The 131,853-nt window shown below is 39.3% G+C and overlaps 6 protein-coding genes across 8 annotated transcripts; 3 read left to right on the forward strand and 3 right to left on the reverse strand.

Moving 5' to 3' along the window:
• Nucleotides 1-6,453: 6,453 nt before the first annotated feature.
• Nucleotides 6,454-7,323, reverse strand: LOC116716754 (protein SMG9-like). The gene is made up of 4 exons (XM_032557589.1): nucleotides 7,160-7,323; nucleotides 6,987-7,061; nucleotides 6,676-6,844; nucleotides 6,454-6,560 (listed from the first exon to the last, which is right to left on the reverse strand). Exons 1-4 carry the CDS (start codon nucleotides 7,301-7,303, stop codon nucleotides 6,454-6,456), a joined length of 495 nt encoding a protein of 164 aa, XP_032413480.1. The 5' UTR covers nucleotides 7,304-7,323.
• A 28,837-nt stretch (nucleotides 7,324-36,160) lies between these two features.
• Nucleotides 36,161-44,242, reverse strand: paqr7b (progestin and adipoQ receptor family member VII, b). Its single transcript, XM_032558822.1, has 2 exons — nucleotides 44,059-44,242; nucleotides 36,161-40,002 (listed from the first exon to the last, which is right to left on the reverse strand). The coding sequence occupies exon 2, from the start codon at nucleotides 39,987-39,989 to the stop codon at nucleotides 38,931-38,933; it is 1,059 nt and encodes a 352-aa protein (XP_032414713.1). The 5' UTR covers nucleotides 39,990-40,002; nucleotides 44,059-44,242; the 3' UTR covers nucleotides 36,161-38,930.
• Nucleotides 44,243-47,246: 3,004 nt separating this feature from the next.
• Nucleotides 47,247-50,278, reverse strand: stmn1b (stathmin 1b). The gene is made up of 5 exons (XM_032559617.1): nucleotides 50,177-50,278; nucleotides 48,621-48,663; nucleotides 48,187-48,359; nucleotides 47,898-48,089; nucleotides 47,247-47,808 (listed from the first exon to the last, which is right to left on the reverse strand). Exons 2-5 carry the CDS (start codon nucleotides 48,634-48,636, stop codon nucleotides 47,749-47,751), a joined length of 441 nt encoding a protein of 146 aa, XP_032415508.1. The 5' UTR covers nucleotides 48,637-48,663; nucleotides 50,177-50,278; the 3' UTR covers nucleotides 47,247-47,748.
• Nucleotides 50,279-53,084: 2,806 nt separating this feature from the next.
• On the forward strand, nucleotides 53,085-60,920 carry serinc2l (serine incorporator 2, like). The gene is made up of 10 exons (XM_032559001.1): nucleotides 53,085-53,214; nucleotides 53,968-54,129; nucleotides 54,546-54,733; nucleotides 54,834-54,913; nucleotides 55,022-55,159; nucleotides 56,193-56,362; nucleotides 56,600-56,690; nucleotides 57,468-57,618; nucleotides 58,698-58,907; nucleotides 59,305-60,920. The coding sequence occupies exons 1-10, from the start codon at nucleotides 53,176-53,178 to the stop codon at nucleotides 59,441-59,443; spliced, it is 1,368 nt and encodes a 455-aa protein (XP_032414892.1). The 5' UTR covers nucleotides 53,085-53,175; the 3' UTR covers nucleotides 59,444-60,920.
• A 6,092-nt stretch (nucleotides 60,921-67,012) lies between these two features.
• On the forward strand, nucleotides 67,013-116,293 carry hivep3b (HIVEP zinc finger 3b). Of its 3 annotated transcripts, XM_032558017.1 has the most exons (10): nucleotides 67,013-67,305; nucleotides 91,540-91,649; nucleotides 98,136-100,466; nucleotides 100,956-101,245; nucleotides 101,364-103,373; nucleotides 104,897-105,042; nucleotides 111,278-111,453; nucleotides 111,559-111,660; nucleotides 112,363-113,024; nucleotides 114,549-116,293. In XM_032558017.1, exons 3-10 carry the CDS (start codon nucleotides 98,486-98,488, stop codon nucleotides 115,200-115,202), a joined length of 6,021 nt encoding a protein of 2,006 aa, XP_032413908.1. In that variant the 5' UTR covers nucleotides 67,013-67,305; nucleotides 91,540-91,649; nucleotides 98,136-98,485; the 3' UTR covers nucleotides 115,203-116,293. The 3 variants fall into 3 exon arrangements, with proteins under 3 accessions (XP_032413908.1, XP_032413907.1, XP_032413909.1); XM_032558016.1 differs by lacking the exon at nucleotides 91,540-91,649; XM_032558018.1 differs by lacking the exons at nucleotides 67,013-67,305; nucleotides 91,540-91,649 and adding an exon at nucleotides 96,063-96,157.
• A 5,419-nt stretch (nucleotides 116,294-121,712) lies between these two features.
• On the forward strand, nucleotides 121,713-125,661 carry LOC116716978 (endothelin-2). The gene is made up of 5 exons (XM_032558019.1): nucleotides 121,713-122,300; nucleotides 123,182-123,338; nucleotides 123,596-123,709; nucleotides 124,831-124,884; nucleotides 124,988-125,661. The coding sequence occupies exons 1-5, from the start codon at nucleotides 122,057-122,059 to the stop codon at nucleotides 125,073-125,075; spliced, it is 657 nt and encodes a 218-aa protein (XP_032413910.1). The 5' UTR covers nucleotides 121,713-122,056; the 3' UTR covers nucleotides 125,076-125,661.
• Nucleotides 125,662-131,853: the final 6,192 nt, after the last annotated feature.

Consider the following 131,853-nt stretch of genomic DNA (forward strand, 5'->3'; position numbering starts at 1 on the left):
CATACTCATAGCATCCTGTTTACTATCTGCACCCACTAGTTGCCAGTTTGTCATCCTGACTGGGCTTTATGAGCTTGTTAATTTAATTTTTCATGATACTCCTTATTTTCCTGCTTGTAAAAAACCTTCCTTCCTTCCTACTCACAACCATGATTCATGACAGAAATTATTTCATATTTCTTCTAATTAACTTAGCTGAAATGGTAATTATTACATTAGGAAGTGCATTAATATTTTCCCTTGACCCTGAGATATTTTTTTATTAAAGCCAAGAAAGAGTTTTAAGGGGGAAAAAAACCCCGGTAGCTCTACTTTGACTGTCAAAGATTTCCTCCTCCAGTGTCTCTGCTTTGTGTGACCTTGTTTGCTCTTTTCCGTGCGTATGTCTGTGACCTGGAAATCGATTCCACACAGCATCTTGAGGGATTTCTCAATTCCTAGGATAGATTTAAAAGAGGAAAGAACTGAGAAGAGAGGAGACTTGAAGGAGCTATTACCAAAGATGAACTGATGTACTTTTTTGTAGAAATCTTCTAATAAAAAGACAACCACAGACTGTGATCTGATTTCAAATTGCTTAAAGCTGTCCCTTCTCATCTTACATTGATGCTCCACCAACACAAGGAACAAAAGATCTAATTATTCTAGTGACATTATTTAAAAAAGGATGTTCCATTTTGTCAAATGGAACATCCTACATTGGTCTTCCTCGCCTCCACTGCTCAGATCTCTGGTGGGAAGAACAGACTTGAAGAGCAGACGAGGCTTTTATTGCCAACCAGAAGTAAGCAGAAAAATAAAAGGAGGTGTCACAACAAACATCAAACTGACAACAAAACATCTGTCACAACCCTGAATTAGCATTACAAAATATGAACACCTATGCCAACGTGAAAGTTTAAGCATAAACTGTTTATGGCCACTAGAACTACTTAAAATATCCTGGTTTATCTAAGTTTTTGGCATCAACTAAAACAGAGTTGGTCAAAGCAATGAGGCCCTCAGGTTCATCGCTAAGGACTGCACACAGCAGTCAAAAATATTTGAAGAACCCCTCAGGAATGTTCAATAGTAATTTCCAGTTCAAGTTTGTTATAACTTGTGATGAAACTAACTTTCTCAGTTTGGATCGCTGTCATCAAATCTTCTTAGGTTATGAATAATTATTATCCTGAAGCCTAATTTAAGACATGGATATTTACCATCTTCATCTTGTTCAAGGTATCCAACACAAAAAGTAAAAAAAAAAGGCAGTTTCTGCTTTCAAACTTCTGGGCAAAATCTTAGTAAATAGAAATATATGATCGCCTTCTGTCTCAACATCATGAAAAGATTACTGGTTATTTTGACTTTTTATGTTTCAGTTGGGGTCTCTATTTGGTTTTGCAGTCAAAGAGATCAACTTATTATGTTTTGTTAGAAATCTTTGTTTCTAAAGTATGATACAACGAAAAAGTAGTATTTTTCACAGTTATCATAACGTTATAATATTTTACCAGCACAAGCCTAATTCCTCCAGTCACCTGAAAGCACTGGAATGAGCTCTAATCCCCAGAGGTTCAGCTAAAGCTGAGAAAACCCAAGTAACCATTCACCTACATCTCTGATATCTTATTGGATATACACCTGCAGATTAAGCCTGACATATTTTCATTTGGTTTGTACAAAATAATGTAGGCAGACATGACATTGAGTCCAGAAGTTTTTTTTTTTAGCATCGTTAAGTTGTTGATATGTTGTCATCAGTGTTGTTCATACAAGTTAAAAGTGAGTTAATGTCTGGTCATATTTTTACCTTTCAAGATTTGCTACTTAACTAATGTGTAGTAAAAACTAAACAAACAAATTTCTGTTCTTAATTTACCATATTGACTGCCTTCAAATAATATACCAATGATGTTGATTTGCACAAACCAGCTGGTTTCTTGCCATCCTATGCCTTCTTGTCAGTCATTACTTCCTGTGTTAAATACTTATTCCCCGTACCATTCAACTTTATAACACAACTTCTTTTATGAAGTAAAATTCTTCACTTTTTTTGTATGTGTTGATTATTTGGGTTCTTGTCAACAGCAGGTGTAAATTTTACATTTATGGTCCTATTAAAAATACTTAAACTGAGAATAACATTGATGTGTTGAGTACTTGTTTTACCCAATGTGGTAGAAGCTCACCTCTAATAATTTACAATTTGCCTTTTTCATATTTCATTCTATGCCTTCTTGAGAAATTTGGCTATGTCAGTGTGTCCTTAAAAAGTAAATTGAACTTTGCTCTGAAATAAATTTAACAGTGCTGGTTTTCTGCTTCGCTGGATGTACATAAGTCTCTTTCATCTGCATTACATTTATTTAATGTTCTTACTAGTAAATGAAGCTGTAAAACGCACACATTTAAAATAGAAACATTGAACTCAAGCATGGCCTATGCACCAGGGGACATTAAGAGGCTTGGCAAGAACATGAATAAACATCAGATAGCTTGTAAAGTAGCAACGTTCTTCAATAAACAGCGTAATTATGTAAAAGCCTTTTACGATAATTTAATGCTGGCAGGATTAACCTAACAAGGTTATTACTATATGTTATGATGTTGTTTTATTAATAGGACTTGTTACGCCATAGGAATACATAAACATTTCACGTTAGATTGTAAAAATGGACAGGTCTGCCCGTCTTTTGTCTCAAAACAAAAACAGCAGCTCCTCATAGGTGGAGAAAAAGACATTAATACTTCTGCCCCTGTGTTAGTTTCTTTTTGATTAAACAAAGAGATACAAAATCATTGAAGCATCACTCAGTAAATCACGATAGCGTGTAACTAGTCACTGGAGGTGTGGAAAAACAATTTACAGAGGGAGGGAGATGATGCAGATAGTTGCTTCTCTCTGAAAGATAAAGCTAAAGAGGACTGCAGAGATCATCAAGGAGGTGGAGAGGAAAGACAAGATTGAATACCTAGTGTTCCATAAAGATTGGACCCTTTCCATCCACAAAGCCCGACTCCAAAGGCATTGGCTCCCCGAGGAGGATGAGAGGATAAGAGAATGGAGCAGAGCAGCATAACTTGAAAATCAGGTGATGAGATTTGGACTTGAGGGCGTGTTGTACTTAAGCACAACAGATGGCGGTAAGTGTTGGATGTTAGAAAACAGGCGAAGCAGTAAACTCATCAAGATTTCTCCTGGGTCATCATGCCAAGAGGGAGAGAATCCAGTTCAAAACAAGGAAATTCGAAAGTTGGACTTCTCTGATTTAAGATAAGGAGATTGTCTTGCAAACATTATCACTTTCACATGTTGCCATGCAACAAACAATTTGTTTTATTGAAATTTTATATGCAAGTATTTTGCACAGCTTCTGTGCTATTTTGCACAGAAGCTGTCCCGTCAACAGATTTTTCCACCGGATCTGTGAATCTCTGCTGCTCGTCCAGAGTTACCATAGGGCTTCTTGGTAGCTTCTTTTATAAAGCTGCTCTTATGTACCCTGGTAGAAATGTTAAACTTTTGATATACTGTTTTATAATCTAAATAAATTGTTAACTTCTTCACAGCATATTCCTGGCCTGCCTGCCGTATTTTTTCATCTTCATGATGCTGTTAATGTTCTCCACCAAACCTCTGAATTAAAAATGTCCTTCCAATTTAAAATCATGCTTATTCTGTTCTAATATTATATTGTAATCAACAGAATTTTCTCACAATATAATAAAATTTGCTGATTTAATGTAAAAAAAAAAAAAAAAGTGTAAAAACATGTTAGCTTACTATTATATAATTATTTATTTGATGTTAGATTTCAAATCAGTTTTTTAGATTTTCTCTTCTTAACATTTCTAGCGGTGCAGTTCTGCTATTCAAATCCCCAATAATTAGGTCGCTTTTGTCAGAGTTGTGTGTGCATGCTTCTTCCCAGCAAAACCTATTTACAACAACCACAAAACAACATGACTAAAGGGTTAATAAATCCAGCAATAGGCTTCAGACTGCTTCACAACATTTGCAATCAGTCCCCCATAAGCATATGCTGCATAAGAGAGTCATGTCCTTTGCTCAGCTAAATTCTTAATTGCATGCAAATAAGAACGACCCAGGTTCAAGATGCGATGCAATGAATCCATCTCATCACAAAGCTCAACATGAGAGCGAAATTAAGCACAACAGTGTCCTTCACCAAGAGCCTTATAATGGAACGCTTCATGTTTTTGCAAACTTGTTCAAACCCCTTGAAAAGCTCTCCTGGGTCGGGACCCTCCGAAGTGTCGTTAAAGTTAGATGATTCATGTTTCGGTTCAATCCTGAAATCCCTTCTTGCATCACCCAGTTTTCGTCCCGAGTTCCAAAAACCCTCATCCTCCAGTGCTTCAATCATGAGTCAGGTCTGATCTGCCGTACTCCTCTATTCCCCCACCTCCCTCTGCCATCTGTCACAGTGGGGTCCTCGCTGCCAAGTATCGCCTTTGAAAAGATTTAAAAGCTCATCCTGTCTCATACTCAACATTTCCAATGGTTAAACTATTTCTCAGTTGGTTTCTCCACTCATGTCCCAGTAAAAAAAGCAGCTGGCATGCCAATTATTTGTATATTTAAATTCATTGTGCATGATTTGCCTGTTGGATTTGTCTAAATGTGAATCAAAACAACAATAACACACCTGCCAAGTGATTAATTATTATGTTTCCATTATTTGCAGTAGTTAATTTACAAAAACAATATAAAACCTGATATAATCATTTTGTTACAACTACAATCATGACGACAGTTTTAAACATGAATTTCATGCTCTTGCAAGCAGTAAGACTATATAAACTTTGAGTTTTGTTTTTTTTTTGATGGGATGTAGGAAGGAACTCATTAAAAATTGTTTGCCTTGAAAAACAAAATATTGATTGTACTCTTTTTATTTCTTTTTTGTTATTATTAATGTGCTACTGTAAATTAGTTCGTAATGAAAATGTGTTACATTGATGAGTTGATAAATTAGTTCATAGTAAACAAATTGTATGTCTAAATTCATGCTTAGAATGGTTAAAAAAATGTTGAAATGCAGAGTGTGGCATATGTATTACTTTATATTTGCAGAAACATGACCGAGTGAGCAACCTTAGCAACAAACTATCTTTGACACATTTCTCTCATGTTACCATGGCAACAAGAATTCTGGCAGTTAGGAGAAAGTAAAAACGCTGAGCGCACTAACTTTTTTCCTTTAGAAAACTTTAATTTTTGAAATATTAGAATGTGCTAATAGAAAAATAAGTGCAATTACATAGAAAAAAAACAACATACACAACAATAATAATATAAAATCTTACAATCCCATTTTATTTTTAGTAAATTTGATCAGTTAATAGGTATTTTAGCCAATTTTCACCGAATTTACTGAGCCAACTGCCGAGCACGTGCGATCACTCACCGATGCTGCGACGCTACCAACGGATTTTTCCGACTTCAGTCGCTCACAAAGGAAGCTTTTCTGAGATTTAATAAAAACAGATTTACTACTTTGAATTATATATTTTGGGAACTATTTTAATATTGTTTTTTCTTACCGATTTCCAAGATTCTTCGTCTAATTCAATAAGATCTTCTAGGCTATTAACGGAAGCAACCGCCAGCTCTGAGCTCTCCAGCGTGTCTGACGCAATCTGAGCAAACGCTCAGCGCTGCAGTTAAAGGGGCGGGACAATCAACCTTATTGGCTGATGTAAAATCAGACTGTGCCAGCTATTGGTACTTTAATCCGTCACTAGAAGCAATCACTAAAGGCATATTTCACAGTTTTTAAGATTTTTAGCAATTTTATCTATATTTATGAACATATTTATTAACTTATTTTTTAAGTTTATTACCTTTTAACTCTTATGGTAGAATAAGACATGAAATCTATTTATACTTTTTAATCTTGTTGTAGAAGAAGGCATTGAATCAACATCATTCAATTTTTTTACTTGTGTTTTTAACACTGGTTTAAGATGAGGCTGATGATCTCCACCTGTGTCGACTGCCCTGGCTCCTCACAAAGATCCTCGCTAGAGAAGATGTGTTACTCACACACACACACACACGCACACACACCCCCACACACACACACACACACCTGCACACCGGTTCCTGACAGCATGTGCGTACATCTAAAGACTTTATATACAATTCACCATAGATTTAGTCAGCATTACAGCAAGCATAATAATGTAACAGTCTTCTATTGTAATAAACAGACACTTTAAATCGGTTTAATTCAATGTTTTTTTTTATTTTGTGTTTTTCTTAAAATATAATTTACAAATTGTTTTTTTTACCACAGACACTGCGCTCCACAAGTATTGTCTTGTAACATTCTCCCTCCTCCACCACTGTGCTGAGTGGAGCAATTTAAACTGTACAGTTCATCATTTGAGTGAATGAGTCTCTCTCTTCAGGCAAGCATTGTTCTTTAAGAAAACTTATCATTATAAAATGACCCTGAAGATCAAAGATTTAGCAGAGGAGTCGGCTGTACTCAGAGAGGGCCGATGACTTTTTAACACCGTCCCAGATACATGCTGCGTAGTGAAATCTGGAAAGAAAAATATAAAAATAAAGATGGCGGCAAGTAGATAAAAAAAGAGATGAGGATACAAAGATCTGCAAGTCCATGCTGACACTTAATGTGGTCATAATTGCAACTGTACTGAAATTCCCTTTCTCCCTTTCTACCTTAGAAGGTCCAGGACCAGAGGACTGAGCTGCTGCCTCAGGAGGTGTCCCTGGCTTCCCTCCATCATCCCTGGCTTTCATTAGCATTATGGGCTTTTCCAGGAGTGGAGCTCCACTAACAGGTGCATTCTGTGATGGTTTGGCCTTAGAAAAATACCCCAAAGCAAAACAGTTATAAGAATTGATCACGTGACATTAGGGTAAGAAACACTTACAGAGTTGTCATAGACACAAGGCTGATAGAAAAACTTATTGAAAGCAGCTAAATAAAAACAAACTGACCTACCCTTTCACTTGGAGGCTTCGCAAGAATGATGGGTGTTTTTTGGATGAGGGGGCCTGGTGGATCCTCACTTCCATCCTGACCATAAAATTGTGCACACACATATATACATATATTAATAGTTTATCTGATAAACAGGACGTGGTTCCTTCTTTAAAGTGTATGTTTGTAAGTACCCTTCGTTCTCTCGGCTGGTATTCCCGATCGCGGCTAGGGCCAGACAGATTTTGTCCAGGGGGTCCATCTCTCTCTCCCCGGCGTCGCCTCCTTCTCCTCCCTTGCCCGTACATCCCGGGCTGGCTGTGACCCGACTCTGACATATTGGCAGCTGTCAAATATACAACATCCTCGCTGCCATGTATTGCCTTTGAAAAGATTTAAAAGCTCATCCTGTCTCATACTCAACATTTCCAATGGTTAAACTATTTCTCAGTTGGTTTCTCCACTCATGTCCCAGTAAAAAAAGCAGCTGACATACCAATTATATGTATATTTAAATTCATTTGGCATGATTTGCCTGTTGGATTTGTCTAAATGTGAATCAAAACAACAATAACTCACCTGCCAAGTGATTAATTATTATGTTTCCATTATTTGCAGTAGTTAATTTACAAAAACAACATAAAACCTGATATAATCATTTTGTCGCAACTACAATCATGACGACAATTTTAAACATGAATTTTATGCTCTTGCAAGCAGTAAGCCTATACAAACTTTGAGTTTTTTGGGGGGGGTTTATGGGATGTAGGAGGAAATGTTTACTCATTAAAAATTGTTTGCCTTTGCTTTTCTATTAGGCTAAGTTAGCCAGAGTATCTCAGGCAAAAGTAAGTAGCATTGCATGAGAGTGGCTCCACTGTTCAAAAACTGAACGCGTAAAAACTGTCTCTTTTTTTGTATCAGGAAAATGTTGTTTACATTTGACTTCATGGACTTGGCACATTGCAGTGATGTGTAGAAGATAATACATGGTTTGTTGTCGAGGTGAAGCGGCATAGCCATCCTCATAGCCACAAGGACACGCAGAAAGCAGCAAGCTTAGAGACGAAGGGTCAGCAGCAGAGCTGTTAGCCAAGCACAGAGTAACACTGACCTACAGGAAGCACAACACAGCTCCATTTTTGTGCTATTAAATGTTGCTGAATCAATACCAGTGGTGCTGACATCTTACAATGGAGGGTAACAAAGAGGTGGTTTTGTTGCGTGAGCTGACCATCCAATGCAATCCTGAGCTGCACCCCAAAGTGATTATTTGAACTTGTGAGGAATGCCAACATTGATCAGCGTGTACAGCAGGGGTTACCATGGAGACACCGGGTACCTGCGGTTGCAGACACTTTGATAACCAAGGAGTTACTCAGATTTATTTTTTTGTTTTCTTTCCATATCTTAGAAATTTGGGAGACATACAATGTGCTGCATTATGTCCAAGTTTTGATTGATCTAAATCTAAAGCTCACTGGTCAAGAAAAATGCACTTTTTCATTATTGAATCTTTTATACATGTGAAAAAACAAAGTACAACAAATGACGAGAACATTTCATCTCAAAAAGGTAGCTGTAAAACACTCAAGTTATGCATTTTAGTACAACAACTCATTGGTTTTATTGAGTATCATGCTATCTGGCCTGGTTTCTTTCTTAAAAACTCATTAAGTAATCATGGAGTGCAGAAGGGGCCTCAACACACAGTCCTCTGGGAATCCAGAGCTGAGGGTGATGGAGAGGGAGAAGACGATGTTTTCTAGCTCCAGTTCAACTCAATGAACACTTTATGCCGATTTAATTGAGGGATTTAAGAAAACAAAGGCTGGGAATGCACTGTAGCACATGTACATCCACTTACTCATTTAATGAAGGATTATTCAATAAAATACTCGATAAGTAAAATACACAACAGCTGCAGTCTTACAGAGAGACCAGTCTGGGTGATCTGAGATTGTCACTGTTGACAATACACATAAATGAGATGTAAACTACCAGGGACTGCTCGACTGGTGGATAGGAAATCATTTATTTTGCGGATTAATCAAACTAGTTTTCAAATTATTTAAAACAATATGTTTTATCTTGGATAAACAACAGAAACCAAAAAGAAATGTACAATTAATGTGTTACAAGAAGTCACTATAGGACAAAACACTTCGATGGGAGAAAACCATACACAGAGGAGACAAATTTAGTCATCCCAAGCTAAAATAACTTGGCACAAAAAGTACCAAACAAAAGTTAATCACAACTGAAAACAATAACATTTGGACAGTAATAAAATGATTCATTAAAAAATGTGTCAAGTGATAAATGATTAGTCCAACGTGTGGTCACTTGCATATTGGATCAGGTGGAGCTATTGCCTCCACATTTTTAAAAGTGGGGAAACAAATCTATCATTCCATGTGTCAAAAAAATGTAAAGTCTGTGTTTATTCTGATTATACTTTTTTCAACAAGCAAGAAAATAATAACATTAGAAATAATATGAGATATTGCTATAATTATATTGTGCAAAGCAGATTGTTTAGTTTTATCACCTTAGGTTATGACTCTTAAAGATATTCAATAAAATAAAATGTACATATAGATGTAGGTGTTAAGTAGCAATGCACCTCAGGCTTAACAGATGTGATTTTACAGCCTTTCTACTTAATGAATTTGCGTGTAGCTGTTGCATTAGAAAGAAAATATTACTGAAAGGCTCATTGAGGCCCTTTGAACTTGAGTGTCAATATCAAAATTTTACATACTGCTAGCGAAAAAATGTGATTAGCAGCACTTAGGAGTTTGATGTTTTAGCTCTGCAGCAAAAATAAAACCTCAAGCATAGTTTTTATTTTGCATTTGTGTGGACAAATAGTTTTCTATTTTAATCTTGCAGCCCACAGAGCTCTGTATGGCATTGTATGGTTTCATTTATGATTGTAGCGCCCCAGTAAAAACAGTCACTACACAGCACATTGCTCCAGGGTGAAAAAAAGTTTTCAGAAAAAATCTTTGACCTTTACCAAAAATCTTCTAGAAACGCCTTTTAAAGCTCTGAAATGTTATTGTGTCGTATAGAAACGAGTGTGTCATTAAATATTCTGTTTAAATACTTCTGTTTTATCATGAACGAACCCTTTCTCCTTATCACCTCATGCCAGTCCCCTCCATAAATATTTACCGCAGGAAGTTGTGCCTGAAGAAGAATACCAATTCAGCGGGCTTTAGCAAGAGAAACGGGGAAGTGTGGCATGCCGCAGAGAGTTGGATTAACAGAGAGAAAATTAATATAGCATCTGCTCTTTTTCTCTATCACTTGGTTTAATGCGTTTATGTTGACTGTGTATATATGTGCAGTCTATAGTGCCATCTGTGCTACCATCAACTGAGATTTTAGGCAGTGGCTGTGGAGTGATAGACGCAGAGTGAGCCGTTCCACAGTCACAAATGCTTTACAACATCCAGATTTCAACAATAACAATACTGTTGGAGAAAGATGTTCTCATCAAGGGCAAATTTATGATTTGTTTTTTTTTTCATTTTCTAACCAAAACAAATGCATGAACCAAAATTATATTAGGCTGCACAATGACTGGAGCCTTCCCAGTGCTGCGTTTCCCAAACTGACTGATGAAGCAGAGGAAAATATGTCGGCTCCAGGCTAATAGTTTTAATAGAGCTCTGTCTTCCAACAAAGACATCATTTTAAAGAGTTTTGAGCTACGGTTCAAAACATTAGCACAAAGTATAGGCGCAACACTTTTTGGTAATGGCTTGTTAAAATGATGGGTTTGGAACCCATTTTATCTACAGATTATTCTGAGAAAATTACTTTTTTTTCATTCTTTGTTTTTCAGTTTTTGACATCAAGGCAAACTTGATTACCAGTTAACATCTGTAGTTGACTGTTTATTCTCTGCAGCATTCACAAAATAAACATAGCATCTTGGATTTCTTACATCATATCTTTTACACAACCGGAGATTCAGTGACATCATATGGGCTTAAACTTTCTGCTAATATTGATTTATCTGCATGACTTTAATGGTCCATTCGTATTTAATGTACTGGTTACAATTATTTGTTGATTGGCTCATCAACTACCTTGCAGTGCTTGTTCTGTCTGTATCATTAAGGAACCAGAAGGTAAGCTAAGTTAAAAGGACCCAATGTCACTGTTGCAAAGTTTGTCCCACTGATTGGATATCCTCCGAATCTTATTTTAACCATTTTTCACCATTTCACATTTAATCTCCACTTTAGCCCTGAGATATGTTCACTTTAATGTGGACAACAGGGAATGCTGTTGTTTGTAAATTAAACTTTTTACTCCTTTCCTTTATGTCCTCTTTAATCCCATGAAAAGACTTGGGTGATTAAAGTGGACATAAAAAGCACCAAGAAATGCAGCCATGGATCAAGCTTGAGGAGAAGCAATAAACTAAACACACCATAAATGATGCTGCTGCTGTTTCCACATGTTTCTATTTAAAGCAGCAATAGAAACTACAATTTAGTACCAGACATTAATATATATATAATGTGTTTGTATTTTTCTATGCTGCTGAAGTAAAAGATTAATTTATTTTAAGCCTTTTTACACATTTTTATCATGTTAAGTAGCAGTGTATGCCTAAATCAGGCTCTGTCTACTTTAACCCATGTGTTTTGCAAAAAAATGTTGTTTTTTTACTTCCATCCACATGCAGTGTTTTTTGTTTTTTTATTGAAAATTTTGATAGTCTTTATGGTGCATTCATGGGAGAACTGGATATTCAGAGATTTTAAAAATAGAGGCAGAAAAGTCCATTTTGTACATGCCAACCTTTATTGTTTGAGATAAAAAACCAAGTCGACAGTGTCATTTTTTTTACAGTTTTAAGTTTTCTTCCTACATTTGTCCCTCTTTGTCCTGGCTCTCATTTTCTTATAACAAAATCTGGGTTGATCATAGTCCATGGTATTGCAATAACAGCTTTTCTTTATATTTTACACTGCAAAAATTGGTTAAAAGTCAATACCTTAAATAATTGGATAATGATTAGTTGAGCAAACAGTGGGAAAAAAATCAACTGAATGCTCTGCAGTAGAATGGAGCACATGGAAAACGTAATAAACATGACCAAACACTATGATGGTGAAAAGGCTATAATTTCAGTACAAACAAAATTACAAGAATACCATAAAGCTGGCCACAAATACACACCACAATTATTGTTTCATTATTAATCCCGTAGTAAAGCTTAAATGAACCAGCTGTTTAGCTTTTGCTCACAACTCTGGGCCTAGTAAACCTGAGTCATAATGATGTGACATGAGCAAATCAGACATAGAAACATCCGGTTGCACCAAGTATTACTAATACTGAACTATATTAACATCGTTAATAGTTCAGACATTAATTAGCAGAAGCCATTTCACCCCACCAGAGACCAATTCAGAATATATGTAGACAGAGAAAAAGAGAGAGAGAGGAACAGAGAGACAGAACTGTGTTGTGATAACTTTTTTCTTGCACAAAAAGCACATTTTTGGGGGATGTTGCAGATATAAGACATAAGATGAAAGGATATTCTACAGACATTAATCTTTTGAAGACAGCAGCTAGCTTACTTAACACTGTTGCCACATTCTGCTTCACAGCAGCTTGATTTCTGATATGATGCTCCAGTTCAGTTCTTGAGCCAGCTTTCATTACAGTTGCAGAAGAAGATGACTCACAAGTGCATGTGGCTGGGTACTTCGTTAAATGAAAGAGTTGCTCTACACAGAACTTGAAATATGCTGTGGTCTGTTTAAAGGGGCTTACTCTTATGAAGGACTTTGAGTTTCCCCCCCAACTAGAAAACCTTCATAATCTTCAAAGCAAGAATGTATTTGAAGTGAGCAAGTCATCTGCCTTTCACAAAATCAGCTGTTTTATTTGGACTTGAAAGTCGGAAGTCTGGAAGCACAGCTAATCTTCAAGCTTACTGCAAAAACAGTCCAGCTAGGCCGTTTTATGTGTTTACAGAAGCAATTATACAGCACCTGTCTGTCTGTTTTGTCCTTTATGAGCTGAAAGACAACAATTATGTTTATGAATATTTGACTTTACCATGTAAATGGTTTTCATCTATTTATAAAGAGTGGGGCTCACAGTTATTCTAATGAATTTTAATATGTAGAAAATCAGCTGTTGCCCCAGTTACTGCAACAATGTTGGTCTTCATGAAGATGATTAATTAAAGATTGTTGGAAGACCTTGATGATTACTAAACACAGAGAACACCAAAACACAAGATTGAAAAGATTGAACAGAAATTCAATTACACACAAAACTAAACTAAACTAATCTTATAGTTCAAGTGAGGGCTTCTTCTATGCTTTTCTAAATGTTGTTGGTTCAATGTATAGTTTTCATTAAGTGACTCCATGAAACAACTGTACAGTAAATAAGTACATCCTGTCTTACTAAAGAGCCTCAAACACACATGATCTCAAATGTAAAACACTCACTTTAATAACCGGGGCCCACAGTAAGAGCTTGAAATAGCACTTCACAAAAGAGACTTTCATTTGATGAGAAATACTGTGAAATTGTAATGGCTCAAGATCTTGTTACATGACCATTTATAGAATTTAATAAAACTCCTAGGAAGCATGCTAGCTGAACACAGTTCTCTCTGTCTGAGGAAGGGACACAACACAATGAAAATGATGTAAAGGGTAAAAAGTTAAATGAAGACTGACATTAAAGGATAAAATATACTACCGACAGAGAAAATACACAACAAAATAAAGACAAGTGTGCAGAAATGTACTGTATGTTATCATTTATGACTGGGAAATGTGATTTACATTTTGATATGTGAAAGACGAGAGAAATGATAAATATGTTTTTGAAAGTAGCCGATAAAGGTGATATTCAGACTTCAAGAAAGAAAACCCAGCCATCTATAATGTTGTTATCATTAAAATGTCACGTAGAGGACCAGGGAAGATGACAGTCATTACCGCCACAGTAAGTCCACAGGTGCACATTGATATGTTCTCAAACCATTACTCAAACGCAAGTTTGGCGAAGGTGCTATCTTAGTATAGTAAGATAAAACATATTGCCATTGAAATAAAACTGTTCCTGAAAGACTTAAGCAGAATCTGCTCCTCATTTCTGGGGTTTTCCACTGCAGACCTTTGGGTGCAGCCAGGCTTACTGGAGGATGCCTTACACCTCTGTCCAGTTTCAGACGCCTTTTACATTCACTTCTGTGCATATATATACATATATATACAGGAATGTGCAGACCTCCACACACAACAAACATTCATCAGCACAACTAGATGATTACATGAACACACTGGAAAGTGTGCAGGAGTAAGGAAAGAAATTCTTACAAAACATAATTGGATTTATTAATGTATTTCTGTCTCAGGTTGTCATCTTCGCCTGCTCAAAAATGACTTATCCTGCTCTGACAAAAAAAAAACTAAGTGCCAATTACCTTTCTATAAAAAGTTTTAACACGTAGTCTAAAATATTCATTATTTACAACAGTTTCACTCATTCATTTACAAAACACAGTGTTCACTAACAAAGCAACGTTAAGAACAAACTAACAAAATGTCCCGCCCTAGGAGTTTTCCATAGTTTCTTTAATCAGAGCTTGTAGAAGGTTAATTGAGATTTCACAGATTTTTTACTTTCTTGGCATCACTAAAAACTCTCTCTAACCAAGTGTGAAAGTACTTTTCCCACACAGCAGAAAGGAAGGGAAAAAAAACCTTAATCAGAAATAGTGTGACAGTCAAGATTTTTTTTTTTAATCAACCTTAACCTTCTTCTCAGTGATTCAGTCACTGTGTCGCTCTGTCGGGCTGAGCGCCATCTATCAGACTAATTCACAACACTGGGATATCTGAACCCCAGCCACTGACCTCAACTGTTTCTGGCTTTCCCTCAGACACTTCTATTTAGATTTTGTCAAGATAGACTTCACATCCTTAGAAAAATGGGGCGTGGATCTCTCCATCTCAATGCTAATATATATATGAAGTGTCAAAATGTATGTATTCTTCAAATTCATTTTGTCAAAGTTAAAAAAGTTATTTCTCCTGACATTGTTTGCTATAAGTTATGTTGGGCTGTTCTCGACAAATGGTGGTTACCGTAGCAACCAGTAACAGCTCGTCCCCAGTTTCTGTTGCCGTTGGAGAAATATCTTGACCTTGAAAGTCAAAGTCAGGATGTTAAACAGGCAAGCGGTGCACAAACGAGAGTGATTGGAGCTCTTCTATTTGTTCCCATTAAGAGTCCCGACTAACTGATAGTAATTAATCACCATTTTATTCAAGCATGTGTCTATACAAGAATAAATAAGCACGAATAACGATATCAAGTTCCAACCATCTTAATTTGAAAATATTTTGAAATTAATAGCTATTAATTTGTCATAGTTATACTGAATGACCGTGGAAAGGTTTGAAACAGCAACACCAATCTGTTGCCTGATCAGAAGAGCTCTGTTTTCCAACCAGCGATCATCACTCTGTTTTCTAGGAGAAAAAAAGTTATTATTTTAACCTGCTAGTGATCTCTTTTTGGCACTCAAGTAATTGAGACAGATTGAATAATTCAGAATTATTGAAGTAGCAGTGCAAAACAAAAACACAAAACCTTTATTTTTTTTCCTGAAAACAAGTCAGTTAGCAAGTTCAGCCGCAATTTTCGAATGTTTTTAAGTGGAAGGTAATTTAGAAATGGACCTGTTATTATTTGGCTGAGAGGAGTAAAAACTGGGTTTCTAAAAATAGATTTGACAACTAAGCAAGTTTGGAGGGAGTCAATCAGGTCAAAAACTTTCACAAGCAAGGAGGTTATAAAAATGTAATTTAGTCTTGTAGGAGATGTCATGTTTGTTGAAAGATACTTGCTTGAAAATGTATAAGTTTGAAGATAATAAACAGATTAATAGAGGAGGGAAAAGATAGTAGTAGACTTTGAAAATACAAGTATGAGAAGACCTTCAGGTGGAACAATCTAATTTATTTTACCAAAGATAAAGAAAATAGCCAATAATGAGGTAAAAATAAAATACATTAAGCTCTCTATTGGAGAACTGCAGCAAAGAATTGCATCAAGTCTCCAAAGTAGAGCTATAAAGTTTCTAATGTACCTCTGGGACAATGATAGACAATAATACAGGCATGTAGTTTCCATTAAAAAAGACACTTAACAGTAAAATATACACACAAATGTGATAGAAAGTTGTTAGTTTTAGGCCTAAATTAAAAGACCAGACTTTAAGAAGAAAACAAGCTTTAACTTCACATTTTTAATCCACTGCTGCACATGAGGGACTCATCAGTCAGAATCTCTGAGCATTTGTTTTCAGATATTGGTTCTTAGTAACAGATGGGAGATTCCTGGTTATTATTTTTGAATTACAGGAGATCATACGTTTTGTTCTTTTATCACTTAGATCAAATTTGTGGTTTGTGGTTTAGAGATAGGCATAGCTGATAAAACCTGAAGATAGATTGATGCATCAGAGCTCAACACAGAATCAACACAAATGTAAAACAACAGCTGACTGTAGATTTTCAGATTATCTTTAAAAGTCAAATAAGATGAGCATTGTTGCTCGTATTCAATATTAATGTCAACACAGACAAAATGAAAAAGATGACCACTGACTTCAGAAGGTTAAAATAAAACCAACAATAGCTTTTGCTCACCCTGCTATCTGGGTAAAACAAACTGGATTTATCTGACAACTTGATGATAACTCTGCAGCCGTTATCAAGAATGTCTAACACAGAATGGCTGATGAAGGGGGACCTTCTAACTCCAGTCATGATTAGCTTTTTCAGGACTTCTGTTGAAACCTTCCTCAAGGACAAAGTCGCTTCCTGGTCCTTCCTTGAATATTGCTTCCAGAGGTTTAAGGAGATGTGGGTTATTTTTTTTCCTTCTTTTGAACACTTTTTGAATATTTTGCAATTAACTAATTGTTTAGAATTAAATATGCACATATGTTACTCTCGTTAATATTGTGTAACGTTTAGTTCAATAAACGTTACACAATATTAGTACAATTTATTATTCAACAGTGCAGTTTAATAAATGACAGTTGTTAACTGGGCTGCTGTTAGACTACATAAAAATCTATTTTATGCATCAGACTTCTACAGTCACTTTTAGCCTGCAATTATTCATACACCTGGCTGGCAGCTATAGGTTAAAGATCATTTTTATTCAAGGTTTCTTCTAAAGATTAAATGGGACAGGCATTTCTGAAAAGATAATCCAAATGCTGAAATGAATTATTATTATTATTTTTTTTTTTTTAAAAGGTTTACACTGACATTGTATTAAAAATTACATGTTGAAAACTATGTGTACCCTTCTCAATAGTTAATGGAAAAAATGTTTTTGGACTTACAGGCATCAAACCCTTGTTATAAATGCTGACCACCTATTCTCATGTTTCCACTAGTATTTTGAAAATGTACCTTAGTTATGAACTCTTGGAGGTGAGAAGGTCTCCTTGCCATCATTTCAACATTTAGTGATAGGTTCTCTACCAGAATCAAGTCAGGATTCTGGCTGGGCTGCTCCAAAATGCTGACATCACTTCCTGTCAGACAAAGAGTGTTGGTCAAATTCAAAGATGACTTTAAGCTTAAATTCTCTGGAGGTATGAATAACTTTTGGCTAAACTGTATGCTTTAACATTTCTGACTTTGACTGTCCTATATAAATGACTAAAATATTATCAAATTCTCACAAGGTTTTAAGCTAAACACAGGGGAAAAAAAACATGCTTAAAAATATACTTTATGGAAATTTCTCACAGGAAAAAAACTCCTCTCTTCACTTTGACCGCAGATAGTTCCTAACTTTTGTTGTAAGTTCTTATAAAATCTTACATTTTGAAAATATAACAGAGCAGAATTGATGTTGCATGGAGGATTTTCAGTGTATTTTCTGTCCTTTCTGGGCAAAGAAGGGGCATTTAGCCAGAAATACCTTTGTCACATCAACCACTCATCATCCTAAAAGCCTTTTTCTTGTCATTTTCAAGGATGACGGCCATCTCTCACTGTCCACTTTCCAGTGACAGGCCATGACAACTCTTTAGATTTTAAAAGCCTCAACTTACTGTTTGTCTTGGTAATGTGTAAAAAAAAAAAGATTTAGAAAATGGGCATCACTTCAGAGGCTATAAAAATATAAATTTTTATAGTTCCATTGATCCATTTCTGTACATTTTATTTTCATGTCACTGAACAGCAGACATGTATTTTAGTGAGAACCCTATGTAGAGAGGCCTTCTCTTTCTGTGAACTTTAACCTATTGGAATTGCTTCTTGGGGGGGATTGTTTGTTTGTTGTTGTTTTTTTGCACCATTAGAAACCGAAAAAGCTTTGAAACAATACAATTTCAGTAGGTTTTACAAAAATATCACACTTTGGAGTGTCGGTAAAAATAAATACATATATGAAATGGTTGAAAGGTGAAACAGCCTCGGTTGTATGATACCTATTATGGCTGAAACTGAAAAGTCTCTCATATATCTGACAGTAGTAATGAAATGCCCCTTAATGAAATGGCATTACAAATATAACCCCTAGTCTGCTCCTGATTGGTTTGATCAGTCGCTTGTAAGCATGAGTTTTGGGACTCCTACCTGAGTTTTACTGAAGAGAACAGAACCACCTGTTTGTCTTAGGTGACCTTTATTGGACATACCTGCTGCTGCAGAGGAAAACCGAAAACCTTTAAAACCGACATAGACCGAAACATGCTGCAAGCTGTCTCCATGAGACCTGCACAACCAACATCAGTTTTCAACAAAACACCATTTTCTTTGCTATTGTGGCCATGCAGGTGCAGCACACTGACAATCTCATTCGAGCTCTATCTGCGTTTATTTTCTACCTTTTTAAGATGAAATTAAGGATTAGAACTTAGGACAAGGACAAAAATAGTTAATTTATGAGACTGACAAACTCTTCATAAATTCTAGACTTTTATGATATAGTATTTTCCTCACCACAAACTAAAACCCCTAAGTAGATCTTTGTAGATTATTTGTCTACCAGTTGCTTACTAGATGTATGTTTGTGTGTTTATTCTGATAAGCAATTATTTGTGAGTGAAATAAAAGTAAATTTAATTCCTGAGTTCACACTGAAGTGTTGATTTATATCTGTTCTAGTTATAAATAAATTCTACATTGGATGCACAGAAAATAATGTCTTGATAAATTATGAATCATTAAAGAATATTTTTACGACGTGACATAGTTTAGCATTATTCCACATTTGAATGCAACCAGTGTACAGTAAATATTTTATTTCATTTATTCGTTGATTATTTAGTTTCCATATTTAATGTGTCTTCCCCAGTAATGATCTATTTTTGGTTTAGAAACAATGCCTCATCCCTAAACAATTGGAGACTTATTTGAAATTATAGGTTCTGCATACTGTGCACCTGCTGAGACATTTGATGCATTGCTTATGTAAAAATGAAAACATACAGTTATTGATGGGAGCAGTTTCAAGCTCAGTTTTGGGGTTTTTTTAGAGTCAAAACAATGCAACATATTCTTGAAAAGTTCAGATCTTGATTTATTGAAACATTAAAAACACAAAATCTCTCCAGGTTGCCTGAATTGCTGAGTAAGCAGGTCGAGACTGTAACGTAGGGCTTCAGGCAGTGTTGCCAATTTCAACATTTTCTGGACTTTGAGCAACAGGAAATTTACTGAGAAACGGAGGCAATAAATTCCACAGCAACTTGCCCCTTTTATCACATCGCTACCTGAGCAGAAATGTATTTAACAGTTTCTCTATAAAATCCTCAGAATGGACGTAAACCTTGAAGAAGTCACAATGACTCTGCCTGTTCAATTGCAAAATCCAAGAGTTACATCTATAGCGGGAAAAAAACCCATAACTCCCTAAATTTAACATACAGGCATTTTTCTGTTGACTGAGAGAAGACAGACAGAGAGAAGAAGGATACAAAGTTACTTTAATCAATCTATCATGAGAACATTTTTCAACTGAGATTTCCTTTATGGGAAACTGTAACGACATCGACGGTATTGACTGAAGGGAGGCTTGAAATGACTTCTCATTTTCTATTGAAACAAGTGTGAAAAGCTCACTCAAACCCTTCTGTCTGAAAATTGAAACCAGCGCTGCAGGTGCACGGGTAATCAAATAGTGTGTATCAGCAAGCAGAGATCAGCGCGGGAAGCATGCTGATGGGCCTCAACAAAAAGAGCCTGAGCCATCTGGAGGCTTTTGAGAAAAAAAAAATCTGTGGAGGAGGAGAAGGAAGAAGAGAATCTTTAGGTAATGGCTTCTCAGTGTAGGAACAGACAAACTACTTGTGGAAAGTAAAGAAATTCATAAGCTTGTGGTGATTTTATATCTTATAGCTCTAAGACTATCATCGCACATTCTGTTTAACATTTCAACAAGATAGATGTTTTTTGTTGCTGCTCTTTTCAAATGCTTTAATTTAACTAAAGATGTTCCAATAAAGGTCAAAAGAGTTGCAATAATGTTCTGACAAATTTTCAACATGGTTTTATCTTTTGCTTTTCAACATATTTCTGATTTGACTTGTACAATGAACACTTCAATGCTGATGTTTTTACTTTTCTGATCCTAGCCTGCTTCCCCTCTGTTTTGATGAGTAGTTCCAGTTTTATGTGCAGATGTGTGCAAAAAGTTGCTTTTCTACTTTATAAACCTTCCTTTGAATGTTGTCAGATTTGGAGACGAGTGTTTCAGCTTGCTCTCGGGATCAGTGTGTACCAACTCTCCAGTAAGCAAAGTGGTGGCCGACTTGGCTGGAAGTGGCTAAATGATGCCATAATGCAATTTGCATATTGAGCTACAAGCACATCAACGTAATGGGAACGGTAGGTTGAGAGGAATAATATCTATTGATTATGTATTGATAATCACTAGATAATCACTCTATTGATTTGTATGTTTAAAACCAGAAATTATATTTCTTTCGTAAATTCCTGATTTTATTTGTGTATATTTGATATACACATTCCTAAAAAGACACTGAAAAAGTTACTCTTCTTTATTAATTAAATGCATTTATGTGCAGTTTCTTAGTTTAGTTTTTTTGTTTTGCTTTTTTCCCAAATCAGTTTTGTTTTTTTAACTTTATCGTCCACTTTGGAGCCTACAACAACAATGATAAGCAATGTCAACAAGCGAGGGCTTTTGCCATCTGGGCATAGACAGATGAACAGCTCGTGGTCAGATTGCAGCTGGGAAGGCCTGCTGCACATGGACTGAGATGCCTGTGAATTCTTTGGGATGAGAAAATGGTACAAAGCAGATCAGTGAGAAGATTAAGGCTTTTCATGACATGATTTTATATTAGAGGCACCAGAAAAGTTGCTAGATTCATTTCAAAACACATTTTTGTAAAAGACAGCTTGATACTCACTGCTGTTAGCATCTGAGTTCAGCACAACGCAGGTCACATGTCAAACACAGAGCAAAAGCTGCATCAGTAAATATAAGCTCTTTTTTAAGGTAAGTGTTATTGTAAAATACTGTGCACAGTCTATAATTCAGCTTTGCAAGCTGGGTACTCGAAATTATGCTGTTCCTTTCAGTACTTCTGTGTGCAACTCGTCACAGAACCAGCACTAATCACAGGTATCTTCTGGGTCTCTGATAGCAATCAGTAGAAAATGTTTTGTTCATCGATCTTTACATAAATGCCAAGCTCTCTAAGACTCCTGCAAAGAGAAAAGAAAAAAAAAATCAGCAAGCTCTCGGTTTAATACTAACAAAACCAATTGTTGCTACTGGAGACGCAAGATGATGCAAGACTGAAACAGTCCTGATATTTACAGTAGTCCAAGGTAATGCAGCAGAAGCAGGATGGTGTTGACTGCTATTCCTCGTCTGCTTATTCAAACAGTACCACCTGGAAAAACAAGTTGATCCCCCTGAGCTGCACTTGCACAGTCCTGCTGAGAGACAAACACACCGTCCGCGTATCTGAAACTTTTTCCATTTTCTGGTTATCGCCGTATAATGTTGTTGGGGATTTGTAACCTGGCCATACAGGGAGGTTAAAGGGGGAGGATGGGAGAATTCATTATCCTTGAGTGGTTACGGGCATTGGCAAGAAAGAGAGACCTTCAGATAGGACGCACGTGCCTTCTCCTCACCTCTGCCAGTCCGCAGTATCTCTTCAACCAGCTCATGATGAATAGGCCCCATCAGTGGGCAACCTGATTGGTGGAGCATGCAGTATCAAGGCAACTGCAAAGATGAAGAGGAGGTAAGAAGAGTCTCTTTTAGACAAGACGGAATATATTAGGTTGACATTAAATTCAGAGGGCAGTTCGCTGTCTGTAAAACTCTGACAATACAAGCTAAGTTTTTCATGCTTGGTCTACTTCTTAAGTAGTATTGGCGCAGAATCATTGCCTCATTATTATTTTTTTCAAAGGCAGTCACATGTTTACAGCATATGGGATCATCAGCTTCAGAAATCACTCTGCAGTCTGTTTTATTTACATTTTATGCCTTTACTTTCTTTGTCCTTCATTGGTCTAATGCAGTTTTATCAACAATGCACAGAATGGTGGCTAATGGGAGACACTTCTGGGAGTTATACAATAACTAACTCTGTAGAAACTCAAAGTGTGTTGCCAAATATTACTGGGGGAAACAATAACATGATCCATGATAATGAAGAAAGAAAAATAACGGTAAACACTTGAGTCTTAAGCGACAAAAGTAACTATTTGCAAATAGGCTGCATGGCTCTAAGATTTAACCTGATGTTACACAGATGAGATTTATGTCAGGATGCAGATGTCCAAGTGCACTAGACCAGAAATTATATTGACTTTGCGCAACTCATTTTCTGCACCGCATAATTTTCTCCACTATCTTACCATTTACATGTCCTTTAAAATGTCCTTCCTACATACAATAGATGGCCTCTTTCACTTGTTTTCTATGCCATTGAAAAAAGCTATATTTTTGTTGCAGCTGTTTTGCATCATGTTCCGTCTTCTGTGTATTTCATTCAGCTGCGAGCTCAGCATTTTTCCATTAGTGAGATGGGAACACTCTGAGACAGTTTAATATGTAATAAGAACTTCATAAAAATCCACACACTCTTCAGGATGGTATTCATGGCTGATTCATTGCACCAAGGTGACATTTCTAGGATTTAGTTCTTCATCCAGTAGTGTTGGTTTTTTCAAGAGGGCCGTATAGATTCCTGCTCAGGTCGCCATTCTGTCATAGGGCGCCACAAGCGGGGAAAGTTATGTCGGTTGGACCCAAACTAGTTTTTTATTGCTTTTTTTTGTGTGTGTTTATTATTAAATTAGGATAGTGGACAGGAAGAAATTATGCAAACAAAACAAGGCTGGTTGATAACCCCAAAGTTTGCATCTTTATTTGAGATTCTTGTTTAGAAATTTAAATTTTGACTACATTTTGTTATATCAGGTTCAAAATTTAAAGTACAACAAACCTGTTTTTTTTTTTTTTTTTGTAAACTGGATAGCCAAATTGTTGCTCAGTAATCCATGACTTTTTGTTTTTCTCAGATATTCATTTCCAAATGAAGCCTAGGCGCAAATTCAAACTGGAAGACTCTTTTATCCCCACCGGGACCCGTTAATTGAAGCGACCTGCCCACAATCGTCGACCTATCAACGCCGGACCAAGCCACGTCACGTCCAATCACCGACCAAGTCCCAGCTGATAAGGACCTTCATCCATGGTGTCCTTCGCTCTCCAGCCGAGCTCAACCTGTTCAGCTGCACGCCTCAGCTCTCAGTCAGCCATCTCACCAGATCCTTTTCGTCGTCATTGCTCGTCCTTCCACCTCTAATGTCAGTCACAAAAGCCGCTTAGCCGCGGGCTCGGCGCCTTCTTTTCCTTCAGACGCTCCTCAGATGGAAGAAGAGTTCCTCCCGGTCCAGGCCTCATTCATTCCAGACAGCTTCTCCCGCCGCTCTCTCGCCGATCTGGGATCTACCGGCCCTCGCTCCTATGCCACCCGCTTCACGATCTGTCTCTGGCAAGTGGACACATAATCCCACCGTCTACGTTGTATTCATCCCCTGGCAGCCTTTCTCCGCCCCGGCCGGGCCGCAACGTCTCGCTGCTTCGATCTACGCTGCCGTTTCCTCCCAGCTCATCGTCCACCATCTTCCTTTCCACCGCCAGCGTTCATCGCACCGCCTTCCCACTGGTTCCCCGCTTTGGCTCAAATCCGCATGGCCGCTGTCAGCCCGCCCGTCAGCACCTCCCATCGGACTTCCCACGCCACGCCCGCCTCGGGCTTCGGGGGTAAGATGTAGCCTTCACGTGCCTCATTCACTCTTTACAACGCGACAAAACGTAGGAACTTTATTAGTTTATCCCCTTCCTGAACTCGCAGGCCCTACTCGCATGCGCCTTTCAGGCTGCGTTCCAAACTTCATCATTCTTACATCAATTAGTTACATTGGGGGCTTCCGTACTTCCCATGCATGTGTTCTCGCTCTTTTTCGCAGTTAAAACTGCTTATCTGATGTTTTCATGTCGTGGCCTTTTTCTCCAAGCCGCCTTTAAACGCATCATGAGTGCTGAGACGCTCGCGCTGGGTTACCCAGAGGGCAGCGAAGGAGAGCGCAGGCGCGTTAGAACCTCGGCAACAATCAGCAAACGCAAAGAACCGTGCAAATGTTTCCCCAAACCAACCGACTGAGGCGAATAGGGCCGTTTGATACAGGCAATCATAGCTAAAAGTTCACTCTCATAAATACAGATAGCTAAAAGGCGACTCTAGTACTACAGATGGCCAAAACGTGACTAGCAATTCAGTTAGCTAAAAGGTGACTCTAGCAATTCAGTTAGCTAAAAGGTGACTCTAGTAATTCAGTTAGCTAAAAGGTGACTCTAGTAATTCAGTTAGCTAAAAGGTGACTCTAGTAATTCAGTTAGCTAAAAGGTGACACTAGTAATTCAGTTAGCTAAAAGGTGACACTAGTAATTCAGTTAGCTAAAAGGTGACACTAGTAATTCAGTTAGCTAAAAGGTGATTCTAGTAATTCAGTTAGCTGAAAGTCGACTCTAGTAATACAGATAGCTGAAAGTCGACTCTAGTAATACATATAGCTGAAAGTCGACTCTAGTAATACATATAGCTGAAAGTCGACTCTAGTAATACCTTAAGCTCGTTGACAAGTAGCCTGCAGGCTACCGATGTTGTGGTACATGTTCAGCCTCGTAGATTCATTTCGCCCTACCCGTTAAATTTTATCCTGAGCCAGGGCGGTTCTCCGCTAATAAGCAAGCTGTTCCATTTTCTCATATTTCAAGCTCATGTCCCGTCCAGTGCTTTTACGCTTCATCTCTCATCTGAAATCTGCATACCATTTTTCTCAGATTATCCTGCCACTTCCTGGTTCACTCAGCTTGTTCTCTAGCTCACTCAGGTTCCAGGCCCAGATGCGTTCGTTCCATCTCGCTTCTGAACTAATCATCATAAAGCACCCTCCGGTTTCCCTTACGGATTCGTTAACACGGCCATCAGCACTTACAAGCCGCCCTGAAGCCACGGCTTTTTATAAAGGAACCAAACCCCCTCATCATCGCCTGGGTCCAAGTCAAGTAGTCGCACGGCACTTTTCAACTAGCCAGCCAAATCAATCAATCAAATTCCTATCGTATAGCATGTCGTAAATGGATTAACATAAATGCGCTTTAAGAGCTCAGGAAACCGTCCGATTCACATTTACCTTGATTGGTTCCTTGTACTCTCAAACTGCATCAGCCGTTGTCGTAAGAGCTCACGTTCAGCGTTATGAAGTAATCGTTAGAGGCCGTTCAGAGCTGTTTGTTCAAGAGACCGGGAGCGGGTCAACGAATAAAAGTAAGTTTTCTCCGCGATCAAGCAGGATTCGTATATCCGAGCAACTTAAATTCAGGTATGACAATCTAAAGAGTTATCATCACGATAACGTTTTTGCGGTTTATTTGTCGTCTCGCTGCCATCTGCTGGTACAAAAAAAAAAAAAATTAACTCCATAGCGAGTGAAAATAATAGCTTCATTCGTCTCATCTTCTGTATTTCTCGTAGACCACTCTCAGCTCTATTTAATAATTTTCGAACCAGAAATCTCTCCTCTCATCCCTTACCGGATGCTTGTGGCTGCTGTAGTATTTAAAGATCTCACTCAACAAAGCTTTTTAGCAGCAAGGTGTCTTCAGTGCAAGTGCTTTTATATCATAACAGCTCAAGAACCAAAGTCATGCATAGGGAAGCAACAAACAAAATATGATATCAAGTCAAGTTCCATCATTAACTTTGTAATTGAGCATGTTTCCAATACATTCTAAACAGGCGGGTTTTAGTCGAGATTAATCAAAGTGTGTTTCAGCTGTTTTAAGGTCTCCCGGGAGTTGCTCCAATCCGCGGGGTTTAGATGCTGAATGCTCCTTCTCTTTCTGGCCTGGTCCCAGGGTCGTAGAGCGGCTCAAACCGAAAGACCTCATGAGCCTGGGAGGTTGATGCTTTACGGCAGATCCTCATTGTTTTGTGGTGCCAAGTCGTTCAGTGATTTGCAAACTAACAACGGTATTTCAAAGTCAATTCTTTGGGCAACAGGGAGCCAGTGTCGGGATCTTAAAACTGGCGTTTCATGCTCCATCTTCCTGGTTTTTAGCGAGAACGCGATCAGTAGCATTTCTGATCAGCTGCAGCGTTCGATTGATTTGTCGGAAAGACCCGCAAAGTCGCGTGGCAGTAACCAATGTAACTGAAGATAAACACATGGATGATGATCTAGATCTGGCGAGTCGTTGTTCTTTATTCCAATAAGTGCAAAAAATTTTACATAATTTATATATGGGCATATATATATAAAAATCCCCAGTTCATCTTCAGTATTCTTTTCACGTAATGAGTATCTCTCCACCGTGTTCGCAGCTTCCCTCAGTGCCAGACGAGCACTGCACGATCCACTGGTGGTGGTTGGTCAACCTCAGGCAAAAGTGCACACTCTTATGCAGCAAACGTGATGCATGTCCTTCCCCCCATCGTCCTTCACACTTTTATTTTCAGGTTCATTCTAGAATGATCTTGTCTTTCGCCCGTTTCCTCTAACGTCACCCTCTGAGTCTGATCCTAGCATCAGCATCCCACCTTCAGTAGCAGGCAGTTATTTTCTCACTCTAGTCTATTCATTCTCCCATCCTCTTTTGCTATCTCACAGCTAGCTTCCTTCCACCACCTAACATATCTTTTCATAGCATCCACTTTACCTTTGTTCACCTTCATCTACCATCTTCTCGTCTCTTACCTCTATCTCTGCAATCATCTTCTAATTACTCCTCGAGACATAGCCCGTAAGCCCCTAGTTAGCCTAGCTCCTCCTGCCTCTAATTCTGAGCTTCGGCCCCGGCCTCAGCTCTTTTTGGGGGGATCTCATTCTCTATCAGTAATATCACTCCATAGTATCATTATTTCACCTCTACTGGCCTTCACCCATCAGCATTCCACCTTCCCTTGCCCCGCTGTGTCCCCGCTCACCCATAGTGATCACTCTTCTCCCAGCGGCACTTCTCCCTATGCCTCGAACCATTCCCAGCTGTCCTTCAGCCATCTGCCTCTCTCCTCTAATGCTTCGCTGCGCTTCCAGCTTGCTTCTTTTTCTAACCAGCTGCCCCTCATCCCTTGTCCTGTTCCTTCCTCTGCTGGTCCCTTCCATGTCTTCGTTACCTCCTAAGCCCTGCCGCTACCAGCTGGCTTCTTTTTCTAGCCAGCTGCCCCGTATCCTTTTCCCCGCTCCATCTCCTCTATTCAATGCGTCCCTTTATCTTAAGCCCTGCTCCCTCTATCCTATACCCTGCTTTAGTTAATGCTGGCGTTTTTCAACCAGCATCCCCTGTCTTATGCCCTGCTCCCCTCATCCTACACCCCTCTTTAGTTAATGCTGGCGTTTTTCAACCAGCATCCCCTGTCTTATGCCCTGCTCCCCTCATCCTACACCCTCCTTTAGTTAATGCTGGCGTTTTTCAACCAGCATCCCCTGTCTTATGCCCTGCTCCCCTCATCCTACACCCTCCTTTAGTTAATGCTGGCGTTTTTCAACCAGCATCCCCTGTCTTATGCCCTGCTCCCCTCATCCTACACCCTCCTTTAGTTAATGCTGGCGTTTTTCAACCAGCATCCCCTGTCTTATGCCCTGCTCCCCTCATCCTACAACCCTCTTTAGTTAATGCTGGCGTTTTTTAAACCAGCATCCCCTCTTCTAAGCCCTGCTTCTATCCCTTCATTCTCACCCCACGCATTCCCCGCCGGCTTTCCTATCATCATGCCCTGCCGTGTCCTCTGCCAACTATCGCCAGCCCACGTCCATCCCACTAGTCCCGCAGCATTTCCAGCCGGCTCATCCTCCAGCATCCCTATGCCCTGCGTTCTGCTACCCCATGCCCCGTTGTGTCCTCAGCCGGCCGTCACCTCCCAACATCCCTTCCTCCCTTGTCCTGCCGTATCCCCAGCCGGCTCTCACACCACGTCCCTATGCCCTGTGTTTTGTGTATTCTACCGCCTCTTGCCCTGCAGCATTCCCAGCTGGTCTTCACTTCCCGTCCTACTCTCCCTCTCCTTTAACTGTCATGTCACGTCCTTTACGTTATTAACTCGGTAGCCAAAGTCAGCGCAACTTCTTTCCCCCTTTTACTTTCTGCCTTATATTCACGGCCCCGGCCTCGGCCTCTTTTTGGGGGATGACGTTCCTAACAGCATCGGGGATGCTCATCTGAAGCCTATCGCTAACGCTGCGATAACCGTTATCCCCAGCCGGGGCCCGAGCGCCAAAGACTTTAAATTCTGTTTGTCAATAAACTCTTCTAATTGTCTTCTCATCTCCGTCTGAGTCTCTCCAGATTGAAATGAAGCCTAGGCGCAAATTCAAACTGGAAGACTCTTTTATCCCCACCGGGACCCGTTAATTGAAGCGACCTGCCCACAATCGTCGACCTATCAACGCCGGACCAAGCCACGTCACGTCCAATCACCGACCAAGTCCCAGCTGATAAGGACCTTCATCCATGGTGTCCTTCGCTCTCCAGCCGAGCTCAACCCACCACCACCCCTTCTCCTCCATTCGCCCGGTCCTGAGGCCCGCACCCTTCTTCAACCTCCACCACCAGTGCCGGGCCCCGGGGGATGACGTTCCTAACAGCATCGGGGATGCGCATCTGAAGCCTATCGCTAACGCTGCGATAACCGTTATCCCCAGCCGGGGCCCGAGCGCCAAAGACTTTAAATTCTGTTTGTCAATAAACTCTTCTAATTGTCTTCTCATCTCCGTCTGAGTCTCTCCAGATTGAAATGAGAGCACATCAGATAATGCAGATGTGTTGACATCGGGAAGAAAATAGCTCCTCCCTGTTATTTGCATATGTTTACTATCAAAACAGTATATAATGTTTAGGATAGCTTTGACCAACCATTGTTAGGCCGAATGAAAAAGAAGGGGAAAATGATTTATTAACCTTGTCAAAGAGTGATTTCAGACTAGGTCCTTTCAATTAAAGATATATTAATAGATATTTAATAAAATATACTATTTTAATTGAATATGTATTTACTTAATAAGGGCTTTTTTTTTTTTTTTTTTTTACATCTTTCCCAGGAGCACCACCAGTAAAAGTAAGAAGCATCATAGGCCATAGTTCTGTTTTTCTTTTTTTTATTATTATTATTTCAGCAGACAAGTTTCATTTAAACCTCTACCAAATAGGCAGCTATGACTGAATTCAGTATTTCTCCATCTGAAGATAATTTTTTTTTTTTTTTACATTTTTCTTGGCTCCCTAACTTTAAGAATGCACCAAATTATATTTTCTAATTTATATATTTTAATTTGTTTAAATTGTTACAGTAAAACCTCCTTATTTCTTAAGTCTTATAGCTGAGCTCTTTAACTCTCATCTACCTTCATGTTTACAGCATGAGAGCAGCATTGATCTTCTATACACGGGTGTTATTCACAAAGTATTTATTTAAATGTCAACAAGAGGAGAAACACATTTTTCAAAATCCTTTCTGATTGAGACAGTAGAGTCCAAAATGTCATCTCACTTTTGTTCAGTTCTAATTAAACATTCTAGACAAGTTTTCTGTTTCAGTCACTTTTCTCACTCTACGTTTAACGTTGCTGCATGTGTGACAGCATGATTTATATATAATTAAATATACAAAAAGAGGCAAGGATACATATTTTAATGAGTCATTTCTGTTTTGCTATGATATGAAGCTAATACAATAAAACGGCAAATGAACTGTACTTGTATACATTTAGTAACATGTCTGTATTGATGATTGATTTGTTATTTATTTCCCGATATCTTGCCATTTGTTTTAGTCCCAGCATGTGTTAATTTATTATAATTCGTTGTTGCTTTTTTCCTTTCTGTTTTGTTTGTTTTTGTCTACTGTGGATATTAGTTTCAAGTTTCTTTAAGTGCCATAGTTTCTGTTCCTCTGCTCTGTTTAGTTTCCTTTTTCCTTCATCTTGTCTGCCTGATTCTCAGCACAGGTGCTCTCTATCATCTTATTTTGCTCTGTCTGCGTCGTCACCCAGCTGCTTCCCATTGACTTCTGATTAGTCCCTCTGGTTCTTTGCTACTTTTGCTTCTCCCTCAGTCGGCTTAGGCTCTTGGGTCACATTGTTCGCCGCTGTCTCCTTTTGTTGCTTACTTTGTGCATTTACTCCATTATTTACCTTGTTTGTTCCTACCACGCTCAGCCGTATGGTTTGCATTTTCCCCGTTAAACATGCGTTCTGTGACAATTCCAAATTCCTGTCTGTGTTTGGATCGTACTGCGAAAACCACAGGACATGACACAATGACTGAACCAGGCAGCATGGGGGTTCGAAACGACAACCCAGCACTTACAATACAAAGCCAAGCCTCCTGAACCACAGTTGACAAAAAAAAAATGTTATAGAGGAAGAATTAGAATATTTTATTATTATTTTTAATAAGGTTCTGATACAACTACATAAGTAGTTAATATTTTAGGTGCGATATATTTTTGGTGACATTACAAATTCAGATTACTTGAGCTAGCAGAAGTTACCAGTTAGTTTTAGTGGAGTCGAGACTAAACTGAAGTCCTTTGGTCTTGAAATGACACCAATCTCAAAAAAGTACAAACTAATTTGAATTTTATAACTTAGGTGCCCTGAGAAATCTGATGGTGACCAGAGCTTCCCAATCTTCAGGTTGATTGAGCAGGTACTGGCTGTTCAGAAGCCTCTGAATCTGATTTTTTTATTTCTTTTTTTTCCTTAGTGCACTATTCTAACCACTTCCAGGTCATGCTGACAACAACACGCTTTGATGTTGCCACTCTTGCTGAGGGAAGAAGACTCAAAATTAGATGTTTTTAGTATCATGTTGAGACATGGCTGCCTGAGAGAGAGAGCAAGACTTTCAGCAAATGACAAGAAGTCTGAATTGATTACACAAAGTTGCATCTGGATCCTTTTTAACTTTCCATCTCTTGAAACATGTTGGAATTAGAAAATGTGGGTAGATTTCTGTAACTCCCAAAGTTAATGTAAAGATATACATTTCCCATGTTATGTTTTTGTCATGCTAGCCATGCCAGCAGCACAACTAGCACTAATTGATTTTATAAGCTGCTAAGGACAATTTAAACTTAAAATGTAAACTTTATAATCATTTTGTTTTTGGTTTAAAAATAATACTGAGCCCTGTTACAGACTGACACACATTCATGTGACTTTACCTCTGCTCCCACTATAAACAATTATCGACCATGTATTTTCAGTTTCTGGTGAGAAATTGAAATTAGTTAAACTTTACAAAATAGAAATATGTTGTAATAGAATCCCAGGAGATATTTGCCCAACATAAATGGGGGAGGGGAGAGTATTCATGCTGTCTGTCACCTGCCAGAAATAAAAAGTAATGTAACGGCTGTTGAACAAGTCAAACCTTTAGGTACAAAACACAATGTTGACCTGCAACAATACTTCCACCCTGACCCCAACATAATACGCACAAAGCAAATGAAGCATAAAGAAAAGAAATGGAGACTAGCAGTCATTGTGTAAAGCAACTAGCCGCCAGGAGAGGAAAGGAGACGTGTGAGGACAAAAGAGAGGGACACTCAGCTGTTCCAGAAACAGACCTCTGAAAATTGATGGAGTCTGAGAAAGAAATTGATAGTTAGAGGACAGGAAGCAGCCTGTAAGGCAATTATCACTATCTCTGCCATTTGATTTAGGACCGTCTGAGTGTGTATTACTGTGAATTAATCAAATCTAACGCAGACGTATCAAGAGCCCATTTCTGGGCTTAAAATTCAATGATTCTTGTCCATAACTACCTTGTTTTCATTAACACAAAATAGGAAATTACATCCATGCAGAGGAAAAAATATGTATTATACATACGTGGAGAGCATAAAGTCAAGTTGATCATCATAAACAGGGCTCCTCATGAATACAAATTAAAGGCAAAGTGATCTGTAAACCCACACAATCCTCCAAAATGTGATAAGAACCCATGTAAATATGAATAAAAATCATCTCAACCTCTCCTTACCATACAGAGCATGCATGTATGCATTTTTAAACTATATGTGCCACCCACAAACTGCAGTGTGGGCTAGATGATGCTCTAGATATTGCTCCAGGATCAGGGTTAGGATTGATTTACTGTCAATGTTCTTCTTTATGCAAATGACTCAACTATTTATTTCTACCAAAGGTTGATTTTTTTTTAAGGAGGGGAACAGTTTGTGATAAGTTGCGGTTTAATCAAAGATATAGATGACTTGTAATGAATTCTGTGAGTGGTCACAACAAATGTATCTAAACTGACCCCCATGTGCTTCATAAAGAGCCGGGGCACATCAGTAAGTAGCAGGTTTATATTTAGAAATACACGAGGATCTCTTGTGCCCCCTATTGGAATTATACCTGCTTAAATGTTACGTTTCCTTTTTCTATTTTTTTTTTTTTTTTTTGTGATAAAATCATTTCCAAAAGGTTGGAGCTCATCTATAGAGAGAAACCCCAAATGATGAGTTGCTCTTTTTACTGCAGCCATTTAGAGCTGATTGAGTTGAATAAAAGGAATTGTACATGTTATTTTTTCATAACGTAATCAGCTGAGATTACATCACTACTCTCATTATGTTACAGCCCAATGATCAGAGTAATAGATCACATTTTTAGTCTAACTAAAACTCCATTGTCATGAATGACTTATTTAAAAATCTGCTCAAATGTATTTATGAATAGTTTTTGAATTAACCCTTTATTAATTATTTTATTCCTAAAATACCCTGCCTAATAGTGTTACGTTTTATACTGCTATAAAACGGGGCTCTTATCAAATGACAAGGTTGCCCTCTAGTGGTGCAGAAGCAATCCTGAGTTGTATAATAGGTATTTAACACTTAACTGGATACAGCTTAAGGCATGAAAATAAAATTAACAGCCTGTAATGCATTTGATGGAGTACATAAATACTGATGGAGTTACGAGTTAAACAACATGCTTTCAAGCTGTGATATATGAACCATAACGTGATGTATCTCGCTGGCATTGAAAACTCTTGATTTTGCTGATGTAGCAGGTTGATGCTAATGAGTCTGCATTCAACCATAAACACTGAGAGAATGAAGAATATCTGTCCAAAAACACTTTTTGTTCAAATCTTGTGATTGCAGTCGATAGCAAATACATGTTTATTTTTAACAAAACGAAACAGTTACAGTGTGTTGACATTCTTTATATTCTGTATATGCCAACCACAAACTTTAAAAAATATTCACCCCCTTGAATGTTTAGTCTTTTTCTTGCTTACAGAAATCAATCATGATTAACAAAATTTGGGCTTTTTTGGGGGGGGGGGGAATAAAAGGAAATTCAATGTCAAAATAAAAAGTGATTTTTACAAAATCATGATAAATAAAGACATATAAATTCAAATAGATGATTGCATAAATATTCACCTCCCTTTAAAGTGACTGTGCCTAATTAAACAGAGGTTCAGCCAATTGGAGCTTGTATAGTCTCACAATGAGTGGAATGGAGATCACCTGAGTGCAGTGACTATGTCTCAATCGTAGTATAAAGACAGCTGTGTCTGGTCGATCCATTCACTGGTTAATCAGTATTCCTGGTTATCATGACAGCATGAAGACAAAGAGACTAGTGAGAGGCCACCATTAACACAAAACAGCACCACCTGCCGGCCTGCACCTCTGATGGTATACTCACCTCCTTCCTGGAAACTCCACCAGTTCATCCAACATCATCCAGTCCTGGCTTCATCATCGCCATCATCATCATCATGATTTTCCTACCAGCAGATTCTCCCTCCTGGGCCTGGTTCTCCACAGCTCATCTTGTACAGGATTTTTTTTTTTTGGCTTCTTTCCTGTCTGTGTAGGTGGATGGCCATGTTCATGAACATGTTTGAACTGCTTTCAACTGATTCATGACGAACACTTTAATATTGACTCACAATTTCAGTGATTTGCTAAAAAAAAATAAACAGCAACATTTTTGAGTGTTACAGTACAACAGTACAGGAACTTATGTATGTTTTGAGTTCATGTTGCGCAATTAAGGGTATATGTAAGACTTGCTGCATTTTCCACCATGTCCTATTTTTGAATCAGGGTTGTGCACCAAACATGCATGCAAAACAGTTTGTTAAACTTCAGCACTGTACAGCCAGTAATTATTGTGTAGAAACAATCTTTATATATGGGCTCGAGATTTATGTACATTTATTTTTGAGTTGTGAGGCTTTCACATCAAAATGATCCATCCACAAAATCAACAACTTTTTTTAATGTAACTGATTGAGAATTTGTGGAGAGAGCTAAAGATTAGGGTGATTGCAAGGAGGCTTTCCAACCTGAAAGAATTGAAGTTAATCACCAAATATAAACTTTCAAAATACCAGCAGAAACATGCAAAATGCTAGTGAGCAATTATTATGTTTTGATTGCCATATTGCAACTTTTTTTCCACTGCTTATTGTGAAGGATATAAATATTTTTCAACATACCATATTTAATTAAATGTGAAACAAAAATATCTTAAAAGTAACATTTCTTTGACGTTTGTTTTCGAGAAAGTCTCGTCTAATTTTAAACAATAAATAGAAAAATAACTTGAACTTTGAATCTACCAGTGGTATATATATTTAGCTTAAATGTACATACTTAAGTTGTTTAAATTTCTTTAAAAAGAACAGCTCCAAATTGATGCGTTGTCAAATTTATTAGGTGGGCGAGGAAAAAAACATATGAAATGCAACATATGAAGATCAATACAAAAATCATATGTAGTTCATGAGTAAGTATTCTGCAGTTAGCAAATATTGATTTAACCAGAAACATGAATTAATTAAATACATTGTATGCCGCTTATAAGTTGATTCCTTTTGAGTTAGTGTGTACATAAATGCTTGAGGGTTTGTGCCTAACAGACTTTTCTAATTAAAATGCAAGCATGCACTCTTCTATTGAGTGTGAATAATAAACAGCAAAGTAACATGTAAGTTCTTGAATCGCTAATTTGAGAAAAGTTTGAGGGAGCAAAGCATACTGCCAAATGATTCTTCAGAAGAAACTATCCGAAAGCAAAGTGTTTGTTAAATTAAATCTACAATTTCTCTTTCCTTACAGTCCTTTACTTATGTGATACTGTAGTTGTGAATAGAATAATGGCCCTTTAAGTCAGACAACATGAACAACAGTACACAATGTCGCATATAAACAAAAAAGATTAATGAAGTTGTCAAATTTGAGAAAGAAATTATTAAAACAGGTTGAGAAAAGTTGAGAAAGAAATAATTGATTCAAAGAGACATATACTCTAAAAATAATGCACAAAATTACCCATCAGAGAATATCTTAAAAGAAACATTTCTTTGATGCTTGTTTTTGAGAAAGTCTCGTCTAATTGTAAACAATAAATAAAAAAATAATTTGAACTTTAAATCTACCAGTGGCATATATATTTAACTTAAATGTACATACTTAAGTTGTTTAAATTTCTTTTTTAAAAAAACAGCTCCAAATTGATGCGTTGTCAAAAAAAAAACAAGGAAAAAAAACCACATTACTCTTTGAGTTACAGTAACACTTTATTTTTTTTTTAAATAGCACATCATATTAGTACAGTTACAGATATTGTTAGAGACAGAAACCATTCTGATCCCTCTGACCCTGCTTTTTTGAAAAGAATAAAGAGAAACTTTAAGTGTCATCTGAGGCTATGTTTACATACATATGAACAGAGAATACTGGCCATATTCATAACAGTTTGTCACCATACAACTAGGATAATCTATGAGATTATCCATGCTGCTATGAGCTCTACAGCTGTTCCCTCTCCTTTTTAATAATTCACAGAGGATATAAAGTTAAATGCCTAGACGCTGCTTTGGTCCTTATGCTACTATACAAGTAGGGCTGGTGAGATGTTTACAGACATCATTTACCAACAGGAAATCATTTGCCTATAAAGACATCTTTCAGTAAAGCATTAGACTGCGTGAAGACAGCCTGAATCCCGCTGTTCACTAGTTCACCTTTTCACTGCAACTGAACTGGAATCCAGTCTTTCTCCTCAAGTTTTTTTTTTTTTTTTTTTTGCATCACATCATTTCAGAGAAGCCACGCAAAACCAGAAGAAATACAGTTTTCATGCATGTAAACATAGCCAGCACTGTCAGTTACAGTTATGTACAATGTTGATTCAGGCAGTGCATAACGAGACCAAGTTAGAAAATGCCATAATTAACGTTCCGAGTTTCACAGTTTTGGACTGTGATGCTTAAACTTCACCAATAACAGCATCGTAGGCCGAGACAAAAATTCAGATTAGTCATTTCTCAGTAGTACCGTCATCACTGAAGTAATAACAGATTGATTGGCACATTAAACACGGTTGTGAACAGAGAGCGAGGTAATGAATATTGATCATCTCTGACATTTGAGATTTTATGACAAAAATCCAAGTGACATTTGTTGTAAAGCCATGTGAGAAAGTCTCATGACAAAAGTCAACCAAGGACTCTGAAGACAATAAATGTCTTCTTCAAAGTAACAAAACAGCATTATGAAACAATGTATTAGTACCAATAAAGTCTGACAAAAATATGAATGCGATATACTCCATTAGAAAACAAAACCTGCTCTGAATTGTGTGAGAGATGTAGTAAAAATGAGACAATGTTCTCTAGAGAGAAGTACAACTTATTTACAAGGTAAGAAAAAAAGTGCAAGGCTAAGCTTTCATTGACATTCACACACTTAACATCCACAGTATGTACCAAAGGACATGCGTAGAGGCACATAAAAAAAGACAGAAACAAAAGAGAAAGCAAAAAAAACTCCAATCTAAAACTTCAACATTCCAACTCAGACTTGGCATTTGTGGCTCAACTCTCATCACCGTCACTAATTAAAAACATGCACGCAAAGCACTGACATCATGGGATGTGAGGCGAAGGCTGACACTTCAGCCCTTAGATCAAAAAACAACATGAATTATATTTGTTACACAACGAAAAAGACTCCAGTGATCCATCACTGAACCAATACAGAGTACCAGTCTCATTTTCAAAGAAGGTCACCAAATAAATATTGTTGGCTTATTTAAATTCAAGAAGTGGCTTTCAAACAGCTTATTAAAATGTCCTAAATTATGCTAAAGATTTTTGCCAAGCATTGCCTGAAAAAACGATACAGATAGTTTTCATTTTTTTTAACAGAGGTTCTATGAAGTTATTTTAGATAATAGTTTCTGTAACCTTCATCCTCTGTGCCCATACTTGATTTATACCTTCAGCTGCTGAAGATGCTGAATAAGAACATTTATGAAGAAATCCAGAAACATGTGGATTAATCATAAATCATTAATGCCGTATTTGGGGACTTCAGCGTGTTTTTCTGATATTTTGCAACCCTACTATGAAGTCACCCTAGATCTGCTTCTGACTAGTTGATGACCAGTATGAAAAGCAAATCACTGCTCAGCTCAGACTAAGATAGAACGTCAGCATATATGTATATCAAGAATATTATATTTGACTTAAAGAGGATTGATCCATTTTTGAGATTCGGTTTCAAAAATCAGCTTGAATTCTCTACATCATCCACTAAATCTCTTAATCCACATTTGTCCAGGGATATTTTTTTTCTCCACATTTTTACTCTGGTAGTAGTATTTTTAGTTTAGACTAAAAATACTAAGAAGTTTAGATTTCTAAACCTGTTTCATTGCATGGCCTTCCATCAGACCAGCTGTTACCCTACCACTGCGCTGAAGATTAGTTATTTCTTTCTACAAACTCATGGTCAGTCAGGTAAGGAAATTATTACTTATAATAACTTTATATAACCTCACTTCAAAAAGTCAAGACTATCCATTAATGACAAATATACCTGCTTTTATAATAAAAGGCTGAGTAAAATCTGCAGGAAAAAGGATATTGGCTTGAAACTATTAGATTCCAGCCTATGAATTTTGATTGAACTGTTTGCATAACTTAAAATGCTACAATCTGATTAAGGCAGGTAGCTTATACAGAACACAGTTCAAAGGGCATTTTAAAACACTCTTCAATGTATCTACTCACCTCTATAAAATAACAGTTTTCGCATGTTAATATAAAACAGCTGAGTAGAATTTGCATGGCTACCAACACAGTCCCAGCTTCCTCACTGCATGCCACATCCTCAGTCACGTTACTTTACTGTAGTTTGGCAGAAGAAATAAGCAAAAGTCACTGTCACAAACCAATATTTCTCATAGACAAAAACATGTTAATTATTTTAAAACCGTCACTACAGAGTAAAATAAATTAACCCTCCTTGCTTTTGGACGAACTCCATCCTCACTCCTTCTTCTCGTAGAGGGAGGCACGCACACGGTTACGCACGTAAAACGCGGTGAGAGCACAGCAGCAGGTGGTGAAAATGAAGAGTGCCACGGCGTCGTGGGCGAGGTCTCCGTGGAGACGCTCATAGAGCGGGCGGCGCTCTGTGAAGTCAGTTCGCAGTGCTTCAATCTGCATCAGGGTGCACACCACCACCAGCACGTGGAAGATCTGGTGGCCCTGCCCAAAGAAGTCACACTTCCCAGGGAGCAGACTCTCTGGGTGTGGGCAGCAAAAGAAGTAGGCGCTGATTAAGAAGAAGATCACGTGGTAGATGTGGTACCACACTATTGGGTCGGAGCAGCCTCCCCAGTAACAGCTGTAGATGCGGTGGACCACGGGGCTGATGTCTAAGCAGTAAGCCAACGCCGACGGCACCACTTGGAGGAGCTTGTGGGCAAACTTGGGCAGGTCGTGCCTTGCGTATTTGCCATAGCAGCACCCAAAGCAAGTGAGCCAAGCCAAAAAAGCAGCAGTGTGCAGAAAGAAGCCCTGCACTGAACTGTGCCACTCCTTCTCTATAGCATAGTAGTAGTGCGCCAGAGCACTCCCGTATTGGTAGACGGACACCCCGACATAGTCGAGGAAGTAGAAGGTGTAGTATGAGAGCTCTGATTTGGCAGAGAGGAGGTGGGCAAGGGCACTAAAGGAGAGGTAGGTGAAGGCTGCTAGGAGGACAATGAAGAGGGGCTGGGCATGAGGATCACGCAGAAAATCCACCGTTTCTGAGATCTCCTGGCACTTCACAAGGATGATGAGGGCTGCCAGCAGGTGGGTCCACACATTGAGGGTCTCATTGTGCCTCTGGAAGAGGGTGAGAAAGTAGTACCGCCAGCTTTGGTCCGTCTGCCTGTAGCCTGTGAGGATGTGGCGCTCGCGGAACACCCTTGGGACATCAGAAATCTTCACAGTGCAAGGCAGCGTCGGAAAGGCCGACTCGAGCAGCTGAGGGATCTGCCGGAGCTGCTGGGCATTGATAAAAAGCCGGCCAATCTGCTCCATCACTACCGTGGCCATTGCAACCAGGAGACTAGAGGGGAAGGAGAAAAGAAGCAATGAACATTTGAATCTGTCAAAGAGGACGTTTCTATGTGTGTGTATTTGTGCCTTTATGCAGAGCACAGCGATATTAAGTAAAATTTATTTGGTAATCCTCAAGTTGCAACATGAAAATGACATAATACTCCTTGTCTAAGTGAAATCTTTCTCGAAAAGCTCTGTGTGGTATGCTCTTCCTGTCCAGGCTATTATTATGGGCCAATGGTGAGTGCTTTTACTTGATGCCCTGCATCAAAGTCATTTTGAAGTAGGAGAAGAGCCAGCCTTTGAGTTATTGGTCAGTTGTGTTGACAGAGTCGGGTACTAAAGACAACACATCAGGCAACATTACGTTGCACAAGCATTGAAGAAGTTGTCTGTCCTTTTAACCGTTTGTGTGGTAGAATTTTGGTACCTGACCCCCCAAAAAAAAAGAGTAGCAGACAAAAAGGAAGTTTTTCACTGTGAAAAAACTACAACTGGCTAACTGCTAGCTGCTACAAAAGTTAGCATCTGCTTCAGATCTTTAAATTGATCTTTAAAGCCCTTTACAGCCAATACAATACAATACAAATTTACAATAAAATCCCCCCCAAAAAGAAAAAAAAATCAACTGGGCACACACATCAACCAGACATAAACCTATACACATATTTTGTTTTTAAACTCCACTGAAATTTATTTCACACTTCAGGTTGCAACAAAACACACTACAAGCCATCTTTACAGTGAAACACTTTTGTGTAATGTTTTGTTTTTTAATCCATACCGCTTCCTGCGACCCCCTGCAATGGCACTGCGCCCCCCGTCCCCCATCGGGGGCGCGCCCCACACTTTGGGAACCACTGGTTAAGATATTCTGGTGGCAATATTTGAAGGAAGCAGATCTTACACTGGTCAGAGGTTGTTGGCATAACCTAACTAAAGGTGAATCAGCCCAAATTATTATTCTTAATCCTCCCCCCTTAAAACACATTTATTAATAAATGCGTAATAAATGAGGTTTGTTCAATCCCGCATTTGTTAGCTGTCAGCAACTGGAAAGGATGAACTCGGCTAACAAACTTGATTTCACTCAGCAGGTTCTGCTGCTAGGACAAAATCTCTAGACTGAGACAATGGAGAGGAATTAAAAAGATTTTCAGGGACATAGCTCCAGCTGTTAAACTAAAACTGCAAAAAATCCCAAAGCACAAGACATCTTTAATGTTCAATATATCGTTCTGAAACTGATTTAGAACCTAAAATATTATTTTTGCTGCTGTCCTTTTACGACAGAGTTGTAACCTGTCAAGGTGAACTGGGTTGATCCCATATTGCCCTTATTTACATACAAGTGTTGCATTACTGTTGAAGGCTGGTCTTCAGTTTGGTCATGTGCATTTTCTAATCCATAAATTTTCCCTTGCATCCATAACTACTGGGTGTGTTTGCATAAGATTTGTTTTTATAGAAGCCATCAGTGTAGGAACGACAGCAGGTTGACTGCATGGCTGTTCTCAGTTTACCACAGACCGACTGCAAACTGACCTGAGTAAAGATAAGAAAGTTGCTTTTAGTTGAACCATAAAAAGTCTGCAGTTACACACATGTTTGCTCTGTGTCACTGTACTAGCTTTTGATTAATCTCTTTTTGATCAAAAAACAAAACTTTTCATTTTATTTGAATATTTTGAAGCTATGAACAACCAGTGTTTCTTGTTGTACACTACCAGTGGCATTAATTTCCAAAACGTGCACAATGTAAAAGAGCAGTCTGTAATTAACTTTTCATTTTTACTTATTTGGAAGCAGAAAAGCAATCAAACTCTATACGTTTAGAAATGAACAATGCTTAGTCAGCTCATTCTTATTTCCCATGTTTGTGAAATTCTATAGACCCACCTGACTACTTACTCTGTTTTTTCTAATTGCTTCATAAACTGTAAGTAAAGACTCTGTTTAATAATGAACTGTTGCAGTAAAGGAAATTGACATGGTCCTCAAAATGGGACAGTGTTATTGAGTTTTCTCCCACTGTGGCCACACAAATTATATCCTCATAAGTTTTACTTTAACTACAGGTAGATGTGAGTAAATTAAAAAATGTGCTCATATGAGGTGTGTTTGCTACATTAAATGTTCCTTTTGAAAATCAACATTAAGCATGTAGCATTAAGCCCAATAAACCTCTGCATTGTTATTGGCCTGATCATAATATTCTAATCTTCTATGACATCAAATGTAGTATTTAAAAAGCACCATTTGGAAATAAATTACTAATTATTTCAAACTTATTTATACTTATGTAAGATGATTGTTGTCAGACAGGTTTGACACAAAACCCGCATGTCCTGTGGTCTGCCATGCTACAAAGGTAAGCAGGGCTCTTATAAGGAATGAACATTTTTGTTTACGTCTGTTTCTTTCTAGTAGAGGGCTGCAGTCAAGCCAAACCTTTAAGTTTTACTTCTTGTGTCAGTGTTTGGAATTCACCGATATTAAGTCACATCCAACGTTAGAGCGGCATCCACATTTACAGGCCTTATTGCAATGTAATTACTTAATATTGGTTTTTATGGATTTGTTTCCCTGCATCACAATATGACATTTCCCTTTGAACTGCTTCAAAATAGAAAAAAATGAAAGAAGATGCAATTTAAGTAAGGCTCTTGTTGTGTGCGCATCCTCCGTAAGTCAAGAAATAGGGATTTGCCTAAATTTGCATATATGGCCAGAGCAACAATTAAAACGTTTAAAATCAACCCCCTTTTAGAAACTAGACTAGACGAGCAACCATATTTATCTTTCCACCACACACAAGATGGTAAGGGAGGTAAAACAAATCTTCAGATCTCAATGCTAAGAAAGCTGCAGCAACCAGTGACAGCTTCAACGTCCATTTCCTGTTTAGATAATCATCAGCTTCTGTATAAACCCCTGTCCAATGTAATTATGAGCATTTTATAAGCTTTTGACTACTTCTCATAGTCTGCTGTTGTTTTCTATGCACAAAAATGCACATCTTGTACCGTTATTTTAAAATAACCCTACTCAGTTGAAAATTTATTTTGATCTGAGAGTGCTATTTTCAGAAACTGTACAGTATTATTAGTTTTTTATTATGATGAAACTTTGACCTATTTTCTTGTATTTTATGTTAGTTTGAATATGCATACTTCAATTTACCTTTAACTTGCTGCTGGTACACCTGAGTGTCCCTAATGTGGAACAACAAAGGATATTTGCTCATTTGTTTTATTCATTAAAAGTCCACAATACATAAACACACACATGCACACATTTATATATATAGATATAGAAATATGCTGCCTTGATGCAAAAAAAAAAAGGAAAGCATATACATAGACTCTACGTGTTCCTATTTGATGTTTAGCATTTTTTCACCACTAAATATCTTTATTCTATACTATCTGTATATTAGAAACACATGTAATCGGTGCCATGAGCTCCTGTACTTTCCTGCCCTGCGCTGTGGGGAGGGCAGGGAGCTGAGGCAGATCAGACACTGTGGGATGAACATGTGCTGAGGATGAGGAGGAGAGGCGTGAGAGATGAATGGGGCATTACGTAACATAGCTCCATCCCAGGTCCACGCCCTTCGGCGTCCAGTGAGCCCTGACATCCTTTCAAATATTTATGGATGAAGACGAAAAACAAAGTCGACTAAGGAAAATAAGACGGGTTTGTGTGGTTGTGTGCGAATTAAAACCGGGCCTAAATGGGCCTGTTGCTGCTGGGAACCGTGTTAGGCTCATATGCACCTGATCCGCGGGGCAATTTTCTAATTTAGAGAGATTGAAAATAAACCCGCAACTGTATCTACAATGAACCGTCCGCTTGCTGTTATCTCCGATCGCATGAAACCTTCACTGAGCTTAATAAAGCCAAGGTATCCGCTGAAAGGCGGAAAAAAAAAAAAAAAAAAAAAAAAACCTGCCCGGGTTCTGCCTTCGAGGCGCTTCTCTTACGGCGTGCCATCTATATTACAGCAGCGAGATGCCTTTCATTTTCACAGAGCAGCTAAGCGCGTACAGGAAGCACCTACCTGTGCGGGGCAGAGTCAGTACGAGGTGTCAGATGTACCCGTCGATGGAACAATTAGAGCCGCGCAGAGCATGGATATCATTATTTGATGGGCCGGACTGGCAGGAGACAACCGTCACTACAGCAGCAGCAGCAGCGGGCTGCAGCTCGGCTGCTGAGGAGGAAACCAACGCGCTCTGACGGATTGCTTTTCTGACCAATCAGCATGTACGCTTGCTGCTCTTTCTGGCATTAGAAATCATCGTGTCCACCAATCCCGCCTTGCGTTTGGCTGTGTAGGACAAGGCACTGATAACACAAATTCTTCCACTGACACACAGCATTTCTGTCACATAATGGGTGCTGGGAGGACCGAGCTGTCAGTGCATATATCTTAGTCAGCTGATCTGTTTACTGCTTATCGTTTAATCTTTCATATTTTAAGACATTTGCAGATATTATATGCAGCTTAACAATCATCTATAAATATAAAATTAGAATCTTGTTTCCTACCGCTCTATATGTGTAGATTATGGTTTTCTTATACTTGCATCACCGTTAAGGTTTTTACATAACCCCGAACTTTACACATGCCATTGTTCCTGTTTCCACGTGCGGACGTCTCACCTGCAGCCATTGCGATTGGTCTCTTTTTCACTGTTGCTTGGAAACCAACACCCACAACAACAAAGGTTAAATGGACACCACTTTCACTAATTCAAGTCAACTCATTCAGCTGTGAGAAAGTGAGAAGCAACCGCGCTCTCTCTCTCTCTCTCTCTCCCCCCCCCTCTTGATAATATATGCTTAAAGTCACTGTGATTATCTATCTATCTATCTATCTATCTATCTATCTATCTATCTATCTATCTATCTATCTATCTAGTGGTGTCCATTTAACCTTATATATATATATATATATATATATATATATATATATATATATATATATATATATATATATATATATATATATATATATATGTATATATATATATACAGTACAGACCAAAAGTTTGGACACACCTTTTAATTCAATGAGTTTCCTTTATTTTCATGACTATTGACATTGTAGATTCACATTGAAGGCATCAAAACTATGAATAACACATGTGGAAATATGCACTAAACAGAAAAGTGTAAAACAACTGAAAATACCCCTTATATTCTAGTTTCTTCAAAGTAGCAACCTTTTGCTGTGATTACTGCTTTGCACACACTCTGCATTTTCTTGATGAGCTTCAAGAGGTAGTCACCTGAACTGGTTTTCACTTCATAGGTGTGCCCTGTCAGGTTAATAAGTGGGATTTCTTGCCTTATAAATAGTCATGAAAATAAAGAAAACCCATTGAATTAGAAGGTGTGTCCAAACCTTTGGTCTGTACTGTATGTATATATATATATATATATATATATATATATATATATATATATATATATATATATATATATATATATATATAATTTATTTATTATAGCATCAATGCATTATTATAGCATTAATGTATAAGATACATTGAGGTTGAGGTTATAACACGACATCCAAGCATATGTGCATTGGTTACAGTCACTTCAGATCCCAGTGAATATCATTAAGTAAGCAAAACAAGCAATGTCTCTCCTTGGTTGCTGTGGTGAAATCACTTTTATGGTCTGTGATCTTCCTTGTTTTGCATTGAGCAACAACGCTTCCTTTGTTGCTGTCCCTCTCACTGACAAATCCCTATTGTTTCTGGGTTTGAATAATCCTCCACAGTGTATATTTCTTACACACTTGGATCAGGGAGTCCAGTGTGAACAGTGGACACATGCTCTTTCTGGTGCCTGTCCACTGGATGATCAAACTTTTGGGGAATATGGGCTGCAAGCAAGTTTTGTCACATCACGAGGCGTTGCTGTGGTTTGATGATGCTAACGGTCTCTTTGAACACATTGCAGTGTGAAGGTTGGTGAAGTAACACAGCAATACTGACCCACTTCTGCAAACACACCGTGTCCACACTTATACTGTCAAATTCTTAAACAACTGTGTGAAATTAAATATGGTCTGAAGCAGCAGGATTTTGCATTTTTCGTTTTTAAGTATGTGTTGATAACATCTTAAGAGGCACAGAAATCGAGCTGATCAGTTGGCAGTAGTAAACATCATAATGGACAAGCAACAGTGACACAGATTTTGAAGTTCTATTTTCGGTTCATCGCTGCAGAGCTGTCGCCATGTGTACTAAGAAAACAAGTTGAAGAGAGAAATTGATTTGAAATATTGGAACATTTCTAAACATTTTTTTGTAAGGAGTAGAAATAAATGTGTAGGATGTTGTAGTACTGAACACAGTACATATCAGAACACTGAAGAAAAAAGTAAAATTGCTGAAGAAAAAAACTGAAAACAGATTTTATCAAATTGAGCAAAATTATGCAACAGATGGAATCTCATGGAACCAATCCAGAATGGGGTACAGGCGTGTCTCTGACTGAAGGCCTGTGCTAAAACCTAACAGACGTAAACAAGCCTATAAAACTCAAGCTAGACTCCTTACCTTCCCAACACTGCAGATAGTGGCATTCAGGTTTTACCTCAATGTCCTCACCAGTAATACTTGGTGTAAACAGCTTTGTCTCAGAGAACTTTTGCAGGAGAGACACAATCAAGCAACCACACAGTTCAGTAAACACAATGCAATGACATGTTAAATTAATAATCTGCCAGAAGTACTTGAACAGTCAGCCTGGAGTTTAGCTTAGTTTGACTGAAGATTGCTTCAGCCATCAGGTGCTGAAAATCCAACCACTTTATTTTTTCAGTTTGATTTGTCCAACCTAAATAAATTCTCAGTACGTCCGGTCAGTTTTATTATAAAGTGGTGGAAATCTGTGCGAAAGTTAAAATTCATGATCATGACAGAATGCAACTCACCAGTAATTGCATAAACACTGAACTGTTTACATAAACTCTGTTTGGAATATTGAGGTATACAAGGTAAAATCTTCTTTGTCAACATTTTTATGATATAGCTTTTTCCATTGATGCGAATGTGCTTTTACACACATATTAAGTCTGACTATAAAGTCAAAATTAAGCATGAAAGAATAAAAAAATTATTTAGTTCTGATTAATATAAAAATACAACAAAATAATTCATTTTAAAAAAGTTCTCCTCTCCCTATTTTGGAGACAAATTCATTTAATAAGGTATGACGACCACAGGGTGTCAGTATTGTCAAAGTCTTTATTAACAGTTAAGTAACAGTTTTCAGCTTTCATGAAGATGTTACACCATAGTCTGCTGTTCCAAGAAAGGTAGAAAATACAAAAATAAAATTTTATAAAAAAAATTTTGTTTTGTGAGGTCAAAGACAACAACAGTCCTGCACAAACCAAAATACTGGAATTGAATCTGGTTGGTTGAACCCTTGTATCATATAGTCAGTTCAGATATACAACATTATCAACAGTCTGGAAGAGCCTGTTAAGTTTTTTGTTTGTTTTTGACATTGGTAAATATAACAACTAAATTATTACAAACCGTTGTTTTTATATGTAAAAAAAATACAGTATAGTCAGCTGCCAAACAGAACTCCAGAAAAAAAAAAGTCAGACAACATATAAAACTAACCAGAGAAGTCTAGAGCATAATTACAACCAGCATCATTAAGATCTTAGGAGGTTGTCAGACAGATAGCTTATCTCTCTACTAAGAGCAGAAACAGGTTAGTTCTCAGTTTCTTTTATGGCCTCCTTGTTCTTCCTCACCTCCTGAAGCTTCTTGTCCTGTTAAACATTTCAAAAACAATAACAATCACGTTAGTTTGTAAGTTTTATACGGAATTATAGATGAGAAGAAAGCATCAGGATCTGACCTTCTCCTTGAATTTCTCGTTGAGAGCTGCCATCCGGGCGGAGCGGTTCTCTTTGTTCGCCTCCATCTTCTGATTGAGTTTCTCCTCCGCCTGCTTGCTGAAGTTGCAGCTTTCCTCGATGGCCTTCTGGATGACCTCCTTCTCGTGCTCTCGTTTCTCAGCCAAATGCTTCAGAACTTCGGCTTCTTGACTCTAACAGGTAGACAAGCGAAGTCCTTCCTCATAAGTTAACACAGTATGATAGCTAAGTTTATTTGATGTACTATTAGCCATTTGTGTTTTACGATACCCTGCGCCTTCCCTCTGCAGCTTCCAATTTCTTCTTAATTTCATCAAGAGATGTTTCCCTTTTCCTGTTGGGGGACAGCGGGAACTCCACTTTGGCATCAGGAGTCGAGGGGCTCAGAATGACCTCAAATGCCTGACCCGACGCGCGCTTGTTCAGCTCCTTCACTTGAATGTCTGTAAAAACAGGAATCTCATTAAATACTCAATTGTAGTCAAATTATAACCCATCTTTTTCAATTGCAAACTTCAATTACAAATTTTGTTTTACTTTCTAAAATGATGTATTATCAAAACGTTTTTTTTTTCAGTCAAACTGTATGAACTAATTTGCTTTGTTTTCCAAATTCAGATCCGACATGAAAACCGAAGGAGACAGAAATGTTTTAGAAAATGCTGGTCTTAAAAAAAATGCAAGTGCAAGTCGATTACACTTACCATCACAATTTGCCATTTTACAGAAAGATTGTCTTTTAATCTCCTGCAGAAGACAAAAAAAACCTGAAAGTTAAAATCTTGCAATTCATTTGGAGCTAAGCATTTGGGACAATACACACTTCATTTGAAATAAAGCTACATCTTAATCAGAAAGCTCTTATCTTACTGCAAGGCATGCAAGCCTTTCTAACTTTGGACTCATATCTGCAATTGTTCTGAGCGCAGTGTAGCACTTGTAATGCCGAGTTTACTTTTACTAGTACTCAGAAGAATTATTGGTGTTATTTATTTATTACATAAGTTATTTGTCATTTAGTTATGAAATCCAAACTTACATTTGGGAATATTGCAATCCACTGGTTTTGTTTTAAATGTTATACTAAGAGAGCAGGCTAACTGCTGATAGCGATACCCTTGATATTCCAACTATAATAGTTTAATTTTTTTTATTTTATTTCAAAGGTAGAAAACTCTAACTTTTAAGTAAAAACTAAACATAATAGTAACCACGTTTCAACCAGTGTCAATGGACAAACTTTTTTATTTTATTTTATTTGCATAATTTCTTTCTTCTTTTTTTTTTTTTTACATAAACTGTAAAAGCCCTGTGGTGCTACTTCTCAGGAAGTCTGTAAAGATAACTTAGAATACTTAGGTGACCACAAGCAAACCATCAGACAACTAAAGTACTAATGTTAATCATTTGTATCGGGAAACTTTGCAGGTGAATGATGATGAAATATCCAACTACTTCATAAAATAAATATTTAGTTAATAACATCGATTTGGACAAATATTTTGAAGATGCAAGTTTGAAAAGTTGCATACAAATATATACACACATATTTGGACAAACTACTAAAAAAATTTTGTACATACAGCTGCTGCATAACATTAAACCCGGGTCAAAACATGTTCTGTACCTCTCCAGTACCACAGCCTTTAGCTAAATGTTTGCACATAGTTGCCCCGCAGTGAAAGGCAGGTTAAAAGCTGAGTCCCCACAGCGGGAGGCTGCACACTCATTTGTGCAAAAATGGCGGGGAGGGGCAACATAACTGCTGTACTAGTCTTTGTTGTGTTTATTAAAAGAGAAAAAAAAGCTGGAGGGAGCATTTGCAATACCTAAAATATATAGATTTGAGACCGAAAAAAAGGATCATTCATAAAGCAACAAAAAAAATCAATTATTTGAACACAATAGTGTAATTACACGTGTAAAAACATAGATTGAGCTTTCATAACAGAGAAACAAAAACAACGTTTTTGTCAATTCAGTCATTGCCTACCTTATATGGTTAGATACTAACAATCAATTACATTAAAAAAAGAGTGTTTTAAGCAATTTTCAAAGTACTTTTTGTCATATCCTGAAAGGCTGCTGGTGAACAACGGCCATAACAGTTATTACTTAGTACCAAAAAGTGACTTTACCTACTCTGTTCAAAGCCCTGAACACTGAATAAACAGTCAACAACGACCTTTGTCGCTGCCAAAGCTTTCTTAGGCGCTCATAGAGTCAGAGAAGACAACTCAATGAGAGCAATTGTTCTCACCGTGAAGTGCAGCTCGGCTTGAAGAGCGGACCTCTTGCTACCTTTGTGCCTCTATTCAAACCGCCAACATCTGCACCTTCGCGCACAAACCTTCTGTGTTGTCAACGTCAGAATAGATAGGGGCGTCTCATTGGTCCAAATTAACCAATCGCCGCGGCTGTTGCAAAGGCGAGCGCGCCAGCAGGAAGGCGAAGAAGGCCAGGCATACAGGCAGGCATCCTGAAGAGAGAGAGGAAAAATGGCTCAAATGTTTTTCTAAAAGTTAAACACAACCCTTCAACTTATAGTAGTAAATACAGAGTCAGTAAGAGTTCCACTAACCGAAGAGTACTGATTAGTACTGCTTAAAAAGCGATAACAATCAGCAATCAGACCCATGGTTTATTTATATAACATTAACAAAGCTATATATTTGATGCACCTTCATTTTTGTTTGACACTCTGTCATTCTGGTGTATGTTTATGCATGCACAGCAACAACTAGTTATATAATTGTAAAAGAAATTATGCCCTTAATCAAAGTAAGGTAAGTTTTAATTGTTTATATCTTAGACTGTGGGCCATAGTGAATTAATTTTAATATAAGTAACAAAATAGAAATATATTCCATGATATTAAAAAATAATTATAATTTGCTGATAGAAATGTATATGGACTGCACAATTGCACAATCAATAGCGCTGTGGTTTTGCATCAAGAATGTCCTGAGTTCAAATTGCAGCCCAGGAATCTTTCTGCATGAATTTCACACATTGATGTGGGCGTTGTTTTCAGGTACTCTAGCTTCGTCCCGCAGTCCAAACTTTGATCAATTGTTCTGGCTAAATTGCCTTAGTTCTGAGTGAGTGCAAACATGGTTGTTTGTCTTGTGTGTTTCTGTTTCACTATGATGGACTTGCAACCTGTTTAGTTTGTACATTGCCTCTTACCAATAACTGCTGGAGGTGTGCACCAACCCCCTCATAACAATGCACACATAAGTGGGTATAGATAATGGTCGTATGGAATAATGTGTCACTTTGTGTGGAGTAATTCTGTCTGGATGTTTTACCACCCATCTTAACAGGGTTATAAATATGCTGGTCTCCTGTGGAACATGTGATCCAGACTGTTTCAACCAAGAATAGACTAATTTATTGGAAAATCTACTTGATGACATCCTTCCTTCTCAGCAAAGTTTTATTATTTTCTGTATTGATAGGAGGAAAAAAAGATCAAAATCTAATAAAAAGTCACAATTCCTAATCCCAACATAAAAAACCTTAAGAGGCTAAAAGAAGAAACTTTTTTTGCACTATATATGTGCTTTGTTACAGGAAAGAGAGAAAGAATAGGAATATCCCTGAAATAGGTGATCAAAGTGCAGGAGTGCATGAGAGGCAAGCTGTAATCTTGAATGCCACATTCCACAAACTACAATCAATGTCAGCTGCAGCCAGCCAAGTGTATCTGCCACTGTCAAAGGGAAGAGGTGATTACAGAGGACTTGCAGTCAAGAGTGCAAATGCACAGGCACTGATACTGGGTGGTTGTGCACAACAACCGTTGCCATTGTTTGTACACTGTATTTTGCTATGACAGTTCGGATTCACTAAGGCCAGACCACCGCAGGCTGCAGACCTTTCTGCTGAATTTGCATATTCTTTGTGTTCATGTTTTTCTCTGTTTTGGCCTTTTGAGGGACTTACAAGGTGTACCCTTCTTCTTCCCTATTAACAGCTGCAATAGGCTCCAGCGCCCCTACAACTCTAAACTGGACAAAGAGGATACCCTCCGAATCTCCCCCCCAAAAAAACATCTATATAGAAAATACCCAAAGCCTGTCAGCTCAATTGTTAGAATTCTCAGGGGGGTTGTGCCAGTACCTGACAGACTTGTCTTTGTTAGCACCATTGAGCAACAGACTCTGAGCTCCTGGGACGTTTAGAGGAAAGGACAGATGGCAGGTTTCAGACTTGCTGTGTTCACTGTCTGTCTGTGGACATAAGGACACTGAAAGTGCTCTTCTTAGTTTTACTGCAGCAGAAAAAGACATGCACATTGGCTATAAATATAGTACAGAGCCCAATATGCTTACTGCAATATTTGCTGTTCTTTTTTGTATACAGTCACAAATGTCAATTTAAAAAAATTCAAATGCATACATTTTTAAAGAGCCTCCTGAAAATGTGTTTATTCCTAACTCTTTGGTACAAGAAACTGATTGAAAAATGATTTATTCACTGCATGTTTATGTCTGTGCAAGGTTGAGATGGAAGTGCACATGAAAACTGCCCCATAAACCATTCAGACTACCAACACAATAGAGACACAATCAAAACTGTCAGATTACTTATTACCCCGTGATAATAACTCAGAAATAGTCCAAATAGTTTGGATGTATTTTTTATTTCTTTCCATTTTACGTAAAGTTTCTGTTTATATCATAGGTTTGTGGCGCATTTCTATCCTAAAGAAAAAGATATAAAACTTCAAATATTTCACAAGATGTTAAGATACATGGAAAAACCTCACGCAATTTTTCAATTTGGAAACACTATGCCCATCTTTTAGCAACACTTGTTAAAGATGCTTTGGATCTATAAAGATTTACAGAGCCCTCTTGTACACTGAAAAAAAAAATCTTGCAGACCAATCGGACCAATTAAACATATTTTTAATACAGAAATGTGGGCTATGTGAAAATCATGTTTAACGTACTTAAACATATTTTATTTTATTTTATTTTATTGAGCAGATGAAATAAAAGGTTGCAAGAAATTTATTTATAAACTTAAAAAAAACAAACATTTTGCGGTCCTGCAGTACTTTAATCTGGACGATTTTGGCCCATATGGCGAAAATCTTGGACACTATAGCGATGGACGTTTGACTTGTAACGTGTCAGCACTTTTATTTTGAAAAACAACAAGTGACTTCCGGTTAGTTTGTGGTTTTGTCCAGGCAGTTCAGAGGAAGAAGGCACAACCCGAAACATTTCGACTCTTTAACGTGGGAAAATGGGGGCCTGTATGGCTTTGTGCTCCTTGGCCAGCTGTGTGAGTATCTGTTTATGACACTAAGCGTTATCTCACATTTTAAACCACAGCTTTTTGCTGTCGATGGTTAAAGTGGATTTGCGCTAACATGACCTGTCTAGCTGAAAGCTAAAGCTAACTTTAATCTTCCACATATAATAGTTAATTAATAGGTTAAATCGTATGTTAGCCATACTTTGCTGCTCTGAAACATTCAGACAGATTTTATTTGAGAGGCTGTCCGTCAGTATGACTGAATAAGCGTCCGAACTGAGCGAAAACACTTCAACATGTTTACCTTTACGTACACGTCACCTGACATTTGACGTTACGGTGTAACGCGGTCAGTTTTAACCAGCTGTTTGTATGCTAATTTGTTTCTCTTGAATAAACAGCGACTAGTGGCCTTAGACCAGCCAGTTTTTAATAAGTTGGATAAGTGGATGGTTGAAATTGTGAAAGTTTTATTTTAACAGGATTAAGTATGTGACAAAAAGCCAAGAAGCTAGTGCTATCAAGTTTTGTTAGCCTAAATCTACAGAAATATTCACTGTGTTTTATTACGTCGTCGTGAGTTTGCACTTGTGATGTACTGGTAAATGACGATCTTGTTTAATTATTTACTAGGTCAGTATTTCCAATAGAACACAAAAGGTTTATGATATCTACTTGACCTTGACCTGCATTGAGGCAGTTGATGTTGAGGGATTTTATTCATTTTTTTTTATTATTTAAACCCGCTTGGCGTTTTACCTTGTCTCCATTTATCTCCAGGCCTCATGTCTGTGTGGCTCAGCACCATGCCTTGTGTGTGGCTGCTGTCCTTCCTCCAATAACTCCACAGTGACACGGCTGGTTTTCTCTTTCTTTCTGCTTCTGGGAACTATGGTCTCCGTCATCATGATCCTACCTGGAATGGAAACACAACTCCGCAAAGTGAGCTCCCACAGCCAACATGTTGCAATAAGAAGAAAAGGAATATAACAATGGGGGTTTACACAACTTCGTAAAATGCATCATGTGTCAAATCGTACAAATATACAGCTCATGCTGTATAGATGATAGACAATGGATTTTGTTTCGGGATATCAGTAAAGGAGTCTTTCTGCATATGTGTTCCACAGTTATCTGTTCCTTAGTGTTAGTCTGTCATATAAGATCCTGATAGAAAATCATTAAAGTTTATGGCTGTCAAGTTAAAAAAAAAAAAAGTCGAAGGGTATGAATACTTTTGCACTTTCAGGTGTTGTATTTGTGTTGACGTTCCTAAATTTAAAGGTTTGTGTACTGAGAGAGGCAGTTTGTGTATCTGTGAGAGATTTTACTCCATGCGTTTAATTTTCCTTCTGTAGATCCCAGGATTTTGCCAGGGAGGAACGACCATACTTGGTATCGAAAACCAGGTCAAGTGTGACGTTATTGTGGGGTACAAGTCTGTGTATCGCATGTGCTTTGCCATGGCCTGCTTCTTCTTTCTGTTCTCGGCCATAATGATTCGCGTCCGGAACAGCAGAGACCCAAGAGCGGTGATTCAAAATGGGTGAGCTCCCTGTTGGCTTTTTAGTGGACACATCCGGTCAGAGCTGCAGTACTTTTTGTCGTCCTCATCGTGCAGTTGTAAATGAATTTTTCTTCTCCAGATTCTGGTTCTTCAAATTTCTGATACTAGTTGGGATCACAGTGGGAGCGTTTTTTATCCCGGATGGAGCATTTAATTCTGGTGAGGACTAATTTCTATATTTCCTGTTGATCATATTTCTATACATGTAGGTTAGGGTTTAAAACCTGAATAGTAAACTTACGAGTCATTTTCCTTGGTCTTTCACAGTGTGGTTTTACTTTGGATTAGTAGGATCCTTCATCTTCATTTTGATTCAGCTCATTCTCCTGATTGACTTCGCTCACTCGTGGAATAAGATCTGGGTTGGAAATGCTGAGGAAACCCAGAACAAATGCTGGTTTGCAGGTGAAGTTTTGGAAAACAAAAAAGCAACAACAAAAAAACAAACAAACAAAAAAAGTTTACTGTTGTTATGGCTGACTCTACACCTTGTATTAAAGTTGTGAAACATACATTTTTTTTTTAAACGAAAACTGGGGCTAAAATCCAAATTTCCAGTATGCAGTGTAAAAGTTGTAGAAATCAGCACTGTCTGGGGTGGAGGATGTATGTGAACATGCTGTAGCGTTCAACCACATTAATCGATAATACAAAGGGTGATGGCAAACCTGTTGAGGTGAGGAGATTCAAGAAAAGCTGACAGCTTTCTCAGGAGTCCCTTATTAGTAATTATTGGTACATATAAAAGGTAAATTCTCATCCTGACCACAAGGTTCCTGCAGGAGTCATACTAAATGTCTAAAATATCTAAGCACAAAAGATGAACATTCTAATGTGCATAAAGAAGTTGTAGTAGGAAGGTTCAATGTCTCTGTTGTTGTTTCTGTCATGTAGACTGCAAACAATAATGATAGAAACAAATATCGACTAAGACTAACCCAACAGGAAGAGTTGAATAGACTGAAAGCTTCTCGCATTATATTTGACATCTATCTCTGGTAAAGCAGCTTATTCTCCTTCATCCAAAAAATGTTTTGTTTATTTGCTTTTTTTAAATGTGGTAGTTTTGTTGTTCTTCTAAATATGGATTATTTTTAAATATGACATTTTGAGTTGTATTTTCTGCTATGCAGTGGTATTTCTGTCCAGTTTCCACAGTGGTTTTTAAAATTACCCACAAGGTCTTTAAATGTAAAAGATTGATGTCATGATCAATATTTCTCAACTCTTCCCAAATAAAATTTTACATTGATCTTGTACATTTTAGCTGTGTAGGACGTATGTCTCACATGTGGAAAATATTTAGAAATGATTTATCAGTCTAATTTTATATATTTATTTACTTCACTAAAGTAGTGTGTAGACTTTGAGAGCTACAGCATCTATACACTCCCAAATTACACTTGTTTGTGTCTCACCTTGTTTTTCTTCTTTTCAGGTCTGTTGTCCTTCACCGTCCTCCAATATGTGCTGGCTTTCTCTGCTGTGGTGCTTTTCTACATTTACTACACGCAGCCAGACGACTGCACTGAGCACAAAGTCTTTATCAGCCTCAACCTCATCTTCTGCCTCATCATTTCTGTTGTGTCCATCTTACCAAAAATACAGGTAAAGTTTCTCATTGTGTCTTCGATTGTAGGAGAAATCTGTTAATCGCCCATCTTGTGTTTTTAGATGCTTTGTTTTCAGGAAACTCATGTTTCCAGTTTGGCCAGTAGATTTTATTTTCAGAGTAAACAACTCTTTTCATAAAAATCTTCATATCAAAGCAGTGAATTGCTAATGCTTACCACTTTGCATACTTTGGCCACTTAAATGTTTGTGTTTTTGTCCTGTTTATTACAGGAAGCTCAGCCACACTCTGGTCTCCTCCAGGCGTCCCTCATTTCTCTTTACACCATGTATGTCACTTGGTCAGCCATGACCAACAATCCAAGTGAGTGGTAACCAAAGTCTCAATTCCCTCCTCTTTTTTTTAATAAGTCATGTTAACGCTCAATGTTTCCTACATGTGCTTGTTAACGTGCTGCAGCTTTTCAATTACGATGGTGAGTTCTAATGTAGCATAATGCCTGACCACTAAACAGTTGTAGCTAATTTTAGCAACCAACCTTTGTGTTTTTTGTGCATGATCTGTAGTTTGTTAGTGGAAAAACAAGAATGGAGAGTCTTGTGATGAACTTAGTTTTCTGCATTCTTTTCAAACCTGTTGCAGGATTTCCCACTGAAAATATTGTTATTAAAGTAATAATAATAATAAAAATCAACCTTTAATTTTAGTATTAAAAAAAGTCTGTGAAGTAAAGTGGCAAATTAATAGAAGAGTAGAATAGTATCAACATGTCATTTATTGTCCATCAGTGAGGAAAGTCAGGAGTAGCAAAGTGACAGGCAAGTTGAAGAATGTAAATTTACTCATAAATAAAAATATAAAGCAAAGTGAGAAAAGAGATTGACCAGAGAATGTAAAGGACATTTTACTGCATAATTAAAAAAACATACTGTAGGTGTTAAAAATACCATGCTCAGATTTGGAAAAATGATTTGGAAAAATGTGCAGCAGATTAGAATAATTTAGAAAAATGTGGATGTATTTGTGCAACAGACAGTCCATATCATGCACCACAGCTTTATTTTAAGTTCTTTGAAGGTTTTTGGGAGCTTTTATGAAGTGTGGTGGATTTCTAACAGTCCATATGTTTATATTCTCTAGATCTGAGATGTAACCCGAGCTTGTTGAGTCTCGTCTTGCACGCCAACACCACCCAACCATCTGCCAGCCCAGACTCGGGACACGTGCAGTGGTGGGATGCTCAGGGCATCGTTGGTTTGATCATCTTCCTCTTCTGTACTCTCTACGCCAGGTAGACATAAAAGGACCCCATTTTAATTTGTCATGATCAAACTTCATTGGGAGTCTCAATGCCATAAATGCACACAAAACACTATCAGAAAATCATAAAATATGAAAATCATATGTAAAAACAAATAAGCTTACATACATTTTTGCCAGTATGCCCTCAATCTGGCTAAACTAGTTACAATGCTCATTACAGCGCTGCCCCAACATTAACTTAAATTTTCTTTAAAGTAATATACACATTTTTGTAAAGTTTCTTTCTTTAAATGTGAAAACTTCTGTACAACAGACATCTTGCTAGCAGTCCTCTTTCATCAGGGAAGGATTTTCAATGGATCAGTATGCAGTTTGCAACTTCAAGCCACGTTGTTTCGTCTGATGGCCACAAGAGGGCAATATAGATTAGTGTCCAATCTGCTTTAAAGCAAGGCTGCTTTAATTTAGCAGAAGTGAAACAGTGATACTTGTTGGGTCATAAACCTTACAACAGGTCTGTTATATCATCATTGTTCAAATGATAGGTGATGAAAGGACTAAAGTACTTCACGTTGCGTTGTTGGACATTTTAAACACAGTTTCGACCAACACAAAATAGTGCATTATTGTGAAGTGGAAGGACATTTATACGAGGTTTTCAAAAAATTTTCTTGGCATGCAGTTATACTAAGCCCAGTTTGCAGTGACACCACAAAAACAAACTCCAGTGTATTGTCTCTCTTTGTGTAATTTAAGCTCAGTATAAATTCATCTGATCTGTGAAGAACTCAGAGGTTTTGTACAGAAGATTGATGGATAATCAGTATCATGAAGACCAAGGAATACAGCAGCCAGGTCAGGGATTAAGGGGCTGATAAAGTGGGTCCATCACAAAACAATACCATGAAAATACACTGAAATTGGGCAAATATTAATATGTTCAAGGTGTATAGCTGCTTTATACACATTACACCATATTACTCAGCTTTAGATGGCAGCCAGCCTCAAACGGATCATTTAATGAGCAGAGGGTTTAGACATGCCTTCCATGTCTCTAAAAGAAACACGTTTTACTTTACTGGTTTCATCCTCTTTTGCGCTCTTCAGTATCCGCTCATCCAGCAACGCTCAGGTGAACAAGCTGATGCAAACAGAGGAGGGCACAGGATACGGCGGCGAGGGAGTCGTGGGGGAGGACGGCGTGCGCAGGGCTGTCGACAATGAGGAGGAGAATGTCACTTACAGCTACTCCTTTTTCCACTTCCACCTCTGCCTGGCCTCGCTCTACATCATGATGACGCTGACCAACTGGTACCAGTAAGTGTTGTTAGGAGATGAAAGCAGGTGGTCGAATGTGATGCAGTCAAATAAAACAAAGATGTGAAAATGTAGCAATTAGCTGTCATTTTTTGTATATTCTTCTGGGTGGATGTTTATGGATAGGGTTAAAATTTTAAACCACAATGAGACCAAGGATAGCACCTAAATATTTTGAACTCATTTGGTTTAGCCTTAAGTTTTTCTCCATTCTGTGTAGAACCACCAGATGGCGCCTTACAGCAACAGAAATGTCAGATTGAATATTTTTATTCATTTAAAAAGACTTTCACCCTCCCCTGGACATTTTCTTCAAAAAAGTTCAGATAAACGTCAGAAGCTGTAATATTTTGAGTTGTTTATTAACTTGTGCGTCTCCTTGTGTGTGCCCTGTCAGACCAGACACCACCACACAAGCCATGCAGAGCACGATGCCAGCTGTGTGGGTGAAGATGTGCTCTAGCTGGCTGGGCCTCGGGCTCTACCTCTGGACCCTCATCGCCCCTCTTATCTTCCCTGAAAGGGATTTCAGCTAAGCACTCGATGTCCTTGACTTGTTTGTCCTTCCTGTTTTCTCCTTGCACACTAGACAGTTTGAAGGATGCTATAAAAGGAACTAAAAAGAGTGAAATGAAGACTTTGAAATATCATTTTTGTTGGGAGTTGTTTTCACATTGTGTGTCACCTGTTTGCGTTATGTTGTCTAACCGCTTTTGCTAGTAATAATCATTACAGCAGTATGAAAGTTTACGCTGATTTACAGCTTGTTCAATAATGACTTCAGCTTTTTCTTAATGTGATGGGCAACCCTCTGTTCTTTTGCATTTATATTTTAATGTAGAATTTTAGACTCTGCACTCTTGTAAACACTCAGCAACAAGGCACTTTCAGTACCTCAGAAATTTCACTCATAGATTCTCTATTAATAGCCTTTCTGATCAGACACCTGATTGGCCAGGTGTCTGGAAAACCCCCGATTATCTGTACTGCCTCACTGCAGAGGGTGAAATAAGGGGAGCCCTGCTCAGGAGCCCCACAGTGAAGCGAGTGTGAGCGTTAGATAAGACTAATAAGGCACGCCCTGCAGATCATAACAGGGCTTCCCTGATGCTGCTCAGCTGTATGCATAGCCACGTCACTACATCTTAAGCTGCCGACCGACCGCTGGTCTAATCTTAGCTCTTCCTCGTCTGCTCTAATTTGAGACGGTTTATTCCCGGTGCTAAACTTTTCCTCCCCGTCTGACAGCATTCAGGCTCGGACAGCCACGGGCAACAATCTTTACCTTTTTATTGCAGTCTGTTGCAGCTGGGAAACTTTTCTTGATCCTCAGCTAATCAAGAACATGCAGTGGGCAGAAAAAAAGGTCCCAGCAGCTGCAGCACTAACTCAGCACAACTTAGTTTTTTTAGTTTTTTATTATAAATGCCACATTTGTCAAGAGACATGAGCAGAAACATAGAAGTTTTAAATGTTGTACAAACAGAAGTAATGCGTTTCAGAAGTGATCGAATTGCTGTTAAATTGTATTGACGTTCATAGTGATTGGACGGTTGTAATGCTGGTACAATAATTATGCATTATGTAGTTACCTCATTTATATGGAAATGGGAATATTATCAGTATATTTTGCACATGTCAAAAGCAGTTTTTTGTTCAGTCCTAAACATTTTATTCTTTTGTGTTTAATATTTTTCAAAAAATGTCTTCATAAATATATGAAATGTGTATTGTGAAATGAGTGATCGTTTTTTTTCCCTCTGCAGTTTTACATTTCATCCCCTTTAAGAATGTTATTTTGGGTAATTTTATGTTTCCAGTTCAGTTTTATAAAACTATCAAGTGCCTCTTTGTAGTCCTGGTACTTCAGAAGGAAGATGTGCTTTTATGACTTACCTGAACATTGTGGTGAGCCATTGCATGTCCTCAGGCACTGGTCTGTCATGTGATTTTAAACTTGTATGTAATGCATTGAAAATCACATCTAATAAAGGTACAGGTTTCTTTCAGTGAGGATAAAGTGTGTTTCTTGTTCCTTGTCTGATGAATCTCATAAAGACCCAATAACTTTGAGTAATATAGGCATGTTACATCATGTTCTGTTCTCCCAGAGGAGCATCATGGACAGTACTAAGGTCATCTGAATACACACAAAGCATTTTGCTCATTTTTAGATTTTTTAACGTAGCTGTAACATAGTTCTCCCAATAGAAAAAAGATGACTGGATTTTATTCAGATTTCCCTGATTTGATTGTCTCCCATAGACAAAGAATGACTAGATGTAAATGATTTCAAGTGCTTACAAGTTCTTAACTGAGTTTTATTCCTTTTTTGTTGCCAAGTGACCTGTCCTCCTTCCGCTGCTTCTGAATCAAAGCCTCGGGTTGTAGAGCGTACGAGGCGATTCCTTCAAGCTTACATGGGAGACAGAACGTGTTGGTTTTGGCTGCTCCTGACTCTAAAGTTAAACCATGCCACATCCACTGGACTTGCACCCTCACGCTGCTCCACCTCTCTCTCAGCCTATCAATTACAATCCTGATTTTATCTGTTGTGTCACAGCTTAGTTGCGACCAAAATCTGATTTTATCTTTAGTCCCAAGGGGCGATAAATGCTTTGCAGAAGATTACACAAACATGTGTTCGTGCAGTTGATTATAAACAATTACAGTTCAACGACAGAAAGGGTCACTTCTTTCAAAATATTGGTTGTATTTTGGTGCAAACACTTGTGCTGGGTGGCCAAGCTTGTGACATACTTAAGTTGTGGTTGTGGTCACACAAAGTCTTTCCGAAGGGCCATAAATAGCCTGCATGCCTCACTTTGGGCACCCATGACCATTGTAGCACTTTGCCTGAAACTGCCCCTCAAAATTGGACCTAAACACTCAGTGTATTTTTTATTTTTTTGTCTTTGTTTGCTTTCATAAGAAGTGCTAAAAATATCCAGCAGCTATTTGTTGTGTCGCTGCAGAACAAACATTTGTGTGTATCTGTGGTCACAAGTGGTTTCACGTGCATCAAACTATACTGAAAACGTCCCGTGAATCTTAATGTAACACGAAGATGTTCATAATGCAGAGTAAATTTAATAGATTGTTTTTAAAAAAACAAACTTTGTAGCGCCATCTGAAGAAGACCTGCATTCCTTAAAAATGTATCCAGATGATAATGTGTTATTGTAGAAAACATGATTCTGACAGAGCAATGATTCAGGATCTCTTTCTCTTGACACAGAAATGTCAAGATTTTATTTCTTCTAAAACTGCAGAATGACTGAAGTCCCACTTTTTCCACGTTTAGAAAGCTTATAAAAAACCCCCAGCATGTTTATTTATAAATTTGAGCTGAACAAAAATCAAATGAAAAGGTTAGAAACCTGAATTTATATGATGGTTCTGTAATCTTTTTATTTCCTGTTGAAATCTACACTACTTTGTCTGATAAGAAAAACAACAGCACATTTGCCTGCTACAGTCACTCTTACAGCTCACAGTCCATACATTTCTGTTTGTTTTCGCTTACTTTTCTAATGTAAGCTTAAAAAAAAAGACTACAAGAAAAAATACAACTGCAAGAAAAATATCCGACATAACTTAAATGTGCATTGCAAGCCGAAGACGAAAAATGGGCAAACTTACATGCTTGTGTCATGATGAAACATGGTGGTGAAACATGTCGTCGTGCTTGTGAACTCTGATGCCCTTCTCAGACTCAGCAACGTGCTGCACAGCATGGCGATGCATTCATCCACCAGACTCATGTGAAAAAGGGCCTGCTGAGTCTTGTGCGGCCACCGTCTCTGCTCCCAGGCATCTGTAGCAAACTAGCTTCTATTAAGATTTAATGCGGCTCCTCAGCAGGAGCAGACATGCAGCGTCTCTTTGAAATCTCGGTTCATTTTTATCTTAATTGTTTTTAGCTCCTAGTTAGAGCTTCAGAAGGATCCAACTGAGTTTCATAAAACTGAAGAACTCTGCCCTGAACTCGGCGTCTGAAAAATGCGACTGCCCGTGGACGCAGCCAGCAGCATCTGAGAACAAAATTAGCCGAGCATCATAAATCTCTCTTTAATGTCCCCCCCGTTAACGTCAGGTGTACAAACTCAAACTGTTTTTTCTCGCAGGGACAGATTTAAGGGTGCTCTCGGTCTTTGGCTGTTGGCTCCAGCGTCATAAATCCTGCCTTCGTTTCCTCTCCCGTCCTCGGATGCAATTTGTCGCTGTAATAAGAGATCAGAGGCTGTAATGTGTCGATTATGAGCCACTTAGTGCGACTGTGCAGCCGCGCTTGGTTAGGCGTCCTGGGATTTTTAATTGCAGATTGACTAAGACAATTGTTATCACTTGCAGGGTTCGGTCTGACCTTAACCCCCGCTTTCATTTTCTCACATTAGCTGGTAAATGTCAGCGTTATCTGCATGTTGCATTTGTCAGGAATAAACCCCTCCTCTACAGTAAAACAGATAGATTACTGTAATATCTTTGTTTCTGACTTTATGCTGAGATAAATGAGCTGAACCACTGCTGTGATGCTGCTCTAGGTGCATGTCATTTGGGGAAGGGAGCGTGTTTCCCTGACCACCTCGCCACACCGACTTGAGATGCCTGTCTGAGGTGTAATTAGGTTTAAAGAGTTGAATCCAGGCCCCATTAAATTATATTCTGCATGCAGGGGAGTTAATTGGGTTTGGGCCCTGCTGGCATATTGCATGTGCACTGGAAACATTCACCCAACATTAAGCCCCAATTAGGCTTTCCATGATGGGAAACTTGTTGCTGGATGATGGGATGTACAGATGCTGATGGTTGACAAGACCGATGGTGCAGTTTTTTCTGCAGTAATTGCGATGTGGCAACAAGCTTATATGTACAGTTAAACGAAGCCTCGCAAAAGTCTTCCTGCCTCTTGTACTGCTTCACTTTGCAATCACAAACGTTAGTGGTCTTATTGGGTGTTTATGTGATAAGCAAATGCAGAGTTGGGAATAACAATGAAGATGAAAGTGAACTTCCAAGTCTGAAGTCTTTTGCAACAGGTTTCCTTCCAGGATTGCTCTATATTTAGCTCCACCTTTCTTCCCATCAACTCTGACTCACTTCCCTGTCTCTGCTGAGGAAAAGTGTGAAGCCGCCACAACCATGTTTAACACATGTTCCAGAAAAGCAGTTCTATTCTTATCTGACCAGACTCTTTCTTCCACATGTTTGCTTCCTTACACAGTCTGGGGCAAAGTGAGAAGCAGAGCTCACAATGATATATATATTTTATCAAAACCCAAAGGTTTCTTTTATTCGATTTCTACTCTACTATAAATGCCAGCTTTGTGGAGAGCACAACTCACAGTTGTCTTGTTGACAGATTTTCCCAACTGAGCTGTGGATCTTTGCAGCTCCTCCAGAGTTACTCTGATCCTGTGGCTGCTTCCCTGAATACTGGTAAGAAAATACTCAATTTGTACTGACATAAAAAGGTCCACCAACTAAGAGACCACTAACAGCAATTGGTTTTGTTGGATTTCATTTAGGCACATCAGAATAAAGAGGGCTGAATAAGCTGCAGATATATTCTTTGTAATTCTTTTACAAAGCCCTGCCTTGTTATAATCTACTGAAAACCTTATTAGGTTTTTTTTTTGTTTTTTTTTGCAGTTGTTTTCCAGATTGTTTTGCTGTGGAGTCTCTCTGAGAATGAAAGTTTGTGTGTGTCAGTAGAGCTCCCCAGTGCGCATGCTCTCTGCTCAGCTCAGAGCAGCAGCTAATGCAGTTATATAACAGTCAGCGCAGCCGGCGTCTGCTGTGAGCCAAATGCCAGGCCAGTCTGGTTACATAAGCCTGTCAGAGTCATATTGTAGCAGCGCAGAGCGCTCACACCATGGCGTGGCTCTGCGCTCTTTTCGCCGTCTCCTCCTCTCACTCTCGCTTCCTCCCGCTGTATTACTTTGCTCCTCTGTCCTCCCCTCTTTTTCCACACCCCACCCTCTCCTTCTTTCCTTTCCTTTCCTCTGCTTCCTCTTCCTCCTCTGCTGCAGCGCTGCTCTCCGCACTGAGAACAAAAGAGTTAAAGAGTGCTGGATGCAGATGCGGAGACAGCTCGGAAAATGGGAGGCAAAAAAGTTGCACTAAGCACATAAATCCTCACGCATGTGATTCATTCTACATCAGGTTCTCATAAGATAAACATCACTCTGGATTTTAGGTTACTGCTCGTCTCATAGGGGATCTTTGAGGTGTACTGGCTGCCCCTGTCCTTTGCTGCCTGCTGGGCCTTAGGGATCCGTTTGATCTGCTCAACACCAGTCAAGGCTGTATCTCTCGGTGACCTTTGCTATACCTGACCCTCAACACCACTCTTCTTGTCCCTCAGGTATTAGAAGGACAAAGGATTGGGTCAAAATGAGACACAACGAGGCAAGAGATGTGTGGAAAATGTTTCTACACATGTTACTCTGCCAGTAACATTTTTATGTTGCCTCCAGAAAATATTAAAACTGTGCAACTGGAGGGTCAGCTGTGGGGCTCACACCAGCCCCAAAAGAATCTAACTATTTTTATTAGGCTATTTATAAAAAATGGCGCCGGGAGTAAAAGCCCCACTATTGAGGACAGAAATGAACATAAAAATAAATAAATGAATTACTCATTGACTATTGTTGGTTTTATGCCCACATTTCATCACTTTCCCTTAATTCTTTTCATACCGATAATGTAAAAACATGGCATTTGAGATTTTACTCTCTTCTTGCTAAGTATTTTTTATGAATAATTGAGACAAATATTCATAAAAATGCTCATAATTCCAAATATTTTCTAGTTTAAGACACAATAATGCCATACATTTTGGTTGGGACACCTCATTGGGCCGGTTGACTTGTAAAATACGAGAGATTATGAGAGATTATGACTTAATTACACCAAAACAAGTCCAATTAGCATCCTTATTGTAAATATAATTATGTTTCTATACATAAAACTATGAGCAAAGTACAGAAAATAATTTTAATTTGTCTATTGTCAAAGTGGGAAATAAACCTCCCTCTGTGGACAGCTCTGTTTCCTGCCCCATGAAGTAAGAAATATAGGTTTGTTTTTACTACATAATTGGTATTACTCCTAATATTAATAATCAGTACTAATAATGGTGCAAATAAGAAATTTTCAAAAAAATCTACAGTCTTCTGTTGGAGACATGTGAGTACAGGATTCCAGAAAGTTGCTCAATATTATCTTAGTTTAGTTTTTTTGTCATACAAATCAATTCAATTATGTAAGATTTTAGCATTTTCATGACAATTAAGTTCCATAATTTCTAAAAATGCATGATAAAAGAAAACTAAGCTGGCATACAATGATTTAAGTTGGAAAGTAACAAGAGTGAAATGTGGAAGTATTCACTTTGGAAAGAGTGGAGTGACCAAGAGCAACTCTTGTCGCATTTATGAAACACAATATCCACAAAAGTATTTAAAAATCCCGCATCACAGGTGAATGTTGAATACTGATCACCTGTAGCCATAAATGCACATTTTCCTCCTATTTTCGCCATCATCATCATCATCATCATCATCATCATCATCATGTCAAGTCAGGACACTTCCTTTTGTGAAACTCCATCTGGAAATATAACTAGTAGGCATAGAGCAAGATCATAATACTATATAGAACAAGACGTGACTGCATTTAAAGCAGACATTTAATGTTAATATTATGGCACTAATATTGCAACGATGATTTATTCTACATTTATTGTCCAGCTCTACCAACAGGATATGGGGGAATTGTTTGAGAGTGAGAGGAAACTCAGTCCTCCAGAAGAATTGATTACTTATAATTTGATCCACTGCTGTTTTAGCTCCAATTTCTTATGTCGTATTCACAAACAAAGCGCGTGTAAACTCTAAAACCATAGATGCAAATTAAAACGCCTCAAAAACATGTCATGTCCACCTCAAAGCCAGCTAGTGTGAAAACTCCTGAGCCCACTACGCCGAGCTCTCCCTGCTAATTACAATAGTCTGAACCAGGAACTGCTGCTGCCAGCCAATGGCCTCCGCCGCCAGCTCATGGTTATTCATGAGGCGCGCCAGTCCACTGGTGGAGGCTGACAGGAGGGCGGCGCACAGCGGGAGCTGCCGTGCGGGGAGCGCGGAGTGTGTGATGCGTAGGGCGAGATGTTGTTTTGTTGTGGCGATCAGCTGAACGTGGCATCGCCGTCCGGTCTGACACAGCGGCAGCAGCGGGCACCCCGCACCCCAGCACGACCAACAGCAACGCGACTCTGCGTCCACAGCAGCGCCCCACGGCCGCCGCGTCCGGCGCATCTCAACCCAGGAAATGCGGACTTCTGGCCCTTTCGCTTCGGGATAGGTGGCTGCAGCGCGCACACCGTAGCGAGCTGGTAAATATTAACCGAAATGTTTGTGCCTGTGCGGGAGTTGGTTTCGGTTGTGCCGCGGTGGCTGCCAGAGAAAGAGAGTCAGAGAGAGAGAGAGAGAGAGAGAGAGAGAGAGAGAGGGGTGAGAAGTTGAGTGCAGATCCCACCCTTTACTTTCCTCTGCCTGATTGTGTGTTAAAGTTGAGCTGCGTGGACTGATTGTAGCGGTTTGTTTTGTTGATTGGTTGTTTAACATATGTTGCACGCAGACGAGATTAGCAGCAGGCAGGTCAGCTGGATTTCAGGCAGCTTGGGTAGCGGCTCAAGGTGCTGAGCGTACAGACGACAGCACATGTCTCATCATGGACCTTCACTCAACCTGCTCGGTCTTCTTACGATCCCAGCTGAGGAAAGCGGCGGATCTTGTGTCTGCGCGTGTGAAGAAGCAGACCCAGATGGTCCAGCCCGTGAGGTTGTCCAAAAAGGGCTGTACCGTCACTTTGTGGATTTGTAAAGGATGACATCATGCTTCTACTCTGTCGGTCTGCCCTTGCGGTGTAGATGGGCTAAGGCTTTTGTTTTGGTTTCTCTTTACATTGTGAGATAACGGTGTTACTTTTGTTGGACTTGTTGAACATGCAAATGAACCTCCAGGGAGGATTTTCAAGACTTTCCCCCTGAATGAAGCCTCATGTGAACAGATTTGCAAACACGTTTTAAAAGCAGTAAGAAAATACATATTACCTTTTTTTTTTTTTTAGGATAATTTGTTTATTGAGCTTACAGGTGCATCTAAATAAATTACAATATCATTAAAAAGTTCCTTAATTTCAGCACTTGTGTCCAAAAAGTGATTTGGATTTGTTGTATATGGTTTTATTTACTTACTTGCTTACTTACCGCTAGTGAAAACCCCAAATTTCAATTTTTTAGAAAATGTTATAGTTACACACAACTAGTAAAAAAAAGGATTTTATATCTTGAGATGTCTGCCTACTAAAAAGCATGTACAATATATGCATTCAGGTTTTGGTGGGTTTTCCTTTTGCGTCGATGGAGTTAACAGCCTGTGGCTCTGCTGAATTGCTGAGGAGGCTTTGATAGGAGCTTCCTCAGCATCATTAGGTTTGTTGTCTCTCATTTTGCTCATGACAAAACTCCATTGGTTCTACTGGGTTTAGGTGAAGAGACTATCATTATTGTGATAACTTCACATTGAAGTTGAACGTAAAGCCAAGTGGATTCTGTGCCTCTAAAGTCTTAATTTGCACTTAACTTGCAATTGATCCAAAGTCTTAATTTGTTACTTTCATAACAAAGGTAATAAAAATCCTTTTTCTTCAGGTCAGACTATTCTGACATTGTCCCTGGTTCAAGGCTTAGCACCTGGAATGCAGTTGCAGAGTGTCTCCTGCATGTGTTTGACGGCTCTTTACTCATGACTTCAGCCACAGTCCAAATCTTGTGAATCTCTCCCAACCTTTTGAAAAGGCTCTTCCCAACCCTCACATGTGGTCAAGCAGCCTGCCACGACTGTGACCACACTTTTTCTTCCACACTGTTTTGCTTCCACTCAACTTTCCATGTTCTTTGATACAGACCCTTTGAACATCCAACCTTTTTAGCAATGACCTTTTGTGACGTTTACTCCTTGTGCACAGAGTTACTGACAACTGTAAAGACAACACTCATTTTTCTGGTTGTGTAAGTCTTATCATGACAATAGCATAACATTTATCTAGTAAAAATCTAGTTATTGGTGTTATGTAATATTTTTGATTTTTGCTTTTCATTAGCCGCAAGCCACAGTTGTTAGAAATAATCTCTCTGTGTGTAATCAAGTCGCATTTATGTATATCAATTTTACACTTTTGACTCGCACAGATGTCCTGATGAGGCTCCACTTTTTTGGACACCCATCTCTACCTTTATTAGGATTTTTAACCAGAAAGTCAAGTTATGTGTTACCCAAGTGATGTATAAATTAAATAATATTTTAGCATTGGGTTGAAAAACAACTAATTATATATGGTTAATAGCACTGGTTTATACAGATAGAGTGGCACTACTAACGTGATACAAACGTTTAAGTTTGTATCAGCTTTTTTTTAAGAAAAAGCTGGAGCAGAAAGACATTTAGGCTATTTCAAAAATATGTACCTGTCCAACAACAAAATGTTTTGCTCAGAAAAAAACATTTTACATGTTTTGTTTTGCACGATTACCACAAGGATAATCTATTTGTGAACCATAATTCAAGTGGTTCCCTGTTGATTTAGGGATCCTAAGCAGAAGCTTAGTTCACTTACAACTTGGGCCGGCACTGGATAATAACATAATTGACCCTCTGATATTGTGAGGTAATTTGATGGTGAAGTTAGTTCATAATTTTCAGATGTGACCTATAGGTATTTGTTTTATTTGAAGAGCTTGAATGTACAGCTACACATCATAATGATGGTACACTTATCAGAATGCACACACAATATGTTCTCCCTTAGAGATGGGGTGTTGATGTTTATTTACCTGGAAATAATTACTGAGACATTTCCAAAGAGTTTAGATACTCTTCTGCTCACACTGAATATGAGATTAGGATTAAAAGAAGGGAAACTAAGACTTCCCAGGTATGGTGGAGGAGTAATGTTTACTTTTAGAGAAAGATGTGTCATACTTTATGAGGTCACAAGTGAACACAGGCTAACTTCAAGGATAACTAAGAGTGTCTTTGACTTTGGCTTCGTCAGTGTTTAGTTTTTCACACACAGGACTTGATGAACAGTGGGTTGCCAGGTTGGAGGATCAGGTTGAAAGCCAAAGATCATGTGATCTAGCAAGAAAGCTGGAACAAATCAGATGAACAGTGGTCGTAGAACTATGATTTGGATATGTTTTGTTTAGGTTATCAGTTCATCTTTTGGTCACTGATAGAAAAAAATGTATTCTGAATATTGAAACTCGGTTCTAAAGCACAACCTTTAGACTTAAAATGTCAATTATTTTTTATCTCTAATTCTGTTGTTCATCAAGTTAACTATTCAAAACGTTTATCTAAGTTTATATAAAAGCAGTGCAAGTTAAATCCAGTTATTCCTTGGAACAATGTCACGAGCTTGTATCTTTTAAAAGCGAAACTAACCAAACTAAACCAGTGATGCTGTTGTGTCATTTCCTCTCTTCGTGTCCCATACTGTCATACTTTAACCAACAGAACAAGACATACTGAGTGTAATGGTGAAGGGCTATGAATGGAGAGAAACCAACATGTTATTATTTCTTATTGAATCAGCACTAAGCAGCAACCTTGCAGTGCTCTTCTTCGGCCTGGGCCACCACTACTTGTGCTGCTGGCTGAAGAAAGACACTTGTTTAACAGGGCGTCCCAGGGGGAGGGCGGGGTGGGGCCACTTCTCCATTTCCATGCAAATAGGAAAGATTGTGTAATAGGCTGAATGGATCCTGCTCATATACTTTGACCCAGCAGCTGCTGCTATTATTTTTATGGCTGACAGAGATGGAAGGTAAAAGTTTTCTGCCAGGCTTACTTTGAAGTTTGTTTTATTACTTTGTAACGTGGCTGAAATAAAAGCGGGATGCTCTTTAAGAACAACAGCCAACCTTAAAAGCTGAGACTAAACGTGATCATTCATATGAGCCTGTCTGTCAACAGCTTGGCAGCGACAGTTTCATTACAAACTGCACTGGTATTTACTGCTGCAGAAACTTGCACAATGCATTTTCTCAGTTGTAGTTTAATGAAAACAGAAGTTTGTCATGACTGATTAGTGCATGATTCAGCCAGACATGTCCATATGTTGTTATTGGACTTTTTCCTACTCTTCCTAGTAGCTACAGATCAAAACAGGTCTTGTAAAGTGTTTTGCAACAGTAGTTACTGTTCAATCCACCATCTGAAACTGTGTGCTACAGCATAGTCTAAACCTACCATGGCTGCATTAATTAGAGAAACATCCAAGAAGTGAACTCTGGAGGAGCTGCAGAGATCCAGAGCCCAGGTGTCCTTGGCAGGACAGCTGATAGTCATATAGTCAAATCAAACAAATCTGGCCTTTAATGTGAATGGAACGGAAGAAATAAAAGCAATGTAGAAAACACATGGAGGAAGATGCTCTGGTCACATGAGGCATTTTATTTTGAGTTTTATATAATGTTTTAATGTCATTCCCTCATCAGATAACCTACCTGGAGTGTTGCTTTGATTCTTCCCTGAATGTTTGCGAAATCCTTGAATTTTCTGTGAAAGTCTTTTGGGGTGCCTGAACGCTTGCTTCCATAAAGCGCCGTCTATTTCTACACAGCTTCTCCTCAGTCTTCTACTGAGCTTCGTCTCACAGAGCACTCCTCAGCCGCGCCTTCCCCACTCAGCTCCACCAGACTAGTGGCAGCAGCAATTAGCAAACACCCGATGGGACTGCAAGTCAGCAGAACTTATTGTACTTAAATTGCTTCTCAGTGCAACGCTCCTAAGAGCAGTAGCAAATGACATCCTGGAGGAGCATTGTTGTGATGACGTGCTGAAGGCGGAAAGTCGGAAAGAGGAGCAGCTTCTTAAAGAGACGAGGGCCAATTTCAAGCTGTAAAATTACAAAGTCACATTTTTTTAAGTCATTGTTGATAGATACAGAATCTTTACAGCAACTGAAGGTAACAGAGTTACTTGACTGTGCTATAAAATGCCACCATGTGCTTGGAAAATACATAAAAACTCTCCTTTAGACTTTTTTGCCTACATGCAAATATTGTGTGGTGAAAAACTAATACTGCACACATTGTGCCATTATGAAACATAGCGGTGGCAGCATCATTCTGTACAGTTGTTTTTCATCAGAAGGGAGACAGAAGCTAGTCAGAGTCGATGGGAAGATAATTTGGAACTAAATCATCATGTGTGGGAAGATTTGAAAATGTATTCTTACAGAGCCTCTCTGTTCAGTCTAAATGATTTTATTTTATTTTACAACAAAGAATGAGCACATTTAGTCCCTAGATATGGAGAAATGTCAGAAATACACCCCAAAAACACATTCAGGCATATTTGCAGAACAGAAGTGTTTCTTGAAAATGTAAAAAAAAAAAATCACCAAGGAGTACTTTCTTCAAAACCTTTAATAGTAAATGGGGGTTGGACGTGAAGCCTGATGATTCAAGTGTAAAAAATTGCAACTGGGAGGGAAGTTTGGGAAGGATGGGGGTGTATTTGGAGCAGATTGTCAGACATGACTCCCATTATGACTGTAAAAAAGCTACTAATGATCACACTGGAGCAAAGAGTCAGCAACTCATCTGTTGTGCTTATTTGTCTGAATTCCTCATGCGGAAGTGTATTCTCTTTTATAACATGCAATATTAATATTCTGCTTCTCTTTATTTGCGTGACGCATTCCTCAAAGTGCTAATTGGCATGTGTGAGCCTGTTGAAGTTTCCATTCTGTATCAGAGGCTCAGTAAGAATGATGGCAGTATAAAAAAAAAAGAAAACAGTGACACACACCTAAGTCATAAAATCCTTTTTGCTGGCAGGCCGAAACCTTTCGATGTCCATGCTGTCGCTGATTAATCCTTTTCGGTGAAGCGCTGTTGAAGAATAGACCCACTGTTGTGCTGGGCGACCAGACTGAACCAGGAACAAGACATTGGATACACATTTACACGAGCACCCCGTCCAGAACGGAGGCCAGGAGTGCCATTCTGGCAGCCGCACAAGTGTCCCACTAGCCTAATAATCTTATTCCTAGGCATGCAGGGTGCTCCGAGCTGGTGCTTTATTAAGATCGGTGGAGGTTTGTGTGTAGAATATTTGTATCAAATTGTGTCACGGTGTGTGTAGTTGTCGGAGGTGGAAGGGGGTTCAGTTTTCTGTTCGCCTCTTGCTCAGCCCAGGGTGTTGGCTGCCTCTTGAACTGCAGATTAAGTTTCAGTGTGTGTGCCATGGGCCGGTGTCTGGATTTGTGTTACAGCTCGGATGCCTGGCCTGCTACCATGCGTATTTGCCCGGGGTTATGTAACGACGAATGCACACAATGATGTACATAGCAGCGCATGTTCTGCAGGATAGAGGAGCTCATAAAAACGGGCGGCTGTTCATTCACACACTCCTTTCGTAAGAGTTAATCATTACCTAGTCCTGCACAGTCGGTACCCAGCTGGAATGCTAGCAAGTTTGCCGTTTGTGATGGCACTCTTTCTTCAAAACAGGCCACATGTTTATTACATCAGAGCAATGCCAACTTTGCACCAGCCCATAAGTTATGCAATTGTTGCCTGATTTATATTTTGCATTGTTCTCTTGTGTATATCTTGTAATCCCTCTGTTTTCTTCTTATGGCAACACTGAGGGCACCTTTTTTGTGCACATTGGCTGGCGTTGTGAAACTGTTTTTGTTGTTGTGTGATTGTAAGCCGCTGAGCTGAACACCGCAGGTATGTTTGAAAAGGGATAGGTCACGATATCACTTGTGAGATTTGCGAAACTTGGGGGTGGGAGGAACTCATGAGAACATGAAAAGTCGAAGTTTTTAAAAAAGTTTCAGGGTAATTTTTGAAATGGCCAATTATTGTGCCTTTTGAATGGGATTAACACAATTTCATACATTTTTTTATTGGGGTTTTATTTTGTAGTAAAATGGTGCATAACCTTGAAGTGGAAGGAAACTGATATGTGTGGGGTTTTTTTATAAATAAAAAAAATAAGGAGTGGCATGCATCATGATGACTTTAAAGAACAAACCAGATAGGTCAGAGGTTAAGTTGTGGAGAGGTTTAAAGCAACGTTAAGTCCCAAGCATTCTCACACAGCACTGTTCAATCCATCGTCCCAAAATGGAAATTAATACTGCGAACCTATGAAGACATGGATGCTGACAGGCCAAGGAATGGAGTGAAATAAGAGGCAGCCAAGAGACCAATGGTAACTCTGAAGAAGCAACAGGGATCCACAACATGTGGCACATGCAGCTGCTCCAGTGAGTTTATTGCCTATAATAAAAAAAAAAAAAAAATTTTTTTGGATTATGGGCAACATTTTAAATGTGGGGGATAAACTAAGACTCGGGTTCACATATAGCCTCAAGCAGGTCAACAACCCTAAGGCAGAATGAACCAAATTGAGAATTTGTGGCAAGACTTGAAAACTGCCACTCATACATGCTATCAGCTCAACATGGTCTATTTGCTTCAGGCTGAACTTCAAATATTTTACAAAGATTTAGTAGTGGAGAGATACCCTAAAGACTTTCAGCTGTAATTTTAGCTAAAGGTGGTTTCACAAATAACTTGGTTTGATGCGATTATTAGATAATTGCTGCATGAAGTTGTTTTAACTGGATTTAATTTCTGTTGATAAAACTCTTATGAACTACACGTCAAAAGTTGTTTCCCTGTAACATGAAAAAAACATGGACAGGCTCAAAAGGGTGTTAAAACTTTAGTAAAGCTCTGTAACCTTGCAGGGCTGCACATTGTCATGGCAGATGCCGTCTTTGTTCTGCTTGATGGTATTACTTTTCAGAACAGGATATCACTTCCTCTTCTAAATCTCAAGTATTCCTGCTCTGGATCCCATGGCACTTCTCGGACCACGCCTTTTGAGAGAGAGGGTCTCTGTGCAGATTACAGTCTCCAAATGCTTCTTCGCAACCTTAATCTGTGCTCATTAAGCAAACACCTGCAAAGAGGGCAGCTGTTTACCTTTGGTCTAACGTCCCTGAAATCCCCTGGCTGCATCATCCATTAGGATCTTCATCTGTTTAGTTTTATAGCATTAACACGGCGGTGGCGGTGCCTGCAGAACTGCTTAGCGAGTCCATGAGGAAGGAGAGAAACAGGCAGCACAACGCTAGCAGTTCTGATTGTATTGTTTAAATTTAAAGATGTTTATTTTTGTTCATCTTCTGCAAAATCCAGCTCTACTCCTCTCTCTCTCTGTCTGAAGCAGTCGTATGTTCCAGCGTGTTACGGTACCCCTGCAGAAACTGCAAGTGAGGATTGGAGGGGATTTCTGCTCTGTGGGAGGCTAAGAGAGCTTTCGGAGTAGAAATCCTTCCAACCTTGCCGCGGATCTGCCGAGCAAATCAAGGCGGCAGGCGATGCTCCGGTGCAATCCCCCATGCCGAGCTTCTGTCGTTGAGGCAGGGAGGCTGAACTAACCCCACGGATCCAAAACCAGCACCACCAGCAGCTCACCGCCCCCTCCTTCGGGTGTGCGTTTTTAAAAGCCCTGAGAAATCCGTGGAGCAGCCTTCAATAAAATCCAGATTTGTTTTGTCTGACTCTTTTTACTGGCAGTCTGCTGCATGCCATGTTCAGCCTTGAGGAGCAGTCTCTTACCTGTGAGGCCTTCAGGCTCTGAAGTGTGGAGGCTTATATCGAGCTCAGAGGCCAGCTTCTTGTTATTTTTTCGGGGGCGAGACTGTAGTCTGATCTGTTGACTCACTGGATATTATGGCGTTCAAGTTTTATCCTTAATGCTTGGACTTACATGTACGCTGCCCAGCAAAGGTGATCATTTTCCTTCCCTTTTTAAAGGCATTTTGTCTCATTACAGCTACTGACTTTTGCATATTTCATTGCAACTTGATGTGACAACACGCAATAGCTAATAACTGTAAAGTGAGGGTAAATTATAATTATTTGTGAAAATAGGATCTCTGAAAAGTGTGACATGCATTTGTATTCAGTCCCCTTTAATCCCATACCCATAAATAGAACCTTGTTCAATCAGCAAATAAAGGGAAAGCCTTAAAAAAAATGAAATTTATTGGAGCTGTACAAGAGGTATAAATAATTTTGCTAGGTATATTCATATGTTTTTGGCTCTTGCAGAAAGTGTGGTCCAACATTGTCAGGGAAGGCCTTGTGAAGAACACCTCTTTTTATCCAACCATCCATTTTCTTGGGGTCAGGAGGGTCGCTGGTGCCTATCTTCAGCTGTCAACGGGTGAGAGGCGGGGTTCAGCCTGGACAGGTCGCCTGTCCATCACAGGGCAACACAGAGACAGACAGGACAAACAACCATGCACTCACACATTCACACCTAAGGAGAATTTAGAGAGATCAATTAACCTGACAGTCATGTTTTTGGACTGTGGGAGGAAGCTGGAGTACCCAGAGAGAATCCACGCATGCACAGGGAGAACATGCTAACTCCATGCAGAAAGATCCCTGGCCGGGAATCCAACCTGGGACCTTCTTGCTGCAAGGCAACAGTGCTACCAACTGCGCCACCGTGCAGCCCATCGCCTCTCTTTATATGCTGTTAACTAGGCAGCAGTGTGGTCGACTGCCATCAGCGTGGAGGCTCTTAGTTTTCTTATTTCCTCCCTGAAAAAGCAGACAAACTCCACAGATTTTCATCTGTTTTTGCTACAAAAGAAATGTGTAATGATTGTTGTGGTTTCGTGTTGCTCCTGATGCTCTGCTGACATCCTGTTTGAGGTTGGAAAGCTGTGCTTAGTAAGCCTTTGGGTTTTGCACTTGTCTCCTATTTGATATATGTTCACTGCAAAGGACGGTGCATTTATACATGATGTGTTTGAGCACAATCTGTACACTGTGTGTGTTTATACAGCATGTTCTGTAGCTGTTTATGTGTCCAGCGTTTTTGCTGATCCCTTCATATTCCGGGCCCTGAGTTTGGGTGTCTGTTTCATCTAATTGAAGGTCAATATTTGCATGAGCATTCCTACAGACACGATTCCTGCAGAGGCTCGGGTTGGATAGGACACAGGCTGCCCCTGTGCTTTAAGAATCAGACTGGCTGTCATGTTCTGATGTAACTTCCTGATGAAAATGTTTGTGGTCAGACTGTTTTTTTTAAACAGTCTGAACTCATCTAGTGCACACGAGGCCATTAAGGTAACATTACTGGGGAATGATGAAGTTCTAAATTATACGCTTAGCAATATGATGGTTTTAAACTTTAGTGTCCAAATAGGGTATTTGACAGAAAGAAATTAAATTGGAGGAGAAACAAGACGCAGATTGCAGGAGTCAGGCAGTTAGGCCTCATGTATTGATTGCAGGAAGTGTAATAACTCGTAGCTAATCTGAGCCATCAGTTATTTTTCAAGACTGTTAATGTCAGGAGAGTAAATACACATCCAGTTCACAAGACAAGATGATACGGTGCAGTACAAGTTTCATAAGAAGGAGAATATTTTTTAGAAATCCACAGATCTCTATTTTTTTTATTTCATTTTAAAATGATCGAGTCAGTCACAAACTGTTCAATGCAGCCCAGGGTTGACTGGTCCATATATTGAGGTTCCTTATATTTGTCTGATTTAAGTTAATCCAACTGTTGAAAAACGTTTTTGAAATACTTCCGTTTTGTGTTTTTACAACAGGTTTTACAAATTTCAAACTAGGTTTTAATAATCACTGTTGAGAGTAAAATTATTCAGTTCAGTTATTTTTTGAAATTTTGAGCTCCACATGACCATTTGGCATTCCAGATTTCTTAAAACACTGTGATGGAAACGTTTAGTTTAGTAAAACTTAGGAACTAAGAAGCTGCTTACTGGCTGAAAATCTGAAATTTAAAGCTTTATTTCCATACCCAATTTTCAGTAATTTATTCAGTAATGCATAATTATCTAGACTTGGAAAATTATAAAATCAAATTCCAGACAATTCAAGACAGAAACTGGATATTCTGATCGGTCAATTTAGTTAGTCCAACTGTAAGAAGATTTCTTTGCATTGTAATTTATGTATATCTTGCCAATTTTAAACAATCAATCCTTTGCTCACACTGAATTTAGTGAACTACAAATAAGTCAGTTTTAAACCAAACCTCAATAATGCCAAAATCTAACCAAGTCTCCATGGTGGTAAAAACCAACAAGACATGAATGAAAGTAAAACCATTACTAAAGAGAAGTTACTGGGATAATTTCACCGCAGCCACTCCTAACTCAAAGTGCAGACTTTTTCTTTTTGGTTGTTGGAGTATTTTCTGTCTGAGTCAAACTTTTGCAACTGATGGATTATTGGTACTAAAGAAAGCCTTCATTTTTCTTAGAAATGTTAAAGATTTGACACATACAGTGCCTTCCTTGTACCTGAACAGCCTGGTAGCAGCCCTGCAAACACTCGACTTTAATGGAGATTTTTTATTGTTTTTTACAGATCTTAGAGATTTACAGCTAAAAATATGTTTTTATTTTGACCATCAATTCTTATTGAAGTTCTTATTCTTTAAGAACTTCAATTTTTAAATGATTTTTATTGTTCAAAAATTGTCTGACAAGAACTAAGAACTTTGCAAGCAATTTTATACATATATAAAAATTTGACATAAAAAAAATTAGAAATCCTTCACTTCAGTGATTAGTGATCTGTAGAAAATGCATATCATCTGTTAGAGACACTTTAAAATGATTTTTTATTTTATTTTAAGTGCCACAGTCTCACACATGCATACACTGTCTGCAACATGCATTTTCTGCAAACTTTTGCACCCCTATAGAAGATCCCCTCTCCTCCCCCTCCTGCCTCTTGCAAGAGCAAAACCCCCGAAGCTGCTGACACAGACTCACGGAGCGTAATTGAGAAAATAAACAGATGATGGGGATGATGGGGGGAGAGTTCGCCTCTCATCGTAGGGCTAAATGTTTATCCTCCGCTGCTAGATGTTGAAGGCAAGGTTTTCATCAGCCTTTGATTTCCAAAGATGGATAAGGTGCTGAGGATAAACTAAGAGAAGGTAAATAGTTAAGGTTTGCATGGAAACCCCCCCCCCAAAAAACATAGAATCTCAAATCTTCGGTTTTAGTTTCCTGTTAATTTTTTTTCCTTGTAGCTTTTATGTTTCCTCTAACTTTGTTTTTAAACTCCCCATGGCCATGGATGAAGCCCAAAACCTATCCACTGGATTTTCAGATTTTACTTTACTGATGAGAAAAAGGCTCCTAAAACTCAATCTGCCTGCAAGAAAATGCAGCACTTTGTTTTGACTGAACAGTAGCACAATTAAAAATCCTCTAATCAGCTTTGCTGGCAAAACGTTGAAACAGAACAATAATCGTTTTCCAGGTGGGACGACTGTGCTTCAGGACACCGGAAAGTGGCAAACTGTGAATGAATCTTCATCCCTCGATAACAACTTTCACTCCAGTAAACGTTGTGGTTAGCAGAACCTGGTGATACATTGTTATTTAAAAAAATTAAAAAATAAAAATATCTCAGAATCAAATGTTGAGATTGTGCAGTCGACGTGTATATGAATAAAAAATTCTCCACATTTAGTAGTGGTTTCAACAAGGAACCTCTGAAAACCAGAAATTTCAGAATGGATTGACGAATGAATCCATGATTGGATGAAGAGATGGATGGACATATGAATGGAAAATGAATGAATGGATTAATGGCTCGTGAATAGAAGATGTATTATAGATACATGGCTGCATGGATGTAACAACAGACCAGTAATTGCTCGTTTCTTCTTAGACCTTCTCTTGCTGTTTTCCTCTCCTCTATTGGAGTAATGTTTACTCATCTTTAACAGAACCTGCACCTATTTAAACAGAGCAGGTTTTACTGCTCTGTAACATGTCTCAGTATTAGTTGGAGACACGAGGCAGTAAAATTAAATGGAGTGGCTGAAATGAATTATGCCATTAGTTAGCCATAGCTGCTCTAACAATAGCTATGGAGAGATATTGCATGTGAAGCTTCCGGTAAGTAGCTCTTCCTCAGTCTGAGGAGTTAGATTGCTTTAATTATGTAATCCTGTCATTGTCAGCCACCTCGATCAGCAGTCAGTGTGTTTGTGTCCAGGTAGTCTGCCGCCTCCTCCCTGTTCCCTGTGTTGCACTGTCAGCACGCCACAAGGGAGAAAGGCCAGCTTAGTCACTGCATTCAGTTTTTCATCAACACTCTGCAACTTTAATATGCTTAATGGCGCTGCTGTTGTCCTCCGAGGACCCTGCCTTCGCCCTGGTGTCAGCTGATTGACAGCTCGCTGGTCCCGGGGGATGGTATAGTGGAAGGACATGCAGTGTTCTTCTCTGGCTCCGGCCAAGACGTGATTTTTCACTCTGACAACCGCAGCCACAAGGACACTACAGGCTGGTGCACACCTGGCAACGAAGTAGGCTTTTCTTTCTGTTCTCTGTTATCTGAAAGACTCCTCATTTCTTCTTTTCCATCTTCAGAGTGCCTCAGTGTGGGTATAGCTCTCATTGGGATTCTTTCTGAGCATCGTTGCATCGGGGCAGCTGCGGCGCTGGATTCCCACTCATTGCCCCTGAGTAGGGTGTCCATTACAGTGGGAGTGCCCAAATTACACAGCGGCGGGAGATGAGAGAGAGAGGAGCCCTGGTGAGAACTGTGTTGTGAGAGGACAGGAGAGTTGACGGGTGTAAAGTGGAGAAATCAATTCGCCCAAGCAAGAGAGCATGAAACACACAAAGGCATTGTTGCCTTGATGTGAAGAAGCATGTTTTCAGTATCAGCTTTATGACCAGCTTTGCAGTATGGTTGTAAATCTTGAGTTAAGTTGTTATGGTTAATGCTTCTGCAGTTTTTGTTGTTGTTGTTTTTCCTTTTTCTGTCGGTGCAAAAGCATAATGTGTCTTTGTCAGCCTGTGGGATGGATGGTCTTGTGAGAGCGAGCTGTCCCTGTTGTAACAGTATTTCTTTCATTGGCCGTAGCCTGTGTTTTCCCTCACCCGGTCCGTCATGTTATCAGCATCTCCAGAACACAAGTCAGACGTCGGTTGCTCAAGAGATGAAACCGCGGAAGCAGCGGCTCGCTTTGTTGGTATCATCAGGGTTTCACCTCATCAATCCCTGTAATGCAGTTTATTGCCTTTCTGTCTAACTTCTCTGTTATCAGATTACCCTCAGTACAGTTTTTCACTCTGAACAGAGTGCTATATTTAGTTTTGTCTCTCATTTGCCACACCTTTTATACTTTGGTTTAGCACAGGGGTCTACTGCCCTGCAACTTTTAGAACCATCCCTGCTCCTACACACTAAAATCACTAGATTACATCATCAGCACACCCTCAAGTTTGGCAAAGCTATGTAACTTTGCCAAACTTGAGGGTGAATTAATTTGATTCAGGTGTGTTTTAGCACTTTAAAAATAAAACACCAAAAAGGTTTTACTGAAAACTTTTAAAACTTTTCAAACGGAAGACACACTGATTCTCATGTCTGACTATATCAGTAAACATCGTTTTCACAGTTTTCCATTCAGGCACTCATTGACAACCTGCCAAACCACAATGAGCAACACAAAATCTGGCGGTTTTCAAGTCTTGGTCTAAGAGACCAAGACTTGACAATAAGTCAGTGTGTGTTCAGAGAATTTCTGTGTTCACAGAGTTTTGCTGCAATTACAGCAGGCGTGTACCTGCAAGCACACCCACACACACTGCACACAGCTTGTTGTTTAACTCCCCCTTTGCCGCATTTGTTCTAATACTGGCAATTTGTGACGATGTGCACAGCTGAAGGATTTGCAGTTCGTATTCAGCATCAGTAATGAGCAGGACTGAGACGCCAGATTAGATTTTTGACATATTCCAAATAGACTTTCTCCTCTTGCTTTAACTTCTCACTGGAGGGCACACCTTTCCATTTGTTTAAATTTTTACGGGTTCAGCCTTATGACTTCCTTGTCAGCTTTTCACGGTTCTCTAAATGAGTTTCTATAGCTTAGAAAAATTATTTCGAGAGTCGGGCTGTGTTAAATTAGATTTGGACAAAGTAGCTGACCTACTGAAGGTGTTGCATTTTCTGACCTCATTACTTGTAATTTTTGCATAGCCAGATCTCCTAAGGAGGAACATTAGTGGTCTGATATAAGCTATTATCCTTTCTGGGACAAGAGAAGATACACTTCTAAGAAATGGATGTACGCATGCATGCATACTGCATTGTTGCTGTAAAATGTTCAAATGTGTCAAGATTTTGTCAGCTCTAACCACAAAGAGCCTTTGTTGCTCTTTGTTATTTATTTTGGTAGTATGTTTCAGAAAGCCAGATACGGGGAAAATAGAAATGCAAAATGATATGTATTCCTGTGTGACATTATTTCATATTAATTATTGTATATCAATTTTGTTTCTGATCATTTTGTTTGGCATTTGACACCAAAATTAACTTTTTATAAGATTAGAAATGAACATGTTTTATAATGTGTGAAGGGATCTGTTTTCTCTAGAAACTGGATAAATAAAATCAACACAGAACAGCTGAGTCAAAAACTTGTTTAACCACATTCATCATCAAGGCTACTCTGCCTTGTGAAAATCTTTCCTGGAAATTATTCATTTATCACTCAGTCTAATTTGAAAGCACTCTTAACGCAAATTTTGACAAAAATACACATCCAGAGTTCTTATTGCTATATAACATTTTTACCTGTTTGAATACCCTGATTATTAATTATAGAAAAAGGGGAAACAATTTAAACAGTGACACTGCAGATGAAAGTTTGGTTATATTCTAAAGTTTTTTTTATATCTTATCTTGTCTTAAATGTAATTTCTTTTATACTTTTAAGTGTTGTTGTGGCTGGGATAGTTAATTGATTATCATTAGAAGCATTAATTATGCACCTAGTTTCTTTCACATTGCTATATTATCCAGTGACCTGCACTTCCTTAAGGGGGATTATTTCTAGAGGTAATAGAGGTATAATGAATTATATGGACATGGAAACCAGTAAAGCATGGATTACATTAAATCAGCTACTATAACTACGCAAGTTATAGGAAATCAATTTACTCGGCCACCTATCCTACATTACTGTGTTGATTCCTCTCCATATCTTTTTATTACTCTCAATATATTCTTTTCTTTCTCTTTGTCTTCTGCCTTTGTGGTTGCAGTACACTTTTCAGACAGCATCTATTTTCAGCAAACCCTTCTTTTTTTTCTGTTGTATTCAAATGATCAGGCCTGCAGGCAGGATGATGCAGCTCTCGGGATGAGTGGGATGGGAGCAGAGGAAGGAGCAGAGGGAGTGCCTGTGGTTCGGGGAGGTTTTATTTCTCCTAAATCAGATCTTTTCAAGGCGATTACAACTGGACAAAGGCATGCCACAATTCCTAATATAGGTCAAATGACCTTTTGTGCTTGATAACCAAGAGCACAGTTTATCATTTTACATTATGGTTTTGGTGGCCAGCATATAATCCCCTGGAGACTGTGTTTAAAACACTGTGATTTTTTATCACCCTCTCTAACTGTCTGCATTTGCCGTGACAATAATTCTTGTTAACATCTTTAAATAAGTCAGCATAGTTAAGTGTGGTCCTGTCTCTTGGTCGAGTAAAACTTCGCCTCCCGGAGACAAATGGAGCAGTTGTTGACACATTTTTGTAAGTCTGCTAACTCGAAGTGAGCCAGTTGGTTGCAGTAGCTTGGGCCATATTTTAGTTACAGTCCCGGCACACTGGGGTTTTCCATGCTTTTACTAGAGGCATGAAAAGTTAGGCAGTCACAAATAATCTCCACTCTACTGTCTTGTGTGATGCAATTCAAGCAGACTTGAGTCGTGGTGCAAAAACAGGGGGGTTTATGTCTGGCTATCACTAAAATTGTGTTATTATAAGCAGACAGCAAAATTTGGCTCTTGTAACATCATAAACCTTGTGTTTACAGTACAATAAAACTGTCTCTGCAAGTGAAAACTGTTGATGTAAAAATAAGGTGACCACAGCTAGAACAGTGTGATTATTTAAGACCTATAAGTATCTATTAGCTACCCACCTTCTATTATATTGGGTCATCACAGAGTCCTGCAAATTCAGTTTTAAAATCTACATATACATATAAAATCTACATGCAGTAAAATAGCATGTAGTAATCACCAAATAGCACCAGACTATTTGGTGATTACTACATGCCAAATAGCACAAGGCTATTTGGTGATTCACCCACCAAATAGCCTAGAAAATTCCCTTTATTGGCTTCAAGTTAGAAGCCTTGCAGCTTATGCTGGTTCGAATCCCAGCATATGGTTTTGCACGGAGTTTTGCAGTACCTGTTTTTCTTGACAGCGACAAATATTTCTTCCCAACCAGAGTTTCTGCAGCACAGTCCTACTATGCTTTCCCAACAAGCTTTCAAAAGCTGTAATGTTCTGTCGATATGACACCTTAACCAAAGTTTCAACCATCACTTGTTTCTAAATATTATGTCTTCAGTAAATTTACATCATCCTTTGGCTGGAATATTTCTGTTTTGATCTGTTTGCTAAAGCCCTTGGCTAACATTATCATTAGCCTCTGTTTTGATATCACTTGTTGATAATTTAGCTTATTACATATTTTAGTATGACTTTGCAGTAGTGCCCGAAGTCGGTCCTCGAGGGCCGGCATCCTGCATGTTTTAGTTCTCTCCCTGGTTTAACTCACCTGGATCAAATGGCTGCTTGGTTGATTGCTTAACCTACCATGCTTAGTCTACATCACCCAGAATGCCTTCCGGTTCTGGATTGGTGTTCAGTGAAATGATCAACATTCTTTGAAACAGATTTTCTATTAATATTGATCACCTGTTGGTCACAATAGACATTATTGTTGTTTTACTGCCCCGCCCTGTGAACCTAGCAATTCTGTACATTTGTACAGAATTGTATTATTATGGTGCAGTTTGTTTTTATTTTGACAACTGTGTATAAATGAACTGCAAAATGCTGTTTTAGAGCTGCTTTCCTAAAGTGCCAAGGCACACACGTTTCAAATGGCACAAGTGAGAGCCATTACATAGATCATGAGATTTTATTAGTGAAGCTTTTCTGTCTTGTCTCAAGAGTTTCTCTTGTACATATGCAGACAGTTTGTTTTTCCTCTTGTGTTGCTACTTTTTCTCACACTCCTCCTTTCTCTTTGTATTCACATTCACCTCCACTTCCAGTCAAGTGAAGGCATAAACAAAACAGCAAGTGCTGTGTGTATTTATGAATCGGCTTCGGAAAGAGAGCTGACGAGGCATTGATGCTCCAGGAGAGTCTCTGCTGACAGGCCGCTAATGCGGCAGGGCACCAAGCACAACAGGGAGCGGGGGCTTGACGTGGAGGAGGCAGAGTAAACTTTAAATGTACGCCATTTAATTTGAGTTGTTTGTTACTGCAGGTAGCAATTACTTGGACCAGTCCAGTTTTGAGTAAACTCTGCAATCAGAAGGAGGCCGTGTTGATATGTTCTGTGGGCTCGGTCGTCGTATTTGAACGCTCTCAGGCCAGGCTTTCACCTGTCGACTCACCGTTGCATCTGTGTTTGTCCAGGCAGCAGTTCAAGCAGCGACAGCTTGAATTAACATCGCGGCAGGTTACTGAGATGAGGCAATAAGTCATGGCGCCGGGTTCCTGTATGAAGCCTGAAGGGTGAACCTGTTGTGGCTTTTACGCAGAACAGCTGCAAGAAAAGAGGAACTATCGCTGGTTTTCCCATCACGTGGGAGGAATCCACAAGGGTGACTTCACAGAAAAACGATAGCTTCAGCAAAAATGAAAATAACTGTGCAAAAGTGATAGCTGTTATAAAACAAAGACGGGAGTCCACTGACCAGCATGAGAAGGCAGGGTTTCAATTACGGAGAATCCTTTGTTATTTGTTACCTGTTTGCAACAGCCTGCATGAAAACTTAATTCATACACCGTGTTCCAAATTATTATGCAAGTGATATTTTCCCAGATTTTCTTAAATGGTCAATGCAAATGATGGTCAGTATAATTTTCAAGTCATGAACTATTACAGTATAAATCAAATTTTACTGAACAAAGCTCCCCATGAGAACAGTATTTTTTTTTCAAAAATAAAAAACTCAAAATGCACTGTTCCAGATTATTATGCACAGCAGATTTTCTAAACATTTTATGGATTATAAAGAACTGCAAACAGTCATTCTTTGAATGTGCAGCATTAAGTGGTCACATGTACTAAAATCAAAAGCTATTTCAATCAAAAACATCTTAACAGACCGAGTTACATGTTAACATAGAACCTTCTTTGATATCACCTGCACAATTCTTGCTTCCATTGAACTTGTGAGTTTGTGAAAAGTTTCTGCTTGAATTTCTTTGCAGGATGTCAGAAAACCTTCCCAGAGCTGCTAGTTTGATATGAACTGCATTCCACCCTCAGATCTTCTGCTTGAGGAAACTCCAAAGGTTCTCAATAGGTCAGAGGAGGATGGTGACCACACCATGAGTTTCTCCCCTTTTATGCCCATAGCAGCCAATGACACAGTGGTATTCCTTGCAGCATTCATTGTCATGCATGAAGATGATTTTGCTACTGAAGGCACGGCTCTTCTTTTTGAACCATGAAAGAAAGTGATCAGTCAGAAAGTCCATGTACTTTGCTGAGGTCATTTTCACACCTTCAGGGACTCTGAAGGAGCCGACCAATGATTCTCTCCCCATGATTTCGGCCCAAAAAATGACTCCACCACCTCCTTGCTGACGTCACAGCCATGTTGGGACGGGGTGGATATCCACCACCAATCCACTACTGCGTCCATCTGGACCATCCAGCAGTCATCAGTGAACAAGTCTGTTTGAAAATGAATCTTCATGTACGGCTGGGTCCACTGCGACCGTTCTGCTTGTGAGCTCTGGTTAGTGGTGGCTGAATAGTAGGTTGATGCACCGCAAGCCTCTGGAGGATCTTCCACTTTGAGGTTCCAGAGGCACCAGCAGCTTCAAATAACTGTTTGCTGCTTTGTAAGGGCATTTTAACAGCTGCTCTCTTAATTCAATGAATTTGTCTAACAGAAACCTTCCTCATTCTGCCTTTATCTGTACAAACCCATCTTTGTTCTGAATCAGCTACAAATCTCTTCATAGTACGATGATAACGCTTCAGTTTCCGTTAAATATTAATGTTTTCATACCTTGTCATACGGCACTACACGATCGTCAGCAGAGAGATCCTTTCTCTTCCCCATATTGCTTGAAACCTGTGGCCTGCTTAATAATCTGGAACATCCTTCTTAAGTAGATTTCCTTTAATTGAGCTCACCAGACAAACTAATCAACCCAGCTCTCTGAAATTAAATTTAGTAATTCATAGAGCCCTGACACCCAATACCATCTATAAATTTAATAGCACAACAAAAAATGTAATCTTTATGACACTTAAATCCAATTTGCATAATAATTTGGAACGCGGTGTAGTGAAAGATTGAATGATATTGAATATTTTCAAAATATAGCTCATGCCAACAGAGCTTTTGTATCTTTCCATATTTATTCAGTGAAGTGAATGCACTTCTCTCATCACGGTGTTGCAGCAAGCACATTCTTTTGTTCGCACCGTGACAGAGGAAAAGCTAAATACAAAGCAGCCGACTGTGAACGACGTGTACAGTAAGCTGCGTGGGAGAGCGTGCTATGTGGTCTCGACGTCCACGCATCAGTGAAATCTGTGAGCACAAGGAGGACAGCTTCTGAAAATGTGAAAATGTCAGTTCCTCTTTCTATAATTATCCACACCCTCTACCCCCCTTGTGCTTTGTCACTCTTTTATTTCATTTGCATACCTCTCGTGCCGAGTATCGAACCAAAAGGGGATCAAGTGTCTCTGACAGGAATCTCTGTTTTAACTTTTCCTTCTTTCTTTAATTTGGCCTCTTAAAGTTCAAAGTTGACACTCCAAAATTCTCCATTTAGACGTAGTTAAATCCATCTGTGCAATTCTTAAATGTAGACTTAAGCAAAGATATGGCAAAAATGCCTCCAATATTGTTTAAGTATAAAGGTTATTGGAGTTTCATGCAATTTACAGGGTGAAAGTCCAAAAATATGTCATGTGCACGGTGTCACATCTTTCACTAATTCATAGCTGCATTGAAATAATGAAAATCAACAGCTTCAGAATTACACAACTGTTTGTGAAATGCCTCAATGCTTCTGCTGCTGATTATGGTTCTGTATGTAAAAGTGAAAACAATAGAGATTAAAGTCTGTAAAATATGCCTTAATGATTTTTGTTAGAAGACAAAAAGGACAGACGATGGAGTAAATGTACATTTCCTTGAGGAGTGAGCAGACTTGGGGGTCTAACATCCTGTTCCCAAATGATTGTCAGCTGCTTTTCTCCAAGTTTAGAGTTTTCTTATTTTTAGGGCTGTTGTGTTTTTTCTTCCTTTTTTGGTAAATACAAACAGGTATAATACTGCCGAGCCTCGTACGCACTGGGTAGGGTCGCTCTTTAAATGGATCTCATTTCTATCATAACACCACAGTCTTATGAAGAGAATGGGTCAGTTTATTGGAAAACCACACGTCTGAAATAATCCAGCCTTCGGACAGAGAGAGTTCTTTCTGAATGCTGACATATTTTCCCACTTCACTGCCACTGTCTGCAATTTACAGGGTGAAAGTCCAAAAATATGTCATGTGCACGGTTGTCTGTAAATGCGTAAACCACTCATTTGGTCCAAATTATAGTCTGCGGCTGCTCCAAAACAGCACAAAGTTTCTTATAAAGCATGATGTTTGCATTTTAGGTGTTCCTTCTATCTACATTATAACATGTGTGGAGAAGTAATGAAATTTCCTCATGTGACTGTGCCACATAGGGGAGTCCTTGTTTCCATTTACTGTAAAGGCTAACAGCTTTGCATATACTGTAAGTCTGAACTGCTCTATGCTTATAGAATAATGTACTCAGTATTTTCACACCTTCACAATCACTGCACCTCCTATTTTGAACATCACTTCCCCTGTTAAAGATGCTCCATTCCAGGAGATATCCAAGTCCGATATCAGAATTTAAATATCTGCTGAACCTTTCCTGTCTGGAACGTTTTCTTTGAGACATTTATTTTTCTTTGCTGCTTTTAGTGAAAAGCAAGAAAGGGTTTCTTTCTTTTAGTGAAAGAAACCCACACATGTAGTACCTGCTAAACAGCATCTGTTTGTGCTCATAATATTAATATTTTAAAATAATAGTAGCGTTTAATGTCCTTGTGGAATTAATATTTTTGAATTAAACATGGCATTTACGAGAATAACCCTTTTAGGTTACAAAAAAATGTGTAACAGAGATGCTAAATCTGTTGGTGAGATTAAGGGACTTCTACTTTTTAATAACTAAAGTATCTGCTATCAACTTTGTAGTTTAATGGGAATGTAAATGTTGGCTAACCTCGTTGCTGTCACCCTCAAAACGTTTACATGTTAGGAGTTAAAAAGGGTCTAAAAAGTCGGCACATGCAGATTGCTCCTCTGTAACATTTTTTTCTGCCATGAATTGATGATCATGAATGAGTAAAGATGTATGACACTGAAAACCAAACAGCTCAATAAAATATTTGTTTTTGATTTTAAGAAGGTGAGGCTATAAAATGTTTGTGCAAGACACACAAACTTTTAAAGTATAATTGAAAAGTGTAACACAGACCAGCACTGCATCAAAGATTATGATCAATGATCAAAACTAAATCTTTGCAACCACATTTCCTTACAGCAAACTATGTATAGAAGACAGAAAATTAAATTAAATTGCTGGTTGTCAAAGTGGTATGAAGCATACAACTGGTGGGTACGAATTGGCTGGCGGTTATTACTAAACATCTTGCGGTAGACGGGAATATTTTCTACCCAAAAATGTTGGGTTGACTAAAACTGCAAAAGTGTGATGACACGGTGATGGGTGGGAATCAGCACCACCCATTCTCAAAACATTTGTTTATATACATTTTATGTGCAACGCTGACAGACTGAAATTTTCCAGGTAAAATCAGCTTTAATATAAACCTGATATCAGATCGAAGAGCCACGTTGGTATCGGAGCCGTTATCGTTATTGAACCGTATCGGTACCATTTCCGGTTGTTGTAGAGCTTTTGGGCAACTCACAACTATATCAGATGTCCAGGCTTGGCCTCAGTATTCTTAACGTCTGTGCTGAGCAACTTCCCTGTCAATCAGCGCCACAGTGGCAGTTCTGTTCCCCCTCTCCCGACATCTACCCGTCAGAAACCCTCGGTCTGAGGAACAGTGGACAAAGGGATGACGGATGGGTGAAGGTCCCTGACAGGGAAGTACGGCATGGAAGGTGTGTGCTGTAAAGGGTGACAATGGGCACATTCAGGCAGACACAATACAGCGCCTGGGCCTGCAAAGCCGGCAGCATCAGGCCGGCACAACCCCATCTACAGCCGTCAGCTGCACTGAGCCGGGGGTAATCACCAGGTTCTGAACAACACTCCTATTGACTGTGGCAAAATAAAGCAGAGGGAAACACAAAGCACAGATAAGAATAGAAGACGCATGTAGTTAATACAAGAATCACTCGGGGAAGGGGTGAAGGAAGCACGAAAATGGGACGTTTGAAAGCAAACGAGCAGGCGGACGGGCATGAAGAAAGACACAATTAGAGCAGGAGAGGATCGTCGCCTCCTCCTGACTCATCCCCATCTCCTGGCCGTGAGTCCCACACGGCCACCACGTGTTGCCGGCCTGCATGGATTCATGCTCCCCTCTGCCTGCCTTCTGATCAGCGGCCCAGCCATCCGCTCATCTCGAGTGCCTGCTCGACGCTGTGCTGAGCGTGTTTATTTTAGACCGTGTGACTCACACTTCCTGCGCTCTCTGCCAGTGAGGCAAATCTCTATGGAACCGCAGGACCTCCGCTCATTCTCAATTCTCCCTCTCTTTCTCTTTCTGTTTCCCTCGCTCTCCCCGCTCGCTCTGCGTGGCGACGCAGAGCTGGTAGGCCCGGCCCGGGGGCTCCTGTGTAATCGTCTGAACCGATCCCGCTCTGGAATTCATTTACAGATGCGGCGCGCTGGATGAGACCGGGAGCCCTCTTTGCACGCATGATGAATGCTTTGTCACTCTTGAAGGAGGCTCCAGAGTTTTTCTTTCGTTTCACTGACAGAGTAGGACGAGTTTGCTGAAAGGGAGGTGACGATGACTCGCAAGAAAGCGCCTTCCTCGTCGTGTGTTGCAGGGGAAAACCCCGTGCGAGAACCTGTTCGTAATCTTGTCTGTTAGCAGCAGCGTGCCACAGCTGTGAAATGTGTTTGTAGACGATCCTGCCCCGTGTGAGTGCTAATGGTGAATGATAATAGTACTGCAGTAATTTAGAAATGAGGGGATTTTTTTTTCTCTCAGACCCTCGGCAACACTCTCACACGAAGCTTCTTCTTCTTGCTGAGACATCTTCCTCCTCCCTGCATATTTATATAGTAGAAACATTCATTCAGTGTCTTCCTCTCTCCGTCTTTCTCCATCACTCCTTTTTTTCTCCTCTCTCTCCTCTCTCAGCAACACACCCACTCAAGCAGTCATATCCGCTCGCACTCTCTGGCTCTCCCTGCTTGTCTCACAGTGCCTGTGAAGCGTCTCTGAGGGGGAAGACCGGTCTGCTCTGTCAGGTAATCTAAACTCTCTGTCTCACTCTGCACCCCTCTCATTCTATTTCTTTTTTTTTTTTTTTCATATTTGTATAATTCATCTTGAAACGGCAACTGCTCATATTTTCCCAAAGAAAAAAAATGGGGAGTAGAAATTTGTAGGTTTATACAAAAGTTGATTAGGATAATTCAGAGTTTCAGCAGTGATCTCAGTGCAGCTTTTCATAAAGGAGTCACCAGGTTACTGTTTCTGCTGGGTATGGGTGCAAATTCATAGCCTGCTATAATTTTAGGGGAAGTTCCAGAACTATGCATGAGTTATGCGATTGATTTGTGTGTTTCTCTATTGTTTTTAATCCTCAGAGCAAAGGTTTGCTTTAATATTGATTGAGAATATAACATTGATGGGGGGCAGTTTGGAGTTGGGAAGTGGAAGGTGAAGAGATGTCAACCAAAAGACGTGTGCTGATGTCTGTATGTGGATCCAGGGCCACTGGGGTTGAGCAAATGGACTAACCAAGTCTGACTTTTAACGCCTTTAGTTAGTGGAAAATAATTTGGCCAGGAAAGTTTTTGGCCAGCCTTAAAAAAAGATGTCCATAGACATGTAGTGTTTGGAAGATGGCACTTTAATTTTTATTTTCTTTGCAACTTTCCTCAATTATGTTTTAAGGCAACCGCATCCGCAAATAAGAGGACGGAGAACCTACCACTTTTATTTTTGTGTGTATGTCAACAAAGTGGCGATGGAGAGCCTCTCATGTTTTTACCCACGCTCCGCTCCTTCCCGAATGAAACCTGTTTACCTGCAACTGCACAGAGTTGTGTTATTAGTCAGAGCGAGCCCGGCGACGGTTGAGAGGTGCCAGTCTTATCGGAGCTCTGCAAAATCCCTCTCTATGTCCTCTGGCCTCAGAGGCACAGCAAACACAGCGCGATCCCAGACTAGAGCCGAGCGGCTGTGAGCGAGGGCTCTGGTATGTGGGGTTTGTCAGACACAGTGATAACCCTGGGTGGGTGTGAGTCTTGGTGTTTGGGGTTTTCTGGCCTGGTTTTGTTTCTGTGGAACCGTTTGGGTTTCAGTGTCTGGGTTTGACTGAGAGCTCTGTGCAGAGTGGGTGTGATTTAACTTTCCGACTGCCTTTCAGCCTGTGAATGCTGCAGAGCAACCTGTACAGTATTGAGCACTGTACTGCTTACTTGGCACTGTGGTTCTGTCGTTGCTCAGAGGGAGAGGCCAAAGTCAGGGGTCATGCCAGCTTGCTGTCGCACGCCGAGGCAAAGCGGTTCCCCACCTTACTTCCTGCTGCCAGTGTGCGTCTGTAGTCAGAGAGGATGCTGGGAGATAAATTTAGACCTCCAGCTCCCTCTCCATCTGCCCGTTGCTTCAGAGTAGGAATGGTTTCCATGGGAACTTGCAGCAGGCTACCGCCAGTAGGAGAGGAAGAGAAGCAGAGTGTGTTTGTGCAGCTTGTTTATTTTGCTGATTTATTAAAAAAAATAATAAACAACACAAAAACGTTTTAGTTTCAAATTTATTGATCAAACCTTTAAATTAAATATGCAACAACAGGCCCACCAGAAACACAGCTCTGACTTCCTCTTGATTGGATATTTTAATCGATCAAATAATTAAAAAAAAAAAAAATTTTATGTCCCCTAATCAATAAATCCATTAAAACCAAGAACACTAACCATTTCCCTGACTACAAACACTTCACTCAACTGCATGTATGTTTGATGCAATTTTTGCATGTAATAAAAGTCAGGCATATATGCTTTGATGCATAAATTGGATTGCTCTTGTGAGTCTTCCATTTAATTTTGGATTCAAAACTACTTCGTCTATCAACCAACCTGTAACAAACTTTCCCCTTCCTGTGTTTTAGCATTTAGAAAGGAAAAAAAAAAGCTGAGTAAGGAAGGAAGACAACAAAGGAAACCAGAAAGCAGTAATTATCAGAATTACTGATAATTCTGATATCAGTAATTCAGAATTCAAAAATCTTGATCGGTTGATTTCTACTTTTATTGTGATGTGACTGCTCTATGAACGCATTACTAAAACAATTTAATGTTGTGTATGTAAAATTAAATAGAAAGAAATATTGGTAAACAATACAGCTGTACAGTTAAATGAGAGACGCGCCAATCTGGCTTCTGACCTTTTTCAGCTTTCTTTGAGGTCTGACCTGCTAATCTGAACCAACTCCAAATTAAGTCTGTGTCAGACAGTTTCAAAAAAACATTTCACAAATTTAATTGTATAACTGCTGTCATCTAGAGCCTGAGCAGAGCTAAATGCTTTGTGGGATTTTACAGTTCAAGATGGGCGAGGAGACTCGCTAGATCCAGTAAACATGATGGCGGGAGACAGCGTTTGACGTGCACGATGACACACGCGTAGAAGGGAGATGAAGTGTGAGCTCCTCTGTGTTTCAGGGGCTCCCTTGGGTGACTGCATCACAGCCCGTTTCTGCAGACAGAGCTTTGCGCATGCATGCTCACCCTGCGCACGTTCCTCCTTTCGCTCCATCTTCCCGTCTCTGCCGACGAGTCATTAGTCACATTTCGGGTGGAGACACCGGAAACTAGTTTGCACAACAAATAGCTTAACAAGCTTCGACGCTGTAACTCTGAATTAACATGAAATAGATTTAAATCTGTGGAGCAGCTGGATTATTCTCCCCCCCTCACACCTTGGCCTAAAAATAGAAGCAGGAACGCCCTTTCCCCACCCGCACCAGTAACAGAAGACTTGTGTGTCACATTCTAATTTCATTTTTAGCCATAAGCGAATCATTGAAGACGGCACGTTGTAGTGTTGTTGTGCGTAACAGGAACCATTGTTAGGATGTCTTCTCTGTGGAATGAGATCTGTCAGAAAGGAAACCCCCTGACTGAAATCAGGGTAAGTCACCTCAGGGCATCGGCTGATCAGGTTTACTGAGGTAGATTCGAGGGCTTTCTGTGCATTTCGTTCTGGTTGCACCTCTGCTCTACACTATGTGTGCGCATATGGGTGTGTGTGCTTTGTCTTAAAGTAGGCTGTCTCTGGCATTCCTTTCGCTCATCCTCCTGGCACAGCTCTGACTGTGCTTCCTCGCGCCGACCTCGCAGTCTAGACTGCGATGAATAATGAAAGCAGTGCTCTTCCCAAACCTTCATAAAAATCTTCTAATTGCCCTGTTTAAGGGCTGCATCAACAGCCGGTCCTGAGATCATTAAACCTAACCTCTGATAACAACTATGTGAACTGAGACATTTGTTACAGAGGATGTGAAGTACGAGTGTGTGTTGTTCTCTTTGTCTTCTCTCTTCTATTTATATCCGGACCATTTTTATTTTATTTTTTTCTCATTTTCACCCACTTGGTTTCTCTACCATCACTTTTCCTTTGCTTCGTGTGAGGTCTGAACAATACTGGCAAGCCTTCCAAAAAATATACCACAATATATCAAATTATCATCTTTCCTGGACACATTTTGTTGTAGATTATCTGTGAGTGTGTGCTGCAGTGATTAGGTTAAACTATGTTGATGTACTGAAATCAGTCTAGTCCCAATCTCTCTATTCTGTCAAACATTTGTCTGAAGGATGAATTTGTTCCAACCAATTGATTTGCAGTGGCTTGAAAGGAAGAGTGAGCATGGTGGAGGCTGAAAGCAGTCTATGTTTGGTTGAATACAACTACAGGAGGAATATGTTTTGGGAAAATGCTACATGGACTTTAAAATCTACTTCAACTAGGTCTTATAAAGTCAATCTGTGTTGTTTATTGGGAGTGTATTTCCTATAGTTTCTTCTTCTATCACTTATAGAAAACCGGCAGATTTTTGTGGTGATGTCTACTGTTTAGGAGAATAGCTGCAGAGAGTAGGGGCAGTATAAAAGGCACCACTGATTATTTTTATGCCAGAATTAGAAAACACACCCTTATGTTCTGTTAAACAGCCCACACCGGCCGCATCTGGTCGGTGACAGACGCTTTAGGCACAGCTCTCCACAATTCTTTTTAAACATTTTCTATTTACATGCATCAATGCTCCTGAATCAACTATTCAGGACTGATGTCCAATAATCTGTTTCCCTCTCTAGACACGCGACACTGCCCAATTCCCGGTTTGCTCATTTTGCTAATGTTTATCTGCTGTTTTTGCTAATTTGTGGTGTATACTTAAGAATCCCCTTTAGATATTTTTTGGTTTTACGTCAACTTCTTCTTGATGCAGTTCTCATAGTCCAGCAGAATAACGTGTCCCTGCTGGTTCAAACATCCCAGGATAGAAACAGCTGCAGCAGCCATCAAACTGTGGAGGAGGGAAAAAAGAAAACAGAAGTGAAATTTAATGGTGTTTCGGTTTGTTGTGCTGCGTAATGGCCCAGTGTTGTTGCTGGAAATCCACTGTAATGAAAGACTTCTCTGCTTTAAAGAAACACAAACTGGACAGATGATTGGCCCTCATCCGAAATGTGGGAAAACGTGGAGACCGAGGCAAGAATCTGTCAAGTTTTTGCCAAAAGGAAAGGTGATTCTTATCCTTTTTTTTTTTCACCGTTTCTAATGAAGGCTGACTGCTGTGTTTTTGTCATTATAAAAAGCTGTCATTACCGCACTGACACCGCTGGCACCGTAAGCCGCAGTCATCTCTTGGGTCTGATTATTTAGCCACTGTCTCATCACTTCCCACCTCTGTTTCTTTTCCTCCATCACCTGCTTCTCTCTAATATTTTCCAGAAAATCTGTGCAGATTTTTGGCTGCGTTTGCTCTGTCTGCCTGTTCCCCCGCTGCAGAGATATGCAGCTATGAAGAGAACACACAGGGTGTCCTCCTTTTACCGAGCGCTCATCACCAGAGTGTGACAGGGTTAGGGGGTTGAAGACGGTGTCAGTGTCATAGATAGTGAATGATACTCTGGATGAGCCCGTGCCGAGAGTCTGTCAGCAGTCAAGCATGGCTGCTAACTGAAAATGTTATGATTGGCTCTGTCCGTTCCCCCCAGTGTGCTTTTACTGGCTGCAGTACAAGAATCCTGTGTCTTGAGTTGAGCCTGAGTACAACTTTTGTAGCAATTGGGGAGGGGGGAATATTACAGAACATAGATCTTGATAAAGAATAAGATTTCACTCCAGCCTCATCTCTGAGTCTCTGTGATCAGCTATTCTTAGCTCCTCATAAACACAGCTTTCTAGTAGTGTCTAAGTGGGAAATATTACAATAGATCCATCTTGATAAAAGGTTTTCCTGGGATCCTGACATAGCCTGGTGGCAGTAAGCGTGGGGAGGGAGCTGACACTGAAATGTTCCCTCCCCAAGTTTTTGAAAGTTTGAAGCCCGGAAAGCAATCTACACCATTTACCTCTCTCTGCTTTGCTGCCAGATCAGATAAGCACATGTAGAATTTGCAACATTTGTTTTGACTTCTTGCTCTCATACTGGGGCCTTGGCTGTATGACTGTAAGTGCCCATGCTGTGGATGTTGCCTGGTGGACCTCAGGCTTCTCTGACCCCTGCAGTGTGGACTGCTCTTTGGTCAGATGTGATACAATGAACTTAAAATACCTTCTGTAAGCAACAGTTCAAAATTAGATTGTTTTGTAATAACATTTTCTATAACTTATATGAAGATTTAGAAATATTTATATGCCATGTTGTCGTGTACATTTGTCCGGATCACTATAATGTTTTGAAATACTGCATTACATAAATATTGACTTGATTGGCTAAGGATTGCTTTTCCCCTATCAAACTAAATGGCACTTCCTGATACTGTTTTACAAATGAAATTTTGAATAAATGACACATATACATTGCTCGAGGAAAAAAAAAAACAGTGCTACACAGTCCAATTCAATAATTCTCCCATATACCTGACTCAAATGGCTGATTTCCCTCATCAGTATGTAATTCAGCTCTTTTGAGACCTGGCAACTAAACATTCATTCGATTCAGGTGTTTTGAGAAGGGATACATCTAAAAGTTGCAGGAGAGTAGCTCTTGAGGACTGGACTTGGACATCCCTGTTCTAGATCATCAATAGTTCTGGGTTCTCTCTCTAATGGTTTCTTCTCTTCATCCCACTTCACAAGTCCTCCATAGGACTTAAATCATGGAATTGACAGATATGCCAGGCTTTTATCTCTGTGACAAGGTTCCAATGTCATATAGCACAAAAACAGACTCATATAATAGATCATCCACCATATTTTACAGTGAGTTTGAGTCCCAGGCTTAATTCCTAGCCAGGGTCTTTCCATGGAGATTACATGTTCAAACTGTGAACTGACCTTGAGAAGGAATGATCAGCACTGTGGGGTCTAGTGTCTATCTCCATTGGTCAATAAGTTAGAGGTGTGGTACAACAGGTGTGGCAAGCCAAGTTAGAACTACAGATAAGATTATTAAGAAGACTAAAGTATTGATGTCAGTACATCTAAAAAATACACAGCATTAATATATATCCTGTTTTGTGACCAATTTTTTCTTTATTTTTTAATTTCTTTAGATCCACCCAGAAGCTGAGCAGCTGCCACTCTCAACAATCAACAAAGAAGATGTGTGCATCACCCTAGGAGGACTGCTAGAATGGCTGTGGCTGGAGATAAGTTTAGCTGCTTTGCACAGAGAGAGCTTTCATGTTTACCTGCATCAATGCAGCTCCAGAGCACCTTTTAATGATGCCTCAGTTGGAACTTTGGATTAAGTCTCGGCCCACTCTGACAAAAGTCCTCATTTTTGATTTACAGTTCAATCTCTCGATGTTCCATCGCCTCTGACCTTATTTTGCCATGCGATTAAACCAATGAGGCTCACAGAGCCCTTTGTTACGTGTCTGTGAGGTCTCCTCCCCACTCTATGGAGGCTGAGCCCAGCCGTCCGGCCAATGGGGAGCGCTCTGGAAGGCAAGAGCCGCAGCATGCAACAGCTGAGTCTTCATTAGGGTCTTGTCCACCTCAGCAACCCCAGCAGCCTCCCAATCCTCGTCCTGTACATAGAGCTTTGGGGCGCTTACAAAATCGTCAACCCAAACGGACCGACCTGCTTCGGTTACAGCAGCAGCAAGCAGCAGCATGGCAGCATTCAGAAACCCCTGGTACCTCTGGAGCCAGTTTTTTCCCTGCAACTTCCTCCTCATCCTCATCCCTCACCACTATGTCCTCCACCCAGGGTGAGCATAGTCACGGGGGGCCATCTCACTCCAGTCACGAGGCTCTAGAAGGTGTCAGCTCTCCCAAAAAGGGGGAGAAGAAACCTCAAAAGCCAGGGAAATATGTGTGTTCGTATTGTGGTCGTCCATGTGCCAAGCCAAGTGTTCTTGAGAAACACATTCGCTCCCACACAGGAGAAAGACCCTATCCTTGTGCTCCGTGTGGCTTTTCGTTCAAGACCAAGAGCAATTTGTACAAACACCGCAAATCCCACGCCCATCGCATTAAAGTAGGTCTGGCCTCCAGCCGAGATGAGCCCAGTTTGAGTGGACCAGAGGGTAGCAGTATTGGAGAAGACCCTGAAGAGCACACAGAGGGAGAAAGCACTGAATCCGAAGATGAGACTGGCCAGCGCAGAAAATCTTCTTCTAAAGAGATGCTTCGACAGCAGAGGAAAGGGGCTAAAGAGCGGCTTGGAGGCTCTGAGGAGAGCCAAAGGCCTGAGGATTCTCAGGCTGTCAAGCAAAGACTGGCATTGAGACTTAGGAAACGGGGCCCCATGGCTTCACCAGATGACCCTCCCTCCTCTTCCCTCTCCACATCATCTTCATCATTAGGCCCGGGTAGTAAGGGCAGCACAGAGTCTGGCTACTTTTCTGGATCAGGCAGTACCGACCTGTCCCAAGTCAGCCCTCCAAGTTCCAGTGCCAAAACCTATGCAGAAATTATTCTAGGGAAGTATGGAAGACTTGGAGGACAGCAGCGCAGTCCCCACCAGCACCAGCTTCCTACTTCACATTCCTCATCATCAGGAAGTGAGGACAAAAGCATTCCCTTTGCTGTACCCAAAACTCAAGTTATTGAACACATTACCAAGCTCATTACTATTAATGAAGCAGTAGTAGACACCAGTGAGATTGACAGTGTAAAGCCTAGACGCTCCTCCATCTCCAGGAAAAGTAGTATGGAGTCACCCAAATTTGTTATCCCTAAAGATCCCTACACATTTGACCCAAAAATAGAAGCTGCAGGTCCCAGCGGTTTGAGGCACCCCCAAAACTCTGAGGCGGATCCATTGAGTACACAGGAACTTTCAGCAGTGCCTCTTCTTAGAAGCCACTCATTGCCATCAACTACAAGCCAAGTAGAGCCCCTCACTTCGGGCACCATGTCTCCAAGAAGTTACCGCCTTAGCCAGTCATTTGATGAGCAGCAAGCAGTGGTTGCAGAGATGAGAGGTGCACAACGTATGCTCAGACGCCAGCCTGCCATAGAGGTACCCTTGGGTGCTGAGTCGGTGTTGGAGGAGAGCATCCCTGCATCCTCATCTTCCTCAGCCAGAGGAACCCATTCAGGCAAGCAACCACATCATCCGCAAAAGAGTCAAAGCATTTTCGAATGTAGATCTTGTGGTGTTGGCTTTCAGCACAGTGAGGACTATGAGGGTCACAGAAGAATATGTCCAGGACCAAAACAAGAGGGCATTGATGCATGTAGCCCATGCAGAGAGGATCGTCCCCCACTGATGCACTCCAAGTTCCGAGCACTGGCCATGGCTGTGAGGAAGAGGAGGAAAGAGGAGAGCCTAGAGGAGGACCCCCCCAGTCCTGGAACTGTACCCATATCAGGCAGCTCTGAAGGTCTCATTCCAGTGCCAAGCAGACCAGAGCACAGCCAAGGCCTCTCAGGTTTGTTTATGCATCCTTGTATTGGATTACTGGGTAATTCTGTTCTCCAGAGGCAAAGTGCTGAATCTTTTAGATGTGACCTGCTTCCAACAGACTTAGTTTTGATGAACTGATCACTAGGAGATTCCTGCAAAACTTGATAACAGAAGGAAAATTTATTTAAAAATGATGTCTTATGCAAGTCTGTTGGACAAATCTACAAGATGCAGAGTACTGGCTCTAAAGACCTAGAATTGCATTGGTTTGTATTTGACCCATTTTAATCTATTTCAGTTCAGCCTGAACCTAAATAGACTAAGTCAAATACAGGACCAACATTTTAATATTTACATGTACATCTTTATTTCAAACTTGAAAAAACATAAAGGAAAGATTCTGTTACATGAGACATTAGTGTAGAACACAGCTAATTTTTAAAAAAATATTATAACCCTGGAGCCATTGAAGTTGATACTACCTTCTATGTTTTTGTCTGGTCATTGCCTCTAGGTGTTACTTTACATAATGAGCCAAACCAACAGCAGGAACGGGGCAGGAAGGGTGTTTCTGTCATCCAACACACAAGTTCTTTTGAAAAACAAGAAAGTATATCGATGGAAAGCCAGGAGCCAGACCTCAGAGAAAATCCGCAGCCACAACAACCTGAGCCAAAACCCTCTCCCTCCACATCCCGCCTCATCCGTCAGCCAAACATCCAAGTGCCGGAGATATTTGTTACTTTGGAGCTTGATTCCGACATGCCATCTGTTTCACCCCCAGTGAAAGCATCTTCATCCAAGGTATGCAAGATTTTCCTCCTTAGTCTAGTCTAATTACACAAATTGGACTGCACTTTTTAAGACTTTTGTACATATTTGCTTACCCAGGATACTTTGTTAATTTGTAGTTCTTTTGTAGGAACTCGAGAAAACAGAGGAGTTCCAGTGGCCCCAGCGGAGCCAGACTCTGTCTCAACTACCTGCAGAAAAGCTGCCACCAAAGAAGAAAAGACTCCGCTTAGCAGAAGCAGCTCAGTCTTCTGGGGAGTCCAGCTTTGAGTCTTCATCTCTTCCACGCAGCCCTAGTCAAGAAAGCAATGTCTCAAGCCTCTCTGCTTCCTTTGAGGACACAATACGTTCAGAGCCAGTTGTCTGGGGTTCTGGCAGTCAAAGCTCCCAGATGCTGATGGTCCCATCTGCTTCTCACCAACACAACCAAAGCCACAAGGAGATGAGGCGTTCAGCCTCAGAGCAGGCCCCTCCTAGGCCCCAACAAACTGAACAGATCTCAGAGACAAGAAGTAAATCCTTTGATTACGGATCTCTTTCCTCTCAGCAGTCTACATCCTCCTGGAAAGACAGGAGAAAGTTTCTTCTTGTAAAACAGGCCACTTTAGGTGAAACAGAGCAGGAGATGGTGGGTAACATTAGTCAAAGCCCAATGCCTGGTCCTTCTCACCCCAACATTCCTTATGTCTACCCTACTGAAGTCAGTCCCCACTTCTGTCTGGATGCCACAGGGAAGCCCAATCAGTTAATGCAGTCTCAAATGTCCTCATCCTCTCACGATGTGCTCCCTTTGCAACACAGAGGACAACACTTTTTTCAAAGAGGTGCACTTTCACAACTACTCCCCATAACTACATCCAAAACTGAGGTTCTGCCCCCTGAAGTCATTCACAGAGGCTTCTCACATTCACACTCTGGATCTCCTATACAGACCCACCCAGGACAGATCCACTTGCCAGAACGGTTGAGAATACCACTACATCATCTCCCACCCCTTGTTCCTCTCCCTAGCTCCTCAAGGGTTAGAAGTAGTCAGCCTCAGTACTTTCCTTTTCCGCCAAGTCTTGGCACACACATTCCTCCTCAGTCCTCTGCAGAGACCAGGCCATCCATCTCGTCCATGTCATCAGCTCTGACCCATCACTCTCTTGTAACCATGTCATACCACCAACAACAGCCAGTCATTGCCACATGCCTGGCACAGTTTACACCAGTGGTATCACTTGTAGTGCCAGTGCGCCTCCAAACTCATAGACCTACCTTTGCCAGTGCCATGTATACCACACTCTCCCAGATTCTGGCTTCCACTCGCTCACAGGAATCAGCTTCTTGCACAGCTATGATCATCATGGCCCAAACAGAACGGGACAAGCTGCAAGGATCCTATCTGAAAGTTCCATCTCCATCCATCCAGAGCCTTCTCCCTCTGTCCCTCTCGAAAGAGCTGTCCTCAGTGTCTGAGGGTGACTATGGTTCTCTGGGACCTGGAGGAAGCAAACGCATGCTTTCACCTGCCGCTAGTCTAGAGCTCAGCACTGAGGCTAAGCGTCACCAGAAAAGAGTAAAAGAAGAGGAGGAGGAGCAACAGAAGAGTGTTGAAGAGGAAGAAGATGTAGAACCCAAGGTAAGCCAAGAAGAAGAAAGCAAAAACTTAGGGAGGACGCTAGATGACAGAGAGAAACGGCAACCAAATAGAATAGAAGGCACAAGTGTCAAATTAGAAGAGGTGCAGGAACAACTCCTATGGAAAAATAACAGAGAAGAAGGGGAAAGAAAGGAGAAATCAACTGAGAAGACAAATCCAAAAAAGGAAGAGGTCCCAACTCCAGTAGTGGGGGTTGAGAAGCCAAGCCCCCCTTCATACCCCAGCCTACACACTTCCACCTCAGTAAACTGGTGCTACCTGAAGTATGTCAAACCCAACCCGTCTGCTGAGAGAGACCCCTGTACCTCAGTTTATTCTACATGGAGTGTCAGCGCACACAACCCCAATCTGCCAGGCATCAGCACTAAGGTGGCTCTGTCTCTGCTGTGCTCTAAACAGAAGCACAGCTCCGAGACATACACCATGGCCACTGCTTCGGCACCAGCCAGAGGTGAACCGGTCTCTGAAAGCAGCACAACTCCACAAATTTCAGAGGTAAACACAAACACACACAATATAATGCCTTGAAGACAGATTTATAACTCCTGATGTTTTTCACATTTAGTCATAGACAGAATCTTGAATGCGTCTCATTTGGACGTCATATGACAGACCAGTGCAAAGTAGCGCATAGTGGAAGGAAAATCAAATATGATTTTCAAGGTTTTCTTTTTACAAATAAAATCTGAAAAATGACAAGCATTCCCTTTACTTTGGTATTCCTTTATAAAATCCATCCAATGCAAACAATTGGCGTTAGATGTAACCCGTTTAGAAATTAAAAAGAAAACTAGTAAATCCATGTGTAATATAATCTCTGCAGAACTATAGCTATTCTGCTGCTGCATTTGCAGTAAACAGTGATTCTACTAAGAACTTACTTAGGGAGTTGAATAAAAATGCACTCAAAGCAGCAACAATGTACTATTGTATTCTTCATCATAAATATGCACTTTTTTGTGTTGGTCTTATTCATAAAATTTCAATAAAATATATTGATGTTTGTGGATGTAGGTCAGAGTTTGAATAAAAGACTTCAAACTTTAGACTTGCCCCAAAGACTTGAGACTTTACTTGGTCTCCTGGTGTGAGAGTCAAGTCTTAGTAGCACTTTAATAAAGTCACATAATAAAGATTGAAATGAAGCCTGTCGCTCTTCATGCTAGGTGTAGTTTCATAATTATGACCACATTAATGTTTCTCCAATTGGAAGTTGTATTAAATATAATTTCAAAACAAAATAAACTTAACTTACCTCCAACATTCTTTCCCTGTTAACTGCAACAATACAAAGGACATGTCCGGCTGCAAAAACTTAAATAAGAGGATTTCTGCTGTTTAACATGCTTTCAATTGCTTACAGCGCCATGACCTTTTCATTGTTTTATAATTTATACAGTACATTTGAACATCTTTACTATTTTGAATCGAGCAAATTTAAGCAACGACCAAAATGTTTTTTCCGCTATTATGAAAAATTATCCAGCTCAAAGCGAGGTGAAGGAAACACTCCAAACTATTTAGTGGAATACATAATACAAATGTGGACAATAGGAAGGAAAGGAATAGAAAGGGATAAACAGATGTTAACTTATTCATTATAAAGACACGTTGTAATGAATAGTAATAGATTAAGACATAATTGTTAAAAAATACTTAAAATTAGTATTAAATGATCATGTAGGCATTTAGGCCGAAGAACAATCGGTACATGTTTTGAATCCTAACGTACAATAATGCAGAGTTAGAGATGTGCTAGATGTTATGGATTAGATTAAATAAAATAAAAACAAAGACTGGAGACTTGACTTGGACTTGACCCTTGGATACTTGAGACTTGACATAGAAACAATGACTCTCTGCTGTAAGGACACAAAAGAGAAAAGGGTTATACTTTTTGCAATATACTCTATAATGTAAATATTGTGGTATTTATTTAAAGAGAGCTAGAACTAGAACTGTGTTATGCCCTTTAAAATTAACCATGTAGTATTTAAAGTTATTTGTCTTGAACGTAGGTACAAGACACCCCACGCTGCACCCTGCCTGAGATGAAGGATGAGGAGACGCACGAGAAGGAGAACATCAAAGAGACGAGGGAAGAGGAGGGTCCTTCCACCTCCAAGCAAGGCGAAGCTAGTTTGGTCCGAATCTTTGAAGGAGGGTATGTGCAACCGTCTTTAGAATATATTTTGAAACATGGTCATTCATCATTACAAAAGTCCTTCCTGATAAAGGCAAACAAAAAAATTGGTCATATTGAGCTGAGTTGAGAATGAGAGTAGCAGAATAGAGAGGCACTGCGGCCCAGCGGACCTCGTTTGTACCTGTAGCCAAGCTTTTTGCTCTAACTGCTGGCGTGAATTTCTGCTTCTAAGATGTGTTGGTTTGGAGTGAGAGCTGTGTGTCGGTGCATCTGCTTTGAGTGTGTGTATGTGTGGGAGTGTAGAGAGCATGATATTTTTATCCATGACAGTCAATACAGATGATATTCATACAAAACTGAATGTAGGCTTAAACACTCAGTATTAACAGTTCACTCCAAAGTCATTCATATCCCTGGCAGATTTAGTGTTATGTTATCTTTTTTTTTTTTTTTAACCTACATCCTTCTTCTTACTGAAGATAATATTTACATTTTGGTCCAGCCCAGCCTGACTTGAATCTGATAGAGAATCTGTGGAGGGAACTAAAGATTAGGGCAATGGTAAAGAGGCCTCCCAACCTCAAAGACTCACAGCTTTTAACCAAAGATAAATTATCAAAAATCCCTGTGACAACATGCAGAAAGCTACTCAGCAATTATAAATTAAAAGTTTGATTGCTATAATGCCAGTAAATATTTTTGACTACTAAAAACTTTTTGATATGTAATTTCTATTAAGATAAATAAAACAAGTTTTTGGTTCTATAGATTCATGTCTCTCCCATCTGAAACAATCTATTTGGTTGATTGAAAAGTATTTAAATGTAAATATGCCGGTGGTATGATTTTGGGCTTAACTGTGCATATGAGTTGAAGTTGGATTGAACTCAATTTTATGTACCGTAACTGGTTATGAAATGCACTTGTGAACTGATTGTGACACAAGCCAGCCTACTTTTACTCAGTGCTCATCCCAAAATCAGTTTTAATGTTAACGTTTTCTTTTACGACTCCCAGCTGTGTGGAGGCTTCAAACAACTCGTCTAAACTTAGAGAAAAGTAAATTAGTGAAGATGTTGAAGAAAAAAAGTCTTGGAACCACTCAGGCTCGAGCTTGCCATGAACAGTATACTGCTGAAACACAACTCTCAATGCTTGCAGTGAAGAGAGCGCAGACTCAGAATGAAGCCCCAGCTCCAAAATCGATTCCTTCAATTTTGCAGCTGCCCACATGGACAAGCCAAATGCTCAGAGGAAAAAAAAAGTTTTAAGGTCATGTGATACAAAGATTTTACTGTTTGGCCACAGTCGCGTGGAGTTTTCAAGGTGAAGCTGTAAGTCTAATAACGACATCAACAAGCATGGTAGTGATGACATCATGCTGAGGGTCTGCTTTGCTTCTGGTCGTACAGCTGTGTCACACAAAATTATTGTAATAATGAAGACATACGCCTAAATTCATCAACGGCTATTTGATTGAAACCTGACGCTCCATCCAGATGCATCAAAACTGGCTTTGTAGTAGATAGAGAAGACCAACGTTAACATTGAAGGGCCGATGCTGGAATCTTTTTTTTTTTTTAAGTGTCATTTCTGATAATAGGGTTGGTCAAATTTTCAGACATAACAGTATAACAGGAGGGTTAAATGTTGTATCCTTTTTCCAATCTGGAAAAGCAACAACTTTGAAATGCCATTAAACACAATGATGAGTGGATGTAAACCTGTCAGCCTCTGAATCTTGTCATCGGTTGTTCTGCACCATCACTCCTTGGGTCCTTATTTTTTCACCTATGAATGTGTAATTATCTGCAGCGTGTGCCGTCCTGAGTCAGAAGAACACAAGAAGTGGGCTGTATGGAAACCACATGGGCAAAAGTGTGATGGTTATGAGACAGTCTATGAAATTAAACCACCCTCGCCATCCTACGGTGCCAAGCAAACTGTGTTGTCTCTTCAGCTCCTTTAAGTCTTTGTGCTGACATCTCCAAAAATAAAAACAATGCTTACAGTTTAGAATTTTCCAGCCTTTCATAGATTTTCATAAAACACTAAGTTATCCCAGGAACAGTGGTGCATGCGCTTCTAAGAATGAGCGTGCATACTGGTCCTTAATTTGGTACTCATAGTCCCTGTGTTGTAAAGCTGGAAGTTTTCCCCCTGATTTCATAGAGATACATTTGTACTAAAGCAGAGGAAGAATTATATAACAGGAAGATGTGTACTCATGTCTACTCAAGTGGTAGACAGATTTAAATCATTCCCATATTGTTTTATTTTCTGGTAATAATTTACGTTGGTATGAAATGGGATATTAAAGAGACAATTCTGACTGGATTTTGAGATGTGTGGACAGACAGTAAGGCTTCTGTTTTGTGCTCATGTGCAGAACAGATTGAGAGTGAAGCAGGTGTCTGCTTAACAGGAGATAAGGCACTAATTCACACTCTTTATGATTTCCAGCCACACGTTACACACACTAGGGAAGTGCATCTTCTGCCATAAAGACCCCACTGTTTTCCTCCCTCCTCCTGTTGTCTACTCATGCTGCCTGTATCATACATTTCTTTCCCAGTCTGCTCCAAGTCGTCTCTATCATGCCTATAGATACATGATGTCCTTCTTCACTTTCATGCAGTACATGCTGAAAAAAAACTCAGAAGCTAAAGCTATGAACAGAGCAGAATGTTTTGTTCCCTTACTCTGTTAAGACCAGTTATTTATTTCTCTCTAAAGTTGTTGACACTTTGAATTCCTCCCTGTGTGCAATGTGTGACAGCATAATTATTCATCTTTTAACCACGTGACAAGTCAGATTTAGTCCTTACACCTTCAGAGATGTCTGTCAGAAAGAAAAGCCCAAGTAGTTTAGACCTTCTACTTGAAAGTATGTTTTTAGCGTTAGCAGCCGTAGCTGCCAGGACAAAAGGCAAATGTAGGTTTGACCTGTTGTTTACTATTCATTAAAACATGTGGGGTTAGAAAAAGTATTGATACCCCTTTTACTCTTCTGCATTTTGACATTTTTTTCTTAAATAATTATCTCAAAAGTGTTCTTGCTCCTTCTCAGCTGGGTCTGAACTTTGCTATTGGGTTTTGAACTGCTGGAAAGTGGATAGTTAGTTGCACTGAATTTTGTTTTGGGAATCAGAGTAAAACATGCTGAATTCAAATACATGCAATAATTCAGTGTTTGCCAACCCTGCACATTTAGAATGCATCTCTGATTTAACAGACATAATTCAGGTGATTGCAGTTTAGCAAAAATCTGTTAATCAGCCATCAATTTAAAGCAGCTGTTCTGAAGCAGGAAAATGTCTAAAACTTGCAGTACAGTGTGTCTTTCTGACCTGGGCTGAAAAACACTGCAAAACGTTTTAGATTTTCTTTTTTTTTACCACACAATTCTGTGCTAATATGTGTTTGTCTATCACATAAAATCAAATTACAATTCATAGGGATCTGTGGTTGCAACATTAAAAATTTTAAGTAGTTCAAGAAACATGGATGTTTGGACTAAACGTACAAGTCGATGATGCAACTAAGATTTCTTAAAATCTTACAGATTAAAAGTTTGTTTATTCCTTAAGTAATCTTTTGTTGTTACAAAACCAGACTGTCCGCTGAAACTATCAGAAGACGGGCTGAAGATTTAAATTTCAGTCGACGGAGTACAACGTTTGCCATGTTTTCTCCTGAGATGTGGGCAGATATTTTTAACCGTTTATTAAGACGTTTGTGCTATTTAAGCAGCGTCCAGCTCCTGAATGAATCCAGCTCAATGCCGCTGCTGAAAGTGTTTTGCCGTTGTGCAGCAGCTTGTTATGGTCTGCTCCGGCTAGTTCTGTTGAACAACGGGGAGTTTTGTCGATGCGGTGGAGATCCCGTAATTAAACACAGTTGGTACCCACCGGGTGTTTACGGCCGAGAATGAATTGTGCATCTCTTCTTATGCAGCGAGACGGGAGAAGGAGTTTTTCATAGACTACAATCTGTTCAGATATAAAAGATCTGTGGTCTGCTGTGTCCTCAAATAGTCTTTTGGTAAACATCGAAATTGTGCATAAACATTTTTTTTTATAGACTACCTAAATGTGTTGCTTGATTTTTATATGCAGTGTCTATTTTAGGTTGTTGGCTGAAGCCAGGCTTCCCTTCCCTCTCTTTAGCTGCTGCTGTTGTTGGCAGGACGAGCCGATTTGGAGCAGAATAGCTGGTATTCTTTGCGATCCCGGAGTGTAGCGGAGGGTGAGACCAAGGGAGTCGGTGCTGCTGGGCATTTGGTGGGGCTTCCCCAGCCCACCTCCATAAAGAAAGCCTTGTTTCTGTATTTCCAGTGTGTGGGTGTGTGTGTGCTGTGTGAATGTGAGCTACCACATCCGTCATTGTTGTTTTAGCTGCTGTGATCGATTTTTTTGTTTTCATCAGGGTCATTCAGAGTGATGAAGCATTAGAACTATCTCACTCGACTCCATGATTTAAAGTTTATGTTATAATTTCTCTGGGTTTTTAATACTGATAACATCATAGTGAAATAATCACAATATAAAGAATTTTCTTTTAGAGAAATATACAATTACTTGCAACAATTTTGTAGACATAAGACTAAAACTGGCCCGGAGTGACTTTTGAGCTTAGTTTCATGAAATGTCCACAAACATAAGCAATTTATCCTGTTTTATTGGACGTAATAACTTTACAGAGAAACAAAAAATAAAGTAATGTTGTATTATCTGTTCATCATTCATCTTTAGGCCATAAATCGCCTAAGTTGAAAATCCCCCAAACTTTTAAAATGTTTTTATTCTTACTTTCAGTCTGATTTTCATTCTTAACCTGGCATGCTACACTCTGGGGGTTTAAGTGTTTGATATTGTTCTGTGTTGAGCGTCCATTAACCTGACACATCTGGGTCCCTGACTCACGGGTCTGAACGTGTTTGGCTAAGGCATGTCCTCTCTGCCTGACATAAGATGGTCAATGAAACAGGGTTATTTAAGGATCCATGTTTGGTCATGTTCCATCATCTATACTCCAAAAGATGATCAAGATTTTTATAGCCACCTGAGTCTTTTAAGATTAAGCATTAGTTGAAATCTAATACTAAAATAAAGTTGGAAAATCAGTGCTATGAATGAGCTTGCCTTGCGTTACGAGGTATTCATTAACGTTGTGACTGTGTCAAACTTGACTCACTCATCAATGATCTTCACATCGACAGATATTTAGTCCCAACAGGAGCGTCTACAGGACAACCTTAATATGCCATTTCAACATGGGGTTAACTCCGCTGTTAGAGCAAAGCTGTCATTATGCTCTTATGATGGGTCACTTAAGACATGCACAGTTTTATCACACACATAAACAATGGGAAAAAAAAAGCTCCCAGCCTTCATTTCTCATTGTCTGACATCAAATCAAGCTAAATCTTTCCTGTGTGAGCTCAGCTTGGAGCATCAAAACTGTTTCTGTTTGCTAAATACTTGAACATTATTTTAATATTCTTTTCTAAGTGAAGAAAATCTTAAATAATGATTTTAAGGCTTTGTTCTGGTTTAATTCACTTTTCAGTTAATCTGAGACACGCCTCTGGATGTATTTTAAGGCAACTCCTAAAACACCTTGTTCATCCGTACAAATGATAGAAAAAGAAAGTTTTCTAAAACATATCTCTCTCATTATTCTGATAACAAATATAGATTATTTTTGTTATTCAAAGGAAAAGTTTAGTCTGATTTATTGTCTGCGAATCGTTTTATGCAATATATGCAAAAGTCTAGTTTAAAGTCTATTCGACTTTAGCAGTACAGCCTGTAAAAATTTCATGTTGCAAGCTGACTTTCATAGTGCCTCCAGCTTTGAACATCATAAAATATAATGACTAGTGTCTCAGCTGCTCTCTTCACAGAGACACCTGTCTGATCTGAGCGCAGCAGTCAGAGCGTTTCACGTTATGCCGAGAGTCGGAAAGCCACAGCCGCCAATACGTTTTCTCTACCAGAAAATATTTGGCTTCCTGTGCGCTTTGAGCCCTGAAACCAAGCCAGAATTGTTCAAAGAATCATTATTTTGTTCAAGAATAAGAATTTTGTTGACGTTGCTGTTTTGAGTTTTTTTGCCAGCATTTTGCACGAGGAAAGCAGGAACTTTGGAACCAATTCTCTTAATTTTTGCAACTCAAATGTTTTCTTGAAAGCAATTTTCTTTCTTTTTTTAAAATCTGAGTTTTTTGTTTCTCCTCTGGTTACCCTAGCTACAGGTCCAATGAGGAGTACGTCTATGTGCGAGGCCGCGGTCGGGGAAAGTACATATGTGGAGAGTGTGGCATTCGCTGCAAGAAGCCCAGCATGCTGAAAAAGCATATCAGAACGCACACCGATGTCCGCCCTTACATCTGTAAACACTGCAACTTTGCCTTCAAAACCAAAGGTAAGCTAAGACACGAATAACCAACGTGAATTATGTGGCTTGGGTTTTCTCCAGGAGAGCGTATTTTAGCCCAGTTGTTAAAAATATTTTCTCGCTCTCTTCCAGGAAACCTTACCAAACACATGAAGTCAAAGGCTCATGGGAAAAAATCCCAGGCAGTGGGAGTGTCTGAGACGTCTCTGGACGAGCCAGAGAGTGAGGAAACAGGTACTTTAGTGGGGACGGGAAGACATCTTTCATGTTTCCGCTTCCACTCCGCAGAACCGCCTGTGTACAGCTACGTGAACTCCTGCATGTGAAGAATAGAAGCTGCTCGGCCCTGACAGCTTACGCAACAGCATGTTCTATTCTCTGGCCCCTTGATGTTGCATAAGGGATAGGGAGAAGTGTGAGATAAATAAATGAAGAATAAGGAGCCAGTCCCATTCTTCCAGTGCAGTCATTGCAGGAGTCTGTCTGCTACACCTTGTCTTCAAGAATGTGTCGCCGGAGTGCAGCTGAACAGAGCCGACTTGTTTCCATCTGGCTTCGAGTCGAGCACCTCAGTCTCCTCCCTGGCTTTGTCTTCTGCGCCTCCCTCTCGCTGACGGTCCAGGCTGAGCGTGGCCAAGGACGTACCGACTCCTCCATTCACAAAGCTGCGGAAATAGTTTTTGAAAAGAGCTATTCAGTTGAATTCCAGCCTTTATATCCTTAGTCTATTTATAACAGAAGCTTGTTTGGTGGAAGGTGAACTGAGCCGTCATCGCCCGTTTGATTTATTTTTTATTTTCTTTGTCCGAGGTTGTTCTGTAAAGGCTTTTTGAGTCGATGTCACGATTTTCTGAATAGACATTTTAAAGTTTGTGTGAATGCGAGAGGAAACGATTAAAAGTTTCTTGTGTTTTTCTCTATCTGCTCAAACATCAGGCAGTGACGAGCGCGTTCTCGGCTCAGAGGAGCAGCTGGGGGAGCATCAGTTCTCCGATGTGGAGGAGTCTGACGATGAGGATGACAACGATGATGATGAAGAGGAGGAGGAGGATGAGGAGGAGGAAGAGTCTACGTCCCATGAAGACCCACCGTCCTCCTGTTCATCAGACACTCATCCATCGATGGGAGGGCGCTCCAGCTGCGCAAAGCGCTCGCAGCAGTGCAGCCCCGATCCAGAGCCCGGTCCCGGTCCGGAGCCCGCCCCGAGGGGAGTCTGGCCCAGTAGACGGGCGGCCTCCCCGGGCAGGAGGAGGGCGCTGTTCTCGAGGCAAGGTTGGAAGGGCTCTCCAAGGGCCTTCTCCCCCAGCAGCGAGAGCTGCTCCCCCAGCCGCAGCCTCTCCCCCCGCCTGGAGCTGTCCTCACCGATCCGCAACCTTTCCCCGAGGACCGAGTTATCCTCGCCTGGCAGACACATCTCGCCCTCCCCTGAGAGGAGGCCGTCTCCCGTCAGAGCACATTCTCCTCTTCGTCCCATTTCACCCAGCTGCTACCGGCCGTCTCAAGTTCCAACCTCTCCATCACCACTGGGGGCGCTGCACAGAACCCCCGGATACCTGCCCTGGGAGAGCCCAGGCACGAAGGGAGGTCTTGTTAAGCCAGTAAGTACTTTTTATTTTAATTTACTGTACATACAGTACTGAACAAAAAAATTACGTATGTTGGTTTTGACTCTAAAGAGCCAGATTTTCCTTCAAAGTGCAATTGAAAATATATTAAAAATAAGATTTTTTAAAACTGCCTTTTCACAAATTTTCCACCAAGTTCTTTCATCTGAGCAGGAGGACATGGCATATTGTGTGTTGTCTTCCAAAATAAATGATAGATTGAGTCTTTGTAGGTAGCAAAAGTGTATAAAGTTTCTCTTCAGTAATTGGTATTTCATTTTATGTGATAGACCAATATAAAGCAGCGCATACTTGGCAAAGATAAGGAAATAAGCAGCCAAGAGAGAAAGTGTAGCTGTGGAGGAGCTACAGTGATTCACAACTCAGTTGGGAGAATCTTTTAATAGATCAGCTAAATTTGAGCTTTAGGTAAAAGTGAAACACCAGGACAGGATACAACTAACAACTAAAGATAAAAAAGCTTTAAGGAGTATTACTTGTCGCTTTGCCTCAACAAACATGACCAGAGCACTTCCAAACTGTGCTCTGGCCAGCTGAGACCAAAATTAGACTTTTTGGCCGCCTTGATAAAATAAAGTGGAAGAAAACTAAAGTACACACCCGCATCCACCACATCCTTTAAGTGAGGAGTGGAGGTTAGTCATACTAAACATAGAACAAGGTGTTCTGGTCAGAAAAGGCCCATTTACTTTACTGATGAGTAAGAGAGTGTGGTGTAAAACACTACACATCATCCTGAATATGCCATACACACAGTGAAGCATGATGATGGCAGAATCATGGTGTGGGGGTGTCATTTTTTCAGCTGGTACAGTGAATCTGCTCAGATTGGACCAGAAGATGGATGGAGCTAAAAACAGGGCGATCCTGGAAAAGAAACCTGTTAGAATCTGTCAAAGAGTTGAGATTTCCAGCAGGACAACGACCCCAAACTTTCAACCTGAGCTACAGTTTATTGGTTCAAATAAAAACATGTTCAAGAATCAGAAGGGCCCGGCAAATGTCCTGAGCTAGTTCAAACTGAAAATCTGTCTCAAGGTTAAAACATTGTCACAGATATTGTGATTGAGCTTGCTGTAAAATGTGCTTCTAAAAAGAGTTACGCCACATTTTCAGTGATAGAACTTTGAAAATCCAAGTACTATTTTCTCTCTACTGCTTTTGTGTGGGTACATCATGAAAATTTAAATAATGTACTGACATTTGTGGTTGTAGCATTAGAAAATGTTGAAAAGTTTATGAATTGTAGTTGTTTTCTTAAGACCTTCAGACACAAGACGGATGAATACCTCGAGTTTAGTAGCCATATTTCTATTGATTCATAGGTCTCAATTAAAAGGGTTAACAAACAGAATGCATCGTTGTAAAATAATCTGATATTTACACTTAGATTCTTATTCAGGGGAATAATTCTTTTTTTCTTTTTCACTCTTTTTAGCTCTTTATGTTCTCTGTCAGAGTTGGTTTTCAAAATTAAAGTGTTTGCTCCCCCTGCAGGAGAAAAGTGGCGCTGCAGGAGAAAGGCCAGCATTATCAGAAGCGAGTTTGTTCTCACCGGCTTTCCGTCTCTCCACCTGCGAGGCTTATCCCGGCCTCCAAGCAACAGACAACATCTTCAGCCATCTGCCCATGCACTCCCAGCAAGCAAAGGTCCCTTGCCTGATGATACCCATCGGTGGGATCCAAATGGTACAGGCCAGACCGAGGTCCCACCCGACTACTCCCTCATCTCCAACGTCTCCCCCGCTGGAGGGGCCATCGCTGTCCCGATTTGAATCATACTGGGGCGGGACCCCCAGGACTCAAGGGCTAAGGACTCCTGGAGACACCGGGTGGGAGCACCAGGCAGCAGGAGCCAGCCACCACGCTCTTAGCACAGAACTTACTTTTTCCAAACTCAAGTTGGAGACCACAGACTCAAAGCAATATGGCAGCTCGCACAGCTCCGTCCGCCCCCACGGGTCTGCCACAGAGACCAGGGAAGGTGGCGCTAGAGACAGTCAAACTGGAGCGTCAAGCCTCGGAATAGTAGCCCCAGTAGCTTATCGTGCCATAGGAATCGCACCAGAGCGGGACGATCCGGCGTCAAGTTGTGATTCGGTGGAGGGAGACGGTCAAGAAGACTCGGCCACGACAGAACAGAGCACTTAACAGTGTCGACACCTTGATGCATCTCGCATTTTGGTTTATTGGTTGCTACACTAGTCTTGTTTTTTTATTATTATTATTATTGCTTAGTTTTTTTTATATACAGATTTCAATACTATTGTTAACTTAAATGTTTGGTCTTTGGCAATATTCAGGTTTGTTATAAAAATGCACTTTTTCTGTGTGAAAACATTGTTCCTGTAAATCTCTATAAATATATATATATATATATATATATATAACCTGTATCTAATTAGATACTGCTAATCTCAATATCTATTTGAATATGCGTAAAAAAAGAATTATGAATAATAAATTTGTAAATGACCAAAATATTTCATTATTATTAAAAAAAAAGACAATTTTCTTTTAGGTTGTTCAGTATTACTCAAATTGTAGTTTCTTGTGCCTTTTCTGTCCATTTTTCTGTTATTTTAAATGTAAACGTACACAAAGAGAAGGCTGTGAATTCAGTTTTATAATTTTTTTATGTTGTTATGGAGGGTTAATATTTGGTGTTTTTGTCCTAAGGGCCATTGCTTTATCACCAAGGTAACTAGTCAAATCATGGGAAAACCTAAGGAGCGGCTGACACGTGTCAAAAGAAATGCACTGACGTTTTATTTTTATTACTGAATGCTTCAGATTATGTGTCTGTACAAGGGAGAATGCTCCTTATTTATTTTTATTTGATGACATCGATCCTTATTATTTTTATTTTTATTGTTGGGGGGTGGGAGGGGTAACTTTTTTGTTACATCTGTTTGACTTCTTAATCATGTTCTTATAACTTGAACTGGTGGTAAAGATGAGATATGAATGAATTTGGCTGGTACCAGAGGATCAAGTGCCCTGCAGATTTCACAGCAACATTTGTAGTTGCTAAAAGTAATAATAATAACAATAATAAAAGAAAAAAAATGCACTGGGCTTCAATGAGATTGTGCCTTTTTTTATTAATTTTGAAACACACGTGTTTAAATACAGAAAGAAGATTGGACAAAATATTTCAAACATCTCTGATCATTTTTGCTGCAAACTTCACTTTAAAAGTTGTAAACAAAAACACAATAAAGGATCAGACAATCTGTGGACAATGTAGTAATTTGTTTCACTAACTTGATTGTGGTTTATTAGACGATTAGACTTATTAATCCACGGGGATTTTAAGAACAGAATTTGGTAGTATGGAGTGCTGTGGAAAACGATTGACCACTTTGCATGTTTCTTTGCCAAACCCCAATGTTTCAGTTTATACAGTATAATCAGATTCTATTGTCAGACAAAAGATAACTCGACTAAATGTAAAAAAGCAGTTTTCAAACAATGATTCAATAAGATAAGAGAAAAAAAAGGCTACCCAAACCAGCCTGGTCATGTGTGGAAAACATGTTTATCTCCTGGTTTTACTGCACATTCCTTTGATCGGACAGATGAGTCGTCATTGTGCTTCTGGAGTTCCTTTGGTAGATCGACCTGTCCTGGGAAGATTCAACGTACTTCATGTTCTCCTCTTGTTCAAAAGGATTGTATTGTGGTTCACTCCCAAAGCTTCGGAAATGGCGTTGTAATTCTTTCCTAACTGATAGATGTAAGGGATGTTAAAATCTAATCTTCAATTTCTTTGCTTTTTCAAATCTTTAGGGGAAATTAAACCAAAAAAATAGGATTAATTAGTTAATTAATTTTACAGAGGGTCTTTTTTTTTTTTAAACCAAGCAGGTTTCTTCATTTGTTATGACTCATGTTGTCCTTTGCAAGTTAAAATTAATTTATCTGAAATATTTAAGTATGACAAAAGAAAGCGGGATTTGGCACACTAAACTTCCTGCCAGCTGCTTCACGTAATATGTGAAGTCTCGTTCATTTCATGTGGTTAATTGGGTATAGGACAGAGATCTGCAATCTTTTTGATAAAAAGAATCTTCTCTGCTCATTAATTAAATCTGGAAAATAAAGTCCAGGAGATGCAAAAACTACCTTTCCCTAAAACCGCTTTTGCAGGAAACAGAACTCTGGGTGTCTTTATTGTTGAAAATGTAAAAGGCAGGTGGCAAAATAAAGGAAACAGCGACACTTGTTTCAGTAAATTTTCTTTTTTACTTTATTGAGTTTCATGCTACAAATCCTCCTCTCACATTAAAAACACTTTTAGTCTGACAACTGCGCTAATAATTAATCATTTCTTTTTTTGACAAATTATGTACCCACATTTCTCTTTCTTCTATTTTGAGAGTTAAAAAGAAGTAACTACAGTAATGATAGATATATTGTAGTCAATAAATTAAGGCAAGATTTTTTTATTTCATTTTGAAGGTTTTTTTGGGGGAAAAACTGCAAATAAAATTGTTTTTTCTTTTTGCAGGTTTACAGATTGATGTAAAATATGAGGATCAGTCTGTAAAGTTTATACACCTGACATCGCTAACCTCAGAGCTATCTCTAGTACCTCCCTTATGCAAACAGGCATTATTACAGACTCACCTGAGCCACATTGTGCTCCAATTACCTTAATTTCAGTTCTGAGATAAACAGGTGACACATACATTTCCAAAACCCAGCTTATCAAATCAGAGCCCACACCAGGTTAAATAACCTGTTATAAAATCCAGAGAGTTTCCGGGCCAAGTGGGTCAGCCGTTGGATTCCTCTGTAAATAAGTTCCAACAAAGCTCAGGTTTTTATTGTGGATACACATTCACAGGGTTTGTTTGAGAAACATCAGCACTCCCACGCCTAAAATATCATTTGTCATGCTTGGTCATCCAAATTCAAGTGCACATACATTCAAGTGTACATATTGTGTTTAGCGTTACGAAAATGAAACCCAGGAGTTTGAGCAAGTCACTTAACTATTAACTATTCACACAAAATCATCATCAGCAGTGCTTTTGATTCACCTACGTCATGAGGAACGGTGTTTTGCAGCACAATAGGACAGAGATTATGAAAAGCTTGCACAGGCACATTATTTAAGTTTATTGATAAGAGGTCAAAAGATGATCTGATGACCGATCAGGTTATTCAAACCAAACTACAGTGCAAAGATCACATAGCCGTGAAGGTGAGTTAATGAGAGGTTGATGATATTTAAGAATGAATTGCCTTGTTACCACATTAGAATAAGATTCCCCTTATAAATGATCATTAAATAGTTACTAAATCATTATTAATAACAATTTAAAGGATCTGAAAGCCATTTACAGGAAATTATAGTGAATTATTTCAGTAGTAAGAGATAAGAAAAAAGGGTAAGTCAAATTGTAGGTCTGCAACAGGATAATGAAACTCACTGATAGATGTTTTACAACTGTTTATTACTGGTTTATAAAGCAGATAACAACAACTCAATATTTTAACCCTTTACTGATCATTTTTAGTGTGGCTCAGATTAAGAGTGCCATGGTAATATTTTAAATTTTGTTGATCCAAATCCAGTATAAATGTACATTTATATTATCTAAGTCATAATTAGTTGTTCTTATTGCCATCCATCCATCCATCCATCCATCCATCCATCCATCCATCCATCCATCCATCCATCCAACCAACCAACCAACCAACCAACCAACCAACCAACCAACCAACACTTGAGTATTTCTTAGGAGCTACCAATGCAGCTATAAATGGTTATTTTTAATCCTTTTTATAATTCATTTAAAAATACCAAACAAACATTTTAGTATTTGATAAACAAGAATAAGGATTATGGGGGAGGAGGGATTTTAGGATTAATTGTCATTTCATATGCAGTGCAAAATATACTGCTCAAAAAAATAAAGGGAACACTTTAAGTGTTAAACACCTGTTTAAGTGTTCCCTTTATTTTTTTGAGCAGTGTATATAACAAAACTAAATTGTTTCCACTTAGTTACAGAATTTTGATAACGTAATATCTTCCATTTTAAGTGACAGATCAAATAGCAGCATCTGACACAGAAATGAATAACTCTCATTCTTTGGTCAGCCATGTCTCTCTGTCAGTGTGTGCTCAGATTCTTCCATGGTAACTAACAGCTTCACTGGTCACTTTGTATTTGCAGCTTTTTCCTCTGAAGTGTTTCTGTGTTTCGACGTGTAAAATGCTGCTAGCATTCTCCTCTTCTATGACTGATACGTTTGGCCTTGTTTTTCTGTTTCGCATCGTCTCTTTCCTGGATATTGCCATTGGAAGAGCTACCAGTGCCATTAACTACATCATTTCTACAGATTGTACTTGTGGTTCTCCTCTGAACTGTTTCTCTCCTGAGCTACTAATACGACTACGTCTCTCATTAGCTTTGCTAAAAGGTTTAATTGAACATTTTCTCTCTTCCTCACAGAAAAGAAATTCACTCTGCTTCGGGTTACAAGTTCAACTCTTCACCCATTCTCCTCAGAAAAACCAGTGTGCTAATCTTTTAGGAAAAGAGCATGTATCTGCACGCCACATCTGTACATTTATTCCCTGTGTTTCCGTGTGTGAGGGCGGGCATTTGCCTATCAGTGTGAATGTGCCATGGCTGAACTGTCTCAGCAGGTCATGTGGGTGGGACATGACCAGGATCCCTGATCCCTGCTTGGATTAGTCATCTTATATGTCACTGCCCACTGTGGATGGAAGGACTAGTTTAGGTAAATGTAGTTAAATCACCTGTTATATTGAGATTCGGACTTTCCTAAATACCAGAAATTACCTCGTCTTCATTTTTCTGTTTCAAATTGATGAGGAAATTGTTGCTCATGAAGTCATAATATTTCCATTTTAGACACATTCATCTTTTTATTGCAATAAGCAGATCACTGTGATATGCTTGGAATAGACTGATCAATGACATCTTTAAGAATAAGTCGCATAATCTCAATTATTTCCTGGGAAAAGGTAAAAAAAATAATTGTATTTTACATTATAGGCAATAACGCAATCATAAAAACACTGACATTAATCATAAAAAAAGAAAATGCTTTGTTGTCAATTTCTTCAAATAAAAAAAATCTTATTTTAATGAAGAGGAAAAGGTAGAAATAAAAATTTAGTCAGGATTACTGACGTGCCTAAAGTTGCATCCCGGGTTTAAGATCCGGGATCTTAAACCCGGATCTCAACCCGGGTTTAAGATTCCTGAAGGGATCTTTATGCAACGCTGCTTACAGATTTCTTCTTGTTTTACTTTTGTTGTTACGTCTCAAATCATCACAAAGTTTTTTCTTGAATCAGTGAAAGATCTTTGTAAGTAACTTTTTAATGATTTGATTTATTAATGGAAACTGAACCCATCTTTGTTGAGTTACTACATTTGTTGTAAAACTGAATTCAAATTCCCTTACCACATCCACTTCTTCCTGCTAGCAGACCTGTACAACCTGACAACATAAAGCAGGCTGAGAGACTTTAATAAATATTCAAAAAGGGAATTGAAACTCAAACAAATCACAATCAGAGCTATTATTCACAAATAAACAAGGAACAATCAGGACATTTCCAACCAATCAAAAATACTCTGGGTTAATGAACAATTAATAAAGGAAATTATATATATATATATATATATATATATATATATATATATATATATATATATATATATATATATATATACAAATGCACTACAAATGCACTACAAACAGTGGAAATGTCTGGAGTGTGCATTCTGTCACATCTGGTTAAAAACTTTCACAAACTTCAGAAAACTTTTTGCTAAACCCAAACATGGTTGTAGTGTTTTGTTGATATGGAGCCAAGTTACTGTTCCAATGATTTCCCTTCGTTGATTGAAGCATGAATTGTACGCTCTATTAAAAAAAAACACCAGTAAATAAAAAAAATCAAAGCAAAGGTTTTGGTGTGGCCTCCCCAACTCTCACTGTTTCCAAACTAAAACAATTTTTTCTAGAGTGAGGGAAATTTTCTGCACAGTTATGTAAGACTCATTGCCTGTCATCATTAATACTTGATTAACTATCTTTTCACACAGGCTGCAGTTGATTTGGAAAGGGATTTTGTTGTTGTTTAATCAGTGAAATCCTAACTTGGAAACACATATTCACATTTCTTGACATTATCTTTGATTAAAAAAAAAAGCCTGATAATCTGAAACAGACAAAAAGACAAAAACAGAAGAAGCTGTAAGAGTGACAAAACCTTTATGAAGCATTTTATTTAGATGTTAAATCATCACAAAATCAGTTTTTATCAAAGGTAATGATTTAGAAAATAGTTAAACATTTGTTAGGTTTATTATTGTGGTAGCTTGTGTAATATTCCCCAGTAAGCAATGTCAAGTCGATGTTGTTTACAAAAATAACATTTATTTCAATTATGTCTAAAAAAGCACTTAAATAAAATATAATAACTGCAGCAGCAATATATAATGAACAAACTTTAATAAGATAAATATGTGTAAATTGCACCTGAAACAACCACATATACAGTATTTATATATACAGTATATATTTATATATATATATTATATATTTATATATATATATATATATATATATATAAATATATTTACTGTATATATATATATATATAATTGTACTGGATGGTTGTCTAAATGTTTGCGCAATATGAACCTAATTAGAAATGATTTCTTCAGAATCTTGTCTTCAGGAAAAAAACAACCTAATTTGATGTTTTTCTGTTACAGAACATCCTGCTTCTTTCCTCTAATCTCTTCCTCCGTGTGCTTCCATCGGCCACGGTGCCTCCACGTGGTTTTCAGATCATATCATCACTGTACAGTAATCTCATGTTAATTTCCCTATTATTCCCCTGCCAAGATAATTCCACAATCCACCTACAGTCGTAAACGTCACTGGACAGCTGATATTTATCTGTGCCACTCAGAGGCTTCAAAGCCGCAGACATCCCTGGAATGTGCTGCAGGATCGAATGCCCAGGGGTCGAATGTGGCCGCCATAGGAGCAGGGGGCGGGGAGCTTGTGTCGTCACATCACAGAGGAGGAGAGGTATAAAGTTCAGACAGCAGCAGGAAAACAAGCAGATCAGCAGCAGCAACAGTAGTTTCTCTCTGCAGAGGCTCATCCGCAGCGCATCAGCCATGCCTACTCACAGCAGCCTTCTCCTTCTGGTCACTCTTTGGGCCTCGGTTCAAGATGGTACGTTTTCTTCTTCTTCTTACATTTTACATTCAAAAGTGGTTTCATTTAGAAAATATTTTAACCCAGTTTTGATATAAATTTTACATAAAATTATATCCATCGTAGTCCTGCTAACAGTGTAGATGTGTTGATGTTCATTTGCAGCGGCTCTTTTGATTTTCCAAAAAAACATTTTTCCCAAGCCACATTTCTTTTTTAGAGCAAGCTTAATTGAAAAAATAAAAATAAGAAAATTCAAAACTGACTTGGTATACTAACAAAACTGCTAAAAAGCAACAATCAAATTTTAAAACACTCACAAGACATTGCGATATCATGATGCAGCATTTTTTTTTTCATTTTTGCAGACTCATCTTCTCTCCACCACACCTTCAACAGTAAAATTGTTATAGATCAGAACATGAAAAATGTCGTCTCAAAATATGACTGTAAAATAACAATAACATCTTAAAGAATATGAAACACACAGAATGAAAACCCAAAATAACTCCTCAACAGGTTTTTGATTTTAAACGTTGACATGTTCAGATTCAACTCATTTATACTTTTTATGAAGTTCATAGGTTTCAATCTGATTTTTGTTGACATTTTTTTCAGTTCCCAATGCATTTTTAAAATTGAACAGTAGCAGAAATGTTAATATTCTTTTTCATAAAGTGGTTCATTGCAATATTTAGGGAAAGAAAGAAAAAAGCTTTAATTTAAGTTATTTTGTGAAAAATAATTTTTTTTTTTAAAAGATTCCAATTGTCTCATCCATTAAACTCTTGTGGTAAAATAACTCAAATTAAAATGTAATAAAACTACCTTATAGTGAAATGTGAATTATCTTTTAGTTGTGTTTGCTCAGCCCCTCTGGTTTCGTCTGAAATCTTCAGGTTTGGGTTTGCCGGTTGTGAAACAGGCAGAACCAGAAGCCGTCGACAGCGTGCGGACTCACCGGGTGAGGACCAAGCGCTGCTCCTGCAGCGAGCTGCTGGACACTGAGTGCCACTACTTCTGTCACCTGGACATCATCTGGGTCAACACACCCAGGTGGGCTACAGAGGACACATTCAATAGATACAGCAGTTGTTTTTTTTTTTTAATCTAGACTTCCAAAGACTCACAACAATGCCTGAACTACTTGGATTAAATACCAAAACAGTCTAGTGCTTCCAACTCTGAGCCTGGAAACCTCTGACTGACCCTCCTATCATTATTGCCGTACCATTAAACAAGGCAGCTGCAAAGTAACAGCGAACAAAGTCTGCAGAATGTTTATGTGACTGAGGTTGTCTTTCAATCCGCAGTAAGACAACGGTTTATGGCCTGGGCGGAGGCTTGCTGCGACGCAAAAGGTCCGCCGGGCGCTGCACCTGTGCCCGGCTCAACGACAAGACCTGCACCGATTTCTGCCATTTCCGGTGAGTCGGGTCTCCAAGCATTCATCAGCCAGAAGGAAACAGACTGCACACGTAGTCAGCAGAAAGGAGGACAGGGAGTGGTAGGGTGCAAACAGAAGGTTGTTCTATATTTAGCCAAAAGTGCCTCACACGTTCTACATTTTTACAGGTGTGAGCATCAGAACAGTCCCGCTTAGGCCTGAAGGACTGGGTGCAGATGCAAAGTCTGAAAAAGATTGATTTTGATTTGCCTTGAGGAAAGCATGTGTGTGGGAGGCTCTGAAACCTTTAGTCACATTCCCCAGAAATGACTGTACTGTACTGTTCGCACCTTGAAACCAAGGAGACAGCGAGCAGAGTCATGCAGGGCCTTGCAAAGGTTTTTCCATCATTTAAACATTTACCGATTTTTTTTTTTCATGTTGCAGCCACAAACTTCAATGTGCTTTATTGGGATCTTACACGATAGACGGGCACAAGGTAGAAAATGATGCAACATGTTTATGAAAGAGTTAAAGGGTGGCAGGCAACCACGAGTTGCTGAAAATGAAGATATCATTTTCTTGCTGCAAAGCGAATCCCCTGGCTGAGTTTCAAGCCTTTTCCAGGTTTTCTTCCAAGCTTCCTTTTTATTTACCTCCATCAATCATCAAATCGGCTCTGACCGGCTTCCCTGTCTTGGCTGAGGACAAGAATCTCTATATACTGATGCTGCCTCACTTTCATCATAGTGAGAGCGTTCAGAGCGAGGTGCAGTACAAGTTTCCGTTACACAAGCATAATATTGTTACTGTAAACCAAAAAGTTTAATCTGGTCTCTGGATTTATGGAATCTGGAGCGAGTCGTTGTCCAGGCAACAGATTCTTCCACCTGAGCCGTGGATTACTGCAGCTCCTTCAGAGTCAATAGGGACTTCTTGACTGCTTCTTGTATCTGCTTAAGTGATGCCAGCTTGGCCACACAACATGCAAAAAGTTCAATGTGTGTGATAGACTTTGCTAGGCACTGTTTCCATTGTAGATGAATTGTGATACGTTGATATTTTAAACCGTAAAAATGATGCCGTTTTGACTGGATGACCTGTGGAGACGGGAGAATTGCAGTTTGTGTTTGGCTGACATTTCTGTTTCGTTGTTTGCAGTAATGAGATCCAATCTGTGAAGAAGCCTCAGCTTGACATGCTCCACATCTTGAGGTGAGATTGAGAAACTATCGATAAAAAAAACGAAGAAGTGACATCTTTTGCTTTTTTCCTGGACTGATCACTGTTTGACTCTCTGACCTCTCCTCTCTTTCAGAACGGCAGCCAATAACTCAAAGCGGGAAGTAGACACAGGGCGCGCAGGCGGACAGCAGTCGTCCCAAGCTATGAGGGACAACGTGTGATGAACGGGGAAGCTGCAGAAGCAGCAAGAAAGAGAGAAAGAAGGAGCAGATGGCGAGCACCTGAACAAATTCCACTCCTCCAGCAGAGAGGTCGCTAAGGGATGTTTTTCGATCCGGGAAGGCCACGTGTTATTCTGTTTGTTCCTGCAAATCGAAAGCTGAAAGTACATGCCCGAGGTCTACAGGTACGCGTTGGAAACAGAAGTGGAGGATCAGGAGAGGTGGAGATGCAAGCGGGTTATTTTTAACTCTGGATGAGGAGTCTATGGGAGCTGAAGCGACTGAGTCACAGGCCCTAAGAAAGAGAATGCAAGTGCAAATACAAGCATGGAAATATGGGACATGCATGTTTTTTTTATTTGTTTTTACTGCAATGTAACCAATTTATTTTATATAATTTCAAGATTATATACATAAAATTTGTTAAATCAGATGAATAAACTGATTGGTTGAATATAATGTCAGTTATGAATTAGCCTTTATCATATGACTGATTGCTTAAGGGAATTGATTCTTGTTTGTTTTGGTAAATTAAACTTACATCTGTAAAGCATCATTAAAAGATCAATAAAAACAAGGTCAGACACAAAAAAAAACTACAATTTTGCTTTCTATGCCAAAGTAAATAAAGTAACTCATGAGAGGAGAAATTCAAAGGAACACAAAATCCTATTAGAGGAACATGTGTGATTCAATTGTGTGTCAAGCAAACACTTTTCTGCGTTCAAAAGGAGACCTAGCATGGGTGAATGGCTCAGGAATTTACCGCTTCACATCAGTAATCAGTTTACCTGCTATTCAGAGGCAGCAAGGGCCGTGTTATCACAGGGATCTGTGGGAAGAATGCTGCGATTTATAAGTCAGGGAAGCACAAAAATACCCTGTCACCCTGCGTTTTTCTTTGATTGCCTGCCACTGCACACAGTGCGAGTGCACCTGAATATGCAAGCGAGGCCGACGGAGGTCGGCTCAAAACAAAACCAGCCGTCATGAACTGAGACGTTTTTTTTCTTTCTTTTTTTTTCTGACTGATCAGGCCGCAAAGACAAACAACGGCAGCTGACTGTTAAAGTGCATCTATTTTTAAGGAGTAGGTTGCCTTTGCTTGACTGCATTTCAGGTCATTCTTTACATACTTGGGCTCTTCTTTGTAGAGACCCCCTGCAGCCATGCTTCCCTGACAGGCCTGAACAAAGCCACAGGCTGGCTGCTTTCAAATCAGAAAACAATTAGAGTGTTCGCACGCAGACTGTGCTTTGCAGTGCTTGAAGCGGCCATGACAATGCTCTGCATCACTGGTTCGTCATCCTGAGACGGCGGCGTTGAGGGAAGTCTTTCTCTGGTAACTGGTAGGTTCACGCTGTTTGTTGTGGATTTCTTTTCTTTCTTTTTTTCTCAGCTGCCAAGAGCCAGTCATATTGATAACACAATCAGAAGAAGCGATTGTGTTGTAAAGTATGTTATGAGGTTGAAGAAGATATGTATATCTTAAAAAATAAATTATTATCCAAAGTGACGAAACACGAGCACCGTGTTTCCCCTCAGGAGCCAAACTCTGTCCATGGTGCTGGCACAGCAGAGACACAGAAGAGCCATTTAAAGTTACAGGAACAGGTGGGAGCTGTCTAATGCTTCAGCTGCTTCTGCTCACACTGCCTGGGGTCTTTCATAACACCAATGCTTTAAATAAGAAAAGACAATCACATCAGTCAGTGCAGGATTTTTCGATGTTTCTGAAATGTTGTTCACATGAAGCTATAACTGGACTATTTGGGTTACAAGGATATTGACACGGTTGCTTCTTTTTAGCTAGGAATTGTAATGGAGTCTATTTGGTAAACACTTTTTATCCTCATTCAGATGAAGTCTGTTTCTGTTTGGGTGTTGTTTTGTCACTCTCATGTTTCAGAGCATGAAACAAATTTCATCAGCCTACATAAAAGTGAAAATACAGTTTCCATTTGATGATTTATTTATGAAAAAGTCCCAATGTTTATCCTTGCATAAAAACATAGGACAACCTGTCCCTATGTAAATACATCAATGCTCCAGTATATAATGCCAGACATGGCTAAGAGTTATATCATGCAGCTGTCAATGTTTGATTTGCAAAGTAAGATAAAAAAAAATAACTTTAAAAGTGAGGGACTGCTAGAGCAGGCAGGCTGAAGGGTAAAACGATTTCCCCACTACTTTAATATTTTTCTCTCCACATTTGCAAATCACCAAAAAAGAAAAGACTTCATGTTCTTGTTGAACTTGTCTGCCATGTCATCCAAGCACCAAAAGCTAACAAAAACATTGCTTGTACATGCACACACAAACCATGTTCATATTGAATGTGCATTTTCAGATTTATTTACATTGAGAGGAGTAATGCAGTTTCGAGAGTTGAGTGAATACTGTAGTTTGCAAAGGCCTCATCACAAGAGAAACAGACCAAAGTGACTGGTAAACATTTCCTGAATGCTTTTAGTGCGCTGTGTTCACATGTTCTCAAATGGCTTTTATTGAAGTGACATCCAGCAGGCATTGATCGTAAAGGGTAACAGTGTGTTCGCCTCTCTTAAAATAGCCTCCTGTTTGCATCAAAAGATTTGCCTTGTATATGAACTCCTTTAAAAAGTCTTTAGAAATATTTTGAATTATTTGAAAGCACAAATGTATCTGCCTACAAAAAAACAAAACATTTACATCACCTTGTCAGAGTATTTGTTGAAGTGTGTTTTAATATTAGAGTTGGGGTTAGAGGTAGGGTTAGGGTAACTTTAACTATCATTAAAGTTGAAGAGTCTTGTTAAAGTATTGATGCCCATTAATTTTTGCTATTTTTAAAACATTTGTCATAGGTAGTTGTAGGAACGTTGCACCCCCACAAAGGAAGAAAGTGTTTTTGAAAGAAAGCCATAATATGACCTTTTTTAAAGTTTGCTATATGCTGTACGGAAGACACACGTGGCACAAAATGCTCTGGCATCGAAATTATTACCGTACATCACCCTGAACACCATCCTCATAACACAACATGGTAGTGGCACCATTATGCAGTGGGACTGAGTTTCTTTGGCAGGGACCAGAAAGCTGGTCAGAGTTGATAGGAAGTAAATACAAGGCAGTCCTGGAAGGAAACTTGTTGGACCTGAAAGACCTGAGGTTTAGATTTCTACTTCCAGGTGGTAAAACATGGCTCAAATCTTGTATTAATCTAAGGAAATAAAGCTGATCTGTTTGGATTCTTTCAATAATCAATCTGAAAGGGACAATTCCTTTTGTTAGTCAGGAAGCTCTGATTGCACACTTTGCAAAATATGCTGGTCTTAGAAAACATAGCAGAAATAATCAAACATAGTCGCAGGAGCATCACTGGTGGAATAAAAAAGTTACTGTCATCATTAAGGTCTTGTGCAAAGTGTTTTAGAGTGTGAAAGCATGTGTTAAAGTCCTTATCACTGCACCAATTAACAATTAAAATACTGTGACAGCCATGTTTGTATATTGTTTCAAATAAGTGACTTGATTTGTAGTTTTCTTGCTGAAACAACTTAATAGTTAATGTTGAATGGATGAGATTGAAGAAAGCTTAAGTTAATAACAGATAGTTAATAGTTAATAGTTAATAGTTAATGACAGAATGGTCCTAAACTACTGCACATTATGTTTCAGTATTAACATCAGATTGTTACTCTGAGTTCTTGTCCCTGTGGCGGAACAAGGGAAATTTTTGTTCATCGATTTATGTTTCTCTTATCTGTTTTACTTTGAGATACCAGAGTTCAGAGAGTCAGCTGATAAAGGTTTCTAGATAAACAGTGCATAGGATCCTAATTCAGATATTGCAGATTACATGAATTTCTACATATTCTATCAATTGTTTTACAGCAACGTCATGTTTAAGATTAGAATCAGTGGCAGGGTTGTTATATAATACGTATAAATACAGTCATGTTGACTATCGTTGTAAAAATGTTTTCTTTAAGACATTTGCAACTAAATTAACATAAACTAAACATCCAAAAATAAAACTGAAGTCACTCAGGCCAAACAACCTTTTGAGTTTTTCACACTTACATCAGAAATGTTTCTGATTATCTGCAACACAGCAGAGATGTTAGCATGTTGTGAATTTCATTTCAGCTTTTGTATCAAATTCATTACAAAAATTACTTTCTTCAGATCACAAATACTCCTTCTGGGCTTGTTAAATTTCATCGTAGTAAAATCTTAACCTGCATAGATAGAGGTCCAGACTTTTTCTGAAGACCTCGATGTGGTGTGGTAGAAAGCAGCCTGTCTAAATACCTGTCAGTACATATAAAAAGTTCATCCACAGTGAATGATCTTGTTTTGCTAATTTAGAAATTCAGAACACTAAAATAGTCCATTCTAGTCTGTTCTCATAAAATTACTCATAACTTTAAGTATTGATTGTGCTAAACTCTGAATTGCAACCCTTATCCGCAAATAATTGACCCTAAATTGCTGCTAATGAACTATTTTAAAATATAGAGAAGTCAAATTTTGTCTTTAAATTTGCGACAAATATTATTGAAGGGAAGAATAAAATATTCTCCTTGAGACCGAATTTTGATAGATTATGAAACTGATTATGAAACACAATTCCTGTACACTAACACAGGAATTAGTATACCTGTATTATCCTTTTAACATGTTCACTTTATTTAGGTCACAGTGTATCAGTACACTTGAAAGATGTATGCTATTTTATAGTTCTTGCTTTAAAAGCAATAAGCTGAAGATTATTCCCAAAAGAAATGAAAGAAACTCAAGAGGTTTGGGAAGGATTTTGGTAGATAAGAGAAGACAGGAGTATTTGACCAGAAACTGAGAGAAAACCAGGAGTTTACATTTACATTGGTTTGGTGACAGTGACTGCCTGGATAAGCTGGATGGTAAATGGCTTGTAGACATTCATACTCTACAGACGTAGGTAGAGCGGTCCGGCAACCCACCGACTGTGGGACGGACTCCTACCACCATCCCCACTGCCAAATACATTAGTAGTGTGGAAGTGGGAAATCTGAGCAAAACTCAGAGCAGGAATTGCTGCACGGAAATGGACAAAAGCACTCAGGACTGGGAAACCAAACAAACTAGGCAACGCTGTGATAAAACACCACGTTTTCTGCTTTACTCATTAAAACAGAAAAAGTCACAATTAAGGAAGGAAATGAAGATGAAATTGTACATTAACACAAGTAGTCAGTTATTACTACTGCATTGTCAGTAACCTCATCTACCCATTTCCAGCTTGGTATTGTTTCGATATTTACTGCCAGTTATGCACTGAAATTGCTCTTTATCATTCCCGACACCTTGGAGTAAGATAAGCGTTCAAAATATCAGGTTTATCCACCAGGTTCATGGATTTCTATTCTATGAGAATTTGCACCCAGATTGTGACAGTTCGGGTAATGATCAGTCTGGAAACCCACAACGCTCGTGGTAAACAGAAACTGGGTGAGATTTAATCTAATGGATTTTGATAACAAACCCATTAAGCAGTTGCTCCACCCATGGCAACAACAGCTGCCATCATCTTTTGCGTCACTGTGCAGGAACTCTGGCCCACTCTTTGCAACATCGTTTTAATTCAACAACGTTTGAGGGTTTTTAAATAGGAACGACCTGTTTGAGGTCATGCCTCAGCACCTCGGTCACCTTTGACCTGGCCTCATGAAAAAAGACATTAGCACCCTACTACATTGGACTCAATTTATGGCGTACAATACTGTACAATAGTACAAACAAACATAGACGCTTCACGAAATATAAACAATATCTGCATCTAAAAGTCACTTCTTAAAGAAACAGTAATAAAACTATCCGCCTTATTGATGTTAAAGTGGTATTTTCAACTTCAACTTAGTTCAAATAATTATTCCTGGATTTAAAACAAACAAACTGCATATTTGAGACACCAATGGTAATGGATTGGTATCTGATTTAAGATTGGGTTCTTTGAGTTGTTTCATTCTCTGGTTTAGTTTAATGACTCATAAGGTCAAATTTAAATGATGTAACAAAAAAAGCTACATTTTCTTGAAAACAATCAGGAAATGGACCAAAAATAAGTGAAAAGACAGAAAATGTGCAACCAAAACACAAATAAAAATTGATGAAGGGCGTGCCGTGGTGGCGTAGCGGTTAGCGCGACCCACATTTGGAGGCCTTGAGTCCTCGACGCGGCCGTCGCGGGTTCGACTCCCGGACCCAACGATATTTGCCGCATGTCTTCCCCCCTCTCCTTCCCCGTTTCCTGTCAGCCCACTGTCACTTAAGGGACACTAGAGCCCACAAAAAGACCCCCTGGAGGGGTAAAAAAAAAATTGATGAAGACCTTTTCAAAAGATTACAGAAAACAAAATTAAAAGTAATCTACATCTACAGGCGACTTATGAACTAACCTGCAACTTATCCTAACCCTCAAACACTGCATGGAAATAAACTACTAAACCAAAAGGCATTAAATTCTTCTACTGTTTAATGTTTAATGTCAAACATTCACAACGGTCACAAAGGAGAAATGGATTTTATTAGTTTAAGTTTTTCCCTGTGGGTTCAAATGCTTCCTTGTGCTGGAGGTTTTCTTGGCTTCAAATAGTCATGAATACATCCTTTGTGCAGATCCACACAGATGCAATTTTTCAACCTGTCTCTGTTTTTATAGACATAAACTGCTTTAAAGATAATCAACAGAAAAAGTGACTCGGATAAATCCATCGAGTTGGAAAAAGAATTATGCCAATACGGTGGTTGA

Source organism: Xiphophorus hellerii, chromosome 3 (genome assembly GCF_003331165.1).
Source record: "Xiphophorus hellerii strain 12219 chromosome 3, Xiphophorus_hellerii-4.1, whole genome shotgun sequence".
NCBI lineage: Eukaryota > Metazoa > Chordata > Actinopteri > Cyprinodontiformes > Poeciliidae > Xiphophorus > Xiphophorus hellerii.

Excerpts from the sequence above, each read along its gene's own strand:
- LOC116716978 (XM_032558019.1), top strand. The coding sequence starts at position 122,057 with ATGTGCTGCAGGATCGAATGCCCAGGGGTCGAATGTGGCCGCCATAGG. Across the intron at positions 123,339-123,595 it reads ATCTGGGTCAACACACCCAG|TAAGACAACGGTTTATGGCC; the intron begins GTGGGCTACAGA and ends TTCAATCCGCAG. Across the intron at positions 124,885-124,987 it reads GACATGCTCCACATCTTGAG|AACGGCAGCCAATAACTCAA; the intron begins GTGAGATTGAGA and ends CCTCTCTTTCAG.
- serinc2l (XM_032559001.1), top strand. The coding sequence starts at position 53,176 with ATGGGGGCCTGTATGGCTTTGTGCTCCTTGGCCAGCTGT. Across the intron at positions 57,619-58,697 it reads TTCTGTACTCTCTACGCCAG|TATCCGCTCATCCAGCAACG; the intron begins GTAGACATAAAA and ends TGCGCTCTTCAG. Across the intron at positions 58,908-59,304 it reads ACGCTGACCAACTGGTACCA|ACCAGACACCACCACACAAG; the intron begins GTAAGTGTTGTT and ends GTGCCCTGTCAG.
- LOC116716754 (XM_032557589.1), bottom strand. The coding sequence starts at position 7,303 with ATGTCAGAGTCGGGTCACAGCCAGCCCGGGATGTACGGGCAAGGGAGG. Across the intron at positions 7,062-7,159 it reads ACCAGCCGAGAGAACGAAGG|GATGGAAGTGAGGATCCACC; the intron begins GTACTTACAAAC and ends TTTTATGGTCAG. Across the intron at positions 6,561-6,675 it reads AAGGGAGAAAGGGAATTTCA|ATTTCACTACGCAGCATGTA; the intron begins GTACAGTTGCAA and ends TTTTCTTTCCAG.
- paqr7b (XM_032558822.1), bottom strand. The coding sequence starts at position 39,989 with ATGGCCACGGTAGTGATGGAGCAGATTGGCCGGCTTTTTATCAATGCC.
- hivep3b (XM_032558017.1), top strand. The coding sequence starts at position 98,486 with ATGGAGGCTGAGCCCAGCCGTCCGGCCAATGGGGAGCGCTCTGGAAGG. Across the intron at positions 100,467-100,955 it reads GCACAGCCAAGGCCTCTCAG|GTGTTACTTTACATAATGAG; the intron begins GTTTGTTTATGC and ends CATTGCCTCTAG. Across the intron at positions 103,374-104,896 it reads CAACTCCACAAATTTCAGAG|GTACAAGACACCCCACGCTG; the intron begins GTAAACACAAAC and ends TCTTGAACGTAG.
- stmn1b (XM_032559617.1), bottom strand. Across the intron at positions 48,090-48,186 it reads CTGCAGAGGGAAGGCGCAGG|AGTCAAGAAGCCGAAGTTCT; the intron begins GTATCGTAAAAC and ends TCTACCTGTTAG. Across the intron at positions 47,809-47,897 it reads ACGAGAAATTCAAGGAGAAG|GACAAGAAGCTTCAGGAGGT; the intron begins GTCAGATCCTGA and ends AATGTTTAACAG.